Source organism: Lepisosteus platostomus, chromosome 26, assembly GCF_059453375.1.
Source record: "Lepisosteus platostomus isolate fLepPlt1 chromosome 26, fLepPlt1.hap1, whole genome shotgun sequence".
NCBI classification, from domain to species: domain Eukaryota; kingdom Metazoa; phylum Chordata; class Actinopteri; order Semionotiformes; family Lepisosteidae; genus Lepisosteus; species Lepisosteus platostomus.
Window position 1 is genome coordinate 15515020 of NC_142636.1, and position 134971 is coordinate 15649990.

At 46.7% G+C, this 134971-nt stretch overlaps 8 protein-coding genes across 31 annotated transcripts; 4 read left to right on the forward strand and 4 right to left on the reverse strand.

The window, feature by feature from the left end:
• Window positions 1–282: 282 nt before the first annotated feature.
• nfkbid (nuclear factor of kappa light polypeptide gene enhancer in B-cells inhibitor, delta) lies at window positions 283–17890 on the forward strand. Of its 2 annotated transcripts, none has more exons than XM_088620859.1 (12): window positions 283–555; window positions 7071–7171; window positions 7293–7323; window positions 7978–8279; window positions 8700–8923; window positions 9966–10071; window positions 10459–10605; window positions 11039–11090; window positions 11620–11780; window positions 12289–12405; window positions 13086–13250; window positions 13693–17890. In XM_088620859.1, the coding sequence occupies exons 1-12, from the start codon at window positions 540–542 to the stop codon at window positions 13753–13755; spliced, it is 1485 nt and encodes a 494-aa protein (XP_088476985.1). In that variant the 5' UTR covers window positions 283–539; the 3' UTR covers window positions 13756–17890. The 2 variants fall into 2 exon arrangements, with proteins under 2 accessions (XP_088476985.1, XP_088476984.1); XM_088620858.1 differs by lacking the exon at window positions 283–555 and adding an exon at window positions 5266–5716.
• Window positions 17891–18643: 753 nt separating this feature from the next.
• LOC148640402 (uncharacterized) lies at window positions 18644–27531 on the reverse strand. The gene is made up of 5 exons (XM_088620886.1): window positions 27205–27531; window positions 25015–25047; window positions 24533–24607; window positions 22374–22414; window positions 18644–21447 (listed from the first exon to the last, which is right to left on the reverse strand). The coding sequence occupies exons 1-5, from the start codon at window positions 27218–27220 to the stop codon at window positions 21214–21216; spliced, it is 399 nt and encodes a 132-aa protein (XP_088477012.1). The 5' UTR covers window positions 27221–27531; the 3' UTR covers window positions 18644–21213.
• A 648-nt stretch (window positions 27532–28179) lies between these two features.
• Window positions 28180–38927, reverse strand: LOC148640403 (phospholemman-like). Of its 5 annotated transcripts, none has more exons than XM_088620897.1 (10): window positions 38613–38923; window positions 35217–35273; window positions 34267–34293; window positions 33070–33096; window positions 32553–32579; window positions 31719–31793; window positions 30786–30822; window positions 30051–30100; window positions 29825–29866; window positions 28180–28415 (listed from the first exon to the last, which is right to left on the reverse strand). In XM_088620897.1, exons 2-9 carry the CDS (start codon window positions 35266–35268, stop codon window positions 29844–29846), a joined length of 318 nt encoding a protein of 105 aa, XP_088477023.1. In that variant the 5' UTR covers window positions 35269–35273; window positions 38613–38923; the 3' UTR covers window positions 28180–28415; window positions 29825–29843. The 5 variants fall into 5 exon arrangements, with proteins under 5 accessions (XP_088477023.1, XP_088477022.1, XP_088477027.1 ...); XM_088620896.1 differs by having other exon boundaries at window positions 38674–38919; XM_088620901.1 differs by lacking the exon at window positions 30051–30100 and having other exon boundaries at window positions 38674–38927.
• A 1369-nt stretch (window positions 38928–40296) lies between these two features.
• LOC148640404 (Fc receptor-like protein 5) lies at window positions 40297–56375 on the reverse strand. The gene is made up of 18 exons (XM_088621615.1): window positions 56253–56375; window positions 56082–56118; window positions 55365–55434; window positions 53633–53896; window positions 53207–53470; window positions 52768–53031; window positions 52323–52592; window positions 51829–51922; window positions 51686–51740; window positions 51182–51262; window positions 50437–50515; window positions 49196–49318; window positions 47017–47228; window positions 42796–43114; window positions 42433–42526; window positions 42305–42359; window positions 41705–41785; window positions 40297–41452 (listed from the first exon to the last, which is right to left on the reverse strand). The coding sequence occupies exons 3-18, from the start codon at window positions 55417–55419 to the stop codon at window positions 41354–41356; spliced, it is 2409 nt and encodes an 802-aa protein (XP_088477741.1). The 5' UTR covers window positions 55420–55434; window positions 56082–56118; window positions 56253–56375; the 3' UTR covers window positions 40297–41353.
• A 6076-nt stretch (window positions 56376–62451) lies between these two features.
• Window positions 62452–81826, forward strand: LOC148640405 (B-cell receptor CD22-like). 4 transcript variants are annotated; one of them, XM_088620854.1, is made up of 11 exons: window positions 62452–62646; window positions 64238–64307; window positions 67236–67583; window positions 68593–68841; window positions 73069–73332; window positions 73526–73789; window positions 73982–74245; window positions 74369–74477; window positions 77851–77905; window positions 78755–78915; window positions 79770–81826. In XM_088620854.1, exons 2-11 carry the CDS (start codon window positions 64253–64255, stop codon window positions 79843–79845), a joined length of 1845 nt encoding a protein of 614 aa, XP_088476980.1. In that variant the 5' UTR covers window positions 62452–62646; window positions 64238–64252; the 3' UTR covers window positions 79846–81826. The 4 variants fall into 4 exon arrangements, with proteins under 4 accessions (XP_088476980.1, XP_088476981.1, XP_088476979.1 ...); XM_088620853.1 differs by having other exon boundaries at window positions 62455–62646; window positions 79767–81826; XM_088620855.1 differs by lacking the exon at window positions 73069–73332 and having other exon boundaries at window positions 62454–62646; window positions 79767–81826.
• LOC148640406 (B-cell receptor CD22-like) lies at window positions 81805–97938 on the reverse strand. Of its 9 annotated transcripts, none has more exons than XM_088620844.1 (14): window positions 97809–97934; window positions 96812–96858; window positions 96306–96387; window positions 95309–95355; window positions 94803–94884; window positions 93285–93695; window positions 92471–92737; window positions 91524–91790; window positions 90613–90876; window positions 89418–89511; window positions 88528–88579; window positions 87469–87632; window positions 86845–86918; window positions 81805–83137 (listed from the first exon to the last, which is right to left on the reverse strand). In XM_088620844.1, the coding sequence occupies exons 1-13, from the start codon at window positions 97861–97863 to the stop codon at window positions 86846–86848; spliced, it is 1905 nt and encodes a 634-aa protein (XP_088476970.1). In that variant the 5' UTR covers window positions 97864–97934; the 3' UTR covers window positions 81805–83137; window position 86845. The 9 variants fall into 9 exon arrangements, with proteins under 9 accessions (XP_088476970.1, XP_088476972.1, XP_088476974.1 ...); XM_088620845.1 differs by lacking the exon at window positions 81805–83137 and adding an exon at window positions 85996–86222; XM_088620846.1 differs by having other exon boundaries at window positions 96306–96451; window positions 96812–97938.
• Window positions 97939–101947: 4009 nt separating this feature from the next.
• Window positions 101948–108647, forward strand: LOC148640407 (B-cell receptor CD22-like). Of its 2 annotated transcripts, XM_088620867.1 has the most exons (9): window positions 101948–102084; window positions 102437–102582; window positions 103880–104278; window positions 105463–105729; window positions 106229–106492; window positions 106879–106969; window positions 107751–107802; window positions 108171–108301; window positions 108483–108647. In XM_088620867.1, exons 2-9 carry the CDS (start codon window positions 102528–102530, stop codon window positions 108547–108549), a joined length of 1326 nt encoding a protein of 441 aa, XP_088476993.1. In that variant the 5' UTR covers window positions 101948–102084; window positions 102437–102527; the 3' UTR covers window positions 108550–108647. The 2 variants fall into 2 exon arrangements, with proteins under 2 accessions (XP_088476993.1, XP_088476994.1); XM_088620868.1 differs by lacking the exon at window positions 103880–104278.
• A 1663-nt stretch (window positions 108648–110310) lies between these two features.
• On the forward strand, window positions 110311–123826 carry LOC148640408 (B-cell receptor CD22-like). 7 transcript variants are annotated; one of them, XM_088620860.1, is made up of 12 exons: window positions 110779–110837; window positions 112532–112612; window positions 112853–112991; window positions 115447–115600; window positions 116118–116486; window positions 118332–118598; window positions 119528–119791; window positions 120205–120295; window positions 121296–121338; window positions 122055–122185; window positions 122433–122492; window positions 123414–123826. In XM_088620860.1, the coding sequence occupies exons 4-12, from the start codon at window positions 115546–115548 to the stop codon at window positions 123487–123489; spliced, it is 1356 nt and encodes a 451-aa protein (XP_088476986.1). In that variant the 5' UTR covers window positions 110779–110837; window positions 112532–112612; window positions 112853–112991; window positions 115447–115545; the 3' UTR covers window positions 123490–123826. The 7 variants fall into 7 exon arrangements, with proteins under 7 accessions (XP_088476990.1, XP_088476989.1, XP_088476986.1 ...); XM_088620862.1 differs by having other exon boundaries at window positions 115455–115600; XM_088620863.1 differs by lacking the exon at window positions 112532–112612 and having other exon boundaries at window positions 110312–110837.
• Window positions 123827–134971: the final 11145 nt, after the last annotated feature.

The window sequence follows — 134971 nt, forward strand, 5'->3', positions numbered from 1 at the left end:
TAGAGGGCTGAATTTGTGTCAGGTTCCAGTCTGTTTTTATTTGTGGGTGTCTTCACATATTTAACTGCACAGACTCCGCTATAAATATCTGACATCTTCAATTGATATACAGCATTATTATCAGTTAATATCTGCGGCTGCGTCTGGAGAAGGTTTCAGGGTGCGGCGGGCTCCGTGGGACCCGCGAGAGCCAGTGATTCATAAGAGAATGTCTGTCTCCACTCCGTGTTTTTCTCTTCGTGTTGGTATTATTTTGCTAACGCAAGACGAACACGGCTCGGGGGCGGGGCCAGCGGGGGAGGGGGCGTGTCCGCAGGCAGGGAGCGTGCGACTTGTACACACGAGCCGCGCGGCGACAGACGAGACCCGGGGACGTTCTCGGCGTGTTCAGGCTGAGAGAGGCTCAGCGCACCAGCACCGCACTTTCCCAGGCGAATGAAAATCAGGGCACAACTGGAGAAGGGAGAGGGATAAGCGCGTGAGTTCGCCGCAGAAGACACCAGCCTTGAAGAGACGCGCGCCGCAGCCGGGACCTTGTCATGCATTGGCAGAAATGTAAGCGATCCGTTACCGTCGGTACTGGGGGGCTCGTGAGCAAGGGCGCTGATGTCATGCCGCCGGCGATGGGTCACGGGCCGGGACGCCCCGCCGGCGCTGTCGCGAGCCCTCGGCGTCGTGGGGTTGCTAGGCGGCGCGTGCGGATGCGTCGCTGAGCGTGAGAACGTGACACGGACCCGCGACAGAGCTCGTTTATACGTGAGCTCCCTGACCTGAGCGGCACTCAAGCAGGCTCGGGTGTCTGTTCTGGGAGGGGGGCAGAGGCGGCACACGAAGGGTCCTGCTGGGTTTGCTCGCTGTTAAGTGATGACTAGAGGAGCCGACAAGCGGCACCGCCTCAGCTGGGCCCTGCGTGTGCCGGTACCGTCTGTATCCGCCAGGGATGCGGCCGCGGGCTGTGCGCACAGTCGGGTGTAGCGGGGCTGTTCTGGGGTGATCCGCCCCCCCCAACTCTTACAGCAGCTGTAGCGGTTCCACTTCTCCTTTCTGGGGTGGGGCTGCAGCACTGGGGCGTCCGCCCCCCCCCCCCGAGTGGGGAATCACTCGCTCGGTGGTGTTGTTGCTTTGCCTCGCGCTGTTCACTCCGGAGAAAAGGTTCCTTTTTTTTTAACTTTCTTTCTCTGTCTGCGATACAGCCCTGGGCTGAATTACGGAAAAGGTCGCTGGAATCCCCATCTGTCCCCTCCCACGCGTGACTCAGTCGCAGGGGTTTCCACTGGTATTTGCAATCGGCTACTGAAATTGCGAAGAGAAAAACAAAGCCGAGAGGATGCCGGGAGCCCTCGCTCTGGTCAGCGTGTGTCTGTCACCTTTATCTCGGGTTCGGCCTGAGGGGGTGCTTATCCACGCGTGGGGGGGTAATCTCCATCTCGTATCCTGAACTGTAAAAGCCTCTGTTTTTTAGATAGTCCACGTTCTGTTCAAAACACCTTTTATATCATTGTCCTGTACAACACGTGCCTGATAATGATTGTACAAGTCACAACAGCAGTAACTATTCAGACGTCTCGATTCACATTTAATTCTGATTAATTCACTGCACTATAAAAACCCATAATCATCCACATAATCCGTGATTAATATTCTCTACTATTGATAGGATTGGTGCTATAACACTCTACTGCACTGTTTGTTTTTACATCTGCGGCTTCTGAATGTTCTTAAAAAGCGAAAGATGGGTCATCAGCATCTCGTTCGCTGTGCCCCGCCGAGCCGAGTTCGGGGGATCGTGACTCAGACCTGCTGCCGTGAAACCGGCCGGTTACGGGCATCTGGAGATCGCGCGCGGGAGTCCCCCCCACTCCGCGCAAGCTGGTGTGTTGTTTTTCGCTGGTGGGTTTACGGCGACCACTCCCGCTTCAGACAGAAGCCACACGTGTCTGTGAACAGATATATCGAGAACAGTAGTAACACTATTCATTGCGAGAAACGAAACTAAAACAGAAAAGGAGACTGGGTTTTGGCTGCGTTGAGGACTCTGCGGCTTGTGTCACTCGGGGCGTAATCGTGTAAAAACACCGTCTCACTCGGGGCGTGATCGTGTAAAAACAAGAAGCGGCTGTGTCTCTTGTTTACGGTTGAAACCAGACACTTGTGTTCAGCTCAAACACCCCTTCCTCTCAATTTCCCGAGTCCCTGCTTCAAAGTCCACCCTGGCTCCGTCAATAACGCTGTAGGAAATGTCTGCATTTGTGTCAGGACTTCTACCGCCCGGTGACCAATACTGGAGTTCTGAGGCCGGGAGTCGTCCAGCTCCTCGGATGTTGTGTATATCAGCTCATCTGTGGGCGGGGGAAGCCCTGATCACCGAGAGCCTCTTCCAGCAGGTTGTGCAGGGAACCGAAACTCCTCAATGACTTGGAAAGAACTGATGAATGAGACCAGTGATGTCAGAGTGATTCACTGCAGTACAGCAGACAGTGAGGCCTGGAGGGACCGGCAAAACAGAACCCGTCTGCCCCCCCGAGGATGGAGTTAAGCACCTCTTAGTTAAATACTGAGCTCCTAAGTGCTTCATTAATCCTTCATTGCTGAACTGGCGCAGCTGTGGGTCGCTTTGAAAAGCCACGGAATCAGGGGGCCCAAGCTGATCAGTCAGGGAGCGGGGAGCCGGGTGGGAAGGAAACCCCAGAGCCCGCAGGCCTGGGGCTGCGCTGTCCAGCCCTCTGTCGCGAACGATGAGCGGGACCGCTTTGGCCGAGGAGCGGCGTATCGTCACCTGAGCGTGTCTGCTCCCACGCATGAGTGGCGCCACCTGTCCGCATGACACGGGGCTCGCGCACGACTCGCGGCAGAGGAGGGCGATCCCAGAGCTATCCCAGCCGCCCACGCCGCGCGCAGGGGAAGCCCAGGGGCCCCCACTCTTCCACTGCACGGACCCGATCGATCAACCGATCACTCCGCTGATCAATCAATCATTCATTCGATCAATCAGTTTTATTCTTACATAGCAGCTTTCAATCCAGAGCATTTTCTCAGGACACTTTTCACCCACTGAACATCTAAAGTAAGGGGCACAGAAAGTATCGCAAAATCACGTGTCCGTGAGATATGAAAAGAAAGAGTCTGTGAGCTACAGACAGAGAAGTCTTGAGGTGAGTTAGGAGCCCAGGACCAGGTGCAACACCTGACAGCCCAGCTGGGGAGTCTGACGTCTCTTCAGGGTCTACGTGATTAACGCGTCGTAACCGGCGGAAAACTATTTCATTATTTATCTCTCTTCTATTCTCGAAAGCACAGAAACAAGCGTTAATGATGTTGTTCCGGTCAGAAGCAGGGGGTTAATTCTAATACTTTTGGGGGGAGAAACATTGACTGAGTTTTAATTTGCTTCACACAATTATCTATGATGCTGGTGCCCCGCCCCCAGCCCTCCATGTCTCTCCTTGAGGACCCCTAAAATCTGATCTGAGACGAACTGTGGGATCAAGCCCTGATCTGCATGGCTGCCGTCCCCGGCGTGCTGGCTGGCGGCTCCGCTGCTCTGGGTGTGTGTTACTCCTAACTGCGCCGTTACCGAAGTGAAAGTAGAAATCATCTGGGAAAGACGGAGAGGAGCGCTGCACACCCCTGTAAGAAGACGGGTGGCTTAACTGGTCCTTTCGCTGCTCGGGACGACGCTCGGGTGACCCCAGGCTCTGGGGGACCCGCCGGGGGAGGAGGGGGGCAGGCCAGGGCCGGGGCGGGAGGAGAGGCGTTCGAACCGGGTAGAAGAATGAAGAGAAGGAGGCGAAATTAAAAAGATAAAAACGAACAGCAGCGAGCAGATTAGGGAAGTTGGAAACGCAAGGCCGGTCAGTGTCGACGGCACGGCGGCTTCCCCTTCTCCCCCGGGGCGGGAAGCCCGGCCGGGGGCGGGACGGGGTTCCTCTCGCCAGAACCGCGGCGGCAGCCCGGGAGGCTCCTCCGGGCTCTCTGACGTCTGGCTTCGACACGCTGAGGGGCTGCTTTTCACGCCACGTATCTTTTCGTGGGGAGGATGGCTTTAATTGATGCGCTTTTTTCTGTTTATAAGGACACCGGTCGAAGATGCCGCGGTCGATCGGCGTCAAAGGAAAGAAAAAAGTAACGAATAAAAAAAACAACGACGGTGTTTTCTGATTCTCTCTCTTTTTTTAAAAAAAAAAAGAGAACCTCTGCCGTTTCGACCAGCTGTGACCGATGTAAATGAAGACCACCGCAGTCTTTCTATACGTAAGAGCCCATAAGCGCGTCAGGTTTTGCAAGATGACTGTAGTGCTCCTGCTTGAACCCGAAGCGCCGGGGGGGGCTGGCTGAGTGTTCGCACCCGTGTCGCAGATGAGGGACTCCAGACACGACTGAGCGCACAGGCGCTCCGCGGAAAGACCCGACAGCTGGGGGGGGGGGGATCTCTGACAGGCCGAGACCTTGACGTGGGACGAGCGCAGCTAATCCGTAACGACATGAATGTAAGAGCCGCGTTCTTAGGGAAGACAGTCCCAGCTAATGGGTTTCTGGAACACAAACCAAAGTGGAAACTACGAGAAAGGTCTTTACACAAAGGGTGGTGGGGGTGTGGAACTAGCCTCCCTGCCATGCTGTTGAAGCCGATACCTAACCCGCCCTCCTCTCGTCCTGTAACTTTCCTCTGAGTCTGGCGTGAAATAAGCACGGAACAAATAGAAGTGATTTAAGCCTTTGTGTGGGTCAAACGCGAGGAGAACCTTAAAACTGCGCCATTTCAGGGGCCAGTTCAGTGTGTAGTCCCCCAGAGCTAAGCGACCATGTCGTGAAACTATGCGAAATCAAGCTCAAGCGACACGTGTGCACCAGAGGCGGGTTTTCGTCACTGTCGCGGGAGAGCAAGCCTTCCAGGAAATCATTGAATTGATATTTAATTGATTTATTGACCCGAGTCCGTGGGGTCACCCTTATCATTTGGGGTGGCCTGGAGCAAAGCCGAGCGTTGGAGCAGAGGGCAAGACTCGGATTTGTGTTCCGAGACTTTTAACAACAGACTGCAGCGGCTGAGCGGGGATTTCGTGACCTGGTCACTCTGAAAGCAAAAGCAGAAGCGAGGAGACTGGTCGGGACCCGCCCGCCTGTCGCCAGGCCCCCCGGGGGGGCGAGGGCTCGGACCCGCACAGCCCGCGGCGGGCGCCCGAGAGACTGCAGGAACATCTGTGCGGTTTGGTAACAGAGCGTAACGGAGCCGGCAGGCAGGAAGGAAGGCAGTGCGTCACAGAAACTCAAGTGTGTGTGAGACCGGCTTCTATGAGTCTTCATTCGCGTGAAGCCAGGTTATACCGCCACCTGTTTCCTACTGGAATAGGTGTCTCACACTATTTTTTTTCACCTCTTGTGTCTTTTATCTTCGGTGGAAATTCTACTTCCTGTCGTTCTTCTGGGGCTAAGGTTTCAAAGAAACGCTGAGCCCTTCCCTTCACTGGCGATGTTGGCGTTTGGAAACCTCCATAGAATTCGTAAATACTTTAATTTTGGGTCGAAGAATGGAAACGAGCGGAAAAACACGCGACACACAGAGAGAGAGAGAAAGACAGAATTGCGCTCCGAGCAGGTGTCGTCCGCTATTCCTCCCTCCTTCGAGGTCGAGTCTAGAGCCCGAGGCAGACGAGGGGAAGATTCGGTCCTGATTCGGTCTGGGCGGGTGAAGGGATGAGTTCAGACTCGCGGACAGGTGAGGAAGACCAGCCAGCCGGACGGACGGGGGGAGGAAATTTGTCGGCGAGTCATTTTTTTTTGCAGTGGCGTTGTCCTCTAATTTTATTTCGTCTCGACCTCGACTTCTGCTTTTGAGCTGGGTTATAAACAACGCTATGGCAACCAGCCCTGTGTGCGGAAGATTGCATCTTTGTGAGGAGCGACGGAGTTTATTTAGCACAGGAAGCGTGCTGGTTTCTGATCTCGCATTAGCTCACGGTTTCCCTTGAAACCTGAAAAGCGTGAGATGACATTATTGCGAATTATGTTGTCGTTTTATTCGCTGCTAAATAACATCAGGTCCCGAATTCTTTAGCAACGTAAGAGATTCATGTCACAAACGTTCATATCGACGTCGTATTTAGAGCAGAGTAAAATAAAACTCCATGTCATGTTGAAGTCAGTGCGCTATGTATATCTGAACGTATTAGTTCTTCCGGGTTTGTGTTCTTTTTCTGTTTCCGAAAAACGGCGAGGCGGAGTATGACTGTCTGAGGCGCTGTCCTGCCCGAAGCATGAATGATCTCTCCTGCAGGCGTGCGCAGGGCGAGGTGGCTGGGAGGTGTCTCTCTTGCCTCGCCTCCCCCGCGGTGAGGCTGTACAGGACCATCATGAGCTACAGTCCTGCTGAGTGGCCAACTATAGAAAACCACTCTGTTCTGTTCACTCATGTTCTGCCCCCTCTGCCCCTCGCTGCTCTCTGCTGTACCCCGGGGGAGAACAAGAGGGTCTCAGGCGCTCGGCAGCCCGGACACGGGCTCACGAGGGTCTCACGAGGGTCTCACGAGCCCGGCTCCTGGTGAAATGACGACGTGATAAACCGATAGTGCACAAGAGGGCAAACAACGTCAAACTCGACTTGCAAGCTCGAGAATCTCATGAAGGAAAAGCTGAAAAGGGATTCTGGGCGCCGGTCTTCGATCGTTTCGGACTTGCTGCCTGGAGCTCAGGAACTGGAGATCGGGGACCAGGAAACTCCCGGTTTAAGGAAACTGACGGACTCCGTTAGGCTGGGAGCTGTTTAAACCTGTGAGGAAAATAAAAAAATGGCATCACCGGGTAGCGTACGCAAGCGATTTAAATACCCTCCCCCGCTGAAAAGTGGTGCCCCCTTCTGTACAGCGGCGCTCCGAGCGCCAAGCAGAGAGAAAGTACAAGTTTTCCTTGTTCCGCTTTTCGGCATGAAGTCATTGTTGTCTAAATATGTCTAGAATCTCCTTTGTTGCGAGATGACCTGAAACTGAGCTAAAGTACTTTTTTCCCCTCCCCTGTTCGTCGTAAACAAAGTGGCCAAATGGAATCACAATAACCTTCTCGCCTCTCCCCCCCAGCGCCGAAGGAGAAGTCGTGTTACCCGCTGCCCACCGTCAAGAAGCTCCTGGAGCAGAAGAGAAAGAGGGAGACCGGCGCCTCAGGCTCCGCCGCGCCCTCGGTGAGTCGGACAGGCTTTCGCGTGTTGTTCCGGGGGGGGTGTTGATGGCAGGGTGGGCCGCAGGAGGAGACTCTTCCACGCAGGAAGTTTGAGTGACTGAATCTCGCGTGCTCTTCCGCAGGTGCCGACGCCAGTTCAAGCTGCCCAGGAAGGTGAGCGAACCGCCGAGGCGCCCGTCGATTGAATTTGTTTCAACAGAATGACATATTTCCAGAACCGTTCTGGGTCCATCCAAGCGTTTGGAAGCGTGTTAATTTCACAATCGATTTACCATCCCGCACACCGCACACAACCGTACAACACAATTTCACGGAGCTCAGGACAAATAGTACTATATTAGTAGTATTCGGACTTGCTGAACTACCTGAACTATATTAGTAGTGACTAATGATGTTGTTTAAGAGTGAAAGTCTCTTGAATGGATGGATGGATGAATCACCCCAAAGATTTCGCTGTTCATCTTCAGTATCTCCACTGCCTTTGGCAGTTCTGATTTCCCCAGACCAACAGATGAAACGTTAAGCTAAGAACCTCTCAATAGAGAAGAGCGCTTTTAACTTTCACGGCACGCGTTCGCCCACCTTGAGGAAGAGCCGCACGCTCTCCTCGTTTGCTAGACGCCTTTAGAAAAGGGTCCGAGCAGCAGAGGGAGGACCAGGGCCAGCTTGGCACTACTTCTTACATTTCCTGTCAGTCTTGTACTGCCGTCTCTCTGCTTCACTGTTACTGGTTCACTGGCCAGACTGACTGCCAGCGCTGCTGGGGGTCCCGTCAAGCGCGGCGCCCTGATGACCCGTCTCTTGTAGGTGGTGCTGGGGGTTTCTCGGACAGCATGGGGGCAGCGGGTCCAATGACCGTCCCGGGGTTCGGCTTGTGGTCCAGCCCTGTCCCCCCCCACCCTTCCCCCTCCCCCTCCTCCTCCTCCCCTCCCCAGCAGCGGGAGTGCCTCTTCTCCGCCTCCGATGACAGCTTCTTCCGGTGCCTGCCGGCCCCAGGGTCCATGGACTTCAGCCAGACCGGCCCCTACACCCCCCCGGCCAGCAGCGCCTACAGCGGCCAGCACAGCCTGGCGGAGACCCCGTACGCTGGCGTCCTGTCCATCCAGTTTGTAAGGACCCCTTCCACCTTATCAGTCTCTTGTTATTGTTATCAAGAGTCCTCACACAGCTGGAGAAGGTTCTGCTTTATCCTGATGTCACTCTGATTTACTGCACTGTACTGTGCTTTTACCCTGATCTCACTGTGCTTTACTGCTCTATTATAGAATTTTGCTCCAGCCTGCTTCTTAATTATGTAATTGATCATTAACAGGGTCAATTAAGCAATTAAGCATCTCAGTGCTGTAGTGGAGCTGGTTGTGTTGACCTGCTCCATACGAAGCCTCGCAGATTACAGAGATTCCCAGTACGTTTCCACTGACAATGTACTGACCTGAAGGGCAGATAAACAATCCTGACCTGACCAAAGCAGATGTAACTCTGAGGCTAACACCAAGCCAGGAGCTTTCAATTTCCTTTTTTCTCGCCAGCCAAGCGACACGGTGACAACCACGGTCTCAGCCACGGGCCCCATGATGGCGTCCCACCCTGCCAGCTACCCCTGGCCCCCGCTGGCAGTGGGGGTCCCGTGCCCAGATCCCGGACACCAGGGCTACGGGATGCAGATGGATGCCGAAGTCCTGCAGCAGGCCAGGATGTTCCTGAGGGGGATGGACTACAGCAAGAAAATGTGGCAGGACGAAGATGGAGACACGTAAGCTCAGAGCTAAGAGGGATGGGGTGGGGGGCATGTTGTAATACAGCCGTGATAGAGCTGGGAATGCTGGGCAGTGTGGGATCCAGCTGCAGCAGAGCCAGAACTGATTGCTAATATTTTGCTAATTGCTAATAATTCTAACCAGGCCTTAAGGTGGTGTATATGTAACTATTAATTCATTGTTTCTGCAATGGACTTCAAAATTCTTCTTAAGGTTTAAAATACTTTCAGAAAAATCCTTTATACGCCTAATTAAGAAATTAATTGTTAAATTGACTGATCAAATACCAGAAGACTGCAGGTCCTTTGGGTGCTGAATGCGACAGCCCTGCTCTAAGCCTGGGCCATTTAAACAGCAGCAGCCGGCCCCTGTATCTGGTAGATACCTGGATCAGGACAACCAGTACGCTGTGGCCGCGTCACTGCGCTTCAGTGAGCAGCAGGGAGAGGGCGCTGTCTGAGGGGGCGTTTGTATGTCAGCGGGTCGCGTGCGCGGAGCCGCCCAGCCCGGCCCTTGCGGACAGCGTGCTCCCCACAACAGCCCAAACCGCAGCCCAGCGAGAGCCTCATATTGAAACAGAAACGAGAGTTCGCGAGCTCCTCTGGCACACGGCACGCCCGCAGAGCTGTGGCCACAGCAGTGGGTGGGTGCGAGACAGTGGTGGTGGCCGTGCTGGGAAATCCCGGCGTCATCGAAAAGTACAGCTGGACTCTGTCAGGGCTTCCAGCCCGGCCTGGGCAGGGCTCGCCTGTTCCAAGACACGCCCCGGCCATCGAAACTGAAACCGAAAGCGGAGCCATCTGAAAGTCTTAATGGGATTGACAGATACAGATTCAGCGGGTGCCCTTGCCGACGCTGTCACGGCGGGGCTGGCTCACAAGCTGGACGGGGAGTTCTGGGGCGCCGAGCAGGGTGACGGGCCGTGGGGGTACTGCGGGCGCGTGGGCTGAGCTGTGGGAGAGGAAGGGCCGCGGTGTGCAGGGTGCTCTGCGCTCTGCCAGCTCGCCTAATCCCATGGGTCCTGTTTCTGTCCTCCAGGATCCTGCACATCTACACGGCCAAGGGCCTGCGGGAGTACGCCTACGCCGCAGCCGAGGACCTGAGCGTGCTGGGCAGGCTGGACTCCAAGGAGCACAAAGGCAAGGTATCCAACAGCGCAGCTGCCGGCCCGGGATCTTGGGAACAAGCTAGAAAGGATAGAAATGACAGGCAGCACCCGTTTGGCATGACTTGCTCAGCGTATTGTCCTGAGGACACTTCCCAGCTTCCAGAAACAGCTCCAAGGAGCGCAGTGTTTCCTAGCTGAGTGCAAACTGAGATCTTTATTCTTGCTGTGCATCTCCTAACCTTTCCTTTATAAAAACTGAATGCTCATCATGCACCACTCATCCAGTATTTTTATGCATTTCGTAAACCCACGTTAGCAACTCCAGCAGTGCCTCTTTAATAGCTTTAAACAGGATGACATACCATCATGAACAAGCTGAAACAAAGGCTGAAATGCTCTGTCCCTTGTCCTCCTCTATCCCAGACTGCTTTGCTAGTAGCGGTGACAGCCAACCAGCCTGAGATCGTCCACGACCTCCTGCAGCTGGGGGCCGACGTCAACGCCTGCGATGTGAAAGGTCAAACTGCCCTCCACCTGGCCGCCACCTACGGCTTTCCCCAGGTCATGCAGGTGAGGCGCCGCGATGCCAGCAGTCGGGATGGTCAGGTGACTGAGCAACTCACTCCACATAGCATTCTGGGAAATGTGGTCCAGATAAGAATCTCCATTTGTTTCTGGACACGCTGCCTTCTTACACTTTCCCATTAAGTAAAGATACAACCCCCTTCTCAAACTGCAGGCTCACCAGACCCATGCTTATCCTGGTTTCTGTAGAGCCATTGGCCTCTCCAGAACGACACACTGGCTCATCACAGTGGTAACCCCAGCAGTGCTGGTCTCCACTCATACACCAGGGGCTCAGTGCTGTCTCCGCAGTGCACAGCTGGACGGTCAACTCGCACCCTGAACCACCACGCTGACCCCCACCCAGCAATCCAGCCGATGTGCAGGACATGAGCCAGGGATCAGACCTTTCTGAACCTCGTTTTCTCATTTTTTCCAGGCTATTCTGTCCATGGGGCTGAACGTGGATTTGGAGGCTCGGAACTTCGAAGGTACGTCAGACCTTAAAGCCCGAGGGATGATGGTCCAGCTGTGCTTGTGCTGCCAGTGGTTTGGGTTTTCTTTGGGGGGGGGGGGCTGGGAGATTGGCAGGCGGATGTTAGATTTGGGGTCGATACCGAGTAATGCGCAACGCTCTTTTCTGGGCGAAGTTCACCTTGGAATCTGCATCGCCAAGGGTGGAAAAGTCCTGGTTCTGCAGCTGTTCGGTTGGCTCTGAAGCCCGCCGGTGTTGTTGGTAAAAGGGCAGGGAGCCAGAGATGACGTGGTCATTTCGCAGTTTCGCCGGACCGTGACAGAGACACTGTGCACTGATCCTGCGCTGTGTAGACCAGGATTTTGCCCTGGTCTCCTGCCAAGCCATGTCAAAGTGCAGCAGTGGGCTGGAAAGAGCAGCAGGCTGTTTCGTTAGGCTTCGCACAGTCTGCCCTCACGCTAAGCCATTCTTCTGCGCCAGGCTTCTTTCTTCCTGGGTGAAATGAACTCTATAGCAAGGCTCTCTTCCTCTGTGTCTCTCGCCAGGCCTGACTCCTCTGCACTGCGCCGCCATCTCCCACGGCAGCACAGTGAAGGCACTATGTGCCACGCCTGGGCTCCCGGACGCCGTGCTGCAGAACCAGGCCGAGGACAAGCTGATCTGCGTGCAGCTGCTGCTGGGCTGCGGGGCATCGCTGCTCAGCCAGGTAGGACCACAGGGAGGAAGAGCTCGGCAGCTCTACACACAGGGCGGTGGGAGTATGGAACAGGCTACCCAGTATCCTGGATCCTCTCACCAAAAGGCTGGATGAGATCCTGGGATCAATTAGCTACTAACTGCCAAACAGGGTTGATGGGCTGAGTGGCTCATCTCTCACACTTACGAGCATTACAAGCTTATGAAAATGGACATAATTGTATGTAAGATTTGTCTCAATGGCATGATATCTTCTGATTGCGCACATAACCTCACACTTTTCTTAGTGGTCATTCTGCCCATCCAGCTCATCTTGTAGCCGATCCCTGGATCTCAACAGAAATTCTTGAAAGAAGCCAAAGTATTTGCTCCAACCATGTGGTTGGGTGGATCGTTCACTACTCCCACAGCTGTCTGTGTAAAGTAGCCCCCACCCATGCCCTCTTGCTCTGTGCTCTGGGAAGCTCTGTCCCGGGACGTCACTTCTAAATGCCAGCGTGTTCTGTTCCCATCCCCAGGACATCAAGAGCAACAAGACTGTGCTGCACCTGGCGGTGAAGGATGGGAATCTGAGCCTGGTGCAGTACCTGCTGGGACTCAGCTACCACGACATGCACACCTTCGTCAACATGAAGGCAAGCGCCGCCGCCTGTCCTGAGTCTGGGTTCGATCGCCACTCAGCTGAAGCCTAAGCTCAGAGTTCGCTGCAGCCGGGTGTGAAACCCTGAATGGCGCCTCTGTGTGGCCTCTTACCCCGGCACCTGAAGAGGGAGACAAGCAACAGATTTTTATTTCCATTCCTTTCAATCTCTTTTATAACCACTTCATCCAGTTCAGGGTCAAGGGGAGCTGGAGTCAATCCTTACAAGCGACAGGCACAAAGCAGGATACACCCTGGACAGGACGCCAGTCCATCACAGGACAAACACACACCCTGGACAGGACAGCAGTCCATCACAGGACAAACACACACCCTGGACAGGACAGCAGTCCATCACAGGACAAACATACACCCTGGACAGGACGCCAGTCCATCACAGGACAAACACACACCCTGGACAGGACAGCAGTCCATCACAGGATGCACACAGACACACTCACAGCAGGGCCAGTTTTCCCAGAAGCCAGGTTAACTACCAGCGTGTTTTGGACTGTGGGAGGAAACCCAAGTGAACATGGGGAGAACATGCAAACTCCACACAGACAGCACCCCAGGAACTGAACCCAGGGCCCCACTGTGCCGCCCTCATTCCTGTCCACCTGATTGAGTTTCCCAGAAGTCCTGACTCTGTCCCCCCTCTCCCCGCGCACGCAGGCTCACGGCAACACGGCGCTGCACATGGCTGCCGGCCTGCATGGCCACCCCTACCAGGAGGAGATGATCCAGGTGCTGCTCGGCCGCGGGGCCGACCCCAGCGTGCGCAACCTGGAGAACGACCAGCCGGCGCACCTGCTGCAGGCCGGAGAGCGTGGCGAGCAGGTGAGTGTCCCGCTGCGCACGCCGCGGACAGCCCACCCGCCCCGTCTGGTCCTGATCCCAGGATCGCAGTCATCTGGTTCTCGAAAGGAGCCAGATTATCTGCTTCGGAAACATGGCTGGGCAACTTGTTCCACCCTCCCACCACCCTTTGTGTAAGGAAGTGCCTCCTGGCCTGATTGGAGGATCTCATCCAGTGTTTCTTGAAAAAAGCCAGGGTAGTCAGTTTGTCTGTATGAACCCCTCTCTCTCAGTGCAGTGTTAATGTACTGTAGTGTCCAGTCAGTGTGTCTGTATTAACCCCTCTCTCTCTCAGTGCAGTGTTAATGTACTGGAGTGTCCAGTCAGTGTGTCTGTATTAACCCCTCTCTCTCTCAGTGCAGTGTTAATGTACTGGAGTGTCCAGTCAGTGTGTCTGTATTAATTACCTCCTTCTGTCCCCCAGCTCAAACTTATTCTGAAGAAGGGAAGAGCCACATCTTCTCGTCGGCGAATTGTATCCTCATAGGACAACAGACAGACCTGGACTACTTTATGAGTCCCAGCGTATCCCTCCGCCTCTCCCTGGTGGAGGGCAACCGTACAGTACCTTCGTGGGAGGAACTTCTCAGTCAGAGCGCTTCTAATTTATTCAAAAGCTAATCTGCTACCCTTAATTTATACAATATTTAATGGTATCAGCAGTTTTTATAATGCATGTTTTCTGTTGTTTGAAAACTGGTGTCATTAATCGCTATTCCGTTTAGGAATTAATACGCTGTTTTTTTTTGGGTTTATATATGATGTCGGCAAGGCACGCCTCCTCTCTTTAAGGGTTCTCGCGCTTCCGGTTTCAATAACATTCATTTGTAGATACAATTTCTCAAGATTTAGAAACTTTGAAATAGGAAACAGCAGTTAGGCAGGTCATTCTTTATTATTACTTGAGTGACAGTGATTTTGAGTGATTTTGTTAAACGCTTGCTATAAAAGGCGTCTCCTAATCTACAATTCGAAACCCAGAATTCTAATTAAGGCAACAATCAACAGACCCGTCCAGACTCTTGGAGAGTTGTGATGGTGTGCGGCTGGCATCGTCTAACTGGCTGCATTGCAGTAATCTAGCAAGTATGGTAGCATTTATTTTCTCATTAACGAATGTGCATTTTGATGATTTATCATTAATACTGAGCTTGGTGGCTAACTGGCACAGCCTCTTACCAGCCGAACCCGAATCCTCATTTTAAAGGAGCAGAAATAAAAGGAGGAAAGGTCTGATAATAACTGTAACTTACAAATAATAATAATAACGTACAAACCCATCTTCTCCAGCTTCTAGAGTGTTGTAGCTTTAGAGTGCTGTCAACGTACAGGTAACTTATCTTGCTTTTAACTTCTGCTTAAAGTGGGGGATTCCACACAGCTGGTAACAAGCTCAGGGAACTCTAATGCCTAAATCTACAAGCGTCTTGCAGAGTAATTGCATTAAGTAACTTTTCTGTACTTAAAGCTTACTCCCATCTTACAATTTCCTTTTGAAATTGCATTTGAGAAACGAAAGCCTTGAAGAGCAGGCTGATGAGTTCTGCCTCTCCTCTCCTGCGAGATCCTGCCTGTGAAGTGGGGACAGCCCTGAGCCTGCAGCCCGGGTCTGGCGCGAGCTCGCCGGACAGGGAACCCCCTGTGGGGTTCCTTGTCGTTGGCCCAGGCACAACCTCTCCCTCCGATTGGCGTGCGGGGAAACAAAAGTCACAGTTCCGACTACTTAGGAATGTGCTGGAGGGAAAAACAGGGCAGGAAAAAAGGCAGGCTGGTCACCTGGAGAGGGAGTGGATCCTTAACGTTTCCATGGCGCAGACGCTGCCTGCGGAGGGGAGACTGGGGGCGGGAAACTCCCCTCATCTCCGGGGCCACAGCTCCCTTCAGACCCCACCCCGTCTGAGCCGCTGTTCCGCGGGGAGCCTGGAGGTGCCGGCACATTGCCGGCAGAGTCTCTGGGCGGGGCTGGGCCGGGATGAGGATGAGGATGGTGGAGGTGGTTTCTGTCCGCTGCCCTGTCTGTCACGGACCGGGCTGGACGTCCTGTAGGCTCCCCTCTGGTCAGCGCCGTCTTGCCATTAGGACAGGGGGAGGTGGGAACTTGGGGCGCACAGAGCCTGTGGGGTTCCTTCCGCTCCTGCTGCAGAAACGCACGAACAGGGAAGGATGAACAGACTGGCCCTGGTCCTTTCTGTGGTCGAATTGGCCCCTCAGCAGGGGCAAACTAAGAGCGCACGGACTTCTCTTTCACTGAAAAGAAAAATGATCCATTGGAATGAACATATTCATCCATGTGATCTTTTTAAGATCAAATCAGGATATTTCCCTGACATGACTTGTCTTGCTTAAACACGCTTCTCCAGATGTGGAGATCTAAAGGACACCCCTCTTACAGGAAATGGACCAGACCTTGTGTTTCGATCAGGGACTGGAGTTCTTAACCTGTCAGTCCCCTTGTATCTTGGGGTACGTAGGCCGCAGTTGGGGTGCTTTACTGGGGCTATACCCCCTGTGCAGCCCCCTAAACTTGTAGTTCACCCCCTCGCCGTCTCTGTGTGCCTCTGTGATTCCCCCCAGCTCTCTGAGCGAGCGTGATTTCTGTGAAATCGGTGAGTGATAGTTAGAGGGAGCAGCCCCTGGGTCGATCAGTGATTCATCTCGGGCAGGTTCCTCTGCCATTTTTGTAGAAACAAAAACTTCCCAACACTATCACAGCGACCATATTGGTTCACCAGTGGTGTCATTTTTTTAAGAAGCACGAGACGTGCTGCATCAGTTCGTCAGTGTTTAAGCTTAATGTATTTTACTTTTTCATAAGAAAACATATTTATTTCAGATAATTGTGGTCTGTGATCTGGGTTAATTTTAGTTACAGTATGTCTCTTGCGTGAGCACTATATTTTTCTTTCTGTTCACTGTTAATGCTATGAGGTCTAGAAAGTCTTGTTCTCCTGAGTAAGTGGAAGTAAGGGTAGGGGGGATCTCAAGACTGACAGATGCCAGTTGTTTATAGATTTATTTGAGCCAGGCAGGTCAGAGTAGGAGCTTCTCGTTCACAGAGTTTAAGGAAACAGGTTCTTTTGAAGAAAATGTGCTTCAAGGTTTCAGAAGGCAGTAATACAAAAAGAAAAAGGCTCATAACGTTTGGTTATTTGGTTGATATAATAAGCTTCTGTCAGTGGCTTCAGATACATACAAACATTAAACAAATATTGCTGAAGAATGTACTGTCATGGTGCTTTAATCTGTTTCATGTCATGAATGCCTGATGTACTGAATAAGCTCTAGTCTAGTCAGTGGTGCCAGAAACCACACATCATATGCTCAGGCATCATAAATGGGTTAATTAGTCCTAATTAATGAGTTATCACGTGCAACCTGGTTCAGAAATTAAGGAACATTTTCTGACTCTTCTCTTTTTTTTGAGGGATCAGCTGTATTTGGTTCGTCAGTAAGCAAGTGGCGAATGTTCACCCTGCTGTGTGGGTAAACCTTCAGTGCTCATCATTGCTATTGATAATAACACTCGCTGTTTAAGTCAGGGGCATTATTCCTGTCATGAAGCTGACTAATGTTTTTCTGAAGAAACAAGGTCTTGAAAGTCTCTTTGTGAATAGTCACTAACATTTCAGATCCCTGCTGTAGCTGAGCAGATGACCCCTCATCTTCAGGGTGATGTAACTTGCTGGACTCAGATGGAAAAAGTCCCAGTGAGTGCATGGCGGGCGGAGAGGCGAGGGGATTCATCGGGGCTCAGCGACCCCTCCCCTCCGCCCCCGGCCGCTGTGAGCTGTGCTCAGGAGACGGCTGAGGGGAAGTAAGCAGCAAGCTACTCGGCTCAGAAAAAAACTGTTGCATCATCTCGATTAGCACAACAAAATGTCACGTGATGATGCGTTAGCTGGGCAGATTGTAAGACAGTAAAAGGTGAGTCAGTTTACTGCAATACCACTTAGCCTGTTTCTCGGTAAATAAATTAGCACATTATGGCTTCAGAAATGAACCACCTCTTCATTTTAATACTAGAGAAAAACAAAATGACAGCAGACATCTGTCCCTGAGGAATCATGTGCGACGGTGCATACATACCCAGAAATCAAATTAGAGGGCCCTGTGGGATTTGGCCAGAGTGCTAGAGGGTAGCTCATTGTCAACATTTGTGCAATGTTTTTCCTCTGGTACTTACACTGATGAGCAGTTTCAATTATTTTGTTTATTATAATTCACCAGGTGGATCATTCCAGTACTTTTTCCTTGGAATGTCAGATTATTCCTGTTGTTTATCCAGAAAGAATGTTAGATTATTCCTGTTGTTTATCCAGAAAGAATGTGAGGTTATTTTGGTAGGTTGTGAATTATGAAACTCCTGTTATTGAGAAAAGATCCAATAGTCAGTGACTGTTTAAACTGCAGAATGTCCTGCTGATGTAAACACAGACGCAGGGACCTGTGTCAGTGCAGAAGTTCTGTGTTTCTGGATTTTCTTGATGTAGCAGAGGGAATATCAGACTGTACCATTGGCACGGTGCTCGATAAGCCTGCTGCTCTCTCTTACTGAATGTAAACTCGTGTGGAACAATCTACTGCTTCATTGTCAGCATTAAAGTCTTCCATCTTTCAACACACCTGAGTGGAGCGTTGGGTCTTTCTGAGTGGAGCGTTGGGTCTTTCTGAGTGGAGTGTGGGGGTCTGTCTGAGTGGAGCTTGGGGTCTGTCTGAGTGGGGTGTGGGGTCTGTCAGTACATACCACAGTTTACTACACTGTTATAGTATACTACAGTTTACCACAGTGTTACTGTATACTATACTACAGTATATACCACAGTTTATCATGGTGTGCTCTAATTACATTTTTAATAGATTGGTAGAGCTCTTGGCAGAATGCTACACGTCATCACAGAATGTAACAGGGTGTAGCTACACAGGCCCTGGACGGTTTCTTACTGCAGACCAATACTCTAACCCCCCCCTTCATTCAACCAAAGAAAAACCAAAACACATCACCCCCTGATCTCAGGGGACCCATGATCTCAGTCTCTCTTACCCCTGCTGATATGACTCAGCTGTTTTGTTAGTTGCTTATGAATATATGTTTGTTTTTCTTAAAAAGCTCGTCGTGCTGCCAATCAACACCACCTTCCACGGCCCCTCCCCTGCTGGGAAAGCTTGTATCTCTTCTCTCAGGGTGCCGCCGCCCAGTGACTCGGTCCAGCAGCCGAGCGAGTGAGCTGCCCAGCCACGCTCCCGCCCGCTCAAACAGCACACTGCAGGAGGCAGCAGAACTCCTGCTGCACCGAGTCGAGGAGCTCCCCCACAGCACACGCGTGCTTTTCCTTCTCACCACACCAGCGCACAAGAGAGACGCCATGAGCCGGGGCAACAACAAAACATCCCTTTATTGTACAATACTTTGCAACACGGAATAGATTTCAAATCCCTGTTCATTTGTTTGGTGGCTTTTGTGGGTCTTGTAGAAAAAAAAGAATCCGGACTACGGCCTGGAATATACAGGTCGAGCTGAGACTGACACGGTCACAACCAGGTAAAAAGAGCAATTAAACATCACGAGGAAAAGAAGAGAAGTTATTCTTTTCTATTTTTGATATATATATATAGGCTTCTCAATCACATACACTCCCTGCCTTCAGCAGTTCACGCACACAGGTAGATAAGTCACTATTGCATCCATTTCTCACTTTAAAAAGTGCTATGATTACTTTATTTCTGTTTCTAGGTCTTCATGCAATGGTCACAGAGCGGACAGACAGAGGCAGACTGGAGGTGGGGGGGGCTAGCCCCTCAGTCCAGAGAAAACAGGCCCTCTCCCTGCTTTTTCACATCTGCCACACAGGGATCCCGGAGAAAAGGAGGAAAAAGCCAACGGGGATTCTTTTTCAAACACAAATAGTCAGCATGCATGTTTCGACGCTCTCCCTGGTGATATCCCAGGAAAGCCCGAGATGGAATTTCCCCTCCATCAGCAGTTTTTATTGAAGGACAGATTAAGCCAATATGTAGCTGTACGAATATATATATATATAAATGGTTCAAATTCATCCTGCATTTTTTAAAGATTTAGGCAGATTACCCTTTGTGAATCAGAGGAGTCAGTAAGTAGCAAGATCTTTAAGGACGAAAAAGGAACAAGTAAAGGTTTAATCCATCCTTCTTCGGGTGTGACACCAGGCTCCACAGCCGAAACGTTGCATTTCCTTTCTGCTCTTTTCAGCAGGAATAAACCTTTACTTGTTCCTTTGCCGCTCCCTGCGTGAACTACTGTGAGGATGAGAGTCCAGAGGCCAGCCGGTGTGTCAGCTGGGGATTGCACAACCACGGCATCCTGTCTGGGATCCGAGCCCTCCACCCCCCGAGTGAAGATCCAGTGTCCTGCCCACGGCCCCTCAGCCCAGCGCTGTCCAAACGATCAGACCAGCTGGTGCTCCGTTTCCCTCAGAACTTCAACACATTTCAGTCAGAACAGGTCTAGAGGGAAACAGAGCACTAGGAATCGGCAGGGAACCAGCCTTGTGTTTGCTGACCTGTTCAGTTTAAGTTTACTTCATGTTGACATGTAGCGCCTGTCTTCCACACAGCTGGAAAGTGAAGTTAGAACATGGGGCTGCAATTCAGTGGGTTGTGTGGTCGCTCGTGTAGACTCTGTCTTACAGGTGTCCAGTCATAATTCCACACATAGGGCTTTACACCACTGGCTCCCCAGCAACCACCACATCTATACTGTCACATTTTAGTATATATAGAGAGTTTTTGTTTTTCTGATAATGGTCACCACTAGGTCATAATGTGAAATCAACAGAAACAGGAGGGGTTATAGTTCCCTAACTAGAAATGGGATTTAATCCACATTCACCCATTTGCAAAAACTGCAAATTCCAAATCCCAAACTTCCAACAATTCCAGATGCAAGATAACGTTTGGGCTTTGATTTTGCTGGGTGGGTGGTGGGAAGATTTGAGTTTATTTTTAATGGCAAGATTGACTCCAAACATTCTGGCTTCCTGGATCAGAGCTGTCTGTTGTGAGAGCGAGTGGACCCAGCCGATGGATAGAGAACGTTCCTGCCTACAGCCGAGGTCAGCTGTGTGTGTTTAGCACTGTGCAGTGAGCTTTGAAAGTTTTGTTTTAAAACAAAGTAGAATGCTGGGTTTTGTAAGACTGCAGTAAATATTTGGGTGGATTGAGACAAGTTTCTGATCTATTCTTATTCAGCGGCAAGAAAAGTGCGAACCTCTCAACCTTGCACTGTGTTAAACCTTGCATGCATCTTGGCCACTGGGCAGAATCTGCACTTTAACACACGCAGACAATCAGATTCTGAGCACCGAGATGTGGGTTTCTGTGATATTACATGTTACAGGAAATCCAGCTGTGCCTCACAGAGAGCAAAGGAAGCCAAATTCATATCAGAGCTCTTTGGTAGGGTTTCCCCAGCCAGGTCCTGGTGACCCCAGATTTCTGTTGCTTTTTGTTCTAGCTGAGCTCTTCTTGTACAAGTGACCCCCAGGCTCATCTAAGGATTTACAATCAATTAGAATTCATTTTCAGCTCTGAAACCATGAAGGAGATTTTAAAATGCACCTATATAAACAATACCTGAAGGCTGCAACGTCTTTTCAGAGCAGGCACCATTGAGGAGACTGGTCACGGGTTCAACGAGGCCACAGAGAGTCCAGCTAGAATGAATAGCAGCAGATACTGTGGTCACCAGGGAGAGCGTTAACCGGGTCCGAAAGTAGTTGTATTTGGGCCCAAGACCACTTGAGCCTCCTTGCTATACCTGGGAGGAAGCTGGACTCTTCTGCAAGGATAAGTAACAGGCTTCAGGATTCTCACTTTTTTTAACGTAATCCTTCATTCCTCAGTATTCCTTACTTTTATACTTACTGTAGACGCTGTTGTAAACAGCCTGGGATAAATCCTTCACAATTCACTATGAAAGGGTGCCATATAACGAATTAAAATTGACCAACTGACAAAGCTTTCCGGTTTTCGCTAAAGAGGAGATGTTTATCAGGAGGTCCCGGGGTCCTGTCTGGGTGTCGGGGTGGACAGAGGGCTGCCAGCGGCCTGGACTCCTCCTCCATCGTTCTGGTGCGTCTCTGCAGATGGGCAGCTCTTCCCTTCCCCCAGCTCCTGCTCTCCGCTTATACGGTCTGAGGCGGCACTGCAACACAGGAGCAGAGGCACAGAGGCACCTAGAATCCGTCCACCCACGACAGCCCTGGCTGTCTAATCCTAACCCTGCTTCAGGCTAAACTGAGCCCGTTATGCTCCGCTGCTTGGGATATCATGGGATATTGGGATATCACAATCGGATAATCGGACCTGATCCAGGCTCAAACACCCCCTGCACTGTCGCTTAGGAAATCCTGGGCACAGTCAGATAGTGACCTGGTCCAGGCTGATCCAGTGAACTCCCTGCACTTGGAGTGAGTGGCTTTATTTATCGGGGTCACTTAGTAAAGACTTGGAAGCTGTGTGAGTTTAAGAGATCTCCCCAGGAGGCCCATGTGGATTGAGGGGAGGCCCGTCCTGCAGGGAGTAGTGATGGTGCAGAATGAGCTGAGGGCAAGAGGAGGGCAGGTCACAGTATTACCCGAGTCTGTTAGTCTATAATCTATAATCTGACACAACCCTCTTTCCTTGGTTATTCCCAGAATAGGGAAAATATCTTCTGGAGATGAAATATCCCCACTGTGGAAGTTTTCTAATTCTGGAAATGTCCCCCCCACCAGTCCCACCCCCATCCAGTGGCAGGAGAGACAGTGCTCTGGTCACTGACAACGGCTTTAATGTATGAAGGGCAGCTCAGACACGGGGCTGTGCAGAGAGTGGTCAGCTAATGTCAGAGTTTTTCTCTCTGTCCGCTGGCTGTCATGGGACCAGTTATACCTTTTGATGGCTGCTCCTATATAAACCTTCTAATCAAGGGAGTTTTTCCCCTCTCCATTGTGCCAGTTCACTGCACCACAATCACCACTGAACCCCGTTTTTCGAAATGCAGTCCTGCAGGTTCAGATCTACCAACATTACTGACTTTGTGAGGATTTTGTGCAATTTTACCCACAATCCATCTCTCGGTTTCCTTACCTTCTGTCTTTTGCGGCTGTAAAACTTCCACTGGGCTCCCGCTGTGAACAGACACAGAAACAGGATGTTATTGAGGATCGAGGGCCTGCCACTGGGGCCGTACTGGAGAGATGGGGCGATATCTGCCCAGTTACTTCAGGAGTGAGCGTTCAAAGCTTTGTGGCCATATTCTACTGCAATGGTAAGAGGTGGTACAGTGAAGTACTGAGCAACTGTAAGCAAAAATTGGCATTTGATGCAGTGGTTAGCTCCTCCTAGTGGACACAAATCGCAATTCTACTGTTGTGTATCTTCTGAACCACATGGGTTCCATTGCACCGCATAGGCCTCTGTATGCCCTACACTGCATTGATGTTGTCGATTCTCAATTAAACAATTAAGAAGCTGTTAAAAGGCAAATTCAGCTCCAGAGCAGATTGGATAAGCGCCACAGGCTGAGTTATGGCCAGAAAGCTTTGCAGTGTCCACTATACACGGTGCAGAATTCGCAAAGCAGAAAACAAACACATTGAAAAACATCTGCAATCACTCGGTTTAGCTCAGCTCTCTCCACGCTCTCGAGCGGCGACCAGGACAGAGGGACCGCGCAAGCAGCATGCCGCCGGCACCGTGGACGCCACGAGACGGGCGCGGCGCCACCCCCGCGCCAGCAAAACAACACGAGCCCACCTTCACCGGAGCGCGGTCCAAACACTCCCCGTGGCGCCGCTCTGCCATCGTCTCGTCGTGTCTGGCGAGCTATGGGCGCGTTACTGAACCTCCTTTCCGGGCTGGAGGCTCGGGCCCACTGAGGTTAGCGAGCCACTTGAGCTAAGCGCATAGAAATCCAGCCTGCCTCCTGAAAACAGTACTGGGATCCATCTGTATTTGGCTGCCTCTTGCAGTGAAGGTGAGCTCTTGAGAAGAGAGCAGCCAGTTTGCTGGCGCGCGGGCAGCGCCTGTTAGTTAGCTGAGCTGGGGAGGGAAGTGGGCAGAGGCTGCAATTCTCAATCCTGCCACGAGAGGCCAGTGTTGCACAGAGGGGGAGGGGGAGGGATGTGCGCGGGCAGGAACGACAACGACCACGACCAACGTCTGGAAGGAGACAGAGACGGAGAGGGCACGAAACACAAAATACTCCTGCTTCCTGTCGTTCTCAAGTCCCAATGCATCCTGCATGCACAGGCCGGAGGAGAGCAAACAGAGGAGACAGCTTACTTGGAAGAAGATTTCACACATTTGAATTTTTTACCTGTCAGGAGAAAAGACAAGGGCTGCAGGTTAGGGCTCACAGGGAAGGGTGGGGGAATGAGGGTGCGAAGCCAGCGGGGTGGAGGGCACCTCAGAAAAGACCGAGGGACGACGTGACCTCCAGAGGAAAGGGGGAGCTCCAGTCTGTGTCCAGACTTCTCTCGGGTGTTTCTCTGCTCGGACACAGGCAGTTCCAGCTCTGCAGCTGGCTGCATACTTGAGTGGGGTTCAAAAGTAACCAGGACTGCTTTGATCCCAGGTATTAACACCGAGAGCCACCAATGAACTAGAAGGTTAAAGCTTGGCATCAGTGTGGAGGAAATTGTCATTTGTTTCCAGGCTCAGCTGTGCAATATGTGCGTGAGATGGGACCCCATTGTGTCTTGTGTGGTGTTGGGGGAACACTTGAGCCCCTGGAGTCCAACAGCTTCTGGATTTTGTTCCACCCGAACTCTGTTACAAAGTGGGTCTAATTATTTAAGTAATGGCATAACTATAATATTTCACTCCAGGAACTGAACTGCTTTATACAGTAGGTCCTGTAACTGTATTTAAATTGAGTGAATGATTTGAGGTACCAACTGTTAAAGAGCTTAAGGAACATCCTATTTGTTTCTTCACAAAATAACGAAATTAATTGTTTAACTGGTAACTCAGTTGTGAAAGAGCTTAAGGAACATCCTATTTGTTTCTTCACAAAATAACGAAATCAATTGTTTAACTGGTTTTGTTGGCTTTAGATCATTATCAGTTTAATTATCTTTAATTGCATTAGGTGTGTCAAGTGGGCTCCTCTCAGCTGTAATGACTCTTGTATTATTATAGTCTGACTTTAGCACTTATTCTCAGGGGTTAAGATGACGTGTCTGCCATTCCAGTAAGAGGGGTGAAGAGTAGGAGAAGTGGCCAGCAGAGGGCGCTGTACTCACACAGGGCAATGAGGATCCCGGCCACAAACATGATGACAGCCAGAATCACCCCTGTGGTCCTCAGGGTATCATAATCTGTGGATAAACAAGAAGGATCATGAATAATTGTCTCAAACTGGACAGCCTTTGCCAGCCTTCGCAAGCCTGTGAAGCCTGCAGGTCTGCTGAGTCTGTATTACACCTCTATACTTAACAGAAATATGTGATTATTCATCAAGGGGCGGCACTGGAGCGCAGTGTTCAGCATTGCTGGCTCTCTGTGACTCTGAGTTGAAATGAGTGGAGTTTGCATGTTCTCCCTGAGTGTGTGTGGGTTTGTGCTCTGGTTTCCTCCCACAGTCCAGATACATGCTGACCAACAACACAGATACAAGAGATAGAACACAGATACAGTACATCTACAGCTACAACACAGATGCATCTACACATACAACACAGCTACAACACAGATGCATCTACAGATACAACACAGATTCACCTACCGTATTCGAAATCACTCTGTGGCAGGTGAGGCTCTGCAAGACAGAGGAGAGAGCAAATCAGCACAATCAGAGGAGACGCATGAGACAAGCTGCAGTAAACCTGCAGAAATACCAAACACATCTGCCACTGGGAGCGTTCGCCTGGGCAGCGTGTTAGGAGTGACCACTGCACTCAGACACATTTCGTAAAAAAAAAACCTCATAACCCAGTGGAAAGTTCCTCCTTTCATCCTTGAGCCCCTCAGAACAGGAGGCACTTCTTTACACGCAGGGTGGTGGGAGTGTGGAACAAGCTGTCCAGTCATATTGTTAAAGCTGATACTCTGGCGCCTTTCAAGAAACTACAGGATGATATTCTCCAGTCATAGTTACTAAAGAGCATCTAATAGGCTAGACAGGCTCCTCTAATCTGTAACCTTTCTAAAGTTCCTGCGTTCTAATATGTCGTTAATCATTAGCACAGATCTGGGCCATGTCCTCCCTTCCGCACGCAGGGCGTTAATTATGCAGGAGGTTTTTGATCCCCCTGTGGGCTCCACTGCTAAAGCCAGCTGGCAGTCGCTGGGATCAATCCTCCACGCTCGTCCAACACCCAGGTGAATTCATGAGGAATAATTACCGCCTGGAATCTGCATCTCCTCTCACTGCTGTTTCTCTCTGCATGGAGGATTATTTTTAGCTCAGGTTTCAGTCTCCTGGCTGCTTTCCTGAGCCTGGGGTGTCACACACAGCTCCTGGGATGCCTGGTTTTCCTCTCAGCCTGACTTGTCGTGTAGATGTTCTAGTTGTCTGCAATTTCCCTCATGGGATCAATAAAAAAAAAATCAATCTAGATCAATAATTACCGGATCAGATTTTTTCACTGAGACAGGTATAGGATGTGTCTGAAGAGCTTTCGCTGATGAGAACTCAAAGCGTCACTTTGTTGTGAATTGAGAGAAGCAGTTAGAGAAAGGATGGATCAGCAGTCTGGTATTCTGAGCACCTAGACAGCCTGTCGATGGTCCAGGCAGATTCAAGACACCAAGACCAGCTGCTCAGCTGGAAATCGAGATACTGGCACGACAGCAAGGCAATGGAGAAGCTATGCTGGCGCCAGGTGTGGCTTGCAGATTGAACCTAGTAAAAAAAAATCAGCAGTGTGCAGGGCCTGCTGTCCACGCTGCGCGCTGCTCGCTGCGCCTCGGCTTCTATGGGCGGCTCACGGCTGCCACCTGGCGGCGCCGCCGCGTCACTGCGCCCGGTCCGAGCACACTGCGGACCTGCCTCGCGCGCGCTGGGAGCACGGGGATCCTGCCACACGAGCGCGTGCGGTGGTGACAAGTGTGAGGCGCGACTCCGGCTCGTGCTGCCGGCACCGCAGACCCGAGCGAGCGGCCAGCCGGCTGGTGCACCCGCAGCTGGGCGTGAGGCGAAGGGGTTTCCGTCTCCTCCGCCGGCTGCCGGGAGACTCCCAGCCTCCCCGTGATTGATCGCAGCTGAACTGCTGGGCTATGCGGAAAAGCTTCCCTCAGCGAAAACCGGGAGAGGGGGGAGGGAGGAGTCCCCACTCAGAGCGCACTGGGATTATTGAACGACTCAGGTGCATGATGATAATAATAATCTGCTGTGAAGGAACGCGCGATCAGCACACTAAGCGTCTCCACTATATGAATATGTGTATATCTAGATATTCAATTAGCAATTAATTAATTGCTCAGAATTCCTTGTTCATCATCATCATTAGCACATCTGATTCTAATCCGGCAGTTCACGAGCCGAGTCAGTGAACCTGCAGCCAGTCTGCATCTTCCGCCCGGACCCACGGTTCCGGTCCAGGACCCGGTTCCGAGCTCCACGCTGCTCCTGCAGAACCGAGGCGCCCAGACCGCAGTTTTCAACACAGCGTGAGCCCAGATCCCCCCCCCCAAAAAAAAGAAACACCCCAAACCTGTTAGGATCCCTGTTTCTAGATGACAGGGGAACGGTTTTATAGGAATCTGCAGACATCCTCCGCGAATACACAACATCCACTGAAACACCGTTTAAAAAGTGCGGAGACACGCCAGAGAAACTCTTCTCCGCACCGCCCGGGAATCTCGGAAAGTCTGCAGCTCAAGAGCCGAGCGCAGCGCGTTAGTCTAGAGAAGGGGGATCCGCACAGAGCCCGCGGGTCCACAGGCTGCTGCAGGAGCGCAGGAAGGCTCTTACCTCTTGTTGAAGACATGATGGCTGCAGTGTGCGGGAGCCGGTGCTTCGCTGCTCAGATCTCTCTCTCTCTGCAGGGGTTGCGCGAGCGTGCTTGAAAGCCCTCAAAAAAATCTGCAGTTTTTTTTAATGAAGCTCGGCTCGGGGGCCCCCTGCCGGCCAGCGGGCGCCACTGTCTCGCAGCGCCTCCCCGGGCCCCGGGGGAATCCGGCGGGGACACCGCGGGCAGCCCGGCCGTGTCGCGGCAGCTGCTCTGCAGGAGCGAGCGAGCGAGCGGGAGAGACTGCAGCCGGGGATCCTCGCGCTCTCCACTGCGGCACGAGAGGCGCGCTGGCTGCCCAGCAACAGGGCTCGCGCGCCGCGTGGTTATCTGTGTGTGAGTGTGTGTCTGTGTGTGTCTCTGCGCGAGTATGCGTCTCTGTGCATGTGTGTAGTGTGATTGTTTAGTACAAGTGTGCGAGTGTGTCAGACTGTGTGTAGTGTGTGATACCTGTGTGTTTGTCAGAATGTGTGTCTGTAGTGTGTGATTGTGTAGTTATCAGTGTGTCGGGGGTGTGTGGTTGTATTAGTTACCTATGGAACAGAGACACAGGCTGATGACAGTTTGGAAAGTAGGGCTGCTACAAAATTGACATTTTTTAGGATGCAAAGGCCTATTCATTCTTGACAAAGACCAGCTCTATGGTGGGTTATTGCAGACACAGAAAGATGACCTACTTTATCAAGTGTGCTGCTGAGGTTTCAGCAGTGGGCCGTGGACAGGCGCTGTTACGCCTGTACACTCTGCGCTGTGTGCAACCCAGCGTCATACTCATGTCTGACCAGCAGGGGGCTCTGCGACACGGTTCCACCCATTGTGAAATAAGATAGACCTCAAGAAAGCCCAAACCGAACCCAGTGGAAAGTGCGTAGGAGAACAGAAGGAAGACAGGCAGCAGTATCTCTCGATACAGAGAATCGAACACAGGAACGCCGAGATTATTTTAGCACTTTATTTATCCTTCGCTGGGACGGGTGGAGATAGACGGACCGGAAGGGGGTGCTCTCGGGCCGGAGTCGCTCCTCGGACAGGACGGACAGGGCGGAGAGGAGACAAGGCGGGGCGAGCAGAAGCAGAGGAAGTCGGGTCCGGGTGGCGAACGGGCTTCCTGCGGGGGGCCAGCGGACGTCCGCGCGCCGGGGACGGCATCACTGACTGGCATCTCGGCGGGCACCTGGAGGGCACGAGCACGGCTGAGGGCGAGAACGAGGGAGCCCCTGCCCGCGCTGCGAACCCAGGCGGCTCTCGGGGTCATCGCGCGACCTCATGCCAGCTCTTCTGAAGACCCCCACACCCCAGCTAGTGCAGCTAAGAGCGGGTCAGACGGGCCATTGGGCTTATCTGGCCCGAAACCAGAAGGTTCTGATCGATAAATAGGACCCAGGGAAGCAGAACTTACAAAGCATCAGCAACCTCCCTCGACAAAGTACCCATCCATCCACTTCATAACTGATTCATCCAGTCTGGGGTCCAGGGGAGCTGGAGTCTGTCTCAGCAAGCAATCAGGCACAAGGCAGGGTACACCCTGGACAGGACACCAGTCCATCACAGGACACACACACTCACACACCCTGGACAGGACACCAGTCCATCAGAGGAGACACACACACACTCACACACCCTGGACAGGACACCAGTCCATCACAGGACACACACACTCACACACCCTGGACAGGACACCAGTCCATCACAGGACACACACACTCACACACCCTGGACAGGACACCAGTCCATCACAGGGCACACACAGACACTCACACACCCTGGACAGGACACCAGTCCATCAGAGGAGACACACACACACTCACACACCCTGGACAGGACACCAGTCCATCACAGGGCACACAAAGACACACACACCCTGGACAGGACACCAGTCCATCACAGGACACACACACTCACACACCCTGGACAGGACACCAGTCCATCACAGGACACACACACTCACACACCCTGGACAGGACACCAGTCCATCACAGGGCACACACAGACACTCACACACCAGGGCCAGTTATCCAAGGAGCCAGTTAACCCACCAGCATGTCTTTAGCCTGGGGGAGGAAACCCATATGAACATGGGGAGAACATACAGACTCCACAGAGATGGTGTCCCCAAGAATTGAACCTGGGGCTCCAGCCATGCGAGGCAGCAGTGCTGACCACTGTACCCCCCATGTGTGATATGTCCCTGCTAGAATGATACTGGAATTTGATATTATGCAAGGATCTGATAACAATTTGTGCCAGAATGGTGCCTTTAGTTAGGAGGGAAGCAGGCTGGAATATTTCCCTGCTGAGATGGGTCCACTTTGTAAACAGTGTGTACAACTGCCCTCTAACAGGCTAACGCCTCATGACCACATGACTGCCTTCCCATAATTCCTTCTGGGACCTGGCATCAGGGAGGCAGCACAGGCAAGAACATGGTTCCAACTAGAAGTCGTAGCTCAGAAATTACAGAACATGTCAGTCTTGCACAGCTATTGTGTTTTTCATGTCTTCAGGTGGTAGACGTGGTGAAATGCAGCAGCTGACAGGTTGGTTGTTTGGGAGGGGAGGCTGTGATGTGGTGTGCACACATACCTTGAATTCAGCCCCCTGCTTATCTCTTCCTACTGGACAGTCCTGCCAGGGAGAGAGGTCGGTTAATATCCTGCTGATAAGACACTCTTAAAGGAAGCTGAGAGAATCCTAGTCATCCAGGCTAATCCTATATAAGCACTATATAAAATAAAGCTTTTTTAATTATTGCTCAGACTTGCACCAAAAGCAAGCGAAAAGGGAGAGAGATGAAAGAGATCTCACTCACGTCTGATGGATGACCTCAGATTCCCAGCTTCCTCATCGGGCTCCCCAGTGCTGTGAACGAGACGCGGGTTCATGACTCTGACGACAGGAGAAGAGTGCCCACGCTTGCTCTCTCTGCAACACCACACTGCCGCCCAGGGCTGTGAAAGTGCTCACGGTCGTTTTGTTTCAAGAAACACAACTTTTTTTGCGGATTTCTTCTATTCAGATTTCCAACGACTTCATTCATAATTTTCTAATCTGGAAACTGAAAGGAGCTCCTGATCCAGCTGTGCCACTGACTCGCTGGGTGAGTTCCAGGACCCTTCTGTGGTCCCGTCTTGTGGATGAGTGTCGCCCCCTACTGTGCACTCTAAAACTAGGCACAATGGCACCTGATACATTTTGAATAGTTTTTAGCACCCAAAACTGCTGGAAACTTCATGTTATCCACAAATATTAATTAAAAAGACAAAGATAACGTTATAACGTTCCTGGCCTGTCATGGGTTAGGATGTAGTGGCATCAGGGGGAGTGGCATTTCTCTGTCATGTGACATCAGAGGTACAACTGTGGGCTAAGAGACTCTAGATCAATGGTCAGCAACCCTGGTGCATCCCAGGCCTTTCAGCTGTCTGCGGTCAGGGGTTAAAGGTCACTGTGAATCTGGGCTCATGAGGACAGTAACTGGCTCAGTTCAGCCCCTGAGAGCCCCAGTCCTTCAGGTGTTAATGTCAGGAGATTAAACCAGACTTACGGCTGTTGTTGGTTGAACTTGCAGCGACACTTGCGACCTGTGATTGGAAAGACACACACAGACGTTTAGGGTTTGTGAAAAGAAACTCAGTGTGTAAGCAGGTTCAAAACAGAAACACAGATACAGCTTTCACTTCCAAACTCTACTGACAAAGAATTTGCACAGCCTTAGGAAATGAGTGTCTGATATGAAACCCACAGCTGTTCAGTTTGTGTTGGTTGAAATGCCTAGATCACAAACACAGGTCTGGAAAACACAGGTTACATTTACTCATTTTCCAAACTCCCACTCAGCCATGAAGTGGGCAGATGAGGATGGGAGAGAGGTCTGTAGTGTAGGTGAAGGGGCAGAGTGTCGTCTGCACGAGAACACTTGTAATCTGATCCAAAGGTAAAAGCTCATCCAGGGCGAGAGAGTAGGGATGAATTATTTCGTGCACCTGCTTGTCAAGAGGATGAAATCAAATCCTTAGCAGGTATTCCAGCAACGAGCTGAAAGATTTCCTAGAGAAATATGGGGTACATCTTCGCTGTGCAAGATCTCTGCCGTACTAATTTAAATCCCAGCTTGAGTTCAGCGAGCCCCACGATAGGATTGCGATGTGGCTAATTCAGACCGAGCTGCACCCCAGCAAGAGAGGGCAGATCAAGTGTCCCAGAGATCAGATCAGATCTGCACGTGGCATCTCAGGATTGGATAGAGCAGAGATAGATTGGAGACACAGGAGAGAGGAGGAGGAGAGAAAGGAAGAGGAGAGGGGAATTCTGTGAAACAATTATTTTCAGGTCTGCAGCTCAGAAGGAAGGAAAGAGCCTTTTTTAACCTCCCGTCAAGGACAGATGAGTTGACCCAGTCTTACAGTCTTACAGCTCCTTCTCAATTCACCCCCTCCCCCCCCAGCTCAAAAACCAGCTGCTGCCACAGGGAACTCACTGAGGATGAGGAGGATCCCCATGAGGAAGAGGACAACAGCGAAGATCAGGCCTCCGATCCGCAGGGACTCGTAATCTGCAAAGTGAGAAGATGCACTTTCAGACAGAGAGCAGGGATATGTGTGGGACAGCCTGTCCAGCTACAATCGTCTCACTGCAGGAGCTACCAAACCCCTTCGCACACACTGAATCGCAGCGGAGATCCTCTGCCAACTGCTGAGCTCAGCACACACCCACAGGTCTCAGCCTGTGCAAGACATTGCCTTGTTCCGGAAAGCACAGCAATAGCATTGTAAAAAAACATGCCGGCACACAGGAAATGAACAGTTTAGTGCAAAGATGCGCAGATTTGAACAATCTTTCCTGAAGCAAACCAGCGGGGCAGATCAGCGCTACCACACGGTCAGAACTCGATTTCAGTTTGTGGATATGGATGTATTTTCAGGGCTGGGTGACCCCTGTCTGGGGGAATTCTGTTCCTCCAGGTCCTACAGCTCATTCCAGCAATCATTAACGAGCTGTGGAATGTCAGAAATGTCAACAAACAGAAGTGCTGGGAGGTGGGCGTGTTAGGGAACCCTCTCTGCACCCCAGGGACTCTTCAATATCTAGTTACTCCATAGAAGCAGGACAGGATTGAACTGCCAATTAAAAAAAAGATCCGGAAGAACGTTCTTCACCTGTTAGCTAGTTTACTGCGCTGACTGCAGACCACACAAAAAATGAAACATACATACAGAAAAAGATTTAATTGGGAACTGGTTTGAGGAAAAACAGAGGATTTGTTTTGAAGGACAGAAACCTTACTCTGTGCATGAAAATACAGGCCACTTACCGTAATGGAAAGGACTGTCATGATTGTCTGTAATTAGAAGAGAGAAAATACTTTGATAATGTGCCCTTTAAATGACGTCTGCCCCCAGTGGCAAAGATGAGTACTGCAGTCTCAACACTGCAGGGCAGCTGACTTTTCACACCAGTCCTCTTGAGCAATGTCTGTCCAGGTACTGTACAATGGGATATATTGAAACTGGTAGCAATAATCAATATTCTGATTATTATTATTGATAATTTGTCAGCAAAAGAATCCTGAGTGCACACAGAACAAATAAATCAAATCTTCACAGAGTGAAAAGCATGTGTGCATTCAAGGGGTGTTTTAATTAGAAGGGTCAGTGAAACCCAGTCCCAGGTGCCAGGATGGGGGAACCTGCCCTCTGAGCTTTGGCAGTTAGAGGTACTGATGCCCCTCATTTATTTATAACACCCATTTATAACACTCATTTACCAGTCTGCTTCCAACAACCTACGTCTCTATTGACAAACCACAGCCAAGTAGAATTGCCTCCTACCTCGTTCCAGTTGGTCGGAACTGGACGCTGGGGGAAAAGAGAGAGGAAGAGGAGAGTGAGACTGGTGCCGAGGTCTGCCCAGCGCAGAGAGGTCAGAAACACACACATGCTGGCAGGCTGGGGGTGCGAGGGGCTCTCAGCGCTGTGCTCCCCTCCTCCTCCACTGAGCACTGAGGGGAGGGGGGGGTGCCCCGGGAGCAGAGTTGCTGGGGAGCACAGTCATGATGTCATGACTGTGATGTCATGCCTGTGATGTCATGCGATTCCTGGTGCCAGATGTTGTTGCAGAAATTCCAGTCAAGACTCTCTAATTTTATTTACAAATCACTCGCAAATGTGATTTGTCATGCGTCTGTGTGACCTTTGTCGGAGCCAAAAACAACAACCAATACTACCATTAATATTACACTACTACACTAATAATACCACTAATACTACACTACTGCTACCACTTTACAAGTAATACTACCACTACTACCAATATTACTACCTCCTCTCCTACCAATACTACACTAATACTACCACTACTACATTAATACTACCATTACTATTACACCAATACTACCTGTACTACCAAATTTACTGCCTCTACTCCCACCAAAACTACAATACCACAATAATACTACCACCTCTATAACTACACCACTATCACTACTAACATCAACACTACTACTGGTAGCACTACTAACACCTCTCCTGTCCCACCACTATCAACACTGCCTCTGACAACCCAGGGGCCCCAGCCCACTGAGCCGTGACTCCTCCTGCCAGTCAGTCTGCAGGTGAGCCACAGCTCTCCACAGGTCCTCTGCCATCACCCCAGACTGCAGGTGAGCCACAGCTCTCCACAGGTCCTCTGCCATCACCCCAGACTGCAGGTGAGCCACAGCTCTCCACAGGCCCTCCGCCATCACCCCAGACTGCAGGTGAGCCACAGCTCTCCCAGGAGCCTGACAGGCCCTCCGCCGTCACCCCAGACTCCGGGTGTCGCTCCGTCCCTGAGCAGCAGAGAGCACAGACCGCTGCCAAGTTCCCACACAGCCGCCTCACCGCAGAGCTCACACGCCGGTCAAGACAAGCGCGCTCCAGCCCCGACTGAGCAGCCAGGCCCCCCCGCCCCCCTGGACACAGACCCACAGCATTCCCGCTCTCGGGTGACAGCGCCATGCCTCCTCCTGCAGCGATGCGATCACTTACCGTGAGTATATCTGCCGAAGGACGATCCTGTCAGCACAGATATACACACAGAGTTAAACCTCAGGGAGCCGCCCACAGCTGTGCTCTGAACGAGCTCTGTGGGAACCAGTTGCATGCACTCAACACACACTGGGGGGGGGGATCGGAGGGGACTTTTCCCTGGAATAACGAAACGTCCTCAAACAGCTGTGTGTCTGAGCGGAAACAGCCTTTCCCAAGGACGAAGCTGGGCTGTGCTCTGACCTCAACTCCCCCGGCCGCAGACAGGAGAGGAGGCTGAAGACGTCCCCCCTTCAAGAGCCTGACAGCGCCCGGGATCGCTCACCCCAGACACAGGCCCTGTGGGCCACGTTAAGTGCCAGAAGAGACCTGGGTCTGTACTGTATATCGGCTCAGGGCCCAGCCACAGTTCTGGGGAGGATCCTAATCAAGTCACGTGGTGTCTTGCCACTGTCACACTGTCAAAACTGAATAACAGTGCTGAGATTAAAGGTACAGAAGGGTGACCTGGAGGCTAGTTTGGGGGTACACAAGATTACGACAATCCACCAGCTCCCCACTGAGCTGCTCAGGCTGCAGTGTCGGGGGGTGAAACTGTCACAGTGCCCTCGTGCTCAGTCCTTGGAAAGACTCTGTCATTCAAGAAGCCGTCTGTGTTTCTTTCCTTCCTTGTCCGAAAATAACCTCCACTTGTTCACTACTAACAAGCTGCTCAGCATTTGGAAGGCGGGTGATCGGTAATGCAGAGACTCTGAGTTTAGCAGCCACAGGCTCTCGTGAGCAAGCAAACAGGCTATCGTGTTCGGAGTCGTCTGCTGCATCCAATATCCACCGCTGGCAACCTACACAAGAGCCCGTGGCTGTTACAACCTCTGGCGGATTTCAAGGCTGTGGGATCTACCTGTATATCTAAGACACGTTAGGACACACAAAAATGGAAGAGCACTCACCCACAGTCGTGGCAACACCAGAGCAGAGCACTAGCAGTACAGAGAGATCCATCCCACCTGTGGACCAGGGAAGAGCAGAGCTGTGAGACAGGCCTGCAGCAGAAGAGCTCGTTTCTGACGCTGAAACGTAAGAACTGTTACCAAAGAGAAGGAAGCATTCAGGCTCGTCTGAAATGAGGATCCAGTCGGGTCCTGAAAGAAGCCGGAGACTTGGCTTCACTACATGGCTTGGCAGCTTGTTCCACACTTCTACCCCCCTTTGTGTAAAGAAGCACCTCCTGTTATGTTTGGAGGACCTCAGCCTACTTTGACAATATGATGACCTCATGCACTTTTTTTTGACAATATCTTTCTATTGAACAGTTCTGATACTTATTCTTTGCTGCTTGGTAGAATTTCTAATTCTGGGCAATTTATACAATTTACATCAGGCCTATGACAGTTGGTGGAGTAGTGTTCAGCATTTCTGTGTTGCAGCACTCAGGCTCTGGGATCAATTCCAGTGTTGCTGTCTGTGTGGAGTTTGCATGTTCACCCCATGATCCTGTGGGTTTCCCCCAGGTGCTCCAGTTTCCTCCCACAGTCCAAAGACATGCTGGTGGGTTAATTGGCTTCTGGGAAAACTGTCCCTGGTGTGAGTGTGTGCATATTTGTGTCTGCCCTGCGATGGACTGGCATTTGATCCTGGGGTTACCCCTCTGTCTTTTGCCACCCTGAATGTGAAGCACTTAGGAGATGGGTGGATGGAACAGACGTGCGCAGAGCAATTTACTCAAATCAGAAATCAGGAGGTGAATCGGGCTGAGGTGACCAGTGTAAAATGAAGTTGACTACATGACAGACTTGACTTTTTCTCACTCAAATCTGTGTCGATAACAGACTCAACAGGTGTGTGTCACATCACGACTGGGTCTGAGATGCTGTGACAGCACAGGTGTAGAAATAATAAATCACACACTGCAGCTTGCAAACCGCGGAGTGGATCACACTGCTTCAGGAAGGGACTCTTTCGAAGTGGGATTTCACTGCTGTTGGTTCCCCGAGCTGGGGGCTGCAGGGTCTGTTTGAGCAACTGGAGCTGCAGAGCTGGTATTTCACAGGCATGCGACTCGTGGCACCAGTGCGACTCATGGTGCAGAGGCCCCAGGCATCTATTTGTGGAGTCATATTGCCGAGAGATGGGGGTACGTCCCGAGTCGGGGGGTCCCAGCAGACCAAGAGTGGGGTCACTGGAGGAAACTCCTCTTGCTTGTCTTTCACAGCTCAGCTCCTGCAGGTTTGGATCGGGTCGGGTTACCTCTGATTCAGGGGGTCTCCAGCCCTGGTCCAGTCCAGTCAGTCATACAGGTCCCCCTGAATCGTGTGGTTTTTTTTTTAAGATTAAGAATACTTGGACAATCCCAGTGAGTGAATGGGACTCCCGTTCCACAACAGTTTGATCCATTTCAGGCTTCAAAGGTTGCATACACTACTGCTCAAGCAGAATAAAAGCATACAGAATATGTCCCACAGCTTTAACTACAGTACTACAGTACTGTACTACAGTATGCAGACTATCAGGTAAAAGACGCGCTGATACTAAGGCGTGCAGTTTGTAAACCCCGGCATGGATCACACTGCAACAAAATGGAAGCCTAGTGAGTTCTCTAAAAGTAAAAGCAGGCTTGATATTTAATGATTATCTAAAGAGGCACTTATTACGTTCTTCGGATAATCTTTACAGTTAGGAAAACAGATTGCGAACCGTCTTTAATGATAATGTAATGATAAATGTCGTGGATCTCACTTGCATAGATAACACACTGCTCTCTGCTCGCTCCTGCTGTCTTTCATGTAGCGCCTGATCATCCTTCAAGAGACAAGACAGTTACGGGACAATACGGAGAAGCCACGACCTCAGCAGAGCCCAGTCTGCGGTCCAGTTAGGGATCTCCGTGATTCCTGAAGGTCAGCGCAGGGAAACACAGGGTGAGCGCCGGGCATTAACGCCACTGTGCTTATTTCAACACGAGGGGATCTCTGTTTTTATTCTGTTTTTCCTTCGTATCACTTAACAGCCAATACCACAAACACGACAACAAGTCAGTGCGAAACGTGTCGGTCTATGGATTAGAAAATGCGCGGAACGAAATTAAAGGGTTTCATTTTAATTATAGTATCCGACTATCCGACTTCGGAATGGTAAATCGCACTTTCTCAATTACGCATGCGCCAGAGATAACCGAGAAACTAGTAATTACAGATAATGACTGTTTTCGTATTGTTGTAAACAGTTGTTTTTTATTTTTCTGTGAATCCTTCAGTAATGGAAATTTCTGTCATTGTAATCCCCCCCACACAAACACACACCTTGCCAGCACACAGAAATCACGTTTTTTAAATACGAGTTATTCAGTTTTTTAAAAAAATTGGTTATTTACACTGTTAGCAAACTGCAAATCTCGCATTTTACACTTCTGAACAGGCGCGGCTCGTGGCTCTGCCAGGACTAAGGAGGGGGTGGAAAACACACAAACTGAACCATCTAGACTGGAGTATTGTCACATGTTTCCTTGTTGCTACTTTTGGAAACCCAAATAGCAGGAGGACAGGGCAATTAAAATGGAAGGTTTCAGAAAATGACTGTCTCTTTATCAAGGAGAACAATGAGTCCTCAGAAGACAGTAACTGACAATTAACTCCGAAACGACATCGGCTGTCGTGTCTGAACTCTGTCATTTCCAAACCATAAATCCACGCGAGAGCGTGTGAAAGTCTTTCTGAAAGACAATCGAGGGGCGCTCTGTGGTTTCCTGCCCGGCTCCCGCATCCCCTCACTCCAATACAAGCCGCATCGATGATATCTCGAATTTTAAGATAAAAGAAGATCGATGAGGTGACTCCATTCAAAGCGCCCGTCTATGAACTCTGTGCGATAACATATCGTGTTTCTATCGACCGCGTCAAGTCAAATAAAAAGAAAACGAAATATTTGAGTTGGTTGCAAACTAAATTTCAGTTGCAACGCAACACGCGGACAGATTAATAACTTCTCCTGATCGACGCTGTTACACTTATAAATTACGCCTTGATATGTACAAAATCGCCATGCATTGTTTTTAGGAAGATACAGCGGTGCGCCTCTGGCTGGTGTGTACGGTCCTGTCCGCGCTGCTGCAGTGCCCCCAGGTCTGGGAGAAACTTCCCAATCCGCTCAGTCTGCTCCCGCTCCTCGACCCGCTGCGGTTAATGACCGGGATCCTAAAGCTACATTCTCGAACCCGCCAGCGTTTAGCTAAGCCAAGCGGCGGAGAACAGACGAGATTTTCACACATATCATGAACGCAACAAGTCCCCCTGGTGTGCCGCCCCAGCACCCCGGTACCCCAAAACCACCCCCGTCCCGACGGTCCAGACCTGCGCAAGAGAGGCGCCCCAGCTGGCTTCCTCGCGGCGCAGCGGAGACGCGAGAACTCACCAAGCAGAAGCGCGCGACCACTTCCCAATCCCCCAAAACACTGAGATTTCAAAAAACAACAACAACTTTCACTCCCGACGGCAACGTCCCAGGACTGTGCGCCGGTTCCTCTCGGTTCGTGCTGTGTGGCTGGCGGCGCCGAGCGGAGCGTGTTGTGAGGCACAGGGACAGCTGGGTCTCCGTGTAACACAGTCCGCGGGTGGATCGTGTCCAGGTTCAAGTATAGCGGAGGGAGGGGGCTGGGGACGGGCTGCGGTGTTGTTGTGGGGAGGGGGGCTGCTCTGGGCAGGAGGAGGGGGAAGGGGAGGGGGCAGGAGAGGAGAGCGGAGGGGCAGACTCCCAGACACTGCCTCTCAGGACAGTAACACACACGGTTACAGGCGAAGCGAAAGACCGGCCTGGGCTGAAATCTGTTCGCTGCTCAGTACTAACGTACCCAACGCTCCGCTCCAATGAGCCCGCGAAGGGAAAAGGGGAAAAGAGAGTTTTCCCCAACTTCACTCCCGGCAAGGCGCCGCACCCACGCCACGAGCTCGGGCGCCTCTCGTGGGGAGGCAGTGTGGGAGCCGCGCGTTCTTAGGCAGCTTATTGCACAGCGTGACGGACTCTGTGACTAAGCGCTTTTCGCCAGGGTCACTCCCCGGGCAGAGCGCTGTCCTGGGAGTCCTAAGTACCTTCACGTAGTGTGATGGCTGCATGTAGACCGTGGATCACCAACCCTGATCCCCCTGTATGGGCTCTTGGTGACCTGAATCTGCTTGTAACTGGCTTAATTACATCAGTTCTCCCAGCTCTTCAGGCCCTACTGCTGTACTTTAAAGACAGACACAGACCTTAACCACAGACACACTGACAGGCCCTCCGGGACCAGGACTGGACAGCCCTGCAGACACACTGACCAGTCTCTCCAGGACCAGGACTAGACAGCCCTGCAGACACACTGACTGACCCTCCAGGACCAGGACTGGACAGCCCTGTGGACACACTGACTGAACCTCCAGGACCAGAATTGGCTGCAGACACACTGACACATCCAGGAGCAGGATAGTTGACCCCTTCCTTATACTTTGGGGATACATTTGCATCAATATTGAGTTTTGCTCCACTCAATCAGCTGAACTCTGGGATCTTGTTACACTTGTAACCTGACCTCAAATTTGAAAACTCCTGCTGGTTATTGGATGTGTTTGTTGACTTGTTTCAATTAAGCCAGTAATGAGCTGATTCAGGTGATATTAATCTATTTTGCAGTTTCCTCCTCTGTATTTATATCTCCATGCATTTCTGATTTCATTATTTCTGCTTGGAACTGTTTGAGGAGAAACATTCTTTCCTCACGCCAGCAGCACCAGATTCTGAAAAGACCTTTTCACAGCCCAGCACTGAAACAATATGGGGAAGTTTTGTGGCGTGACGCCATGGGCTTTCTCCAGTACATAGGTGCAGCAGTCATTTCCTTCCCCCGGACGCTTCCTGCGACGGAGCTTTCGAGAAGTTCTTCCTCTTCAGGAGTTACTGTTCTGAGTTTTTAAAGGGAAAGGAGAATAACCACCAAAAGAGCAGAAGAGAGTGGAGGAGAAGCAATTTACGTGGACCCTCAGGAAGTGAGAATAAAGAACAAAATGATATGAGTCCTTTAATTTGCAACACCACCCCTCCCCAAGAGCCCCCCATCCAGCACACTAAAGCAGAGCAGTGGCTGGCCCACAATCACCACCTTGCCCTGTACAAGCGAACACCCCCCATGAGTGATTTAGGGCTCCAAACAGCCAGTTGGAGAGCTGGCAGACTATGGGAGTGCTGGAGCTGGGGAGAGGGAAGGGGAAGCTGAAACAGAAAAACAGAGTGAAGCGGAGCGCTCCTGGCAGCAGAGGAGGGCCTCTCTGTGGGAAATCGAAAGCAGGGCATTGCCAGGAGCAACGCGAAGGATTTCAAGGCCACCAGGGCGACTGACCCATAGCAACGCTGCAGGGGGTCAGCTGATCCGGGGGAAAGCCGGACAGGGAGGTGTGAGTGGAGAGAGGGGAGGTGGCCTTTGAATTCAAGTCCCGCAAACAGTCAGATCCCAGATGTGCTGTGTGCTCGGGAATGTGGCTTTGGGAACCATGGTTACTGCCCACCCCCCGCCCCCCTGAGCCAATAAAAAAAAGAAAAACAGGCTAAATTCAACCAGAGAGCCAGCCGCCGGGGAGAGGACAAACACACAACACAACAATACAACCTCTGTGTTTCTGGGGAAAGGTCTGCTAACAGCTCAGCTGGGGATAAAGACCAGCAGCACAAGGCGTCACACACACAGGGAGAGCCCGATACAGCAGGAGATGTGCACGACTTTGTCAGGAAACACTCCTATTTGTCTGATCAGTTTTGGGTGTCGTCATGGAGCAAGGGGAGGCCTGTGAATGTGTGGCCACAACACCCATGATGCGCCACGTCCTGCGCTCCATTACCAGCTGGGGCTACTTTCTGTGTGGCACTTGCATGTTATCCCGGTGCTGTTTGGGTGGGGCTGTCCAGGCATGGAGGACCCGTCAGTGGGGCTGCAGGGGTGGCAGAATAACAGAACTGTGAAATAAAAGGGAGGAAGCTTCTTTTTCCCCAGAAACGCTGTTGAACAATGGTATCACACACTGTATGCTGAACACGACACTTTCAACACTACGTCTCATCCCCAGCTGTGTCAGTTCCCTCTTCCCTTCTCTGATGTCCTGATATTCTCATATACTGGGGACTGAGCTGGACTCTGGAGAGCAGTGTAGTTGTTGCTGTCCTGTGGGCTCTGAAAGACACCAAGTCACAGACACACTGTCACACTGGGGCTGCTGTACTGAACACAACACTGAGGACTGGATCAGACTGAACTAACAGGTATACTGTACTGAACACAACACTGAGGACTGGAATGTTTTAAAGTAATAAAGATACTATAGTAAACACCTTCCTGAAGGATTGATTAGATTAACATTTTGTTACACGCACAGGCAGATGCTGCTGCAATTAGAAAAAACATTCCTCCTACTGCCAGACTCACCCTAAGAGTGTTGTGATCAGAAGACACAGCTCTCAAGTCCAGAGCTGTGTAAGTGTCACCGAGTGGATCAGACTTCTCCCCCTGTGAAGAGACACAGGGCAGAGCGGAGAATGAGTTTCTTATAATGAGGATTATTATTGCTACTTTTAGAGAACTATGTAATTTAAGCAAATAAACTCTTGCAACTCACTCTGCCACCTTCTGGTAAGGGATAGAAATGACATTTAGCTTCTCTTGAACCTTTGATCTGCTGGAAGTCTAAACATTATGAGTGTGCACCTGTGTAGGAAGTTTATTCTGCTGTATTTTATTTTGGAAACCTTTGCTCTGTGTAGCTGTTTTCTCTGCTGCTGTGATGAATGTAGAAGAGCTGAAGTGTGATGAGAAATATTCCTGCTCTAGACTGTGGTGAGAAAGATGGTCTTGTTTGCTGGAGTGGAGGGATCAAGCAGTCGAGCAGCAGAATGGCCATTTCTCTGTGATGACCTGTCCTCAGTTTGCATGTCCTCAGTGCAGACGCCTCCACAGCTGGCTGCTTGGATGGTGCTGTCTGGGACGGGCGTGATGCTCACTCTCAGATCAGCCCCTGCAGGCTCTTACCTCAGTCTGGGCTCCGCCAGTGCTGCTGTCCTGTGTGGGCGGGGCAGTGACCCTCCTGTAGAGGACAAGGGGTCAGTGGTGAAGTGGCCAGGGACAGAGAGACCAGCTGTAGCAGAGTGGACACTCACCTTCTGATCAAGAGGATTATTAGGATGGCCAGCAGCAGCACAACAACAGATCCCACAGCCGCCACCAGTGCTGTTAATAGAGTGCAGCCTCTGGCTGGGAAACAAGACAATAGAGAGATTTCCTTGTCTAGATCACTTACATCAAATCTCAGATACAGGTGTATGTACAATACATACAGATCAGAGGGAGTTGCAGGACTAAATACAGATTATCACAACAAACAAAAAATACAGTGAAGGAAAAAAGGCAGTACCATCTTGAAATATCAAAGATGGAGTTCTATCCCAAAACATTGGCATTGACATTAGAGGAAGTACTCCACATTTCCAAAATATATAAAAGTAAAAGACTGTAGAACTTACACACTACAAGAGTCACAGCAGCAGATCTGCAAGCTCCCATGTTATTCTGTGCTTCACAGTAGTACTGTCCACTGTCTGCAGAGCTGACCTCTGCAATAGTTAAACTCTGCCCTGATTCCATCTTCCAGACTCCAGCACCACTGGTCTTAAACCAGGTGTAGTTCTTCACCCGAGGGTTTGCAGTGCTGCTGCAGGTCAGGGTGACAGGACTGCCTTCTGATATTTCACCAGAGGGGCTTATGGACACTGAGGTGTTCTTGGGGGCATCTGGAAGAGATTCACATCTGTCTTTAGATTTTGAACCACAATGTACAGCAATCTGTCTTGGTAGTGCTCAGCAGTACTCATCTATGTCTCAGAAGGATACTCTGCCTGAATGACTCCTAGTCTGTCAGCATCAGACCAGTGGCTCAGTTCCCTCTGCCAGAAGCCCCGTGTCCATCTCTCCTTCAGATTTCTAGTCCTACCCAGACCCTGATCTCCATTTTACTTCCTGTCTCTATTCTGCTTCACCCATCTCCATCTTCCTCCATTTAACTTTCCTCTTTGACTCTACCAGAGTGTTGATTCACACCCAGCCCTAGAGGACTTTCCATTTGTTGTAGTTTGGATTCACAGTTGTTTTTTTTTTCAGCAAGCCACAACAACACAATGAAGTGAAGTAAAGCCAAATGAAATCCTGGTAATTAGATGTGATGTGATCCAGATCTGATGTTTTCAGGGCTTGCTGGGTCACAACGAACAGGGACTTCAACCATAGAAAAGCCAATAAAATGCTTCAGCCTCGTTTTCAACTTGTATTTGTCACACCATTTTAAAAGCAAGAAGAAGGTAGCTAATGCTTCACAGATTAGACTATTTAGACAGAAAATGAGCAAGCCATTTCCGCAAGACATCCTAGGACATGTAGTTCTCCATCTCCCCTGTACAGAGGAAACTACATTTTTTTAAAGAGACGGGGTCAACAAGGGTTGAGACTTCATAATGTTAAAGTCAACTTTATTGCCAAATCAACCTTATGGGCTTAAGGCTGTTAGGAATTTGTTGTGGTGCTCTTGACACCTCGACTAACAGAATAACATCTCTTGAATAACAGAGATACAAAATAAAGAAAGATTCAAGAATTACAGTGGAGATGGAAATCCACACAATTACCAAATACTATAACAATTAATAAGACTGTTGAGTCATGAGAGCAAATGGCCTCAGGTAGGTGCTCTTGTGGAACCACTTTGTTCTGGATCAGATAAATCTCATCCGTCTTTTCTGAGCGAAGGAGCTCAGACAGGGGAGGAGCTTACTGATAATCTTCAGGGTTTTTCCATTTCAATGTTGTATGGAAACAACAGACATGAAGTGACAGCCAGTTGTTCTAGAGGTAGTACGGATCACTCTATCCAGCTGTTTCCTCTCCTGAGAGGCTACGTTCCCAAACCAGACTGTCACAGAAAAGGCTAGCACACTCTCAGCTGCTGCCCTGTAAAAATGGACCATGGTTTATGAGAGACAGCTCCAGCTTTCTGAGCTGCCCAGGAACATAGAGCCCTTGATGGCTTTCTTCACTCTCTGATGTGCATTTCAAGGTGAAGGAAATTGTTGTGCCAGCAAACCTGAAGGTGTCTAACCTCTGTACGACCTGACCATCAACCACAAGAGGATGGAATTCATCCTGTAACGTGTGAAATCAAAGAGTACATGGAGACTGAGCTGGAGAGTTTCTGATTGCAGCAGCACACTAAACCTCCTTCTTGCAGGTAGATTTGTCTCAGTCTCTACAGGTAGAATCAAGATAAAATGAAGGTGAATGTGGCCACTGGCCACTAAACTATGAAACTCCCCACTGGAGAGCAGCAAGGGTGTGTATAACCACACCCGACTGTGCAGCCAGTGCATGAACTCCAGTACACTGACACAGTCCAGTCACTGGCTCTAGACTCTTCTAGTCCCTGTGGAGTCCAGTACACTGACACAGCCCAGTCACAGGCTCTAGACTCTTCTAGTCATTGTGGAGTCCAGTACACTGACACAGCCCGGTCACAGGGCTCTAGACTCTTCTAGTCCCTGTGGAGTCCAGTACACTGACACAGCCCAGTCACAGGGCTCTAGACTCTTCTAGTCCCTGTGGAGTCCAGTACACTGACACAGCCCAGTCACAGGCTCTAGACTCTTCTAGTCCCTGTGGAGTCCAGTACACTGACACAGCCCAGTCACAGGGCTCTAGACTCTTCTAGTCGCTGTGGAGTCCAGTACACTGACGCAGCCCAGTCACAGGCTCTAGACTCTTCTAGTCCCTGTGGAGTCCAGCACACTGACACAGCCCAGTCACAGGGCTCTAGACTCTTCTAGTCCCTGTGGAGTCCAGCACACTGACACAGCCCAGTCACAGGCTCTAGACTCTTCTAGTCCCTGTGGAGTCCAGCACACTGACACAGCCCAGTCACAGGCTCTAGACTCTTCTAGTCCCTATGGAGTCCAGCACACTGACACAGCCCAGTCACAGGCTCTAGACTCTTCTAGTCCCTGTGGAGTCCAGCACACTGACACAGCCCAGTCACAGGGCTCTAGACTCTTCTAGTCCATGTATGGTGCTGTATACCGACTAATTCACAAGATATGAAAAAAAAGTATTTTTTAGTAAATTAAGATATTTTATCCATCACTTGATCAGTTAAGATCAATCTATAGGTATGATGGTACCATACTATAATTCATGTAAGAGTATATAATACCTGCCCTTTTCTTCATTTGTCTAATTTATGCATCATCCATTCATACATGTTATTCCTGTATTATTTTCTTTTCACCAAATGTCATTGTGGTCTCCTTAATTTGCATAATTTCCATAATTTCCCTCTCAGTGGCTGTTAGGTCCAGAAATTGTCTGTATTGTTCAGCAGCAGGCAAATGAGCTGTGATACTGAGAACTGGGAGGGGATGGAGCAGGGTTTGTGTGGGTGGGGTAGGATTTCTACAAGTCAAGTTCACCAGTTTCTACAGGACTGAACCACACTTCCTTTAACACTCGCAGACGAACATATTAATGTGTAGGTTCAGCAGAATCCCATGGCTGCTTTACTGTCTTATTGTCAGCCAAAGATCTCACTGATCAGATCAATCAAAAAAGCTAATCCTCATCAATAACCTCTTGCAAAAGGAGGGGTGGGACTTTTCCAGAACTCTCACAGCAGGCAGAGGGTAGGACAGTCATCTGGGACTCCCAGTGATCAGTGTTACAGTGACCCTGTACAGTATATGATCACTTCCCTCGAGTGAGCTGCAGGACTGAGATACGCACTGATGATCTTCAGTGTTGCATAGATATTTACCTTTTCTTATAATGTGTACCTTTAAATGAAATTCTAGTTTTAGAATTTGTGATTAAATTTAACAAGTAACAGAGCAGCAGCTTTTGCTTAACCAGAAATAACAGGTTCAGATAATCTACACAAAGAAATTTACTTTTCAAACATACAATGGTCATTCTAATGAAAAAAATACAATCTTGTAATCTAGTGAAACAGTTACTTGAGAGTATCATGATCAGTCATCACTGATTAATTAACCAAAATAACAAAAACATTCAGTTAGGATCCAAAATCTATCAAATTCATTCTATTAAAAACATAGTGGGAACTTGACTGTTGTATAGACACTGGATCTCCTTAGTATTGATGGGGCTGATTGAGCCCCAAGGTGATTTAAGCTGTTGAGTCTGTTGTGTTATTTTAATAAGAATATTGTGAACTTGTTAGTTTATTTGAAATCTCAGCATTCCTTACCAGAATGTCAAGTTTTTACAGTAGCACTGAAGTAAAACACAACCAGTGTAAAAGCATATGAATTGAGAATTAAAATATTTTTGACACTCACTAGATACTGTACACTATTTGATTTAGAAAACAGGTTTGACCATTTAAACTTGGTTGAGGTTTAGGACTGATATTAAGGTAAATGCCTTTTTGACAAATGTGATTGTTTTGTTTTTCTCATCCCACAGTGCTATTGTGCTGTTGTGACGGTATTTTTACTTTACTGTCAACATGTGCAGTTAGTGAAGAATGTATGAAGCATGAAGAGAGTCTCTACTGTACCTGTGACTGAGAGTGACACTCCTGGTTTTCCTGTCCATTTACCCCCAGCTGTGTTTGTTATAAACATAAACCAGTAAGTTGTGCTGTCACTTGTTGTCAGGTTCCTCAGTCTGAGGGTGCAGTTGTTCACCTTATTCCCCAGGTATTCTGTACGGTTCACATACTGAGGCACAGCAGACAGGTCTATGGGATTATTTGATTCATCTTTGTCCATCCAGAATGTTTGTTTCACAGAGTTATCCCTGGGGTAGCTGTAGGTGCACCCCATGACCACCGTCGACCCCTGCAGTGCACAGATACTCCCAGGGTTGTACCACACCTCCCAGTTCTGACTCAGGACACCTGCAAGAGAGACACACACAGCCCTGCTGGTGAAGACCTGGAGCTGCAGGGAGGGTGAGAGTCTGACAGGACAGGAACTGGGCTGTCTGACTGCTGTCAGCCACAGTAAATACGCAGGACAGAGCACAGTGTAAATAACTGCACACTGAATCCACTGCGTTACTCTTCCTTACTGATCTGCTGGGCTAGTAAGGGGATCCAGAGCAGGAATCCTCTCCCCCTGCTCCTGTGGAGAGTCGCACTGCTCTCTGGTTTCTGGTTCAGCAGACATCACAGTGACCTGACAGGACCGAGTCATTGACCCAGAGAGTGGATTTTATTCTCATTTCATTACAATAAACAGCAAACCTCCATGAGAAGGTGACAGTTCTGCTTTTTCAGCCAGCTTGAAGCAAAAGGAACTGCTGCACAGTGAACACAGGGAAGCAGGGTGATGAGGACATGAACCAGGTTGCTGTTATCCAGATGTCTGATCTGTTACAGGTCTTACCAGCTGCAGGTCCCTCTGTGAGATACACTCGCTGCTGGAAGTATCAAACCTGTTACCTCCTCTCTGAGCACATGTCCACTGTCAGGCGTGTGAAGTGAGATCAGTATTAATCTCCCTAACTGTCTGCTTCATCAGTGAGACTGATCTAACAGCCCTGCAGCTCCCAGTAAAACTGCAGGGTGGACCACACTGCTCTGCAATGGGAGGGATTTCTCTGTCACCAGCGATGTCTTTGAAAAGTGACGCAGATTTACCTGGAATCAGAACAAGGGCCGCAAGTAGCACACTGACTGCAGTCTGGACAGACATTTCTTCCACGTCGGTCTGTAACACAGGAGAGTCGAGAATATATTAGTGGTTCTTTTGTTCATATAGTCAGGTGAAACACATTCTGTGTGGAGTCTGCATGGACTCTCATGTTGTCTTCAAGGGTTCTGATTTCCTCTCCTTCTCCCCAAAACAAGCTGACTGTGCGAATTGAAGTCTCTGATACATCTGTATGCAGTTTAGTGTGTGTTTACATGTCCTGCAATGGACAGGTGTCCTACCCAGGGTGGAGTCCTGTGTCCTGTGATGGACAGGCGTCCTACCCAGGGCAGAGTCCTGTGTCCTGCAATGGACAGGCATCCTACCGAGGGAGGAGTCCTGTGTCCTGCAATGGACAGGCGTCCTACCCAGGACAGAGTCCTGTTTTGCACCCTGAGCTCCTGCAGCTCCTCCCAGGAAGAGGAGGCTGTGTGATGAAGGATGTGTGTGGAATAAGAAGAGTAATGAACTCAACCTCAACCTAGAATGAGCACGTGAAGTGAATTTAATGTGAAATGAATAGTAATGTGATGTGTATTATAGAAGCTTGTCTTAACTGCACATTTTCCAAAATAGGTTTCATTCTTAAGTTTCCCTTGCAGGCTAAATGTTACAATTACAAATATATAACTACAATTAAAACCCTTTAAAATTGTATTACTGTTAAAATGTTATTGGGGTTTATTTATGAATCTGTCTAATCGATTTAGTATTAAACAACCAGTAACATGCGTCTATATGTAGATACTGTACGCCAGTGATTCTCAAAACGGCCAGGACATTTATCATGAGAAATGAGTGCTCGTGCAATAAGGGCTAGGCAGGTGTTTTTAACCCATAACCCCTACCGCGACACCCTGCAGATTCAACCACAGCTGAAACTTCACCCGCCAGGGCGCCCGTACTAAACCGATCAGCAATCTTGCTCATCGCATCAGTTTATCAATGCTAACATATAGTCTATGTGCAAAAACGATCCCTTTCACTCGCATCAGGCTGTTGCAGTCATCATTAATAGAAGCTGTAGTAATAGTAGCTTATAATAGATTTCATGCTTTGGAAATTCTATTGCAGAATAAAAAAAGCAGAAATACATTCCGCTAATACCAAAGTCACAGCATAAAGAAAGAAGTGAAGATACTCATTTAGCACGAATATGGGACGATCAGACCAGGATGAAGCGGATCGGCTCCTGAGGCTCCCAGACAGGTGAGCGAGCCCGTGTCGTACCTGCAGGGTTGAAGGTGCTCGGTGCGGCGCTGGGAGGACGAGTCGCTGAGCCGCTGCTCACAGACTGAGAGCAGAGACGCGGGTGAAGCTGATTCACAGGAGACTCATTTGAATAGAGCTTCAGACTTGATTCGGCAGAGCTGGTTACCACTTTGTTCAGTGTTTATCACGGGAGGAGGGAATAATGCCCAGGGGTTAATAAACTCGCCTTATATGGAGTAAATCTGCTTTTTTCCCAGCAAGAAGGCGTGGTAAAATATTTTGGAATGTGTGTCTATTTCCGTGTTCAGAGATACGTGTGTGCAAATTTCTAGGAATCCTAATAAGCTCCATAGCTTTGAAAATAGATTCTTGTTATTACTGTCATCGCACCGGCAACAGATTAAAAACTGGCAATCATCACTTTAATAATATGTACAGTAGATTTATGATATGTTAGAGTGTGTACTCATTGTAAGACCGGTTTACATTGTGGAATAAAGTTTATTTTGTTAAGAAATAATGCATTTCCACTTGTACTGTCTTGGGCTTTGAGATGCTCGTGAAAGGTGCTTCATGCAATGAAGTTTATTATAAGAAATAAAAAAAAACAGTACGTGTGGAATTCTGGGTAAAACGGGAAACATACGATTTAGATAAAAGAACTCCAGCAGTTGTGAAACTGTCCATACGACTGGAGTAACTATTGTATCAGCATAACAAAACGGTAAAATAAAGGTAGCGAGAGAACTTTTTCCCCAAATACCTGAGATAGCATTTCCACTTGCTGCCGGTAGATGGAAGCAATGTGCTATCCCCCGGCCGTGAGTCACTGAAACGTCTGCAGGTGTTGCAGTGTCCAGATGGAAAGAGTTTGCAGCCATTCGACAGAACAGGAATGGAGCAGGATTATTAAAGACTGGGGATTCCACAGGAGGTGGAAACTCCTTAAAGAGAAGGACATGACTGGGAACGGGAGAAAACAGTTTAAACCATTTTTCATTTATCTGGCTGAATGTTGAATGAGAAGAGGAAGGAAATTATACAGCATAGATCCAGAACCCATCTTTACAGAAGCCCTTCTCCTAATTTCCATCTTTACATAAATGAGCAGTGGGTTTTCAGACACATAACTCTGCTGAAAAATAACATCACATATACTGAACACACTTTCAACAGGAGGTCTCATCACCAGTTGTCAGTTCCCTCTTCCCTGCTTTGAACTCCTTATATTTTCATAATCCAAGGGCTGAACTGGTCTTGAGTCTCTGTGCTGTAGACCCTGAAAGACACCAAATCACAGACACACTGTCACACTGGGGCAGCTGTACTGAGCACAACACTGATGTCACGACCACTAACCTGCCCAGACCAGCCCCCAAGAGGACTAATCAGTTCCAGCAGCAGGGTGATAATTACAAACGCTGCCGCACGAGTTTATTTCTCATCAGACGCCTTACCGAGCAGCAGGCTGCATTATTTAAGCCTCCCTCACCCGCATATCGCTGCTCGGTATTGAATTCACTTCTTGTTGCTCTACCTAGCGTTTCTTTACCTTTTGCCTTACTGGAATTCTGACTACACCTTTTGCCTTCGGACTTCGGATCTCGTCTCGCCCCTTGGATCGTTTGCTACCTGTGACTAATTTCGGTTTTGACCCTGGCGCTCTCTTTTCGACCACGGATCTGTCTTACGTTCTGGATTGTTCGCCACCAGTGTCTTTACCGGGTCTCGACCTACCTTACCCCTTCGGACTACGACTCAGCTCCTGGTTTTGCTCTGTTCGCTTACTCACCTCCCAAGGACTCCTGCATCTGCATCGGTTCCTTTTCACCTCTACCAAGCCTCGTTACAAATGAGGGCTGGATCAGACTGAACTAATAGATATACTGTACTGAACACAATCAGGTGTGAATATCTACAGCTGTCCTGCTACTGCCAGACTCACCCTCAGAGTGTCATAATCAGAAGACACAGCTCTCAAGTCCAGAGCTGTGTAAGTGTCACCGAGTGGGTCAGATTGGGCTCCCTGAGGAGAGAGACAGAGGGAGGAGCAGAGAAAGTCTTGTCTGATTAAATAGTAATATTAGAGAGGCTCAGATGGACGGATGGTGGCTTTATTGAACGATTCTTATTCCTATACTTATTGGTACTTTTAGAACACTATGTATATATTTGGTTAGTAATTGAAATTACATTTAGTTTCTTAGAGACATGTAGAGCAGAAGTGTGATGAGAAATATTCCTGCTCTAGACTGTGGTGAGAAAGATGGTCTTATTTGCTGGAGAGGAGGGATCAAGCAATTGAGCAGCAGAATGGCCATTTCTCAGTGATGACCTGTCCTCAGTTTGCATGTCCTCAGTGCAGACGCCTCCACAGCTGGCTGCTTGGACGGTGCTGTCTGGGACGAGCGTGATGCTCACTCTCAGATCAGCTCCTGCAGGCTCTTACCTCAGTCTGGGATCCTCCAGTGCTGCTGTCCTGTGTGGGCAGGGCAGTCACCCTCCTGTAGAGGACAAGGGGTCAGTGGTGAAGTGGTCAGTGGGCTGAGAGACCAGCTGTAGCAGAGTGGACATGTCTACAGACTCGCTCACCTTCTGATCAATAGGATTATTAGGATGGCCAGCAACAACACTGCAACAGATCCCACCACTGCCACCAACACAGTAAACTGAGAGGAGCCTCTGGCTGGGAAACAAGACAATAGAGAGGTTTCCTTGTCTATATCATTTACATCAAGTCACAGATACAGGCATATGCACTCCCATGTAATTGACCTAGCATGCCAGAGACTTTTTGGGACAGAAGAGCACTAGTCATCTATAATGCTGGCAGTCCAACAGTGGAAGCACAGATAGATTCCGCTGACACTAATGTGTGAAATATGATTCAGCCCAATGTAGAGTTGAGAAAGTCCCTGGCCTGAATACTGAGTACTAACACAAACAGCAAAAGAATGGCAGTAACATTCATGAAAAATCTACCCACAGTTCTACCCACAACATGACCAATGTCTTTAGAAATACAGTAGAGGTGAAAAGTTCTCCATGTTTCTAAGATTTAAAAAGGAAAACCCCATTGGACTTACACACTAAAGCAAGAGTCACAGCAGCAGATCTGCGAGCTCCAATGTTATTCTGTGCTTCACAGTAGTACTGTCTACTGTCTGCAGACCTGACCTCTGCAATGGTTAAACTCTGCCCTGATTCCATCCTCCAGACTCCAGCATCACTGAGCTTAAACCAGGTGTAGTTCTTTACTGGAGGGTTTGCAGAGCTGCTGCAGGTCAGGGTGACAGAACTGCCTTCTGCTATTGCACCAGAGGGGCTGATGGACACTGAGGTGCTTTTGGGGGCATCTGGAAGAAAAGATGGGAAACCTTATGAAGGTCATCACTACAGCCCCAGTGTGATCTAGGGGTCAGAGAGAAGGCTGGAGTTCAAAAAGTCCTTGGACTGCATCCCAGCCAGACTTCTGGAAAATACATTACCAAATGGATGTCACTGACCTCTCTACTGAAATTATGTACTTACACAGCACATTCACAGTGCCAGCTGCAGACCTGTTACTCCCAATCTCATTCTGTGCTTCACAGTAGTACTGTCCGCTGTCTGCAGAGCTGATGTTAATGATGGTGTAGTTGGGTCCTTTATATAATGGACCAGTTCCATTGATCTTAAACCAGCTGTAGTTCTTTACTGGAGGGTTTGCAGAGCTGCTGCAGGTCAGGGTGACAGAACTACCTTCTGCTATTGCACCAGAGGGGCTGATGGACACTGAGGTGCTTTTGGGGGCATCTGGAAGAAAAGATGGGAAACTTTATGAAGGTCGTCACTGCAGTCCCAGTGTGATCTAGGGGTCAGAGAGAAGGCTGGAGTTCAAAAAGTCCTTGGACTGCATCCCAGCCAGACTTCTGGAAAATACATTACCAAATGGATGTCACTGACCTCTCTACTGAAATTATGTACTTACACAGCACATTCACAGTGCCAGCTGCAGACCTGTTACTCCCAATCTCATTCTGTGCTTCACAGTAGTACTGTCCGCTGTCTGCAGAGCTGATGTTAATGATGGTGTAGTTGGGTCCTTTATATAATGGACCAGTTCCATTGATCTTAAACCAGCTGTAGTTCTTTACTGGAGGGTTTGCAGAGCTGCTGCAGGTCAGGGTGACAGAACTACCTTCTGCTATTGCACCAGAGGGGCTGATGGACACTGAGGTGCTTTTGGGGGCATCTGGAAGAAAAGATGGGAAACTTTATGAAGGTCGTCACTGCAGTCCCAGTGTGATCTAGGGGTCAGAGAGAAGGATGGAGGCCCAGAAGGTCCCAAGCTGACTCCCAGCTGGAACACTGCCCCTCTGACCTTTAGTAATGTTAACTACACTCATGTACTTACACAGCACATTCACAGTGACGGCTGCAGACCTGTTACTCCCAAACTCATTCTGTGCTTCACAGTAGTACTGTCCACTCTCTGCAGAGCTGATGTTAATGATGGTGTAGTTGGCTCCTTTATATAATGGACCAGTTCCATTGATCTTAAACCAGGTGTAGTTCTTCACTGGAGGGTTTGCAGTGCTGCTGCAGGTCAGGGTGACAGAACTGCCTTCTGTTATTTCACCAGAGGGGCTGATGGACACTGAGGTACTCTTGGAGGCATCTAGAAGAGATCAGAGTTTAAATAAGCTTTTTATAATTAACACAGAAATGAGAATTTTGTGTAATTCAGTAGTTAATAGGAAATTAAAACTGTGATGGGCAGAGAGGATGCAGAAAATTCTAGCTCTCTTACAGAACCCATACTGTTCATCATTCAAATGTTTACTAGTTAGGAATAGCTATATAATAATAATAATAATAATAATTTTAATAATAATTTTCTGGACACTCCACTCAAAGCGCTTTACAGGTAATGGGGTCTCCCCTCCACCACCACCAATGTGCAGCATCCACCTGGATGATGCGACGGCAGCCATAGTGCGCCAGAATGCTCACCACACATCAGCTATTAGTGGGGAGGAGAGCAGAGAGTAATGAAGCCAATTCATAGATGGGGATTATTAGGAGGCCATGATTGGTTAGGGCCAATGGGAAATTTGGCCAGGACGCCGGGGTTACACCCCTACTCTTTTCGAGAAACGCCCTGGGATTTTTAATGACCACAGAGAGTCAGGACCTCGGTTTTACGTCTCATCTGAAGGACGGCACCTGTTTACAGTATAGTGTCCCCATCACTATACTGGGGCATTAGGACCCACGTGGACCACAGGGTGAGCGCCCCCTGCTGGCCCCACTAACACCCCTTCCAGCAGCAACCTTAGTTTTTCCCAGGAGGTCTCCCATCCAGGTACTGACCAGGCTCACACCTGCTTAGCTTCAGTGGGTTGTCAGTTGTGAGTTGCAGGGTTATATGGCTGCTGGCCATATATATCATTATATAAACACCATATTCACTCATGTTAAAGACCAGGTAAGACCAGTCCAGCCCAACTCTGTCTTACCAGCAGGAAGTTTAACTCATCAAGTGGAATCTTGAGTATCAAACTTCTTTATTCACATTATAATTCTCAGGAGTTAATCTGTTATTCCAAACACGTTTGATGTTCTGTTTACGATAGTACTGTGAATTGTTGCGTTTGATTGGTTCCTAAAATTCTCTTAGTACTCCTGCAATTTACTGTCACGTTTTTTAATGGTTACAGTAAATTAAAGCTCCACATCACATATACCTACAATCCTTTAATGGACTAAAATGGATGGATGTTCTGGTAGAACATCAGAAGGAACTGCTGCACAGTGAACACAGGGAAGCACGTGATGAGGACATGAACCAGGTTCCTGTTACCCAGCTGTCTGATCCATTACAGGTCTTACCAGCTGCAGGTCCCTCTGTGAGCAACACTCGTAGCAGGAAGTATCAAAACTGTTACCTCCTCTCTGAGCACATGTCCACTGTCAGGCGTGTGAAGTGAGCTCAGTATTAATCTCCCTAACTGTCTGCTTCATCAGTGAGACTGATCTAACAGCCCTGCAGCTCCCAGTAAAACTGCAGGGTGGACCACACTGCTCTGCAATGGGAGGGATTTCTCTGTCACCAGCGATGTCTTTGAAAAGTGACGCAGATTTACCTGGAATCAGAACAAGGGCAGCAAGAAGCACACTGACTGCAGTCTGGACAGACATTTCTCCCACGTCAGTCTGTAACACAGGAGAGTAGAGAATATGTTAGTGGTTCTTTTGTTCATATAGTCATGTGAAACACATTCTGTGTGGAGTCTGCATGGTGTTTTGCATCTTGTTCATGAGCTTTGGTTTCCTCACAGCTTCCCAAAAAATCCTGGTTGGGCATATGCATGTCTTTGACACACTATTGCATGCCTGAGTGTGTGTTTATATGTCCTACGATGGACAGGTGTCCTACCCTAGGTGGAGTACTGAAATACCCCCATAAGCATGTGTGTTCATGGGCCCTGCAATTTCAGTATTCATTTTTTTATCATATATATATCATTATATATCCGTCTACCATAACATATAGAAGTTCAAGTAACAGTAGTCTGCCTTGAGTAACTACCATAACTACCTTAAACAACTGGCTTGGAAAATCAATTAAAAAAACAGAAATACTACAGAAATACAGGAAATCTAAAAATCACAGTACAAACAACAGAGGTGAAGATACTCGTTCGCGCCACAAATATGGGACGAACAGACCAGGATCAAGCGGAGCGGCTCCTGAGGGTCCCAGACAGAATACAGTCATTATTAACAGAACTTGTACGGCTACTGCTACTTTATTTATTTTATTTATTACAAAATAATAATAATAATAATAGTAAACTTACATGCTTTCGAAATTCCGTTTTTGAAAAAACGTTCCAGCTAAAAGCAAAATGACAGAATTAACAAACTGGAGAAGAAAAGATACTCATTCGCGCCACGAATATGGGACGACCAGACCAGGATGAAGCGGAGCTCCTGAGGGTCCCAGACAGGTGAGCGAGCCCGTGTCGTACCTGCAGGGTTGAAGGTGCTCGGTGCGGCGCTGGGAGGACGAGTCGCTGAGCCGCTGCTCACAGACTGAGGGCAGAGACGCGGGTGAGGCTGATTCACAGGAGACTCATTTGAATTGTGGTTTAGATTTGCTTCAGCAGAGAAAGTTACCCTTTGTGTTCAGTGTTTTTTGGGTGGACTGGAAGATGCCCGGGGGACTGGTAACGTGCGATAAACATGCCTTATAAGGGGCTGTTTATTTATTTTTTACCGGCAAGAAGACATATTATACTATCCTGGAAAGTTTTTATTTCCGTGTTCGGTATTTAAGTCGTGTGCAAATTTGTAGATATTGTTTTGGCACAGCTCTATAGTTTTTAAACTGTTTCTGTATTATTATTGTTCTGCGCTGATGTGCGCAGCTCTGATATTCTCAACAGCTCAAGCACACACGAGCCTTCTGGTGAATTTCCAACAGGATCTGACCTGACACACAGGTGTTAAGGCTTAATTTAGTCTAATATCCATTCTCAAGGTTTAATATACCTTGTAATAGAATTTATTTTAGGGGGGTTGAGTTTTGCCTATTTACTGTTGAGAAACATTTCTTCCAGTCGGTCAAATTTTACCATCCTTGTATCCCCTTAGATAATTTTCTATTTCCTTAACATTCTGTTTAAATTAATATTTTCTCTTGCATAATGTTCTTATTTCTGTATAACTAAATGGTAAATTATTTTGACCAAAACATCTAAGACCTAAGACCAAAACATGCCTACCGAGCGTGAGGTGAAAATATAATCGCTCACTATTGTTAATACAATACTAAATTACAATTCAGTCCTTCAGGGCTCTAGTGTCTGCAGTCAGGGGTTAAAGGTCACTGTGAATCTGGGCTCATGAAGACAGTAACTGGCTCAGTTCAGGTACTAAGGATTACTGTCTTGTAAGTGATTCTTAATCATTTTGAAATTATTCAGTAGTTATTTCGGTAAGGCTAACCACAAACCATCCTGAGGATAACTGAAGTCCCGAACTGAATTATAACACAACCCACATCCTGGAGGATTCAACCATACAGAGCAGAAACAAACTTCTCTGAATCTCCTGTAGACCCACACAGCAGATATTCTTTCCACCCCGACAGCCTGGAGCGGCTCTCCACAGCTGCGTCCTGACGGCTCGCTCTGAAGAGCCTCTCCTGCTTTGTGAATGAACTCTCTCGCCGCCCAGGCGCGAGTCGAGCCTCCTCTTCTCCCTCTCCCAGCCTCGGAGGAAACTGGCTCTTGAGCTTTGCTGTTCGAAGAAGGGAGAAGAAATGTGGGTCCCCCTGCAGGTTCAGGTCTCCCCAGCTTGACACATGTGAGGGGAGTAGGGTACTGGTCAGAGACCAGTCCCAGTTCACTGTCCACAATCCCAATAACCAAAATACACAAATCACTCATGGTTGATAAACATACACAGCACATACTTATTTAAAAGTACTTTATTAACTTATAACTACCAATTTGCTGTTTAAAATGTTAACAGTCTAAACCTGGGATATTCTGACCAATCTTTTTCCTCATTGAAAAATCAACATCCTAATTGAATAATCATTTTTTAATTGGAACATCTAATAGAGTTCTTAAGTTAAGTTAGAACCATACCTGGACCCTTCAATTAAATCTTAATTGAACATCCTAATTGACCTGTTGAAATTAAATCTTAATTGAACCCCCCTCCAAATAAATGCCAACAATCTAATCGAATCCTTGAATGACCACTTAGTTGAAACCCATATAGAATTAATGACTAATTGTTTTCAGCCCTGAGATTAAAGGCTATTTACTCAATTGCTGGTGACCCGGGATGTCCGCAAGTTTAAAAGCTGTGTCATCGGGGATGAGGGAAACTCGTTGAAGCTCTAATCTCAGGCAAAGGTAGCCGAGCTCAGATGAAGAACAGGGGTGTCAGATGAGCTGTACAATCTGGGATCGAATAGCCAGAGTATGGGACAGAGAAACGCACAGACGCCCTCAGACCCCGAGAAACCCCTTCTCTGTCTGACCCCGCAGCCCGGCTGGACGTGACGGTGCTCTCTTCAGCTGCTGGTGGCCCGGCTGGGGCGACGCTCCTCACGGCGCTGGCAGTGTTTGCTGTCCGGAGGTCAGCAGGCAGGTTCTCGTGATTCTCCCCCACTTCTTCACGTCACCTCTGGCCACAGCTGTCAGATGAGAGACGCACTGAGTGGCGTCAACGAAAGCCAGGACGAGAAACGCACGTTATTGTTACTCTTGTTGTTGCAATAATAAAAAAAAAAACAGTCCGAGAAAATGTGAAAGCGCCTGAGACGGTGGTTTCGACACGTATCGCTTCCAGGCAACTCTGAAGTGGTGGGATTAACCGCTGACGGCTGGAAGCGGACTTTAACCGTGACCCTGACCTGTCCTGTGAGCAGGAGGACGAAAGACGCACCGCGCAGCTCGCCTGAGACTCCGGGCGAACAGGTGACGGGTTTCTTCTCACTCCGCTCCCCAGTGCGACTTTATAATGGTGGAGAAACTCTTCTTCCTTTCATTTACAATATCGAAATGCAGCGGGAGTTGCAACGTGAGCGGGGTCAGCAGGGGTCCGAGCGCGAACTGGGCCAGTGCGCCGGACGCAGTGTCCGTCAGCCGCCGCTAGATGGCACCAGCACGAACCGGTCATGTAGTTCTGTGACGGTGCATGCAGCGCTCTCTCTATTAACCAAACAGCGCAGCAGATCTCGACACTGATGTCGCTGGATGACCATTCATCGTCGAATACATTTCAACGGAGGAACATTTTCCTCTCTGAAGCACAACTCTGCACGGATCGAGCCTATAGACTCCCCACCCGGACACGCGCGCACGCACGGGAATGCCGTCACGCAGGCGTGTTTGTGCTGCTGTGGGAGACCCTGGCTGGGGCTGTGGAGGGGTGAGGAACCTCCTTGTTCGGAGTGGTGGGCAGAGGAGAAGATTCCCCAGGACAGCTCAACATGGGGAATAGGACCTACATGTGATAATGTCCAGGAGAGGTGAAGAAGGGAATTCTTCCGTGGTCAGGATTTGAGACTTCTCTAGTCCAGAATATTAACATTGGTATGTAAGAAGGCTGTCCAGTCCTGTTCCTGGGGATGTTCTGGGTCTCTTTAAAGCAGCAGCAGCAGCTGGGTGAAACTGTTAATCTGGGCCAGGTGATACAGTGGCCTGCTGGTCTCACTTGTTCAGAGCTTAATTGTAGTGAAGACCCACAGCAACGCAATGCTCCAAAGCGTCCAGTGGGTGGCGCTGTTTGTCAAGTGAGGTGGCTAGAAGCTGTTCCCTGTTGCAGACCTGCTGGAAGGCCTCAGGGCTGCTGCTGCACAGTGCTGTGGATGGAGATCTGAGGAGCAGGGAGGCACCCAAGAGAGAAAACCGCATCCCAGACCCGAGCAGCGAGGTCTCAGCAGGGCTGGTGAGACAGCGGGGAAGCGAGCAACAGGGGGGTCTCCACTGGCGGAAACACGCACATTATCCACCAGGCCAGAGCGGCCGCAGTGCGCGTGGGCTTGTGCAGGGGGGGCGCTCGGCCGTGGGCGGACCGGGGTCTCCGTCTCCACCGGGGCGCGGCGCCTCTCTCGCGCCAAGAGCGTCACATCACAGTCGGGCGAGAGCAGGCGTGAAGGACAGGAAGTGCTGTTACACCTGTGCAGCTGGCTGGTCAAAACAGTGTAAAACACACCTCATGAAAACCGTTTGCCCCCTTTTAGGTTGCACGTGTCTAGGAGAACCCCCGAACCCCAACTGCGCAAAGGTCACTTCAGACCGCACCAAGGGAGGAGGGCCGAGCCTGCTGCATATCACCCTGCAACTCACAACTGGCAACCCACTGAAGCTCAGCAGGTGTGAGCCTGGTCAGTACCTGGATGGGAGACCTCCTGGGAAAAACTAAGGTTGCTGCTGGAAGAGGTGTTAGTGGGGCCAGCAGGGGGCGCTCACCCTGTGGTCCATGTGGGTCCTAATGCCCCAGTATAGTGATGGGGACACTATACTGTAAACAGGCGCTGTCCTTCGGATGAGACGTAAAACCGAGGTCCTGACTCTCTGTGGTCATTAAAAATCCCAGGGCGCTTCTCGAAAAGAGTAGGGGTGTAACCCCGGTGTCCTGGCCAAATTTCCAATTGTCCCTTACCAATCATGGCCTCCTAAAACTCCCCCTCTATGAATTGGCTACATTACTCTCTGCTCTCCTCCCCACTGATAGCTGATGTGTGGTGAGCGTTCTGGCGCACTATGGCTGCCGTCGCATCATCCAGGTGGATGCTACACATTGGTGGTGGTGGAGGGGATCCCCATTACCTGTAAAGCGCTTTGAGTGGAGTGTCCAGAAAAGCGCTATATAAGTGTAAGCAATTATTATTATTATTATTGCTGCACCGTGGGCTCCAGGCGCTGGAGCAGCGGCGGTCTGGGGCAGAGCTCTCGGTCCGAGCGATCTGGGAAAAGCTTCCCTCTGCTTCCTTTGTCTCCATGGCATCCCGGCTCTCCACGCTCGAGGGTGGCTCCTCTCTTTGTCTTCCTCTCGGCCGCTCACCTCTGTCGGATCTGCTCATCCCTGTGTTTCGCCGAGCTCCCCCTGCCACGTCCAGCAGGGACTCGGGCGTGTCGTGGAATATCGCCCGCGAGTGGATCAGTGCCGGGCGCCGCGGTCACGCAGGGATGTTCCGCCAGGGGGCGTCAGTCCGCTTGCTCGTGCGCTGTTCGTACCAGCGGTGCAGGACGGAGCGAGCGCCTGCTTCCCCGGGGCTGTGGTGTCTGCTGGGGTGTGAGGCGGAAAGGGCCAGTGTGACGGTGAATCGCGCTGGTTGAAGAGAGCTGTGAAAAACAGCAACATGCCACATAGAATCAGAAGCAACGGCATGTGATGTTTTTGCTGCTTTGCCGACACGTTCTCCTCTCGCTTGTCTCTCACTGTGATCCGTGTCGGGCTCGGGTTTGGCCCAGTCCGGAGCGACACTACTGCGCAATGAGCAGGCCAGCAGTGCGCGGCGCTCCTTTCCGCTTTGTCAAACCCGGCGCGTAATCTCTTATGTAGTTTAAGATACACTGATACGAATCACCAGTGGCCAATAACATAGGTGTACTGTAAGAGACAGTGCTTTACGTAAATAGATGTGGGAGCATGCAACAAACTATCCAGACAGGTCGCTGAAGCCGATATTTTCAAGAAGCAGCTGAACCAGATCTTCAGATCGATATAACTGTTATTTATGAGCTTCCAATAGCGTTGCACGGGCCGTATGGTCTCCCAAAGTTTGTGACTTTTCATCTGTATCTATGTGCAAACTGATCCGGAACCAAAGACCCAGACTTCGCAATTTAAACCCCCGCGCGGCGAGTGCCGGTCCGAACTCGCACGCGCTGCACTTGGTCCCCGAGTCGCCGGTTTCGGGGCTCCTGCGCATTGACCTGCCTGGGTCGCGATCCAGTATGAAACAGAAAATTGAAAGCAAATGACAGAAAATTGAAGGAAATGAGGTTCGCGTGATTACAAGCCTCTTTATCTCCAAGCTGTGTCTATGGTCCTGTCTGAAATTCACCAGGAGACGCGAGCACGCCTGGGATTGTGAGGGAGAAACTTTACTTCAGATACAGAGAAAAATCACATAATCTCTATCTGGGGGGGAAATACACCTTCTTCAATACCCGCAGCTACCTCTTCAGTTTGCCGGGGTTTATTATTTTAAGAACCAGAAGACCGGAATTTCCTGTCAAGAGCTGACAGCACTGAGCCGCTACTAAAACAGCTGACCAAACAAGTATACAGTATAGAAGTCAACCGAGCCAGCAGGAAAGAATATGATTTTTTAACTGAAGGTTTTGGAGATTTAAAATAAAGTTATGGGATACAAGGATGACGGTATTCCACTTACTGCAGAAAAAGAGATTTTTACAAATCAAACCGAAAAAGAACACACGTTCCATTACGTTTAGTACGCTCAATGTTTAGTAACATACTAAATATCCCAAATGAATGTGAAAAACAATATCAAAAAGGTATTTTTCTAAAATCTGATAATAAAATCTACTTTGAAAGCTATGGAGTTTTGTTAGAATTCCTAGAAATTTGCACACGACTACACGGACATAAAAAACTTTCCAAAGTATTCTAACACACCTACTTGCAGGAAATAAATAAATAAGCAGATTTTTCCATATAAGGCAAGTTTATTAACCCCTGGGCATTATTCCCTCCTCCCGTGATAAACACTGAACACAGTGGTAACCAGCTCTGCCGAATCAAGTCTGAAGCTCTATTCAAATGAGCCTCCTGTGAATCAGCCTCACCCGCGTCTCTGCCCTCAGTCTGTGAGCAGCGGCTCAGCGACTCGTCCTCCCAGCGCCGCACCGAGCACCTTCAACCCTGCAGGTACGACACGGGCTCGCTCACCTGTCTGGGACCCTCAGGAGCAGCTCCGCTTCATCCTGGTCTGGTCGTCCCATATTCGTGCTAAATGAGTATCTTCACCTCTTTCTTTATGCTGTGACTTTGCCATTAGCGGAATGTATTTCTGCTTTTTTATTCTGCAATAGAATTACCAAAGCATGAAATCTATTATAAGCTACTATTACTACAGCTTCTATTAATGATGACTGCAACAGCCTGATGCGAGTGAAAGGTATCGTTTTTGCACATAGACTATATGTTAGCATTGATAAACTGATGCGATGAGCAAGATTGCTGATCGGTTTAGTACGGGCGCCCTGGCGGGTGAAGTTTCAGCTGTGGTTGAATCTGCAGGGTGTCGCGGTAGCGCCTCGGGCTGCAGACTCCGGTCGCGCGCGACAGATCGGGCAGGTTCCGAACCCGTCACGAGCGACAGGACCAAGGCTCTCAGACCGAAAGGGGTTATGGGTTAAAAACACTTGCCTAGCCCTTATTGCACGAGCAGTCATTTCTCATGATAAATGTCCTGTCCGTTTTGAGAATCACTGGAGTACAGTATCTACATGTAGACGGATCTAACTGGTTGTTTAATAATAAATCGATTAGACAGATTCATAAATAACCCCCAATAACATTTTAACAGTAATACAATTTTAAAGGGTTTTAATTGTAGTTATATATTTGTAATTGTAACATTTAGTCTGCAAGGGAAACTTAAGAATGAAACCTATTTTGGAAAATGTGCAGAAAAAATATACTCTCATGCTCCTTCAGGATAACAGTTAATTTGCAATTAAGTAAATAAGTATTATGCTATTAATATTGTACCAGAATTAGGTGTATGCAGACTTTTACAAAGTTATTAATTAAGTATTAATTCCTGTTCAATAGCATGCAACAGAACCTTCTATACTATAAACGTTCAGTAACAGCAGGTTTATCAAGGCTGTAGCAGTGATTAGTACCTTTTCTCAGAAATAATTGCTTACCGTGTAGCTTTTATGTATCATATGCACAAGGCATACAGTATATAAGATGTGTATTTACCATTAATAAGATGTTTTCTGTTACAGACAGTTAAGACAAGCTTCTATAATACACATCACATTACTATTAATTTCACATTAAATTCACTTCACGTGTTCATTCTAGGTTGAGGTTGAGTTCATTACTCTTCTTATTCCACACACAACGTTTATCACACAGCCTCCTCTTCCTGGGAGGAGCTGCAGGAGCTCAGGGTGCAAAACAGGACTCTGTCCTGGGTAGGACGCCTGTCCATTGCAGGACACAGGACTCCTCCCTCGGTAGGACGCCTATCCATAGCAGGACATAGGACTCCTCCCTGGATAGGACACCTGTCCATTGCAGGACATGTAAATACACACTAAACTGCATACAGATGTATCAGAGACTTTAATTTACACAACCAGCATGTTTTGGGGAGAAGGAGAAGACATCAGAACCCCTGAAGACAACATGAAAGTCCATGCAGACTCCACACAGAATGTGTTTCACCTGACTATATGAACAAAAGAACCACTAATATATTCTCGACTCTCCTGTGTTACAGACCGACGTGGAAGAAATGTCTGTCCAGACTGCAGTCAGTATGCTACTTGCTGCCCTTGTTCTGATTCCAGGTAAATCTGCGTCACTTTTCAAAGACATCGCTGGTGACAGAAAAATCCCTCCCATTGCAGAGCAGTGTGGTCCACCCTGCAGTTTTACTGGGAGCTGCAGGGCTGTTATATCAGTCACACTGATGAAGCAGACAGTTAGGGAGATTAATACTGAGCTCACTTCACACGCCTGACAGTGGACATGTGCTCAGAGAGGAGGTAACAGGTTTGATACTTCCAGCAGCGAGTGTATCTCACAGAGGGACCTGCAGCTGGTAAGACTTGTAACAGATCAGACAGCTGGATAAGAGGAACCTGGTTCATGTCCTCATCACTCTGCTTCCCTGTGTTCACTGTGCAGCAGTTCCTTCTGCTTCAAACTGGCTGAAAACCCAGAACTGTCACCTTCTCATGAAACTCTTATTGTAATAATGCACGTTGATGTTTAGAGAGACACCGAAATTGTGCTGAAGTGCAGAAACTTCAAGAAACTCCACAGGTGGTGTGATCCCTGCAAAATTTGCAAGGTGAGCTTTTATTAGTCGCAGTGTGGAAATAGCTCTCTGCAGGCACTCAGAAATGTAACAGTGACTGTGGGAGTGGAACAAGCTTCCTATCTATTCTGTTGAAGCTGCTACCCTGTAGAAAAGGCTGGATGACGTCACAGACAGTCAGCACTGAGCAGATAAATGAGGAAGTTCTTATGTTCTTCTTGTAGTCCTTTCTGTGCTTTGTGTTGTATCCCCACTGCCTCACAACTCTGTGCCTTCGATCTGGGGTGCAGAGATCCTGTCGAACAGGAAGACATCAGGCAATGACATACTGTAAATCGGCCCTGCTGACTGGAACAGTTTTCAGTGTGGCCCCTCAGTTCAGTGCAAGCAGCCCTTTCACTTTTGAACAAATGCTGCTCTTCAAAATGCTCTCTTGACTCTGTAGCAGCAATTCAGGACAGAAGATCCTCTTTTCTGCCTTGTTCTCTGTGCTTGTTGACTTGGTGGTAAACCCTGCAGTTCTCTTTGTGTGGCATGGGTTAACACACACTGTGAGAGAGAAACACTTCCCTGCACTTCCCTAAAGAGCTTGAGACAGACAGTGGCGGCCTGCCCTCAGACTTTGAAAACACTCTCATCTTTCATCCTGAAAGACTCAAGCTATCCTTCCTGGTAGGAAAACAGATTTGATTTGATATTGAATGCTTGAGCTTGTTTAATGTTCATAGTTTATCGTTAATACTGTTAATGACTACTTCAGGGGTCTACACTTCAGGTAGTCCTATGGGTCACCAGTTTCTAAATGTTGGTAACACCTTTAAGATATTGATGAATCATGTAAGTTGTCTATTTAATTAGGAGAAGTCTGGTGCTTGATGGGTGAAGAGCACTTAAACTTTGTCCCCAAATCACAGTTGCACATTGTATCTGATTAGGTGCTTAATTGTTCACAATAAAATAGTTGCAGGATGGGGCTCCCCAGATGTGGGGATCCCTGGTGTACTGCGCTGCAATGCTCCCTCATGACCGCTACAGTATACTCTACTGCTCTGCTGCATGCTGCGTGTTGGTGCTGACTCGAGGTCCTCAGACCACTGCTGGTTTTGGTTGGATTGGATTCTGCCTGAGCTGAACAGCTCCTGTTTGTAATGAAATAAGACTGCTGACGGTGATGAGAACCACATCATATCCTACACCTCTGGGATGTGGCTCTTTCTGCCGCAGATCAGGGGCAGGAAGTCACTCTTATAGCCATCGTCCTCTGACACATGTTCATGAGCTGCAGTACGACTCTGGGGTACGGAGCGCAGTGTGTGAACCAGGGATCCTCACCTGCGCTCCTGCGCTGCCACACGCCTGCTGGGTTTCGTTCCATCTGAAGATCCAAGGGGCAGGAAGTGACTGTAAAAGCACACCAGGAATCTGTGACAGAAACAGGCCGTTTGGGTCTGAGGAATCTCCCTTCTCCAGCACTGAGGGGATTTGAAGTGTAGACAACAGCTTCCTCTCTGTGGAGTTGTGATTTACTCCCTGCCTTATTAATTCCTGAATTTAAGAGGCTTCCATCTGTGTGCCTTTGTTCTCACTGAAGAAGTCTGGCCTAAGAATGAAACACTTAAGGTCATCTAATGACAGACAGACTCTAATTCAGGGGTCTGGAGCAGAATCCCAGCCTGTCCTCAGACTGGCCAGCCTATGCCTTTTTACTGTGCCCAGCTATATTGAAGCAGATGGGTTAGATCATTGTTTCACAATCCACATTAAACAATTGATTGAACTAATTGATTGATTTTTAACTGTTTCCTGCACTCACAACATAGACAATTTCCTTTCTGTGTGTCCTTTCAACAACATAATGAGTGAAACTGTTTCAGAATAGTTTCTAATTGGTGACCCCTACAGCTCTCCAGAGAGAAATTGTTTTCAGTGCTGTGAAGACACTCCTGTTATACTGTAGCTTTTCTTAGTGCTGCCTTGGCCCTGTGGTTCAGTTCAACTGTGCTTCAAGTCCTTGAAAAAATAAAGTGAGAGGAGAGCAGGAACCCAGCAGCTGGCCCAGGGTTCAGGCTGATTTCTATGCCCCTTCTTCTATTTAAAGGCTGAAACAGAATTCAAACTAGAAAATGACACTAGACAAATGAATGGTCTGATGAGCCAAACTCACCAAGTTCAGTCTGAATGGAAACCGTAAGACACAGGGTTACCCCAGGACTAGGAAACACTGTGGTAGAAGTTGCTCTCATGACAATGAAATGAAAATGTTCTTCATAGGACTGTGGCAACATCGCTGATTGTCAGTGTGTTGTGTGTTAAATGTACAGTTATTTACATTGTGCTCTGCCCTGTGTATTTACTGTGACAGCAGTCAGACAGCCCAGCTCCTGTCCTCTCAGACTCTCACCCTCCCTGCAGCTCCAGGTCCTCACCAGCAGGGCTGTGTGTGTCTCTCTTGCAGGTGTCCTGAGTCAGAACTGGGAGGTGTGGTACAAACCTGGGAGTATCTGTGCACTGCAGGGGTCGACGGTGGTCATGGGGTGCACCTACAGTTACCCCAGTGGTAACTCTGTGACACAAACATTCTGGTTTATAGAGAAACCAGTGTACTCAACTGAACCCACAGACCTGTCCACTCTGCCTCAGTATGTGAACCGTACAGAATACCTGGGGAATAAGGTGAACAACTGCACCCTCAGACTGAGGAACCTGACAACAAGTGACAGCAAAACTTACTGGTTTAGGTTTATAACAACCACAACTGGGGGTAAATGGACAGGAGAACCAGGAGTGTCACTCTTAGTCACAGGTACAGTAGAGACTCTCTTCATGCTTCATACATTCTTCACTAACTGCACATGTTGACATTAAAGTAAACAGAAGAAGACCTGAAGAAGGCTCCACAGCCAAAACGTTATGTTTTCTTTCTTCTCTTTTTAACATGGAATAAACCTGTTACTTGTTCCTTTAAAGTAAAAATACTGTCACAACAGCACAATTGCACTGTGGGACTGTGCACTTTTTCATACAGACATTTACCTTAATATCAGTCCATAACTCAGCTGAGGTTAAAATGTCAAAGCTGTTTTGTAAAACAGCAAGTGCATCTACAGAGTGTCAGAAACATATTCAAACTCAATTCATATATTTAGAAATACATACCACTGCATCCACCCTGGAAGTGTTTGACTTCCCTGCTATACAACTTGACATGCTGGTGAAAAATACTGAGGTTTAAAACAAACTCACAATTTCACAGTGTTACTATTAGCAAGATGTCAGAAAATTACTGATTTAACAGGTTACATCACCTTGTTCTCAGGGCTCAATGAGCCCTCTCTCTGCTGAGCTGATCTAGTGTCTATACAGCAGTCAAGGTCACACTATGTTTTAATAGAAGGAAGAAGACGGATTTATGATCCTAATTAAATGTTTTTGTTAATTTGGTTAATTGATCAGTCATGTGTGATCGTGATGCTCTCTAGAGCCTGTTACACTAAACTACTTCCTTGCAGGTTTTTTACTGAAATGAGATTTCTTTGTGTAGATTATCTGAACCTCTTATTTTAGGTTAAGCAAAAGCTGCTGCTCTGTTACTTGTTAAATTTATTCCCAAATTCTAAAACTAGAATTTCATTCAAGGTACACATTATAAAAAAGGTAAATATCCATGCAACTCTAAAGATCATCAGTGTGTATCTCAGTCCTGCAGCTCACTCGAGGGAAGTGATCATATACTGTACAGGGTCACTGTAACACTGATCACTGGGAGAGCTGAGTTTAACTCAGTAATTTAATTCTCTTTCATTCTCTCGCAGGTCTGCAGGCACAGGTGAACTCCAGCACAGTAACAGAGGGGCAGGCTGTGACCCTGACCTGTAAGACCAGCTGCACTCTGAGTGACCCCACTTTCACCTGGTACAGGAACGGTCTCCTCCTCCCTGCACAGACCCCCTCCAGCCCCCTGACCTTTAACCCTGTCAGCTACGAGCATGATGGGAGCTACTCCTGCACTGCAAGAGGCTATGACAACCTGCCCTCCCCTGCGGTCACGCTCAGTGTCAGATGTGAGTATGATCCTGGTGGTTTATTGGATCAGGAGTGTTGGGACAGTGGCTCTCTCTGGAGTCAGTCCTCAAGGGCAGCAGTCCAGCAGTTTCTCAGAGCTCTCCTCAGACCATCACCTGTAGTGATAGACTACATAGCTTGAACTAGTACAAGGCTGATGCTGGATCATTAGTTTTATGAAGCAATTAGAGGGCAGTCAGGGTGGAGTGAGTCCCAGATGACTCTCTAGTTCTTTGCTCACTGTGAGAGGTCGGTAGAGTCAAGCTATGTATCCCAGAATTCTCACCATGCTTTTGTTCTCAGGTCAATGTGCTTTGACTGGGCTTCAGAGCAGCAGGATCACATCGGGGAAAAAAGTCTGGGATTTGTCCTAGAAATTGTGCTCGATCCCACTTGACCTACAGTTTGCAGATAGTCAATAATGAGGTTCAGCTGTTTTGATTGATCTAATTAGTGGGATCAGACCGGCATGGTGTCACTGTGGTCAGCATTGCTGCCTTGCAGCACTAGGGCTCTGGGATCAATTCCAGACCCAGGTTGCTGTCTGTGTTAAGTGTGTGTGTTTTACCCATGTTCGTGTGGGGTTTCCTCTTGGTGCTCCAGTGTCAATAAGCCAACCATAGGCTTCTGCTGAAATTATATATAAATGTGTTTCAGTTTAGAGGTGGCATGCATCTCCTGTCCTGTGTAAAAGTCCGGGAGATCTGGGTCCAGTTGGCGACAGTAAATGAGTGTAGAGACTAGTGAACTTCTTCCCTGACAGGTGGAAACATGCCCCGCCCCCTCCCAGTTCTCAGAAGCACAGCTCATTTGCCTGCTGCTGAACAATACTCATGGCTCAAGCCAGAAGGACAAATAGATTTTCTGGATCTAAATGCCACTGAGAGGGGAGTTATGCAAATGAGAGAAACCACAATGACATTTGGTGGAAAGAACAAAATAATACAAGAATACCATTCTTTTTTCTGCAAGAATGAACAGATGATGCACACTGTTTTTCAAATTAAAAAAGAAAATATTAATGATGAAAAGGGTAGAATTGATATTAATTATGGTATGATATCACCACAGGTATATAGTTTGGCCTCTGCTGATTGACAAAAATGGACAAAATGTTGAAATGTTTTAAAATACAGCAAATATATATTATAAAATAGTCATTGTACTGCACCATACATGAAATAGAAGAGTTTAGAGCCCTGTGACTGGGCTGTGTCAGTGTACTGGACTTCGCAGGGACTAGAAGAGTCTAGAGCCTGTGACTGGACTGTGTCAGTGTGCTGGACTCCACAGGGACTAGAACAGTCTAGAGCCTGTGACTGGGCTGTGTCAGTGTGCTGGACTCCACAGGGACTAGAAGAGTCTAGAGCCTGTGACTGGACTGTGTCAGTGTGCTGGACTCCACAGGAACTAGAAGAGTCTAGAGCCCTGTGACTGGGCTGTGTCAGTGTGCTGGACTCCACAGGGACTAGAAGAGTCTAGAGCCTGTGACTGGGCTGTATCAGTGTACTGGACTTCACAGGGACTATAACAATACAGCGAACTGTGACTGGGCTTTGTCTATGAACTCCACACTTAACTTCCCTTAATTCTCCTGTTTACTCCAAAAGGTTGTACTGTTTTCAAGGAGCTCTTCAGGAAGATGTAAATCTGAGGGGCTTTTCTCTGCAACTAACCAGAGAAGAGTTCAAGACTCGCCCCCTACGCACTGTTACACACACACGCACACACGCACACACGCACACACACACACAGGGTGAAAACTCTCTGAAGCTCATGACCATCCCTGAACCTTCACTGTACAAATCTGTTCACATGTGAAACACTTCCTCCTGCTCGTTCCTCTTTTCACACTCCCTCTGGTTAGCTGGTGCACAGAGCAACAGAACCCCTGTCCTGCCACAGGACAGCACTCATATGATATTACCCAGAGACCATTGCAGTTGGCGGTTTCCTGTCCCCAGTAGACTCCTTCCAGAATCTGCTACCTAATCTGCTAGAGCATAATGTACAACATGCTCTGAGCCAGCTGTCACGTCTACCTTCAAATTTGCATATTTGCCTTAAACAAGGATCTGAATGTGTTTTCCCCTCGATACAGGTTTCCTGCAATGCTTTACTGCAGTTTTCAACACTTCAGTCTGCTTTTTTCACTAAGCTTTTCTGCATTTTACTGTGCTTTAGCATGATCTCTCTGTGCTTTACTTCACTGCTGTGCTTTACTCTGTCCATGATGTCAGTCCTGGGTTTAACACTCCCCTGTGCAGCATTGAGCTGGATTCAGATCACCAGCACTGTGCTGTACTGCTGCTGCACTGAAACCACAGGCCTGGTCTGAGAAGAAACCCACTGCAGGGCCGTTTCCCACACTGCAGACTGAATGAGCTAAGAGAGACGTAAACTCAGATAAACAGCCCCAATATCTGCGTCTTCTCTTTTTATAGTTTCAGACCTTTTACATTTAGTGTGTGAATTTCTGTACAGTTATCTTATTTTTCTATCATATGAAGATGAGCAGAAAAGTTTCTAGCTTGATATCACAAAAGAAGATTATGATAGAGATCTTTGCTAATGCACTTGTTTGTAGTTCACACAGGGACATATTTAATCTGCCAAGTCACAGTATTTTAGATTTCACTTATTGTCTTTCTTTTGGACATAGAATATTGAAAATACCGTGTGTGTTTAATAGCTCAATCCGGATGCGACAGATCACCGTTCGTTCTTGAATCTCCTTTGGTTCCTCTTTGTCATGGCCTGGACCGACCTGCACCCTGTGGCTGCTAGACTGGACAGGGACACCTCTCACTAGACAAGTTTCCAGTCCAGATCTCACTCAGTCTGTCAGGTTCCTTATTGAAGACACTGCAAGCCGCTGTGTCATTTGAGCTCCCAGCACTCGCCTCACGTCTGGCTAGTGAATCTATACTTATGTTTGTTCCCTAACTGGGGACGTGCCAGCAGAGAATTCTCTCTTTGTCATATCTCCAGATTGTCAGTCCTCTCCCTGCTGGTCAAATCTGTATTTTTTCCTTTGATTTATTTTCTACAGCACCGGCTTGCCAGCCTCACCCCTCTGTTTGTTTTGGCTGGGAGTCTTGCTTTTCCTAGACAGTTTTTCAAAAGCAAAATTCTCCCTTCCACCTGCCTGCATCAGCTCTCTCTGAATTCACTGTCCTAGCCATTCACCACTTCAATCAAGAAATCTTGAACAGTGCTGTGAGAGCTGCGCTTGGACATAGACCAGTCATTGCTCCGCAGCTCAGAGCAGCAGCTGCAGCATTACGCTAATACCATGGAAAAGAGGACCTACTCCCCTGAAGCCGATGTGTTGTATCAGGATGGAGGTTTTACAGTCCATTGCTCCTCAAGCTGCTGATCTGCAGGGAAGGGCTCAGAGATTTTTAAGACATCTCAGCCTTCTCTTTGGCTATTGAGTAGATAACAGTGAGAAAACACTGATTGTGAGAAAGAGTGCCGGGGGGTTGCTTTGATAATCGCACAGGGCCCTGAAACTCATTCCTGAAGCTTCATGGTTTGTGTTGCAGTGAAATGCTTCCTCAGTTTTAACATTGAGACATTCAGAGATGGATGGAAGAAGGCAAACACTGATGATGATGGAAAAAAACACACTTTATTTTACGTTTCTGGTCTTTTTGTCAAATTAAAGGCAGATTACTGTTACGAGTTCGGTAATAGGGACCGAACTAGTGAGTGAACCCACTTGCAGGAGCGAACAAAGCCAAGTCGTAAACCGAAAGCAAACCGTAATCGTAGGAACGAGCCGAGAGTCCAGGGGGAGCAAGATATCCGAAAGGGAACGTGTACCGAAGCCGAAGTGTGATCCGAAGTTGTAGTCCGTAGAGCAATCCGAGAATCCAGAGGTAGCCAGTTATCCAAGACAGAGCGAAAGTACCAATCCAAGCCGAGATCTGAAAAGCCGAAGTCCAAAGGGAAAAACCGTAAGCCGAAATCCAAGACAAACACAGAGTAGAAGAAGCGCAACCAGGAAGCTCGATAGGGAAAACCAATACTGAGCAACGAGGTAGGGAAGGACAGGTGTTTAAGTAGGATGAGACGGGGGTGTGGTGGTGAATGGAAAAACTGATAGGTAAACTGATGGATAGGGGCTACACCTACTTCTGCCTCCTCCATTGCCGAGAGGCAGGGATCGTAACAATTACATTGTGATTGAAAATCTAAAGTCAAATCTGATTTTTTTCCAGACGCCCCCCAGAACACCTCAGTGTCCATCAGCCCCTCTGGTGAAATATCAGAAGGCAGGTCTGTCACCCTGACCTGCAGCAGCTCTGCAAACCCTCTAGTGAAGAACTACAGCTGGTTTAAGATCAATGAAACTGGTCCATTATATAAAGGACCCAACTACACCATCATTAACATCAGCTCTGCAGACAGCGGACAGTACTACTGTGAAGCACAGAATGAGATTGGGAGTAACAGGTCTGCAGCTGTCACTGTGAATGTGCTGTGTAAGTACATCAATGCAGTTGACCTTACTAAAGGTCAGAGGGGTCAGTGACCTCCTTGGGATCACATAGTGTCCAGTGTCCTGACTGGGAGTCAAACCCAGGACCTTCTGGACGCCCAGCCTTCTCTCTGACACCTAGCCCACACTGGGGCTTCAGGGATGGCCTTTGTAAAGTTTCCCATCTTTTCTTCCAGATGCCCCCAAGAGCACCTCAGTGTCCATCAGCCCCTCTGGTGCAATATCAGAAGGCAGGTCTGTCACCCTGACCTGCAGCAGCTCTGCAAACCCTCTAGTGAAGAACTACAGCTGGTTTAAGATCAATGGAACTGGTCCATTATATAAAGGACCCAACTACACCATCATTAACATCAGCTCTGCAGACAGCGGACAGTACCACTGTGAAGCACAGAATGAGATTGGGAGTAATAGCTCTGCAGCTGTCACTGTGAATGTGCTGTGTAAGTACATCAATGCAGTTGACCTTGCTAAAGGTCAGACTGGCAGTAACATTTGTAGGGTAAAGTATTGTCCAGTGTTCCAGCTGGGAGCCACACTTGGGACCTTCTGGACGCCCAGCCTTCTCTCTGACCCCTAGATCACACTGGGTCTGCAGGGACGACCTTCATAAAGTTTCCCATCTTTTCTTCCAGATGCCCCCAAGAGCACCTCAGTGTCCATCAGCCCCTCTGGTGAAATAGCAGAAGGCAGTTCTGTCACCCTGACCTGCAGCAGCTCTGCAAACCCTCCAGTGAAGAACTACACCTGGTTTAAGATCAGTGGAGCTGGTCCATTATATAAAGGAGCCAACTACACCATTATTAACATCAGCTCTGCAGACAGTGGACAGTACTACTGTGAAGCTCGGAATCAGATTGGTGCTCTGAACTCTACTGCCGAGACTCTCACTGTAAAACGTAGGATATATTTTCCATGCTGTGATGGTCTGCTTTGGCATTGTCTCTGGTCTCGCGTCACTAGGCTGCTGGATTTAGGGCTGCAGAACGATTGTTTGTAACCTTTGACCTCTGTCCATTTAGGATCTCAACAGAACGTGGTTGCTTGGTGGGTGGCAGCAGCTGTGGTCGCCATCGTCGTGGTTGTGGTCATGGTCATGGTCGTGGTCATGGTCGTGGTTCTGCTGAGCCGGTATGTCTCTGAGCACCTGTTCCTGCACCAGCAGGTCCTCTCTGCTGCACACAGTATGGCGATGAGCCCTTGTCTGCCATGGGGGTACCTTGTGGCTCTCAGTTTGGGTTTGACTGGGTCACCTCCTCAGCTAACTGAGTTGGGGATTCCAGAAAATATCAGAGCCCGGGTAACAGAGTGCCCCAGAGCATATGGTTGGACAGGAGAGCATTAGCTGGACAGGAGTCTTTCTCAGCCCCCAATGGCGGCTCCTGCGACTTCTCTGGGCAGTGAGGTCAGCGAGAGTCGCGTTGCTGCTCCAGTTGACACCACGGCCCCTGTTGGGCAGCTGGTGGAATCTGTGAAGGAGCAGGTGAATGGCCTTGACTGGTGGGCGGGGCGGAGGAGCACATGAGCTCCTCCCCCGTCCCCCGGTGGGCGGGGCTTCTTGCCCTTTCATGGGCACTACAGAAGCAGCATTCCAATCAGTTGTTACGGCCAATGTCTTGAGAGACTACTGGAAGAATTGTGTTAATGACACATCTGTAACTTCTCCTTTCCCTGAAGCACAGAAGGTACTGGGAACAATCAGGCCCGGGGAACTGATGTATTTGAAGTGATTCCAGTAACCTGTAGCACTTCCGTTGCCTCTTCTGCTCCAATCGTAATTAATATTGAACGTCCTCTGACTTCTGCCTAAACAATGTTGTATATTTCTTTCTTGATCACTGCCTGAGCAAAATATTCATTTGAATACATTAGCCACTTCCCTTTAATCGTCAGGAGGCTTCCCATTATCATCCCTGTGACACATAACTTCATCCTTTTCTATTCTTTTGCTGCTGTAATACTGAACAAATTACATATTTTTACTGTATTTATTGTAGCCTCCATTTGCTACCATCCTTCATGTTCTGACTCATAGCCTGCTTTCCAGAAACTGTAAGCCTTAGGTGTCAACTCCACCAGTCCAATTCCAACATGTACTTCAAAAGCACAGTCCTCTAATGTTACTTTTCCTTTACTCAATAATCAAGGTTATTTGAAAAGACTACACCAATACAGACACTTCCTCCAGCAGCTGTTTTGACACACTGAGTAAGAAAGCAGTCACTACCTATGTCTACTATTTCAGTTTCTGCTGCTGTGTTTCCTAATAAAAGGCCTTTCCCATTCTCTGTGAGGCAAATTCAACTCTCCCACTAATACCACATCTTCCTTTACATGTGTTCACAATATCATTATATAAGGTGGAAATATGATGAAGTATGAATTAGGTGATCTGTGGCACACTCTCAACATGATGTCTGGTGAATGGTTTTATAACTCAATAGTTCTGCCATCTTCACTTTATCAAAAGTTTGTGCCTGTGCTTGAATGCTATTTTCCTGTACAGTGCTACACCTCATCCCTCTTCTATCTTTCCTGTCTCTCTGGAACACCGGGTGTCCATTAATAGGTGCCTACTAATGCAATAGCTTTGGGTAGTCTGTAACTAATTAATCCCAGTATCCCGTCCAAATGTTTCTTTAATGTTTCTTGAAAGAATTCCGGTTACAGTCCTTTGCAGCACAGCTGGGTCGGATGTTCCAATCTCCAACAAATTTGTGATTGTGTTTGAGTGGCCCACGTGAACCCAGTAGAAAATGTGTGGCAAGAAAATGTGTGTTGAAAATGAATCAACAATCCCCAATTAACCTGACAGAGCTTGAGCACTTTTGCACAGAGGAATGCATGCACATTGCACCATCCCAGTGTGCACAGCTGTTAGAGACTCATTCAAAAAGACTCAGAGCTGAAATGGCTACCAGAGGTCCTTCCACCAAGTATGGACTGAATACTTTAATTTTTGAGTTTGCAGCTTTTCTGTCATTCTTGCTGTGTAACATCTTTCCATGATAGTGTTCAGTTTGAGCCTTCATGTTTTGATTGAAAATATTCAGTTCTAAAGACTGTGCTCACATCATTGGCCATTCATGTTGGATGAGGGTGAAGGCTTTGGCCAGGTGCTGCACTGTGACACCTCCTCCTTGTTGAGATTTCAGGGTACGTATCTCCATGCTGTGGGATTTGTCTCTTTCTTCCATGACACAGTGTTCTCTGAGTATCTGCAGCTCATACACACATTCTCAGGACTGTGAGAATACACACCTTTAACGGACCTCACAGCTCGGCCAGCACCTGGCAGATGACATTTACTGCAGACAATTACAGGCAGCAAAAACAGGAACTATGAGTATCAAATGACATTAAATAATGTTGGGTTTGAAGAAACTACATGAAAAAGACTAATGCATTTATGTTGACACATCACTTTCATTTTCCAGTGTACAAGGAATGTAAAAGCAATGTCCTGTACTGGCAGGCTTTAGGGACTGAATTGGTTTACTCTCAAACTGAGAAGACTTGCAGTGAACTTGATTCAAGTGTTAAAAATCCTCAAAAGGACCTGACAAAACTCATGAACTACTTTAGAATTAACAGTGACTATGTGGAAGTACCTTTTAAAACCGAGACAGGAGGCAATCCTTTATGCAGAGGGTGGTGGGGGTGTGGAACAAGCTGCCAGCCATGTTGTTGAAGCTGATACCCTGGATTATTTCAAGAAACAGCTGGATGAGATCCTGGGATCAATTCGAGAATAACTCTACTAGGCTAAATGGGTTGAATGGCTCCTCTTGTTTGCAGACATGTTCATCTATTTATACTGTACATCTCCTGTTATACACTACACACATATTGGCTGTTGTTTGTAATTTTCACAAAGCATTTGGTGGTTCCTCATTTGGTTATAAACCTCAACCACGATGTTTGAAATGTATGTCTAGAACCACTGTTTTTTTAATATCTGGTTGGACAGCTGGTCTCAGACACCAACATATGTGGCACATTTCCCTCTGGAACACAAATTCCAGAGCAACGCCCCATTATGGTGACTGGGGGCACTGTGCTGTCCTTCAGGTGAGATGTGAAACTGAGGCCCTGCCAGCTTGGTTATTGAAGATCCCAGGATTGATTGTAAACTTAACCACAGTGTTCAGGCTGTGCAATGGGGCTGCTGGTGCAGAATGGCTGCTGTGTGTCGCCCAGGTGGGGCCGCTGGTACAGAATGAACACTTGTCTCCCAGGTGGGGCTGCTGGTGCAGAATGATCACTTGTCTCCCAGGTGGGGCTACACTTCAGTGGGAGATGAAGCAGGCTTCCTTCTGTCCTGTATGTAAAGCACTATGGGATCATTAGAAATAATCGATATAAATGCAAATTAATGTTTTAGCATGTGGATCAACATACATGCCTTGCCAGAGTTTTGGAAATATAATAAACCATGCACGCAATGACATGGATGGACTATCGTCTCTCAATTCAGATGGTCTCCATTGTTTCTTCTTTGCAGGAAGAAGACTTTAAGGTCAAAGAGGGAGGATGAAAGCATAGATATGGACCAACAGGTAAAGTGAAACCTATTCCCTTGTCTTCAATCAGGGGTTCCTTAATCCTGGTCTTGCAGATCCATATCTGCAGGTGTTTCTTCCACCTGAGCATGCAAGTAAGTCGTTTAATTCTTTAATGGACTTAATAAAATGGGCCACCTAAACTCTTTTTTTTTCATTGTGTTCGGTTTGGTAACATGTAGGAGGTTTGATTTTAAACTATAGTGTTTCGTAAGTAACCCAAAATCTCCAAAATTGTAGAAGAAAATTATATTGCAGAGGTTCTCATCAAGCAACACGGTGGTTCAATTAAGGATCAATTTAAGTCAAGAGCTCAGCTGCAATGAAACCCAGGTCGGGGTCCCCAGGACCGGGACTGGGAGCCCCTGTCTTGTGCATCCAGGAGTTTCTGAATGTTTACTGGGGTCTGAGGTGTCCGCCTGTCAAATCGGTAGGAACCAAATGATGGGCCTGGGTTTTCACAGTCTTTTTGAGAAGAACAGACCAAGAGCTTGTATTTGTTGCTGCTACAAATCAGGTCATGTCAGGACGGTGTCTCCTGGAAAATCTCATTAGCTTCAGGCCTTGCAAGCCAGCTTGAGCTCTTTAGTTATTGGAATTAACGCAGAAGTTCTCCCTGTGAGACAAACAGGAACGTATTTATTTCAATACATTTGTCCCAGCACCGATCACCTAAGACACACAATTCATTCCACCTTCCAACGTCTGTTGGACCACTGAGCTTTAATTCAATTATCCAATTAGTGAAGCAATTAAACCAATGAAGCAACCAAGAGTAAGTGAAACAAGTCGGGAACGGTGACCCTCTGGGACCTCAGCTCTTCCCTCTTTCTTTCTCCTCCCCAGGACAAAATCAACACCGTGTACGCCAATGTGACACCCACCCAGGGCCATGCCCCCCCAGCAGAGGAGGGGGACAAGGAGGACAAGGGGAACCCGGACGATGATGAGGTTCACTACGCCACCTTCAACTTCCCGGCCGGCGCCACCGCCAGCTCTTCTGAAAGGTGATCCCCCCCTTCTCTGCTCGTCCACATACCCCACCCTGAGCGCACCCCAGAATCCTGCCAGGGCTCGGGGAAAGCAGGGACCCCCTGCATCTAGACAGTGGCCTTCAGAGCTGAGCCAGAGCTGGGTATGTTCAGGAACTGTTTCAATTGGCAGCGAAACATCTGCAAACCTGCAGCAAACCCGCAGGTCACCTGACCAGACTTCTGACTCCCTAGATTTGTTTGCCTGCCTGTGCCATTGGAGTTTTAAATTCCAGCCTTTGAACTATAAGATGAAGATCAGCTAGAATGAGAATTCCCACATCACTGCCCATTACTGTGACACTGTGCTGTGGGAGATGTTGTCCTTTCACTGAAATGTTAAGACAAGCTCCTGACTTGTGATGTGGCCATGAAAGATCCCATTCCACAGATCGCTACAGTAGAGGTATTAACTCCAGCTCAGAACTGGGGTGGAACCTGGTTACTGCAGTCCATTTGGTGACCAGTAGGGAGTGCTCTTACCCTGGACCCATTATGGTGGCTGGGGTCACTGTGTTGTGTGATCAGGGGCGCTGGGATGACTACTTGAGCAGTAGAGTTCCCATGGCTGTGCATAAGCGTAAGGGTGTTAACCCTTGTGTCCCAGAACAATTCCACTCTGGATCTGCACAGTCCAACTTCCCTAAATTTGCTCTTAACGTAATTGAAAGCCCCTCCCCGGCCTGCTGTGCATAATGTTTCCCAGGTGGGGCTGCACTTCAGTGAGCGATGAGGTGGGTCCCCTCCTGCATGTAATGTGCTCTAGTGGATGAGAACCCCTCCATAAGTGCCAAGCATTGTTATTAACTGGGGCTGCTCTTTTGCAGCAGGACGCCGGCAGAAACAGAGGGCGATTCTTCAGTGATCTACAGCAGTGTGGGGAAGCCGGGCGAACGCAGGCCGTGAGCACTGGCGCCTTCTGCAGGCAGGGTCCCCCTTGAGCACCCGGACAGGGTAAAAAAGATGATCTGTGCTGGCGAATGGTGGTCACGCTGCCCTGTCCAACCACAGGCCGGCCGGCCTGGGCTTTTACCACCATGAGGGACTTTGGAAGCGCGGGGCAAGCTCACCAGCCCCCCGTGCCAAATAGCCTAGCGTGGAAGCACTGTCAGATCCCAATGCCCCCACTGTAGCACCTCCAGAAACAAACAGTCAGCTGTTGATTTTGTGGACACTGCAACATTTTTGGCAATACACCGGCTCCTGCAAAAACTGGACGCAATCCAACAGAGAGAAGTGCAGTTCCCTGCATCTACACCTGTTGCAAAAAACAGCTTCTCTTTCTCTACGGATTCTCTCAATGAAGTGGCTTGCATGTGCAACGTGCACAAAACAAGCAAGGAAACATACAAGCCCACTGTATGTCTCCTTTGTTTTTAACTCATGAGTGTTTTTTGGAGTGCTTTGCTTTTGTGGTGTAATTTGGTCCCTGGCCTGGTTTAATGTTGTTGTTTTTTCTGTTGTGTGCGCAGTATCACTCGTGATTTCTGATTAATTATTTTATCGATAGGCAAATAAGTCCGACATTGACCCTCAAGCAAGAGCAGGATACACACGGATCTTACCACCTGCACAGGTCTTTCATTGTGTTGTTTGGTTTCAGTTTTCTCTTGTTATGGTCTGAGTTCAAATTTGTTTCAGGCATTCTTAATAGTAAAATCAGTGATTACCACAAAGTAGCCAAATGAAAGGACGTCTTGTTATGGCAGCAGCGTTATCACCTGGTAACCTGATCAAGTCAGTTTTCAGAAGCTGAGCAAGGCTGGGACTGGTCAGTTCTGGGTTGGGAGGCCTCCAGTAAAGCATGTAAATGCAGCAAGTGATGTTGTTAGAGCACTATGGGGTGCTCTTCCCTCAAGACCGGAATTTCTATACTAATTCTCCAGTGTGGTGAAGAGGGACACTGTAACCTAATGCATCATCCTTCAATTGAGAAGTAAAAATGAAGTCCTCTCTACTTGCATGTTAAAGACCCCAGGGTAGTTCATAAGTATAGGGAGTTAATCACAGTGCACTGGATAATCTCTGGGCTGTCCAGTCTGTCCTTCCTCACATCCCCCCTTACTCCACCTGGTGCAGCAGTTTCTCTCAGCTCCCCTTCATCTGACTGCAGTGGGGCTTCTTGTGTGAGTGACCACTGTGTGTCTCCCAGGTGGGGCTGCTGGTGCAGAATGACCACTGTGTGTCTCCCAGGTGGGGCTGCTGGTGCAGAATGACCCCTGTGTGTCTCCCAGGTGGGGCTGCTGGTGCAGATTGACCACTGTGTGTCTCCCAGGTGGGGCCTCTTGTGCGAGTGACCACTGTGTGTCTCCCAGGTGGGGCTGCTGGTGCAGAATGTGTGTCTTCTGTTTCGTGTTTTTAAAGGTCATATGAATGCAGGAGAATTTTTACAGCAATTGATATGACTACACTGGAATGTCCTCATTTATTCCAAAAGGGTGCTGTAAATATAAGGGGTTTATTTTTGATGACTCTTCCAGTCTCCAGATCTGTAGATGACAAGCTGCAGCATTAACAATGAAAAGATGTGCTTGCCCAGCTTAAACACCACGTCTCTGGGTGGAAACATGTGGCTGTGGTTAATTAAAGAGCTTGGAGCACCTGTAGCAGCAGTAAACCAGAGAGCGTGTCCTGAAAGCAACGCCGAAGCAACAGCTGGAGGACAATCACACGGCACTCGAATCTGTGTGTGTTGAGGGAGGAACTGAAACTGAGCTCAAGCTATGAATTCATTCGGAGAGGCAGGGGACTAGGTGGAAAAAAATCTTTCCACCCCAGAAATGCAAGTGTCCAATGAGAACTGTATTGTAGTTTTTTGTTTTTGTTTCTAATGTTTTGAAATTTGGAATGACTTTACTGTTAATATTAAGCCTAGTGGGTTTTTTTATTCAATGACTCCTTTCACATTCAATAGCATAATTCAGCAGGCTTGTCCCTTTTAGGATATTTACTGTAGACTTCAGACGCACAGAGAAAATGGAATTATAATCTAAGAGTATTTTCATTCTATTTAAATGTATTAATGATCTAACACATTAATACACAATTTACACATCTGTTTTTAACATGTAATACAACAAGATTCCTGCAACACAATGGCTCATTGGCTAACTGACCGATCAAGAAATCAAGTGATTAAAATGCTTAAAAATAATCATGCTTAAAAAAGTGATCCAGGATTGTGGCATTTTAGGGATTTTAAATGTGATCTTTTTAAACAACTAAGTTTGCCATGCTCTGAAAAAACAAGTCTTAAAAAGCCAGTGTTTCATTAGGACTATGCAGCACTTTTAAAACAATCTCCATGCCAAAATGAGATCAGGCTAAATTTGAGGGGTTTACCAGCATGGTTACCAGTCTCATTTAAACAAATGCTTTAATTCTTTAAATTCTTTAATTCTTATTTAAAGTTCTTAATTGGATTTCCCTCATTGCCATACACTTCTTAAACATTTTGGAATTCCTGTAAGGATTCATACAAAACTCAAAATAAAACTTGTCGGAAACCATATAACAGTTTTTGTTGGTGTAATCAAGCACATTATTAATACTATTAATGGTTCAGTTCAGTAGTTGAGAGTATATATGGAAACAAACTGGTATTCACTGATCTGTAACAAGCAGAACTGAAACACCTGCTTTTCACTAGTTTTCAGAAACAGTCCAGATCTGTCCAGTTGAAAGCTATATTGCAATGTAAAATGAATGTAATTGGCAAAATTATAGTAAGCTTTTCTGCAAAGGATGTAAATTATTCACCATATATTTAATACTGACTTTGTGTAAATTAAACAGACTAACTTCAAGAGGTAATTATAACATTGACACAAACCAGAGCACTCAGAGTGAACCCACACGAACAAGGGGAAGAGCATACAAGCTCCACGCAGACAGCGATGCTGACCGCTGTGTGGACAACAAACTGCCCGGTCGTGGGGTGAGCCCCTGTGTCACTGCGGTCCTGGAAGCCGTAGCCTCCCAGCGTGCGCTGGCGTGGCCGTGAGCGCGGGGCCCGTGAAGTCGAGCTGGAAAGGCGGCGGCGAAGCAGCTCACGAGCGGAGGGTGCGAGCGCTCTGGGTGAGCGGCCCGTGGGATTCTCTGGACGACGGCCCTCTGTCCTGCTGGTGGACGGTCCACTCTAAGTGGCTGCAGTGGGGATGATGGTGAACGCTGCAGCTCCATTCCATACGGGTATCGACTGGTACAGTGCAGAGAAAGAGACGGTTAGACACAGCAGATGGGAGGAATGAATATTAGTCCTGGTATTTCACTGAGAGGCGGAACCTCTTTCTAATTCTGACGGCTGGGCTGTACAGAATGTATGTATGCATGCTGTGTTTGAACATTGCGTTGGCGCAGTTTCTGTGCAGGGTTCAGCTCCACCGGGGGCACACATGAGGAAACCAGACATTACATGCTGGCCCACGGAACTGTCTGTGTGTGGGTCTGGAGGACAATAAGCCAGCTAAGTTCGTGTCGGCAAATTTATGTCACACCTTTTTCTACGAAACAATATACACGCAAAATTCTGCTTTTCAAAAAAGTGTAACCTGGCAACCAAATAAAATACCCCCATAATAAATAACGCTGTTAGGAGACCCTGTTTCACCTTTGCTTACAGTGAGTTGTGAGCAGGAGGGACAGCATCACAATTCACACGAACTCTCGCTCTGGGCTGTGACGAGACCAGTGATTTCTCGTCTGCCCTGACATCATGGAGACCAGACAGTACTTCACAAAGTTCATGATTTTACACTTCGATTGTTGCCTAACTGTTAATTTATTTTGTTACTGAGATTTAATAACTGGTCTGAGAAATTAGGACTGCAGTTCAACTTTAAAATCCTATTTATTTTGTACTAATATTAATTCCCATAATCAATTGAAACTGCCTATTCTTTAAAGAAACCATAAACCTAGAGAGTATTCCTAGTAAGACGCACAGATAAAATGAATCGTATTTAACGTGGTTAATTCAGTAAACCATCAGCGTTTAAATCTTAGTTGAAAACCTTAGCAACCACTCAAGAGCGGTTTCAAACAACCCCCTGCAAAACTCGTATCTTGCGGGCACACAAACGACCCTCGCTATAAGCCAGCGGTACCACTATTCCCTAAGGTCAGCAGTACCGCACACATAGAAACTTCACCACATGTACCCATCCAGACCGGAAACCACGGGTCTCCAGTTCCAGGTCTTCACCAAATTGACATCCAGCGTCCCATAGTTTCAAAATGGAGGCCTACAGAAACTTCGGTACCGTCAGGTGGAGAAAAGATAATAGGAAGATTATTGTATAAGGATACTAAGGTAAGTAGTGTTTTTTTTTTCTTGAACGCGAGTGGAATTAGATTCAGTATTTCTAGGTTTCCTGCGATACACCGTCCTCTAACATAGCTGATAAACACAGCCCTGTCGCCGTTTTCAGCCATGAACATTTATATTTCTGTATGCATGTTTTAAAGGTATCTAAAATTCAACGGGATATTGCACTTCATGTTTTGTGTTCTTTGCTGAATGAGTTATTTTGTCCAAACCTGAGCGCAATGTATTGTAGTTCAATTTGATTATCCTTTATCCGCGAATATGTTTCACCTAGATGTACGCCTGTGTTACAATAATCATTTCTGTTTGTTTTTAACTTAATTTTCAGAAATTAATTGAGTGATACAACTGTAAAAGTTTGTTCTTTAGGCTAACGAAACACCGTCACGTTATTAAAATAAAACTCTCCGGTAAAATCTTGTCAAATGGTGGTTGGCTCTCATGCCTCCGTTGCGCTGTTCTAGTGGCGAGATGGGAACTTGGTTCTTTTGCTCCCCCTAGTGGCGACATGGGAATTTGGACCCTGAATAGTGCCGGCAGAGATTGCTAATCCTAGTCTTGGAGAACAGGCGTCTGTGGGGTTTCCAGGTGCATTTGAAGCAGCAGCAGCAACAGTAGCTCCTGAATATGTAGGAGATGCTGTTACTGATCCAGTTAAGCCCGTAAGGAGTTGATCCAGGTTGTTACTAGTTGAGATGGACTGACAACTGTTTGAAACCTTGTTACTGCTGCTTTGTGAAACTTTTTTAAAACTATAAAAAAGTGCCAGTTTTAATAATAATAATAATAATTGCTTACACTTATATAGCGCTTTTTCTGGACACTCCACTCAAAGCGCTTTACAGGTAATGGGGACTCCCCTCCACCACCACCAATGTGCAGCATCCACCTGGATGATGCGACGGCAGCCATAGTGCGCCAGAACGCTCACCACACATCAGCTATCAGTGGGGAGGAGAGCAGAGTAATGAAGCCAATTCACAGAGGGGGATTGTTAGGAGGCCATGATTGATAACAGCCGATGGGGAAATTTGGCCAGGATGCCGGGGTTACACCCCTACTCTTTTCGAGAAACACCCTGGGATTTTTAATGACCACAGAGAGTCAGGACCTCGGTTTTACGTCTCATCCGAAGGACGGCGCCTGTTTACAGTATAGTGTCCCCGTCACTACACTGGGGCATTAGGACCCACATGAGCCACAGGGTGAGCGCCCCCTGCTGGCCCCACTAACGCCGCAGTAGCCCTTAATTTGTTGTAGAAATTTGTTGTTATACTGTATAATAATGTATTCGAACATCATTAACAATATGAATTTAAGAATATATATTAGTAGTAGTGGTATTACTGTTTTACAGTTGTTAAAATTGAAATTTAATCTTGCCTTTGTTGTTTTACTGTACATAGTTATTTGCTTAAACTTACAGTATGACACTGAATGGTTTTAAAGCAAACAATGCATGTGTGTTTTATAATCAAAATCTGAAAATGTAAGTACAAGTTTTCTAATCACAATTCATACAATTGCTAATTCAGTATAGTTATGTAATAAAATCAAACATAATCAAACATAGGAATAAGACAGTATTAGTGTTGTGTTGTATTGTGACAGTACATCATTTATGGTTGTGTTGGAATATGGTAACATCCTGTCTCAACGATGTAATCATTGTTCTTGATGAAATGTCGCTAAAACAGTACACATAAAGTATGATTAGCACAGGAAAGCACTGATGGGTTAAGAAACATTTAATATGGTAATGATTTGTGTGACAAGCCACATGTAGCTACAGTACTTGTAGGATTCACTGCAGCAACTGGCACCTTTATGGAGTATTGCAGTCCTGAAATTGCCTGACTCCTCGTACATTCTGGCTGGCTGCCTCTGTACACCGTGTTGGAGTGAAGCTCTTGCATATTTTGTCTGACGACACTGTTGCTGAGATTTTGTGAGTTTTCTGTTGGGATAGCCATTTGTTATAATGAAAGGGAGCTGAGAAAAAGTAAAACAAATTCTGGAGAGAGGCATGTGGTCTAAAAGCTTGTGAAAGAGGAAATCCCACAGAGGAGCTGAGCTCCCACAAACTGTGGACTTGTGCAATACCGCTCTCTGTCAGCTGCAGTGACTTAAATACTTGCAGACATGACAAACTGCAACAAAGAAAGGCCCATAGCATTGTATCAGGTTCATGGAGTAAAACAAGCATCCTCCCCAAACAAAGTGCATCACTACCACACTTCTGCATAGCATCTGCATTGCCTCGCAAGGTGTAACCGGCAACGCTGTATGCAGCTTTGTTGGAGGCTGAGTGGTGTTACATCACAGCCTAAGAAACTTGGCATCTATCCCAGTTCCTGTTTCATTAGCAGATCATTTTATAAAGAAGAAATCAAAAAGTATTCTAATCTAGAAGTCCAGTCCCTTCAGGTAACTGGTGACATCTCAGACAGTTCTGTGCCTGGCCTTAGGTTCAAATACAATCCTCAACCTCTTTCCACAGGCCATGCTATAAAAAAAACAACAAAACTTGCAACTGAAAAACTTAAAGTTGCAAGAAAGACAAATTAGAGTTCTCTTACCTCAGGATATGCTGCCTTGCGTAACTGAGCTGTAGATGACCAAGTCACCAGCTGTCAGATCTCTCCCCTCAGGCCTTAGAATGACAAAAACATACCAGGAGATCAAGTCTGACACACCAGTTACACCAGGTTTTTGACCTATAGTGGAACATGGGTGTTTGGGACACCTACTGTAAGTGTCCAAGTTTATTTTCCAGAATCAATAGTGAAGAACCAGAGAACACAAGTTGAAACAATATAAAACACGTGTTTAAAATCCAAAACAGGAGACACTGCTTTATGCAAATGTAGTGGGATTGTGGAACAACTATATTGAAGCTGATATCTCTCAACAGGCTGCTGTCACATAACACAGAAAGGCACACAGCCGCCAGTCGCACTGTCTGGTCTATGCCACTGTTAATTTGAGCCTTGGCTGTGTCCATAGCTGGGTGGGCACTGGTTACACCAAGAACTGGCAGAACGTGGCAGTGGTGAACCCAGGGAGAGCTGGGAGTGGGCCAGGAAACTGTGAGTCCCTCGAGCCTTGTCATCTTATTTGCATTTCACCCCTTCTTGCAACACCCCTTCATACAGCTCGCAGTCAGACAGTCGGACAGTGGGGGGGGGGGAGACGATACTTACTCCTGAGCAGTCCTGGGTCTGAACTGGACGGTGGCGTAGCTGACCTCGCTCTGCTGTACAGCTGTGCCCCGAGCCTGCTCTCTGCCTGTGACGGGCAGCCCCTCTATGTTGCTGTACACGTTTTCCTCCTCTGCCGTCTGGTGGCCGGGGGCTCTACTGCGGCCCTGAGAGATTGAACAGCACGTTTGCACCTCATTAGCAGCACCACCTGACCGCAGGAAGTACACTGCCGCTCTGTTAGTGCTCTGAACTGTGGCTGCTCATGGTAAGATTTCAACAGTTTCCCAGAATCTGCAGTTTGGTTCTGTCCTGCCCACACAATCTGGAAATGCAAATTGTGTGTTGTACCATCTGCTTATTTCCCACTTTTCATTCCCTTTCCTTTATTAAGTGTTAAAAATGCCCTAAAACCTGCTCAACCTAATTGCTTTCCCCTTTTGTGTTTTGTGTGCATCATCAGGAGCCCCTCCCCGGCTCTCATGCATGCTAGCAAGCCAGGGTGCTGGAGGCGAAAAGGAAGTGGTTCTGTTGGAAGTCATGTTTTTACATTGCACCATGGAAGCTTGGTTTCTCACTTCTGGGAGGTCCACACCCTGGAGTTCAGATGTGCTTGGAAGGGGAATTCTGTCCTTTTGACTGTTGCGCTCTCAGTCCCAGACCTTTTGATCTCATTATTGATGTGATCCTTCTCTATATCTGTCTGTCCTGATGGCTTTGGTGTGATGATGGGTTTAAGGCAGGGGAGCCCAGCATCGGTCCTCAAGGGGCCGCTGTCCTGCAGGTCTTATGGGTCTCTTCAAATCTCCAGCTTCTTAGGAGCAAGGAAAGGCTTCAGCTTGTTCAATTAAGCAACTAGTTTAATTGGTTAATTAAGGGCAGAAAAGTGGAAGAAAACCAGTAACAGTCTGGCCCTGCAGGACTGGAGCTGTACAATCCTGGTTTAAAGATCTGAGGACCATTTTTTAGGCAATTCTGTCCAGGCTTGTTTTGAAACTTCTCTACTGTCAGATGCTTGAGGAGCAGTGGTAGTGAAAAGGACATTAGTGACTCGTTACACACCTGTCGGCCGTCAGTCATCACTCCCTCCTCTGCTGGCAGCCTCTTCTTCCTCCTGCAGGGAAAGCAAGGTCAGTAGGAAGCTCCAGTCTCCCATTCCCAGGTCCTTAACCAAAAACTATGCTTTCTGAATTCTTTAAAACCAGCTGTCAATTAATTGACCTAATGATCTCATTAACCAGAGAACCCTAACTGCCTGTTCTCACAGATTGCCTGTGCAGTATGCTGGTATCCAGTTGGGTAGAGAAATGTGTAGCTGACACATGGCCAGCCAGATGATGCACAGTGGACTAGAAACTGGCCTTTGGTGACAATTCCTTGTTCACGAGTATGTAAGAGAAACCAAGTAAAAATAGGTATTGCACTGCAGTTTTATAGAGCAACTGCTTCTGCAATGTTGCCAGATCATCATGAAAGTCAAAGAGAAGCAGTGGAATAAGGTTGAGCCACTCAAGATTACAGATTTACACATGGCACCAGCACTGCACAGTTGAGTGAAATCTGAGCACAGGGTCAGCATGTGTAAGTACACAGACACTCTTCCTGGGGGAAGGTATCCCATGTAAGCAAATGCACTTCCAAAAGTAAGGCAAGCAAAATGTTAGGATATATAGAAAAGATATTGCTGCTCTAGAGATAGTTGAGAGAAGATCAACCAGATACATTCCGGGTTTAAAGGAATGTCCCACACGCACAGGCTGAAGCAACTGTGCCTTTTAAGCCTTAAACAGAGGAGACCTGATCCAAGTATTGAAACTCCCCCTAGGTATTCAAAAGCAGTGACGAATTCAACCCAGTGGGCTTCTTCAGATTTGGAGTAATACTGACTAGAGAAAACGAAGACGCGGTTAGCAGTCCTGGGGTGAACCTCAAGGAGAGAAGAGCTCAGTTACCTCCAGATGCAAATAACAGCCACAGCAGCCCCCACCACCATGACGACTGCAAAAGCCCCAGCTAGAGCAGGAACCAGCGATAGGCTTGATTTAGCTGGAAATAAGGAAAAAAACTTGGCTGGTGAATGATGCCGGTCAGTGCCTTCAAAACCAACACCTGTCGTTGCCGGCTGAACGTTAAGCCTCCCCGCCCTCTGATGCAGTCCTAGGCATCTAAACTTGGGTTATTTAGCGTTTTCTCATACCGCTACCATTCGTCATGTGGAGAGCCTCGCATCAACTACAACACTTTATGCATGACTTAAAACCTGATGCTTTTTCAGATCTGCAGGTAGAAGGGAAATTCAGCCTTGGCGAGCCTGTAGCTCGGTCAGAGGGGTTTGGTCAGGTCTGAGAGAGCCGAGCGTGGATGAATACTGCGAGAAACCAGGCAGTTCTCCTCGTAGCAGAGACTGGACTCTGCATGAGCGTGGTGTCAATCCAGGATGGTAAAGACAACCCCAAGGGATGTGAACATGGAACAAGAAGAACGGCCTCCACCAGGAATTACCTTAATATAATAATATTTCAAGAAGGTGATCCAGTAGATCCTGGATCTTGCAGAATTCATCCACAGGTTAAGATGCAGCATTCAAGGTAATATTGTAAGGATAGACCTCTATTTAGTCCTGGTCTATCTGGACAACTACAATTTTCAGAGTCCTGATGTTCTATCAGTTGCACTGTTGTTAATGCAGGACATGGTGTGAGTTCATTTATCCTGTGTTCATCTTATCCTAGGCTCTAATTTTGTTCATGGGGATAAGTAATGGGAATCTCTAAATCTCTGGGATTCATTCTGTAACATTCTTTATGTCCACTACAAAAAGTCATAATGAAGTTGATGTTGATCTTAAACCAGCTGTAGTTCTTCACTGGAGGGTTTGCAGAGCTGCTGCAGGTCAAGGTGACAGAACTGCCTTCTGCTATTTCACCAGAGGGGCTGATGGACACTGAGGTGGTCTTTTGGCCCACTGACAGTGAAAACACTGTGATTTCAGAATTTAAACTAATTCCCCTACAGAAAAGAACACAGTGTGCAGAGAATTTGAATCCCTTGTGGACGATTGGATACTTTGTGATCCCATGAAAGTCATCGGTCCCTCTACCTGTCAGCACTGCCTGCTTCCTGTACAAACTGCATTGATGTACTTACACAGCACATCCACTGTGCCAGCTGCAGACCTGTTACTCCCAAACTCATTCTGTGCTTCACAGTAGTACTGTCCGCTCTCTGCAGAGCTGATGTTAATGATGTTGTAGTCGGCTCCTTTATATAATGGACCAGTTCCATTGATCTTAAACCAGGTGTAGTTCTTCACTGGAGGGTTTGCAGAGCTGCTGCAGGTCAGGGTGACAGAACTGCCTTCTGCTATTTCACCAGAGGGGCTGATGGACACTGAGGTGCTCCTGGGGGCATCTGAAAGAGAATGATGTTCAGGTTTATAGGTAGAACAAAGGTTCAGCAGTTAATAGGAAATCAAAGCTGTGTTGGTCAGAGGCAATGGAGATGGAGATACCTCACTAACAGAATTATTTCACTGACACTGAAGTGCTCCTTGATGTTTCTGGAAGAGGATACAGTCTGTGATCATTCATTTAATGCTTTGAGTCAAGCACTGTAAAAATGGACAGATGCATTTTTGTGCAGTAAGACAAATTTCCTTTCATGTAGAAGAATTTTCTAAAACATTTCAGTTTGGTATAACAAACAGACTGAACACAACCTAGAGGAAAGTATTTGAAGAAATATGTGTTCCATGCCTATGAGATTCTGCACAGCTGTATTCATGTTCATGAGGACTGTTGACCTTTAAAGTGACCAATGACCTTTGAAGAACTACAAGTGCTTCCCAGGTCAGCTGTTCCTGAGGAAGCTGCAGTGGAAACACGGGCTGCCACCTGTAGCTACACCTTGAAGTAGAGATGAGGAGGGGGAGTAGTTCAGCACCCTAGAACAATCAGTCTTGATAATAGAGGCTAATACTATCGTAAACACAGAGAAGAGGCTGATGATCCATTAACACTGAACTAACACAGAGACAGACACAGGGAAATGATATTTACATTTGACATCAAGCTGTATTGGTGCACTTTGCTTTTCTCCAAGGCTGTTGTTTGTTACACAGAAATACTGTCCGCTGTCATCTGGGGATATTTTTAGAAAAGACAGCAGTTTACTTTTTTCCTGCAAAACAAAGTTCCTGTTTCCTTTAAACCAGCTGTAGTTCTTCACTGGAGGGTTTGCAGAGCTGCTGCAGGTCAGGGTGACAGAACTGCCTTCTGCTATTTCACCAGAGGGGCTGATGGACACTGAGGTGCTCTTGGGGGCGTCTGGAAGAGAAAGACAAATTTGTAAAAAAACAAATAAACAAATAATTAATTATCTCTTGTGAGGTTAAGGGGTTTAGGTTGTGCTTCCAGTGACTCTGAGATGTCCCCCAATGTGTCCTGGACAGGTCTGGGGGTACAGTTTGGGGTGTCGTACCCAATGAGCCCCAGACTGGTCCGGGAGGAAGTGTCCCGCTGTAGGAAGTAGCTGGATACTTGGGGCTGGAGTTGTGTTTGCAACTGTGAGAGCAGGTGAGGTCAGAGGTGACAGGAAACAAGTTCAGATGAAAACACTGCAGAGTATGAAAACTACTGCCCACGAGGAGATTGGTTACAGGCTGTGTGACGTTTCTAATATTGCTGAGAGAGAAACTTCTGTTCATTTCCCTCTGAAAACTTTGAACAGGACTGCTGTTTCCTTTCTGTGTATCTGACACTGAGGGTATTTTTAGACAGAAAGACATCAGATTTATCTTTATTTTAATAAAATTGTTACATATATTTGAAAACTGCACATAAATGTGTTAAATATTTCAGACGGTGACAATCCGCACTTGACGGGTAAGAGGAAACCCCCAAAGATACTCCCCCCAGATCCCCCATTCTGAGACGCTTCACTGCTCAGCCCTGTATCCCAGCTGTGACCCATTCCTGCAGAGAGCAGAGGGACACACAGTACTCACACTGAACATCCAGAGGGAACGGTGGAGATCTGCTGCCTGTAGTGTCTCTAGGAGCACAGGAGTAAAGTCCAGAGTGTCCAGAGGAAACAGGATTGAAGTGAAGTGTGTCTGCTGCTGTCTGTGTGTGTGGGAGGGGCTGGTCATTCTTAAACCAGGTGAGCTGTGTCTGTGCTGGAGAGCAGCTCACTGTGTCACAGGTCAGGGTCACACTGTCTCCTTCTCTCACTGCTGCAGTCTCCCCTGATGGGCTCCTCCACACCTTGAATTCTGCAGGACAATGAAAAAGGTGTTCAAGTGATATGTTGAAGTTTATATTTTAAGTAAATTAGACCTTGGTAATCAATAAAGAGTAATAAGTAATTTTATTAATGTTTATATTACACTTAGGTAGCTAAAATAAAATAAATTTAGCACTGAGTGTGTTGTACTGTATATATTTAATGTGAAAAGGATAGTATCATTTTATATAAATCCTTTGAGATTGTAAAGATTAAACGTTTCCAACTAAAAAAAATTGAAACTTCAATAAAAACGATTGTATTTGAGATGTTTCTCTATATAGGAACAAATAAAGGTTTATTCCATGCTGAAAAGAGAAGAAAAACAATGTTTAAGCTGTGGAGCCTTCTTCATATATATTTATGTAGAAATATATTCCACAGGTATGCTCACTATTTCAAGACCTAACATGTTATAAATATGTTTCCTGTTTTAACTGTGACACTTGCAAGAACTGGACTGATAGGCTGATTCTTCCTGAATCTTTTCAGTTTCAGACACCAGACTGATGGACCAGGTGAACTCAGACTCTTACCCGTTACTGAGAGACTCACTCCAGGATCACCAGCCCATTTACCTTTAGGATCATTGGTTTCAAATCTGAATCTATATGTCCCTTGGTCAGATGTTCTTATATCCTTTATCTTCACAGTGCAGGTCTTCTGTTTGTCCCCCAGATACTCTACTCTGCCCCTGTAGTTAAGCCTGACAGGACCGTGTCCACTGTGGTAAATGTATGTGACTGTATTAGGCCCTGGAATACAGTCTTCATCATTATAACACCACATCACTGTTGTCACTTGGAGTTTATATTCTCTATACTGTGTAGAATACTGTGTATAGGTGTTGGGATAGTCATAGGAACAGTTAAAGACCACAGAGGAGCCTCTCACAGCACAGACAGGTCTCTCTGGATACCACACAGCCCACTGGCCACAGAGGACACCTGCAGAGACACCAGTTCACCCATCAGCATTAACCCATTAAAATATAGTAGTAAAGTACCAGTGAAAGAAACGGGTTTGTTTGCCTTTAGTTATGTCCCCATTAATGATGAATTTCTTAGAACAACAATAATGACTGATCTATTGTTGAACTCAAATCAGTCCTAGTTTGAAAAAATGTCGCTAAATTGTCTTGTGCTTCTATCTCCGTAGTCTGAGTGCTGTTGGGAAATGTTTATTATCCAAACCCAGGAAAGCTCAGAGCTCCACACAGATGTGAGTGTTACACTGTTGAAGAATGTGCAGTGAAGGTGTGACGAGTCTGAATTTTGTACAGTAATAACAGAAATACAGTCCTTACTGCTGTAACACGATAGTTGCATTCTTGTGAGACCTCGCACTATAGAAACTTGTGCGATAAAAATAACAGGGCTTATTGAAAAAATAGGGTTAGGGTCACACCACCAAAAATATTACTAAAAATCAAAACAAATATAGTAGCCTAACGCAAAGCACAGCACAGTTTAATTAAATGTTAAATAATATCACTCAGACTTGTTCCAGCAATACAGTTTGCTTTCTAATTTTTTCTGCATTGTCTCTAAACAGCATTCAGCTACTCTTCAATAGCATTACAGCCAATCTGTGTTGACGAAACGTGTAGTAGCAGAAGTGACTCTACCACAGCTTAACTAGAAAGAATAGATCACTGTTGGGTGGAAGTACATATGTCCTGTATCTGTGTAGAATAGGTTTAGTTTGTCATATCAAGTTTAAACATAAAAACAGGAAAAGCAAAAGTGTGTTCATATATAAAATGAAGTGCATTTCTCATGGCATGCTCAATGAGAGTCACTGCATCTTGACTGTAAAAATGCATCTTTACAGTGAAGTGACCAGGGCATCAAGATACTGACTGATGTTTTTGGACAGTAGTTTCCCCCAGAAAGTCACATCATCCTTTTAAATACTTAAAGTCTATTTAGTTTTATACTTGTTCTCTTGCAGTGTCGGAGCAGACTCTAGAGGGCGCTGTTGCTGCCCAGCTGCCTCAGTGGCTGTGTCTCCAGCGAGGGGCTGGTCCACACTGTGCAGGCGCTCAGTCTCACCAGGCAGGATTAGCAGAGTCGCCCCCCATGAGCGGAGGGAGTCTTCAACACCCATGGCTGCAGCTTCTCTTCCCTCCTGCTGCTGGGAGTCAGAGCTCAGTCACACAGGGGATCAGCCAGAGACCCGGGAGAAGAGTCTCTCAGTCCTGCAGGGCGTCAGTGTGGAGATTTGTGGCAGAAAGGTTAAAATGAAAGCAATAAACATTGTATAGTATTACAACGTTTGATATGAAAATGAATTATTGCAGTAGTAAAGAGAATTATTAATACCCAGATACAGATGAATAGGTATGTTATTTGCAAATATTGATAACAGTTCTTGCAATTTTTTTTCTGAGTGTTAACAGAAATCATTAAAACCTTAGAGTACTGTTAGGAACGTTAATTTATGAAACTCAGAACAGTGCAGATTTTCTTATTTTGAATAAAGATAATAGTTTGCAGGCCTGAGTGTCTGAGAGAGAGAACACGGGTATTTGAATCAGCAAACGTGTATTGTTGTATACCTTACGCAGGATGGACAGATCTTCCACAGTTGATACACGTATGGTTGCTGTAGAAAGAGATTAGTTCACAGACCTCAGTGTTGAGAGAGACCATGGGCAGCCCCCAGGTGTGTAACTCACAGGAGTCTCTGATGTCCAGTGGACACTCTGGCCAGCTGAAAAGACGAATCTTTGCCCACTGACTTACAGCAGCTCTTGAGAAGAAGTGTTACGGTATAAAATGGAATTGTAACTTCTGTTTTTTGAAGAGACCTTTTTTTCCAGGAAGTAGTTAAAACAGTCAAATGGCCACAGCAAGAATGATCTGTTGCAAAATCGTGAGCAGAGTTCAACTTTCACAGTGTTACACAGGCCAGGGGTTGCCAAGAGTAGCTCATTGTGGAGAGAGGAACTTTTTTATCTTAAGATATCTCAAAGCAGTTTTACAGCCGAGGAAACACTCAGCAGTGCATACAAGATGTTGATACAGAAGAGGAGAAAAAGCATTTGTGTCTTAAAAGTTAGGAATTGCTAGCCTGAGGAAATGGCCTATCAAAGCCAGGAAAGAGGAGGGTAGTGTCAGGCTCACTTGAGGTCCACAGTTCAGACACAGTTCTTTATCAAACATGTTTTCATCCCCTGAGGTCCTGGGAGTAAAAGACACAGTAGGTTGTGCACAAGGTGCAGGAGCAAAAGATCAGTGGGTCTGCAGAGGAAACCAGTCTGTGCCCCTGGGTAGCTGGACTGATATAACAGTCTCTCACAGGAAGCTTTCACAAAGTGTTAGTCTTCACTGCCATTAGGGTCAAGAGGCATCAAGATACTGACTGATGTTTTTGGACAGTAGTTTCCCCCAGAAAGTCACATCATCTTTTTAAATACTTAAAGTCTATTTAGTTTTATAGTTGTTCTCTTGCAGTGTCAGTGCAGACTCTAGAGGGCGCTGTTGCTGCCCAGCTGCCTGTGGCTGTGTCTTCAGCGAGGGGCTGGTCCACACTGTGAAGGCGCTCAGTCTCACCAGGCAGGATTAGCAGAGTCGCCCCCCATGAGCGGAGGGAGTCTTCAACACCCATGGCTGCAGCTTCTCTTCCCTCCTGCTGCTGGGAGTCAGAGCTCAGTCACACAGGGGATCAGCCAGAGACCCGGGAGAAGAGTCTCTCAGTCCTGCAGGGCGTCAGTGTGGAGATTTGTGGCAGAAAGGTTAAAATGAAAGCAATAAACATTGTATAGTATTACAACGTTTGATATGAAAATGAATTATTGCAGTAGTAAAGAGAATTATTAATACCCAGATACAGATGAATAGGTATGTTATTTGCAAATATTGATAACAGTTCTTGCAATTTTTTTTCTGAGTGTTAACAGAAATCATTAAAACCTTAGAGTACTGTTAGGAACGTTAATTTATGAAACTCAGAACAGTGCAGATTTTCTTATTTTGAATAAAGATAATAGTTTGCAGGCCTGAGTGTCTGAGAGAGAGAACACGGGTATTTGAATCAGCAAACGTGTATTGTTGTATACCTTACGCAGGATGGACAGATCTTCCACAGTTGATACACGTATGGTTGCTGTAGAAAGAGATTAGTTCACAGACCTCAGTGTTGAGAGAGACCATGGGCAGCCCCCAGGTGTGTAACTCACAGGAGTCTCTGATGTCCAGTGGACACTCTGGCCAGCTGAAAAGACGAATCTTTGCCCACTGACTTACAGCAGCTCTTGAGAAGAAGTGTTACGGTATAAAATGGAATTGTAACTTCTGTTTTTTGAAGAGACCTTTTTTTCCAGGAAGTAGTTAAAACAGTCAAATGGCCACAGCAAGAATGATCTGTTGCAAAATCGTGAGCAGAGTTCAACTTTCACAGTGTTACACAGGCCAGGGGTTGCCAAGAGTAGCTCATTGTGGAGAGAGGAACTTTTTTATCTTAAGATATCTCAAAGCAGTTTTACAGCCGAGGAAACACTCAGCAGTGCATACAAGATGTTGATACAGAAGAGGAGAAAAAGCATTTGTGTCTTAAAAGTTAGGAATTGCTAGCCTGAGGAAATGGCCTATCAAAGCCAGGAAAGAGGAGGGTAGTGTCAGGCTCACTTGAGGTCCACAGTTCAGACACAGTTCTTTATCAAACATGTTTTCATCCCCTGAGGTCCTGGGAGTAAAAGACACAGTAGGTTGTGCACAAGGTGCAGGAGCAAAAGATCAGTGGGTCTGCAGAGGAAACCAGTCTGTGCCCCTGGGTAGCTGGACTGATATAACAGTCTCTCACAGGAAGCTTTCACAAAGTGTTAGTCTTCACTGCCATTAGGGTCAAGAGGCATCAAGATACTGACTGATGTTTTTGGACAGTAGTTTCCCCCAGAAAGTCACATCATCTTTTTAAATACTTAAAGTCTATTTAGTTTTATAGTTGTTCTCTTGCAGTGTCAGTGCAGACTCTAGAGGGCGCTGTTGCTGCCCAGCTGCCTGTGGCTGTGTCTTCAGCGAGGGGCTGGTCCACACTGTGAAGGCGCTCAGTCTCACCAGGCAGGATTAGCAGAGTCGCCCCCCATGAGCGGAGGGAGTCTTCAACACCCATGGCTGCAGCTTATCTTCCCTCCTGCTGCTGGGAGTCCGAGCTCAGTCACACAGGGGATCAGGCAGAGACCCGGGAGAAGAGTCTCTCAGTCCTGCAGGGCGTCAGCATCAACACAGGGTTTTGAAATGTTAATAAAACTTTCAAGGAATTAAAACTTGTAGTTTAGAATATCAGCGATAAGATAAGATTACTTAGAAATGCAATTTAAGAGTCATGTTATTAATACTCTGTAAAATTGATGCATTCTGTTCATATAATAAAAAAGTCTAGAAATATATAATACAATGTTTAAAAAGTGCCATTAATACAATATAATTAATAAAACAATATGTAAAATAAAAAATGAAACATCAGCAGAATACGGTAGTCAATGAAAAAGAAATTCACTGTAGATTGATACAGAAGTACAGCGTTGTGTGTTACTGTAGAAGGTCAACAGTGCAGTGTATGTAACTCACCTGTCCAGTTGCTCACTCAGGTCAGTGAAGAGACACAGCTCTGTTCACACACTGTTCTGCTGACCTACTAACAGCTTTGGAGATGCAATATGAAAACACTTCACTTCATCAACAGTCTGGTTTTAACTTCTGTTTTTTTTTTTCCAGGAACCAGGGAAGCAGTGTGAAGCAACAGCTGCCAGAACAAAGTCCTGTTCCTCTATACATGTCCAGAGCACCACTGCTGTCTGTAAAACAGCCCCACCCCTGTGTGAAAGCCCCACCCATTGCTAAACTAGCCCCACCTCTTCATGTGACTACCCCACCCATTGCTGATCTAGCCCCACCCCTTTGTGTGACTGCCACACCCATTGCTGACGTAGCCCCACCCCTTTGTGTGACTGTCCCACCCCTGTGTGAAAGCCCCACGAATTACTGAACTAGCCCCACCCCTTTGTGTCTGTCCCACCCTTTTGTGAGAGCTCCACCCATTTGTGAACAAACCCAACCCTAACCCTAACCCAACCCTCTTGTGAGAGAACTCTGCACCATGTGAGTGAGCCTCACCCACATGCATGACAGCTCCACCCACAGAGATCCCCCACCTGTGCATGAGCTCAGAAAGTTGTTAACCCTCTACAAGACCAGACCTCTTCCTTTTTGTGCAAGACACCTGAAGGTATTCAGAAAACAGCAGATCTGAGTCTGTGATACTGAGAATCTCCCTCTCTCCAGAGGGTAGATTATACAGTAACACCATCAGGCAGCCAATAAAAAGGACACTATCCTTTGTTCCTCATTAGCCCTGTTCAAGGGGGTTGTTTCGGTTACTGGGAAGACACTCAGAGCAGTTTTCAAGGGACAGAGAGAGTTTCAACAAGCTCTTACATGATGGCAGAGAAACCAGTTATGTATTTACCCAGCAGGTAGCAGCAAGCCTTCATCTTCAGCCAACAGATCCAGATCATTCCAAAACATTGTATCACAGACCCACAAAACTCCCCGTCTGCCAGATCCCCACCTGTTGTTCATTACAATACTATTATACTGTATACTGTATACTGTATCTATTGCACTGATTTTAGTCTCTAACTGGAGGGCAATAGTCATAATTCTTACCCGACACAGGAAGAGTGTCTCAAGACTTGCCAGTCCATTCCAGACCGCCTTCCAAAACCTTAAACTTCATCCTCTTCTTCAATTCTGTGCATGGAGCTCCAATTTTGTATGCAACAGATAAACACAAATGCATGATTTCATCATCACGTTCACCCTGGCATATTGCAGAAGCTGTCTGATAAACCATAGCATCTTTATCTGTGAAAACGCCAGAGTTTCACATCCCTCTGCAAGTTGCATTTTGTTAGAAAGTTGTCAGTTTGAAAGTTTTTTTGCTTTGACAAGGGAAGAACAGGTTCCTCTTCAAACCACAAACGCAATCGGATTTGGACAAAGAGGAGCTCCTACTGAAAGAGAGGCACATGCTGACAACAGACACTCCCCCGCTACTGCTGTAACCAGCACACTTCATCTACCAGCCTGACCACCAGTCCTGAGTCAGCCTGGAAAATATTCAGAATTATAAATGCAACTCATTATTGCTTTAACTGTATCAGTTCAGCAGCTTCTCTCAAATCTTCAAGGTGATGCTACTTTAAAGAGACTTAGAAAGTCCACAGACACTGACCGACGCTCCAGGACCAGGACTGGACAGCCCTGTACAGACAATGACTGGCTCTTTAGAACCAGGACTGGACAGCCCTATAGATACTACTGACCAGTCCCTCCATGACCTGGACTAGATAGCCTGCAGAGATACTGGCCAGTACCTCTAGGGCCAGGACTGGACAGCCCTGCAGACACACTGACCGGTACCTCCAGGACCAGGACTGGACAGCCCTGCAGAGACCCTACAGCAGGGACAGCCCTGCTAACGCCCTGATCAGCTGCTCTGTTCTTCTTCAGCCAATCACAACAACCCTGAGGCATCTTAGCCGGCTGGTATCCAATCACAGCGAGCTTGGGGAATCTCGTCCCGCCCCCAGCTACGCCTCAGTGTTTTTCTCAGGTCCTCCTGACTGGGGGAACATGGTATATCAGTGTGAGCACTGTGAAACCCTCTTTCAAACCGATGTGGTCACAAACCATGCACGCAAACCAACATGGTTTCCTTTCCAGCTCTCACTACTATACATGCAGACACTGCAGAATGTGTTTGAGAGTCAATACAATAGGACCATAAACCAATCAATTTAGCAAGTCCAATATTCAACCCACGCAGATCGGCAATCTTGCAAATATGCAGGCATTTTCTGACAGGAAGAAACACAATACATGCAAAACCTTTGTGCTATGCACAATAAACTCTGTTATCACACAGCTAAGACATTATGGATATTAATTGAGTAGGCTCCAAACCCAGACATGCACACAACTGATTGCTGGATTTTGGAACAATTGCAATGCATCACAATAGACACAGTGCTCCAGACACAATCAGAATTGAACCCTGTGGTTAAGCACCTACAGTACACCAATAAAAAAATACTTCTGAAAAGTTAGAGCTAAACAGGATCTGCATGGGCTGCAGTGTGCAGAACATCAAAAATCACAGTGATTCAACATTTCTTTGCACAAGAAAAACAACACAGCTCCTGGAAACCTGAAAAAAAACTGGGCTTCTGCTTCTGATATCCACACTGACTGTGACAACACACAGGAAACACTCAAAACCACTGCAGTCCCAGCAGCTTTGTCGTTAGCAGTGTCCATATCGCCTGAGGGGACAGACACACTAACATTAGTGTCGTTTCCCAACAGGCATTGAAGCTGCGATCACCTGACACTGGTTCATCTGGGTGGGCGATGTCTTCTGGAGGTCAAACTCCAGGTTCCTCCTGATGTCGCCAATATATCAGGGGCACCACAGTGGTCAACATTGCTGCTTTGCAGTGCTGAGGCCCTGGGTTCAGTTCCTGAGGTGCTGTCTGTGTGGAGTCTGTATGTTCTCTCTGTGTTCACGTGAGTTTCTTCCAGGTGCTCTAGTTTCCTCCCACAGTCCAAACACATGCTGGTGGGTTAGCTGGCTTCTGAGAAAACTGGTCCTAGTGTGAGTGTGTGTGTCTGTGACTGTGTCACCTGTGATGGACTGGCATCCTGTCCAGGGTGTGTCCAGCCTTGCACCGGTTACTTGCCAGGCCATTACCCTTCTACCTACCCATCTGTGAGCTGTATCCCCTCCTGGGATTTGAACCCAGAAATCCCTTGGGCTCCCAGTACTGTGTCCTGCCCACAACTCTCCACAGTACGGTCTCCGGGAGAGAGGTGGCAGCACCCTATGAAAAACAGTCAGAGCCTGCCCCCCACAAACAAACCACACACTATTTCTTCACACTGGAAGTCAGCTGCACTGCATCCAAATCCTTTCCTGTCTGCTGTTGTAGGTTCTTCTCCTGGTGTTCATGAATTGGCTTTTTGTAACGTTTCTTGGAACTGTCCATGACACCAGCTGCTCATCTGCACAGGATTGGTCCACAAAGCGGCAGACTCCACAGCCTCCTGCCTGTGACACGGCTGAGGTGCTGGTTGATTAGCTGGTTGAGGGAGCCCCTGATCTCTCGATCTGCGCTCAGCGCTGTCTTGCGAAAGGGGGAGGTCCTCTGGTGGTGCAGATCCTGAGAAAAAGAGAAGTGTGAAGGAGCCCGCAGGCGGCTTGTTTCTCAGCTCGTCTCCGGTGCGTCCAGCAGAGCAGTGTGTGCAGGAGCTCTCTTCCTCAGCGTCACCGGTGAGTTCCACACCTTCGCACTCACGGGTTTCCTCTCTCTGCCTGTTCCTGATCATTCAATTATTTGGGAGAATATTTGATGTTTCATGTTAAATTAAGTACTTTTCCACTGATGCTTCATGGCAATATTTAATGAAGTTTTGAAAATGTGTTTTTGTTTTGCGGACTGAGTGGTTTTTCATGCAATATTAATGCCTTGCTTCCTTATAGGATTACATGTCTGATCACGGAATCATTAATCATTACTATGATAAATGATAAAGGCTGATTATTACTATAAAGTTTTTATTTTAAGCTATTAACTGATTAGACTTACAGTATATGGAAATGTTCTAACACCGACGCCCTGCAGGACTGAGAGACTCTTCTCCCGGGTCTCTGCCTGATCCCCTGTGTGACTGAGCTCGGACTCCCAGCAGCAGGAGAGAAGAGAAGCTGCAGCCATGGGTGTTGAAGACTCCCTCCGCTCATGGGGGGCGACTCTGCTAATCCTGCCTGGTGAGACAGCGCCTGCACAGTGTGGACCAGCCCCTGAGGCAGCGCCCTCTAGTGTTAAAACTGCTGTAGCACAAGGACAGAATGAAAATTGTTCAAATGCAAAGCATCCAGAATTCCTTTGGTGCCCCATTTTTTAAATTAAATGTAAGAACATCTATAACTTTGCTGAAAGATAAAACAGTTTAAACAGATGCAGTTGTTTTTTGAACAAACCCAACAGTTTTGTTGAATAATACCAATGTATTTGTAGTGAGTCGGCTGTGATGTGATTTTGGAATGAAACCTCTTTCCTACATTAGTATAAGTTAATAACTGTGTTTCAGACAGTCTGTTACCTGAGAGCCTTTTCTTTAGTCATAACCCATTGATTTATCTTATGATAGTTCAGTCACTGATTTGATGGTTCCACAATCCCATGCAACTACTGTAGCTGTTACAGCAATACTTAATTTAATGGGAATTGCAACAAATGCCACAGAATCTATTTCCTTTCAATTTTAATACCACATCAGATGCACTCATCATTAAAAGAAGAATGAAGGAATCTCAATTTTGTACTTAATTTCTTTTAACCTAGAATAAATATTCTTTGTACCAGAAAATACAAACCTTCACTACTGCCCTCTGTAACTCCAGCACTCTGAGACCCACTGTATGTGTCAGACGTTAGCTCGATTCACCTGCCCGTGAATCTGCAACTTTCACCAACTCATACTAACAGTCTGGACTGTGCTGTTTCTGCCAGGTTCAGTGGCACTTGTTAATTTCCCTCTTTTTCCATTTTCTCTGAATGTGCAGTTCTTTGACACAGGTGATTCATTTATTTGTTTTAGAGCAGAAGTGTTAAATATCCCACCCACATTAATAAGAGAAATAGCTGCTTCAATCAGTTTCAGAAATTAACTGAAGATCGTGATTTTAATACTCTTTTATTGTGCTCTGACTTCATGGAATTCGGTAGTGCTTGTTTGTGTTCCGTCAAGCTCTGGTGTAGCAGTCCTATCTATAATAGGCTACTTTAACTAGAGTGTCTTAATAATATCCTGACTGACTACCACATGATCAGTCATTTCTCAGCCCCTCCTGGCTGGTCTGCAGCCTCTTTATACAGCAGCTCAGCTCCAGAGTCTGACTCTTCCCCACAGAGGGCTGTGTCTGTGTTCAGAAACTAGACACTTATTTAGTCACATTGAGCTCCTGTTGAGCCTGTTTCCTGTGTCATGACTGCCTGCTCACACTGTCACTCTGCTGGGCTGTTAACAGGTCAGTGCTGATGGGTGAACTGGTGTCTCTGCAGGTGTCCTCTGTGGCCAGTGGGCTGTGTGGTATCCAGAGAGACCTGTCTGTGCTGTGAGAGGCTCCTCTGTGGTCTTTAACTGTTCCTATACTTATCCTGAGAGCTTTACTCAGGACAGTAGAACAGTTCAACATAAAGTGGACACTGTGCTGTGGTGTAAGGATTCATGTTACATTAGAAAAGAAATGAAAGATAAATTTGTTTACAGCAGCGAAAGTGATTCTGTCTTACCTGAGTACCTGAACAGAACAGAGTATCTGGGGGATAAACAGAAGACCTGCACTGTGAAGATAAAGGATATAAGAACCTCTGACCAGGGGGAATATAGATTCAGATTTGAAACCAATAATCCTGGAGGTAAATGGAGTGGTGTTCCTGGAGTGACTCTCTCAGTGTCGGGTAAGATTGGATTTTTGTTTTATAAAAAGTCTGGAATGTTAAAGATAAAAATAACAGGCAAAACACAACACTGTTCAGTTAAAAAGATTAAACAAATAGACATGCTAGATTTACAAACAACCATCTGATTCATTTTTATTTTCAAGAAACTTTCTTCCTATGTTTTGTAAAAAACAAAAATTTTCCCTATAATTAAGACAATTTCTTTGTTGGTGAGCATCCCACTGTAACCAAAGGAACTAAATGTCAGTACTTAGTGTAGGACTTGTTCAGTAAGTTTAGTGTGCTACTTCAATACCATAACTACTGTACAACGTAAAAATCATTTAACTTGTGGAAAGTGATCTGTCAGGGTAACCAAGATGTCGTGATCAATAATTAACAAAGAATACTGTTGGCACTGTCATGCTTTTGTACTACATAAAAGTGAAAATTATTGTTATTTGTTTTCTGGGATTTGGGAACTAATTGCAGGGGTTTATGTATAATCTTATGGGAATTAATTGTTGATTTATTAATTTTCAAGGCACAAATTATGCTAGTTGGAAATCAAGGTTAAGGTTCGTAATCGAGGCCCATGGAAGGTTAAAGATTCAACTGGCCAATGAAACCATTAGGGTGCAAGAACAGAAGACCAGGCCGTTCGGTTCATCTGGCTCCTCTGGTGGTTTAGTAGCTAATTGATCCCAGAATCTCATCCAGCTGTGTGTGGAGAGAAGCCAGGGTATCGGCTTTAACAACATGGCTGGGCAGCTTGTTCCACACTCCCACAGCTCTTTGCGAAAAGGGAAAACATGTTGATGTTTTGGGTTTCTATAAAAGTGTTTTTTTCATTTAATTCTTGGTGAAATTCTGTGACAAATTCTAACTTTTCTCCTATGAATAAAAACTCTCTCTGTATTCTTTATGTGGAGTGTGAGGAACCTTTTTAACACAATATTGTTGATTATCAGGGTTTTGGACTGCGATGCATCCCATCTGGGGTGACCCTGCCTTGCGCCCACAGCTTGCCAGGACAGGCTCCAGCTCCTCATGAGCCCGAACTGGACGAAGCAGTTAGAAAATAAATGGATGGGTTTCGGATAGAACGGACCATCCCATTGGAATCATTAATTCTCTAATATTTCAGTAGGGCTGTGTATATTGTAAAGCAAAAAGAGTGACACTATTTGTTGTTAATGCAGAATTCAAGGTGCGGAGGAGCCCATCAGGGGAGACTGCAGCAGTGAGAGAAGGAGACAGTGTGACCCTGACCTGTGACACAGTGAGCTGCTCTCCAGCACAGACACAGCTCACCTGGTTTAAGAATGACCAGCCCCTCTCACACACACACACAGCAGCAAACACACTTCACTTCAATCCTGTTTCCTCTGGACACTCTGGACGTTACTCCTGTGCTCCTAGAGACACTGCAGGCAGCAGATCTCCACCGTTCCCTCTGGATGTTCAGTGTGAGTGTATTCAATATAATATTTAGGCTTATGTAAGATGTCAATTATTTTAGATATTCTCCACCCAACTACAGTACATTTCTAACTGAGCACCCCAGATGGAGTTCTAAGACATTTGATGGATTTTATAGATAAAAGATCAAAGTTGGTATTTCTGTTTTTAGCTGAGCTCAGATTCTTTAGCTGCTGAAGAGTTCTTCTGAGAGAAGTGTTCTTCTGCTTATAAGACATCAATTCAAGTAATGCACGTAAGCAATTTGTTGTTGATATGGAGTGTTATTTTTCCTTACATATATGGACAATTTATTCTTTACTCAATGTGCACAACGTGTGACTGTATTGTAAATTTTCTGAGGACCAAAATTCTAACAGATCCCATCCTAATATAACAGGCATTTTATAAAACTCTTTGTTTCTATGATCATTGTTACTCCTGGGAATACAGCCCTTCAGAGGGCAAAAACTGAGTAATGGTGGACTGTTTCTGATCTTTCACCAGATGCCCCCAAGGGCACCTCAGTGTCCATCAGCCCCTCTGGTGCAATATCAGAGGGCAGTTCTGTCACCCTGACCTGCATCAGCTCTGCAAACCCTCTAGTGAAGAACTACACCTGGTTTAAGATCAATGGAACTGGTCCATTATATAAAGGACCCAACTACACCATCATTAACATCAGCTCTGCAGACAGTGGACGGTACTACTGTGAAGCACAGAATGAGATTGGAGCCCTGAAATCTACTGCTGTGAATCTCACTGTAACAGGTACAATTTCTCTAATGGAAAAACAATTACAAATCCTAATAGTGTGCTATAACCATCAGACACACTGAGAAAACACTCTTTAATGTCTCCATTGTTTGTTGTTTTCACCTGCTGCCCTGTGTCAATCCGAAAGACAGGAAGTGCACAGGGGAAGACATTTTTTGTGATAGAAAATCAGAATTATAAATGGTATAACACCCATTTAGATCCCCACATTTAAGAAAATAACTTATTTATGAAAGCATCTTCACTATAAAAAAGTATTTTTTTACAGTCTGCGCCAGACATTAAGAGACACATTTTTAACTTCTCTGATACATTGTGTTGAGCAGAGGTGATATATTTCTAACACACTCCTGTCATTTTCTATCTAATTTGCTCTCCAGCCAGAGGCAGCTCAGTGCTGCTTGCAGCTGTACTGGGGTCTGTGCTGCTGCTCATCGCTGTCTCTGCAGGGACTCTCTTTGCTCTCAGAAGGTGAGGAAGTTCAATGACTTCAACATGCTGTACAAGCCTGTAACTCCCCAGCGATGTCCGTCTCTCTGTGTGCTGTGGAAACTGACCCTGAGCTCCGGCTCTTACCTTGACTTCCGTGGAGCTGTGTTACTGTCTGTATCTCTGAAAGGGAGCTTCTGTCACTGCTGGTGCTGTTCCTGCCTACAGCCTGAGATCAGCTGGACCAGTCTGTGTTTGGACAAAAACCAAAACTAAATGTCAGCACACAGTTCAGAGCTTCTCAGCCTTAGGCCCTTTCAACTTAATCTGTTCCAGGACTTTGTTACAACCAGCTCTCTAGATTCAGGATCAGGAGCTGCAGTCCAACCATCAAGGAGCTGGTTGTATCAAAACTCTGACATTGAATACACTGGCTGTATTTGTATCTCCATTTCCTAAGTGAGTTGATGAGTGAAATGAGAGAAAAAAAGTGAAATTTAATGAGGTCTGTAGTTTAATAGCTTCATTAAAAGGCTGGAGAACAAGATGTGACAGAACATCCATGTGAGAGAGGTGTCCTGTATTTCTTATTGTGAAACCAGTCTGTTGCTCCAGACTGGAAAAGAACAGACGGGTTTGATTTGATCTGATCTGGGGTCTAAACCGCTGTTTCTCCTGTGACACACCTGTGACACTCACACTAACTGCACACGGACCTGACTGTAGGACCTGTGTGATTGTAAAGCGTAAACAGAGACAGTGTCACAGAGCCAAGAGACAAACCAGCCGCTGACATAACTGTCCTGTTCTTTCCAACCTGAAGGAGGACAGCTGCTCCACCTGGACAGGAGAACAAGAGGGAGGCCCAGACTGAGGTGAGTGTCACTGTCCCGAGACACTGCAGTCACTTTAACAACACAGACCCAGACTGAGGGGAGTGTCACTGTCCCGGGACACTGCAGTCACTTTAACAACACAGACCCAGACTGAGGGGAGTGTCACTGTCCCGGGACACTGCAGTCACTTTAACAACACAGACCCAGACTGATTCTGTGAATGTGACAGTATCGATAAAGTTAAAGATTTCTAAGACGATCAATGTATCATCACACAGATTTCTAAAAAATGTTTGAATAAAACACATTTCAGGTTTCTGTGATTTCTCTGCCACATGGAAAAGCGCACAGGGAGACAGAGATACAGTGCAGACTGTCTGACATTGTGTTGTTCCTCCTGTGTAAAGGCAGCAGTAGATCACCTGTATGGCAATGTGACACAACCACACACCCCAGAGAGACAGCAGAGCCAGATCGCTCCAGCACAAGAGACTGAAGTCAACTACTCAACAGTGAACTTCAAACCCAAGACACCCAAGTAAGTCTTAAAACCTATCCTGTCATCAGTGTGCTGAGGTTGTCAAGAAAATATTTCTGTGTTAATGGTGATTGTTTTAGGAGGAACTTTAAGATTCAGTGAAAACAAAGAGAACCTAAGAAAACAGCTCTGAACTCTAATTCCCAAGTCTCTCCACACTAAAATGTTTTATTTTTTACAGAAATGATCTCACCTTTGAAGAGAAAGAAGACCCCTCAGTTTTCTACAGCACTATAGTGAAGACGTAGACACTGAAAGAATGACTCACAGTATCTCATTAGAATTTCATGAACATACAAAGTGCTGTGTGCACAGCGTAAATAAATTTTAAAAATTGCAAAAATCACATTTTGTCAGGGCTACAAAAGGAATCTACAATCTAGCTAGGGTGAGAAATCTGGGGTGAAATTGTTGAGGGGGTCTAGAATTCAGCACAGTTCTCACCGTGAGTAGTGCTCTGAGCTCGCTGAGCTGTGCTGGAGCTGAGCTGTGCTGGAGCTGAGGGCTGAGGGCTGATCTGACCCAGGCAGAGCTCTGGGGGGTAGCTGAGCACAGCTGCTGTCAGTTAAGACTGGGGCGAGTATTTCAGGGTCTGGCTAGGACACTTTTGAGCCTTTGGCTTGGAGAGCAGGGAATGTTGGTACAGGCTCAGCTGGGATTCTGTGTTTTTTTTACTCCGTTGTTGCTGGTTAGTGACTTAACCACCCTTTAATCTATTTGAAACTTCAGGTTAGGCAAGACCCCAGAATAGGAATAGCACTCATCTCTTGGTTAAAGGGTTTATGTGGTAGTGACTTGGGCTCTGGACATCTCCCTGGAACAGCATTCAAACACCCCTGAAAAGCTAGAAGACAAGGCAAACGATCTTGGCTGCGGTGACCAACAACCTAACCTTTAAACAGAAATTTAAGTTACAATCAAAATAAGTCTTTTCTTCAAAAGGAAGCTGTGGGCTTTCTAAACTTAGACTAGCACATCAATATAAGATCCTGTCAGCTAAACTCATAAAAATCACTGGGTTTCTTTGATCTCTGTGGATGCAGTGGTCTCCTCATCTGAACCTTTCTGATGACTAGGAACTTGTTCAGTCATTGACAGTACATTACAGCCTGGCTTGAGCTTTCTGGAAACATTAAAATTAAAAGCAGTGTGATCCACTTACAATGTTGGCATGAATATGCCCTACAGACTTTTTTAACTGGTTCTAGGTGGCAGACAGGTAAGGTCTGTGTGTAAAGAGCTACAGAGTCCAGCACTGGGGAAACTGGTGTAAATGGGAACGACAGGAGAGGATCTCCCCCAGTCAGGCAGACTGGACCTGGGCTTTGTCTCCCCCGTGTGGCCGCGCGTTGCACTACATCCCTCCGCGAAAGAGTTTCCTCTCAGACTGCAGAGCTGGTGTCAGTGGCGAAGGTCTAACAGAGCAGGTCTGAGTACCAGCATCACACACAGCCATCAGGCCCTTTTTTTGAGCTCGATTCAGAGCTCTGAGCCACAGGAGCTGCTGGCAGGATCCTCAACTGTTTATTCTGTGCCTGCTTCTCTGTAAGGGATTAATTTTTCACAATCATTTCCACTTGAACTTGAACTTGAACTTGAACTTTATTGCCATATGTAACCGGTACTGGTACAATGGAATTCTTACTTACAGAAAGTCTCTCGATTATAAAACAAGTGTAAAAAACAAAACAAAGTGCAAACAGTGCATCAAGACAATGTACAAACAAACAATAGACAATGTGCAAGTAAACATGCAGACAGTTTGACTGTAAACAATACAGACGTGTAAACAATGACTGGAGACGTACAATTAATAAATTACAATGAGGTAGATGGTGATGGTGTAGGTGTGGTCCGAGGGGGATGGCTAAATGTGTTCGCCAGTCTCACTGCTTGTGGATAGAAGCTATTGAAGAATCTAGTGGTAAGTGTCCGTATGCTCTTATATCTCTTGCCTGAGGGCAGTGGGGTGAAGAGCTCTTTTCTACACATCCGAATCCTATACTAATCCTAAATGTCATAACCAGTTCCAACAGTTCCTCATGGGCAACCTGTTTCATTTCAGACCTCAGGAGTCTGTTGACAAGGCAGAATCTCACAGTCTAGTCTAGGTGAAGCTCTAGCCTGTGCAGAGAAAACAGCCCTGCTCTTCCTGGGTTCTCCTGCAGGGGCGGAGCTGTCACATATAGGGGTGAGGTCTCACTCCCATGGGTGGGGCTCGCATGCAGGGGCGGAGCTTTACCATATACAGAAGGGGGTCACAAACGGGGGTGGAACTCTGAGCTTCTGTACAGCTCCCTGTTGACTCTGTTTTTACTGTTTCGCCACAACACAGCCCCAGAAAGAAGAAGTTAAAATCAAGCTCTTTTAGATAAAAAATGTGAAAACCATTTTCCCAGCTGCTGCCCAGTGCCCCTGTGTCTATCAGTCCGTGAGCGGAGCAGTGTGTCGGGAGCTCTTCGATACACTGAACAACACTGCTGACGTTTTAAACCAGATCAGCTCATTCAGCAGAGTCTGAACAGTCTTCGCTCAGGTAAGTTTATTTCCAGAGCTGTGATGAGTGAAAAGCAAGATATGTTTTGCAAAATAGCTTTGCTTCCTTATAGAACCACATCAAAGGGTTTTCTCTGAGCAGTGGCTGATGTGTTCGATTTTAATGTTCCTCATGATGTAACTCCTCGCTATGGAAGCCCGTTTCCGCCAGGGAGTTAAAAAAAACGCGCTATGGTATCTCGCAATTGCGACTTAGTATCTCAGAATTCCGACTTTATATCTCGCAATTGCGACTTTTTAATCTCACATTTGCAAATTCGAAATGGCCCACATTTCATTGTCTGTCCTTTCGCTGTTGTAACGGATTCGGGTTTTAGGGCTTGTGCCCTCTCCGCTCCCACCCTAGTTCGTGCCTCACTGCATTGGCTCGAACCCAGGTCTTCCACGGCGGCCAAAATAGTACCCGGATGGAATAGTGGACGGTGGGCTTTTAAAAAAAGTTTTTATTTAAATACCAGAAAAACAAAAACGGAGACAGAATATGAAATAAGATACAGAAATAGACACTTCACATCAAGAGGAATTCACAATTATAAAAGCTGAAACCTATACTTTTAACATAATTCCATTGTATGTCCTTTTTTACTTAAAAAAGAAGGTCTTTAGTTCAGCTGGCAAGACTCAGGTTCGAGCCCATGCAGTGAGGCACGAACTAGGGTGGGAGCGGCGAGGGCACAAGCCCTAGAACCCGAATCCGTTACAACAGCGAAAGGACAGACAATGATATGTGGTCACAACTGAAGAAGGCTCCACGGCCGAAACGTTGTGTTCTCTTTCTTCTTTTTTTCAGCATGGAATAAACCTATTACTTGTTCCTTTGCAGCTTACGCATGCTGACGCAGCTACTGTACCCACATGAAATGTGGGCTATTTCGAAGTCGCAAATGTGAGATACTAAGTCGCAATTCTGAGATACCATAGCGCATTTTTTTTTACTCCCTGACAGAAACGGGTTTCCATTCCTCACACTGCAGGGATTTCCTATGTTCTTTTTTCTGGCTCTGTTAGATATTTTGAAACTTTTTTACGATTAAAGTGGAGCTCATATACTTTTTTAAAGGGATTCCCCTGATTATTAACTCACTGATATTTGAAAAGCCTATTAAGAAACTACCTTCTTTATTACTTGAATTATTACTCTAATTACTGTAACTCAGTGCTTTGACCCTAGTGAAGGTGAAGACTAACACTTTGTGAAAGCTTCCTGTGAGAGAGTGTTCTCTCAGTCCAGCTACCCAGGGGCACAGACTGGTTTCCTCTGCCAGCCTGTGTGTTTCCCTGCAGACACACTGATCTTCTGCTCCTGCACCCTGTGCACAACCTACTGTGTCTTTTACTTCCAGGACCTCAGGGGATGAAAACACTCCAGACAACATGTCAGAATAGATCAAATGCTAATTCTAGCAGCAAAGAACAAAATTATATCTGTTAAATTTTGTCTCAACCAGTTTCTACCGATATATCACCTCCTGTCTGTTTTCCGTACTGTTAACATCATGAAACACTTTGTCATCTTTAATACTGAGACTGCTGGGCCTTCAGTCTGACACGTTATGTTTTCCATTTGAGCCCAAATTATTTTTCATTAAATTGTTGTCGAAGTGTTACAACAGAACCCTGTTCAAAATATTTAATCAGGCAGGACTTTCTCTGCTCATCTCAATGTCTCCACAGGGGGAGAAGTCTGATCCACACAGTGAGATTTACACAGCTCTGGGCTTGGGAGCTGTGTCTTCTGATTACGACACTCTGAGGGTGAGACAGTCCCCAGTATATGAGAATATCAGGACAGAGAAGGGAAGAGGGAACTGACACAGCTGGGCATGAGAAGGAGACAGTTCACCCTCGTCTCCCTGAGAAACACAGTGTCTCAGCACCAGAAATGTGTGCTTGTGCTCAGAGCTCCTTTGGTTCCAGCTGTTGCCCAGTGCAGACATGTGAGCTGAGCATGGCTCCAGATTGTGCTGATCTTTGCTCCTCCTTTCTCCTATGCAGGGTGAGTTTGTGTGACACTGGATGAAGAGCAGTTTTTGAATTTTATTTTCCAAATTTCTAAAACGCAGAAGCAGGAAAGGAATTATCCCAATGAATCCCTGTTACACTGTTACCTTCATCATTGAAGACTTCACACCAGGTGGGTGATCAAACTGCTCTTTTCTGATGGTTGATGCTGATGCTGTATAATTTAACCTCTACAGACACATTGTAGGGTTTGTGTGCTGAATACAGAAATTGTTTTCGTTGTTTTCTGCTGATGATTGAAACGGCTATAAATTGTTTAAATAGTTCCTGGAAAATGGAGAAGCCACATTGCAGAACTGAAGCACAAAAATAGTTTCTCAGGCAAATTATCATCACTAATTATCACAGCCAGTCAGTGAGCTTGGCAGTGTGTGTAGAGAGCAGTGTGTGTGTAGAGATTAGTGTGCGTAAAGCGTTGTGTCTCTTCAGCCGACCTGAGTGACCCACTGGACATCAGAGACATCTGTGAGTTACACACCAATGTGTAGAAATTTAAAAATGTTTTTATAATTTAGCTAAAAACTCCAGTATATTGTATATGATCTGGCTTTTCTTCCATTACATCTCTCCATGATCTCTTCATTTCATTGTCTCCATGATGTAGCTATTATTGGCGATTGTGCTCTTTGATTTGTAAGTGTGTCACTGTTGTGCAGTGTGTGTTGTATGATACTGAGGCTTTGTCATAGAGAGGGTGATTACAGACTTAATACTGTTTGATATTGATTCAATATTAGTTGATTGGTTGATGTGGATCAGTGATTGCTGTTTATTGGTTTGTCAGAACGATAAGTTAATTAATTCTCATGGCCAATTAATGACCAGTCACGGGTCTCTTGTAAATCTGCTTGCAGATGTTTTAGCATTAACTAGCATTAATTAACAGGTACCTGTAGTTTCAGGCAGCTATGCAGCCTCTTGGGGGAACATCTTCTGATATAAAGAATATTCTCTAGGCCATTGCAGGACGTCCTATCTGTCGAAAAACACTCAGCATCCCACTGAATTTCTGCTTAAAAAAACAGAGATAAGATGATTGTACCCTGTTTAAAGAGCTGGTTCAGCCAGATGATCTCCACATTTACAATGGAGAGGGTTAGATTCTACAGCACAGACACTGGGGAGCCGTTCCAGGGGATCTGGGCTCCCTCTCTTGAATGTTTTGAAAGAGACTGAGCTCTGTCCAGATCTCCGACTGTTCCCTCATCTAGTCATTCAGTGATCACTTCTGTCATAGATTTCAGCTCTATTCATATCTCAGTAAGAACAGTGTATAAGGACACAAGCACGTTTGAGCTATTTGTTCTTTCTATGGCTGTTGGTTTTTCTTTGTGTTTTTAGGTGTTTTGCATGTATTTTGTGGTGTTTTTATTTTTCTTAGTTATTGTTTTCTTGTTAAAATGTTCACATTTTCCTCAGATAAAATACTTAATAACAGAAAACAGAGATGATTGCTGAAGTAATGAATGACAGAAAGCTCCAGCTATGATTTCAGTGTCAATCTTGCAAGGAAACCGCTTTCTTCTGAATTCCAACATCTTTCACAGAGTTTTGTCCCTGTTGCACAACGGTGTGCTCAGTTATCTCTCACCAGTCTGCGATCTGAAATACTGCTCCAGTGTCGAAAGCCATCAGTTCTGTGCACACCAACAGCTTCAGGTTCTTATCTGCTGTGAGACCACAGTCCTGCTTCATCTTTCTCAGAAGATGGTACTTTTAGAGCTTGTGAACTTCCCATGTGTTCTCATCAGCTAAACATGAAAACCTCAGATTCTGCTGTCAACCCCTGAACTGTTCCCGTATTTGCTCTGAAGAGGAACTTATTCTCTTCATGGTAACAAATGCCAATGCTCAAACCTAGTGGGAAGTATTATACAGTAACTAACACGATCTGATCTGTGAAGATGAATGTTTACAAGCAGCACCGTGCAAGTGAAGCAGAGGTTGCAAAAGAAAACTGCTCAGACGTGCTTTGTAATCTGGAAGTGGAAACATATCTTTACACAAAGGGTGGTGGGAGTATGGAGTAATCTACTCAGACATGTTATTAAACTCAAACTGCCTTATTTCAGAAAACATCTCTGATTCAGGTATAAATTCATGTCTGTGCAGTTTCCTCCTGTGTCCTCTTGTTTCAGTGCATGTACAGTATATACTGTTTGCCTTATCTAACTACTTTTACAACATGTCTATCTTATTTCCTTATTGATAGTCTTAATACATCATAAACACAGTGAATTCTGAATAAGGCATAAATATCCAACAGTATCACTATTTTCAACACTGACGTCCTGCAGGACTGAGAGACTCTTCTCCCGGGTCCCTGCCTGATCCCCTGTGTGACTTTATTGATATTTTTATTGATTTTTTACATTTTCTCTCAAATGGTTTTTTTCTTTTGCATGAACTGTTTTCATTATTTGCAAATACCTATTCACCTGTTTATCTGTATCTGAATATTAGTGATTTGCTACAGCAATTATTAATTTTTAAATCCCTAGCTATAATACTATACAATTTTTATTGCTTTCATTCTAACCTTTCTGACGCAAATCTCCAACCTGAAGCCCTGCAGGACTGAGAGACTCTTCTCCCGGGTCTCTGCCTGATCCCCTGTGTGACTGAGCTCGGACTCCCAGCAGCAGGAGGGAAGAGAAGCTGCAGCCATGGGTGTTGAAGACTCCCTCCGCTCATGGGGGGCGACTCTGCTAATCCTGCCTGGTGAGACTGTGCGCCTGCACAGTGTGGACCAGCCCCTCGCTGGAGACACAGCCACTGAGGCAGCTGGGCAGCAACAGCGCCCTCTAGAGTCTGCTCCGACACTGCAAGAGAACAGAAGCTTAGAAATAAAATCAAAGGGAACACAATCACTTCACTGACTGTAAAATACAACTTTAATATCATCTCAGTGTATAAAGCCTATAGTGTCATTGTATAAAGCACTTAACAAGATGATGTGACTTTCTATCCAGTAACATATCAGTCATTATCCTGATGTTGCAATAAATGATTAAAGGGAACCAAAACTCTCAGCAGAACTGCTGTTTTCTTTGATAATATTATTACATGATATATGTTAGTGTGCCTGTTTTCAGTTGTCATCTGTTATTTAACAGAATGTTTAATTGAATGCAAGAACTAATGTCATATTGGGCAACCATCTCAGTATTAATAATAATAATAATCTTGCTGGGCTGTTAACAGGTCAGTGCTGATGGGTGAACTGGTGTCTCTGCAGGTGTCCTCTGTGGCCAGTGGGCTGTGTGGTATCTAGAGAGCTCTGTCTGTGCTGTGAGTGGCTCCTCTGTGGTCTTCAACTGTTCCTATGATTATCCTCAGTCTAAAGTGGACACTGTGCTGTGGTGTAAGGATTCATGTTTCACTGGAAAAGCAATGAAAGATACATTTGTTTACAGCAATAAAAGTGGTTCTATCTTACCTGAATACCTGAACAGAACAGAGTATCTGGGGGATAAACAGAAGACCTGCACTGTGAAGATAAAGGATATAAGAACCTCTGACCAGGGGGAATATAGATTCAGATTTGAAACCGATTATCCTGGGGGTAAATGGACTAGTAAGTCTGGAGTGACTCTCTCAGTGTCGGGTAAGAGTCTGAGTATTTCTCTTTAGTACAAGACTGTAATCAGAGCTGCTGATCTGCAGTACAGTGAGCAGTGTGAGATTATAGAACGGTCTGTGACTTTATTGCTGACCTGTTCAACACTCACTGCAGGACTCTTTGTTCAGTGTAAACAGGGCTGAAGGTCATTCACACCTTTTCATGGTTTAGATAAGAGGCTCGTATTACCATATTATGGTCTATATTATATTATATCCATATTACTAACCCTTCCTGTTGTATTTTAGTAAGAGGGCAGTTTCTCGTACTGAGAGGTGTTCTCAAAGATTCTCGAACATCCTCAGAGGCTCAGAGGAACTGATCCAGCAGCTAAGCCAATAGCTAAAATCAACAATCATAACCCTGAACCCTGAGGTATTATTGAAACAGGAAATACAGGATCCCTAAAAACACGATAGCCAGCTCTATGGAGTTCTGATCTCCAATCAGGTCTTTCTCATGATCTCGCCTGGCACAAGCTTCAAATTCCGTCTCTTCTCTCTTGTGGTCTGTTTTTCCCTTGATCTGATCTTATATGGTGTCTGTCTGGACTGTTGATCATTTACCCAGAACAACTAAGTAAACATTCCTTGGTTTGAATCTCTAGAAAAGGAAATATTGACACTAGATTGGTATTTCCCATTGTGTCTGGATTCTAAGAGAGATATTGGAGAGGGGCCTGGTCCAGTGACCCTTGCCCTTTCTCCTCAAAACTCACCCCTTCCTGCCCTTCCCTCTGTAAAAGCAGGAGTGGCCCCCTCTCTGTCTCCTGCCTTTGTGTGTGTCCAGGGGAGAGCGCTTGTCCCTCTCTGTCCACCGTAAGACCAAAGGGCAGTAGAGCTGTCTTGTAGAGCCCGAACGGTCCAGCTCAATGTTCCCCACCTCGCCTACACAAGACTAGTCTCATGCACTATGCTTTTCCCTGTGTCCCTGTCTTATTACCCACGGACAGTTCAGCAATGTATCCCCATGAACATAGGAAACTGGAAGTACATGTCTTATTCCATATAACATACAATGTATAGTTTATTGAACAAGATATGTTCCAAATCTCTCAATAAGTCTGGGTGGCACAATGATACAGTGGTCAACACTGCTGCTTCACTCTGCTGGGCTCAATTCCATACTGTCTGTGTGGAGTTTGTATGTTCTTCTCATGTTCATGTGGGTTTCCTTCTACCATCCTAAATCTAAGACATCAGCATGTTTTTGTATGTTGGCTTCTGGATCAATGTGCCCTGGTGTGTTTGTCTCTGTGTGCCCTGCGAGTCACTGGTGTCCTGTCCAGGGTGTAGCTTGCCTTGTGTCCATTGCTTGTCAGTATGGGCTCTGGCTCCCCCATGACCCTGTATTGGAAGAAGCAGTTAGAAAACAGACAGATAGACAGATGGATAAAAAAACTAAGAAATCAACAGGAAATTATCTCACTAGTACAAGAACAGCTCAGTGTGTCCCCCTGTCTGTGGGAAGGAGCTACAACACCAAGAGCTATACTGTAGATGGGCTGGGATCACACAGGGCTGTGGAATTTATGAATATTTTTGGAATTTAGGTCATTACTTCATGGAAAGTACATGATCTGTTAAGAGTTATCACTGAAGACTGATGCATAGTTCTTATTTAAGGATTCTTTTGCAACTGTAACTGATTTATTTAATCTGCAATTTAAATTTATTGTGAATTTATTGAAACAATATATACTTATGTTAATTTAAGGGAAAAGGAAGACCATACATACCGATTTATTCATAAGATTTACCCATTTAATAGATATGTATTCTGATAAATATTTTAATAATGCAAACTAAGATCATTTTCATTGTCCTGCAGAATTAAAGGTGTGGAGGAGCCCATCAGGGGAGACTGCAGCAGTGAGAGAAGGAGAAAATGTGACCCTGATCTGTGACACAGTGAGCTGCTCTCCAGCACAGACACAGCTCACCTGGTTTAAGAATGACCAGCCCCTCTCACACACACAGACAGCAGCAAACACACTTCACTTCAGTCCTGTTTCCTCTGGAGACTCTGGACTTTACTCCTGTGCTCCTAGAGACACTACAGGCAGCAGATCTCCACCGTTCCCTCTGGATGTTCAGTGTGAGTACTGTGTGTCCCTCTGCTCTCTGCAGGAATGGGTCACAGCAGGGATACAGGGCTGAGCTTCTTTAACAGTGAACAGAGAATTTTGGGGAAGGAATACCAGTGAGTTCACTTTAACTGCCTGAGACTGGTTATTTTAAATGGTAAAACTAATGGTTATTTCAACATACACTGTTTTATAGGACAGTTCTGGGACAGACCCTTTGCTCAGCTAGGATGGTCCCAAGGATCTTTACTAATAAAAACTTACAATGACCTACAAAGTCATAATTCCTTACACTAATATAGCGCTTTTCTGGACACTCCACTCAAAGGACTTCACATGTAATGGGGATCCCCTCCACCATCACAAATGTGCAGCCCCACCTGGATGATGCAATGGCAGCCATAGTGCACCAGTACGCTCACCAAAATATCATAATCCAGGAGGCTTTATAATTTTTATAAACCTTTTTAAGATCTCACAAGAAAAAAGCACTCACATCCCAAACATTATGCGTGTCCTTTTTCTACCAAAAAATCAAATTAAATCCATGTTAGAATGGGCTCAAACATGTCACTGCTAATCAAATAAATACAACACCTGCTGTGTCTATTTACTAGGTGGCTGTTTGGTGGCCTCTAGTGGTGGGTAAGTTGCAACTGCAGTCCCTTCCCATGACGTTCTATGTTCACGGGTTATGTTGGGAGTCATGTCCTTCAGTGACAACTAGCCCTACAAGGCAAAAACTGTACAATGGTGAACTGCCTATGCTATCTTTCTCAGACACTCCTAAGAATACCTCAAATTATATGAAGTTTGCTAGGTTTTTGCATTTATCTGATTGATTAATTATTTTAACGCTCTGGCCATTTGTCCATGTGTTTAATTAAAGACAGATGACATCGTGATTCAAAACAAAATGTAAAATCTGATTCCCTTCCAGACGCCCCCAAGGGCACCTCAGTGTCCATCAGCCCCTCTGGTGCAATAGCAGAAGGCAGTTCTGTCACCCTGACCTGCAGCAGCTCTGCAAACCCTCCAGTGAAGAACTACAGCTGGTTTAAGATCAGTGGAACTGGTCCATTATATAAAGGAGCCAACTACACCATCATTAACATCAGCTCTGCAGACAGTGGACGGTACTACTGTGAAGCACAGAATGAGATTGGAGCTCTGAACTCTACTGCTGTGAATCTCACTGTAACAGGTACAACTTCTACGTTCTAAAATACAAAAAAAAACAACAACTGAGAAACAGCTCCCAGAACTTGCTGTACAATCTGAAGGATAAGTGTGTCTCTGCATTTCACTTCTTTTCCATTTAAAGCCTGTTGCCCTTCACAACAAGTGTGAGTGCCGAGCTGTTTTAAGCAGATTGCCAGGGAGGAAGTGTGTGGGGGACAATAATTAACGTGGCACACAGCTGGATGGAAATATTCAGCTGTTGAATCAGTAAAGTATGTTAGTTTCATTTTGAGCTGATACATTTTTTGGTTCCTGCCTTACAGAAGCCCTTGAGGATAAACACCATGCCCTACTCATACCTGTATATTTGATACCGATATTTCTCTCATTTCAAATAGGATTTAAAGTAGCATTTTGTTCTCCCCCTTATTCCAGGCCCAGGCAGCTCACTCCTGCTTGCAGCTGTACTGGGAGCTGTGCTGGTGCTGATCACTGTGCTGGCCATGACTCTCTTCGCTGTCCGGAGGTGAGTGGCACTCTGTGGACTGAGCTGTGGATCCTGGATGTGTCAGCTGTGCTGGGGGGAGACCTGGGGGCTGGTCTTGTTGTGTCTCGGTCTGCTGTGAGCTGGGTAATGGTCAGGTTGAAAAAGAGGACAGACATCTTCAGCATGGAGACAGTTTAACAATATTTAGAAAAACCCTCTCACAGAGAGATCACACCCTACAGTTCAAAGATCAGTATCACGCACCTATGTGAGATAAGGTGGAAAGACATTAGACATTGTGACATCTACCCAGACAGTGATGAACATGTAAGAGTTGAGGGAATAATAATAGATGTTGAAAGATACCAGCAGACCTCTGGTGTTTCAGCTCTCACTGTACCTGTAGCCAGTGGAGGTAACTGTATCTGTCGATTCTGGTGGCGTGTGAAGTCTTCTTGTTTCACATGTCAAAGCTGAGCTCATCTCTCCAGATGAGGGTCAGTGAACTGGCCTGGACTCCAGTCTGACCAGTCCAGAGGTCCAGTGGCAGGACTCTGACACAGGCATGGGGCAGGCTGAACAGATAGGGGATATTGCACATGCTCTACAAATGAATAAGGAATAAAATCATACTGTATACAGTACTCAATCTGAACCTCACAGTGCCTTCTGTCTTTATCAAAACTAAACACACATTGAAATCTATCTCTACCTCACATGTCAAGAAGCTCACTCCCCATAATTATCTATGCTTTATTTCATGCTGTTGATGTATGATTTTGCACATCTGATGTTGTTTTGCACATTACCTGTTACCTGTTGTTGTTTTGCACATTGCCTGTTGTCTCTGTCTTTCTTTTCTTATACAATTGTATTGTTGATGTTTTTTTGTAATTCTTATCGTCTGAGAGCTAGCTAAATAGCATTTCGTTATACCATCTACATGTATATGAGTACAATGACAATAAACTTAAACTTGAACTTGAAATCAATATCAGAGGGTGCCATTTAAATATTGATTTTTCCTTCTTGTCCATAGAAGGAAGTCTGGCCCAACTGAAGAGGAGAACAGTGACACACAGGTAAAGAATTAGATATTAACTACTAACCCCCTTAACACACAAGACAGCATCATTTTATATACAGTAGACCATAACAACTAAGAGAAGCTCACTGTTGGAATGAAAAGAATACTAACATTGCATTAAACGTTATTGTCATTCCGTGCTGAAAGGTAAGGAAAAGAAACACAACGTTTCGGCTGTGGAGCCTTCTTCAGGTGTGAGAGAGAGTAGCAAAGCAGCAGAGAAAGAGCAGAAGAGAAATGAGCATAAAGCAGGTGAGAATGAGACTCAGGGAGAGCAGGAGGAGAGTGTGGAAAGAAACTCTGCAAATGAGCAGACAGGGTTTAGAAGGAGACGAGTCTGTCATGGAGAGATGGGGAAGGTGTGATCCTCGTCTCAGGACAATTTTGGTTTTGGATGTCTTTCGGCAACAGGAGTTCCTAAACCCCTCTGTGAGAATGCAGATGGAGAGATCTGTGTGAACATGGCTGTTCGAGGTGAAATGGGGAGCTATTGGTTTTGGAAAGATCTTTGATCCTCGCAGTCCTGACATGTTCCCAGAATTGGTTTTCCTTCCCTTTCAGCAGGGAATGAACCTTTACCTGTTGCTTTGCAGCCTGTGCCTGCTGACGCAGCTCCTCATTCCCGTCTTCAGTCATTTTTAATATCACTTATTAAACATGTCTCGTTCGCAGACATTCTTATGACATTGTGTTGTTCGCTCCTGTGTAAAGGCAGCTGTAGATCACCTGTATGACAATGTGACACAGTCACACACCCCAGAGAGACAGCAGGGTCAGATCACTCCAGCACAAGAGACTGAGGTCAACTACTCAACAGTGAACTTCAAACCCAAGACACCCAGGCAAGTCTGAACACATTTCTTATCAAGAGCACACCTGGTGACAAGACACAGGTGTACGCCCTCTAAATTCAACCAACCTCTTTTTTATAAAACAGTATGAATTAAACTCAATATACATCAGTTATCTCACTTGTGTTTAAGATCAAACAATCCTTGAGAATTATCTCGCTGTGCTGAAGAGAAGCCCCCAGACAAGCAGAATGTGCTTCTGTTCTGATTCTTTTCCTCCAATGTCTCACCCGAACAGGAGCCGCCCCCTTAGAGAGGTGACAGACGAGGCCTCGGTGGTCTACAGCTCAGTGAACAGGTCAGCAGCCCCAAAGAGCCCAGCTCACCCTCAGCCCCTTCATATTACTGAACACACATGGCAAACCCCTGTTCATATCTCACCCTCAGCCCCTTCATATTACTGAACACACATCGCCAACCCCTGCTCATATCTCACCCTCACTGCCTCGCAGGCTGCTGTGTGTGGGGCTGCCTGCCTCTGTACCAGACCTACAGTATCCAGGTGGAGGTTGATCCAGACTGGATTAGGTAGAGCACACATATTGACTTGAGACTCTGCTCAATCCGAGAGGCTCCAGCAGCATCACATCATTTTATCCCCCAGTGAACCTGTGTGACTCACAGGTCTGGGTCTTGAAAAGCACCTGAAGAAGAAAGAAAACAGAACTTTTCAAGCAGGGGGCTCCATTCCAGTCCTGCTGAGCTGCAGAGTCCACCCCTTCTCTAAATAACCCAATTAATTCCATGATTAAATAGTTGATTGATTAACTGATTAAACAGTCATTACCTTAAATGTAACACTTTTTGAAAGTCTCCAGCTACTGACAGTTTGAAGGTGAAGAGACCTAGAAAACCCGATGGACTTAGGCTCTCCGGGACTGGAGTTGTGTGTCTCTGTTTTAAATCTGTGCGCCCATTCCTGATCCTGGAGGAACACACCCACTCTCCTGTTTTTATTCCAGCCAAGCTCTCAGTTACATACTCAGTCCCTGGATTTTCTTAATAACAGGATTAATTTGAACTCTTTGACTGTTTTTCTTAAACGTATAGGAAGCCTTTTAACCTATCCCTCTCGTTAGTAAAATAAAATTAACTTTTGAAATGAAAATATATCAATTCTAAATATATTTAAATCTAAATAAATTTGTATTGAGCGTTTCTTCGGTAATTACATCGCGCGTGCGTCACTTTCAGGTGCTTTTCCCTTCTTGTGTTCCAGAAATGTTCGCTCTGGCGACGAGACGGAGGACCCCTCGTCTCTGTACAGCACAGTGGTGAAAACCCAGACACACTGAAAGAGACTGGTTACAATTCCAAGCGCTGGTGTGGAGCTGAAATATTTAACTGTCAGGGAGAAACGGGAGGCCGGTCATTTTTTAGCTTGCTGTGTCCCACCGACATTTTAATAAAAATCACTAATACCTTTTAGAGAAGAATATTGGTTAAGATTTGAAATCTTATAGCTCCCAAATATAGCAAATAAATGTGAGATTCTTCATACTTGGAGAAATAACTGGAGACGTCTTAGCGATGCTGCAATGCGGGAGAACAATCTGAGATCTTTTCCGTGGCTTCTGTTTGGAAAGGTTTGCTTAAATACTGCTACGTCATAATAAAGAGACTCTAGATCTATGCAGGTGTGTGGCAGAACGTTTTCTTTTAAAAAAAATGAATGAAACGGATCACTTTGAATTGCAGTGTGTCCAACACTGGGGAAACTGGTTTAAATGGGAACGACAGGAGAGGATCTCCCCCAGTCAGGCAGACTGGACCTGGGCTTTGTCTCCCCCGTGTGGCCACGCGTTGCACTACATCCCTCGGCGAAAGAGTTTCCTCTCAGACTGCAGAGCTGGTGTCAGTGGGGAAGGTCTGACAGAGCAGGTCTGTGTACTAGAGTCACACACAGCCATCAGGCCCTTTTCTCCTAACTTACAGCCAGAGGAGCTATGGGTGGGATCTTGAAACCGTTTTCTGTTTTCTGTCCAGAAACAATTCTTGGATAGACATGGTGGTCTGTTTGATGCATTTAAAAGTTATAGAATGTATTATTTACTTATATTTAATGTTGAACCTGATACAATTCAGGTTCCAGATTCTATACAGATCATCACTCCAAACTGACAAAGAGCAATGAATCATTTGTCTGTCTTGCAGCACTGATACGGCCTCAAGATGAAGTGTTGAGGAAGAGCAGGATTTGCTTAAATTGCTTACATTAAAATGAAATAGACTTCATGGACTCCCAGGTGACGCAGACTGCAGTAGAGCTCCCTCTGGGCAAGCTGAATGCTCTAGATCTCACACTGTGAGATCATGACATGTGGAACAAGGTTAGGGTTAGTTGGCTTGGGCTCTCTGTACCTGCCTGAGCAACTGTACCTGCCTGAGCTGCTGAGCTGCTGTACCTGCCTGAGCTGCTGTACCTGCCTGAGCTGCTGTACCTGACTGAGCTGCTCTACCTGCCTGAGCTGCTGAGCTGCTGTACCTGACTGAGCTGCTCTACCTGCCTGAGCTGCTGAGCTGCTGTACCTGACTGAGCTGCTGGGCGTTTGGCCCGAGATCCAGAAGCCGAATCAGACCAGAGGAAAGAGCTCCTCTGAGAAGATTACTGACCAGCTCCAGTCTGAGGGTGTCGCACTGCGCAGGTGAGCTGCCCCAAGGTGCACCTCAGGTCAGGGGCTCCCAGCCTTTCTCCTGGGAGTCCACACCTGGTTTCTGTTCCAGCTGAATGTTCGTTTACATAATTGGACCCTTAAGAATAGGTTTCAGTTTCAGAACCTTTTAATTGTATTCTGTTTTTGAACATGCAGGAGGATTAACTACTGTGTTTCTTAAGTCACCTAAAATCTCCTGGCGAATTGTTAGTTCAGTTACGGGTCTGTTTAAGTCAAGGGCTGAGCTGCAGTGAAAGCCAGGTGTGGATCCCCAGGACCGGGACTGGGAGCCCATGGAGAACTGTGGGAAAATGGACCCACGATCAGGGCTTTAGGTATTTAAGGTTTGGGGCATTTTATTCAAAAACAGCCCAATTGTGTGAGTCCTGCACAGCCAGGTTAGCAATATTCCTCCCCCAATATTTCTCCATGGGGTAATAATGCTGTTGGTATCGAATATGAAATCAAGATCATTAGTATAATAAAATATTCTCTAAAAAGACAGAATATATCCTATGTTATGTACTTTATTTTAAGGCACTGCATTGTTTCATTGTTATATCACTGTATTTTTGTCGAAGTAATTGCATAAATTTTGTCTTTCTTTGCAAGTACTTAATTTTATTCATTGCTTCACAAAATAAAGCTCATTTAAGATTCATGCATTTCAATTGAACAAGTGCTAGTGATTGAGGAGAGCTGTGGTAACTGTGGGGATATGAAAGATTATTTTCAAGGTCAAGGACAAGCACTGCAATTGCGGACGAGCTAGTTTTTTAGTTTTTTTTTTATTTGTATCCCTTGTGTGCACCAGGATCCTTCAGTCAAATATGTTTTAAAATTACTACACTTAAAAAATATCTAAACAATGGAGTTTCTGTGTGTTATGGCATAGAGCCCAACACGGGTTTAAAACCTGAAGCTTCGCGGTTGTGCTTTGTCTCCCCCTGGTGGTCATGAAACACACACAGCCGTTCTGATGCTCACTGAGTGAAGCAGGAGAGCGCAGCTCCAGTCCTGTTCAACCGCAATCCAGAAGGATTTATACCTCCTTCTAGCACAAGAACACGGAAGAGGTGTTAAATTGGTCCAATTAATCTAAGACGTAATGTTTCTGATAAAGTCGTTCTTCAGCTGTTAGAACGAAATGGAGCCACAGAGATGCTCGTCGCTGCACGTTTCTGTTCACTAATTCCGGGCGTGGCCCCATGGTGACGTCACAACCAGGCGTCAATTCAAGGGGCTTCAAAATTCCCCAAATCCGAAATTCTAAATCGCTGTCCTTGTCAGCGTCATCCGTCCGTTTTCTAACCTCTTAATCCAAATCGGAATCGGAATCTCAGAGGAAATATAACCATGTACTTATTGGGACAATCTAACTGAGCTGCAAACGGTAAACAAGATGTGATCAAGGCCAATTTTATTGGGTCTCACTCGCGGTTTAATTTCAGTCTTTCTAAGATAGCACACTTATTTTCTCTCAAATTGATTTTTTTTTGTCATTTACTTTATCCTGTAACCCCTTCCTTGTATTGTATGTTCTGAGTAAACATCATAAATACTTTAAACAGTGGAGAGAGAAGAAGGTCTGGAGAGCTAAAACCACAACCGCCTTCGCAAATATTGAAATTATAACTTTTTTTTAAACACATTCATCATGAAAATCTTTAGGTTACAAGTCCTTGTTGCTTGGTTTTAGAATTCTGGTTACTGCAGTAAACTCTACTTCTCCAGAGAAGTACTTCTTTTAAAATCTAAATTTCCGTAGCTTTACCTGTTAAAGAAGTGAGACCGAATCTATTTTACTTTCCGTGAAATTGAGCTACATTTACAAAGCACTCTTGATCAAAGGAGGTACATGCTGTGCAGAAACTGTATTTTATCTACTTATCACGTTCATTTCCACAGTAATCATGAAGGGGAGCTTGTAATGAAAGTTAAGGACGGAAGGCACGCAGTTTCATTAGCCCTGACGCCATCTTCTCTCATTGTGGTGGGGAGCTGCATCAGCATGCGTAGGCTGCAAAGGAACAAGTAATAGGTTTATTCCATGCTGAAAAAAGAAGAAAGAGAACACAACGTTTCGGCCGTGGAGCCTTCTTCAGGTGTCAACACCTGACACCTTGACACCTGAAGAAGGCTCCACGGCCGAAACGTTGTGTTCTCTTTCTTCTTTTTTCAGCGTGGAATAAACCTATTACTTGTTCCTTTGCATCTTCTCTCATTTACAAGTTAGTTGTGGTTCACGTGACCCCTTCTCTCCCTCGGGCTCGTCTCCTGCTCCGGCCCCTCGTCCCTCCTCACTCCGCTGGGGCGCTGGGGCACTGTGGCCAGGGGACCGGCCCTCAGCCGGCGGCTCCAACACTCCGGACAGTCAGTACGCTTCATCCCTGAGCGCTGTTATTCCTGGTCGAGCACACACGAGAAACTGAAGAAAATACAAATAAATGTGAAAGTCTTGATGCAAGCACCTTATCAAGCTATGCCTTTTTCTTTTTCTTCAACAGTTAAATGTTCCTGAGGACTGTTCATTTGTATGTGGCGTTGTTCGGAAAAGGAAAATAATCAACAGAAATCACAATGAAGGCAGATGTGCACCAGGTCAACTCTCCGTCGTCTGCACAGACAGCGGCAGAGCACCTGTTGCACCAGATGCAAAGCATTGCAGGAGGCATTTAAGGGGGGAGGTTAGCGTAACGAGAAACAGTTCACTTTCAGGATCGGATACATCCCAAACATCGTTTGGAAACGTCTTTCCATGATCTATAATTTATTGTTTTAGCTGTTTTCTTTAGCTTTAGAAAGAATTATAGCTGGCATGCGTGTACAGTAATGTATTTTCTACACCCATCCTGCTGCCCATCACCTGTCAGAGGAGCAGTTACCATCAATCCATTAATGACAGACATGCAAACAGACACTGAGCTTTATATACAGTGGGAGATGTGTGTGTATTCTGCACTTTTACAGACAGGCACACAAAATCCTGTACCAATCCTTACCCAAATATTTGCACCTTTTAAGGTTTGTATCTGAGTTAGTGTATCTTTGAGCAAGACAAAAACACTCACAGCGCAGAGTAAACAGTCTTCATAATTCCAAAGAATTGCCTTCAACACCAGCTGGCTGCCAGCTGTTTGTGCAGGGTGGCGCCGAGTGGTAGGGAATGTGACCCCACCCGGACGTGCTGTACAGTGCTCCTGCGCTCTCTGGGCCCGCTGTCATCTAGAAGGACCCCATGTCTTCAGGCAGGGATGACGAGCTCTTTCCTGGGTTTGGGGTGCAGAGTAAATTCTTACATCTTTACAAGAGGGGACCTGATCCCAAGTACGTCGAGGACTTGTGAGGATTTTGAAAAGTCGGCTCAGCGGGCTTCCTCTGAACCAACAGCGAAACACGGACCAGAGGGCACAAGTGGCGATCCAGTGGAAGAGCACCAGAGGTGCTTCCTTAAGCAAAGAGCTTTTGTGGAACAAGTTGCTCAGACATGTGGTTGGGCCAGTTCTCTGGCTTCGTTCAAGAGACAGCTGGCTGACATCCTGTGATCAAAACTAACTACTAAACTGGACAGATGGGTGGAATGGTCTCCTCCAGTTTGTAACTGTTCTTATATTTTTAAACTAATAGAAGCACACACTCACTTGTCCCATGGGACACTGCAGGTCAGGGACAAGACTGAAAGCCCCAGTCCCAGGAGGAAGGAGTTTATCTACCCTTTATTGACTTGCCTGCTCATTACTGGCATGAGCTTTGGTCCAAGTTGGACATCAAGGACACTTTGATATTTGCCCTGTTGGTGACCCTCCATGATTGATGCAATGCCACACAATAAAAGCTCCAGGGGTTGTTTCAGCCCCTGTTTGCTCCTGGACTCTCCCTGCTTTTTTCTTACCCACAGCAGAGCAGGGTTGGGGTACAAGTCCCTGTCCAGGTTTTCCATTGTTTTCCAGCTCCATCCTTCAGACATTCTCTCACATCCGAGAGGAATCGTTCCTAAAAAGGGAGGCCAGGACAGTCGTCCACCCTGCCTGAGAGTCATAAGTCTGATAAAGAAGATGATGACACGTATAAAACACTACAGCTGTGCACCTGCTGAGAAAGCCCAGAGTAACACTCCACTTCAGTGGAAAAGATAACGAAAAGAGGCAGAGAAGGCTAACTTTAACGTTTCCTTTATTAATTTACACACTGCAGATACTGGACCTGCCTGCAGACACAAACACATAGGTGGTGATGAGATCATACTGCCTACGATCTCCACCTCTGACCTCTCCGTCTGCTGAGGCCTTCATTTTGCTAGTGGTTGACTCACACTTCCCCCACCTCACCCTGCTTGCCTGGAGCAAAACAGTGTGTTTTTTATTCTCTGGTACACTTCCAGTATAATTACAAAAAAACACTGTGCTTGCCCAGTACAGGTATCCTTCAACAAAACCATTTTTGTTGTAGAGGCAGGAGTAGGATCAGTGTGCGAGCTGCAAGGGAACAAGTACAGATTATCTCCCTTCTGACAACGATTTCAGCTGTGGAGCTTTCGTCGGGACACAGAGCCTGGCCCATCTGAAAATGGCCTTTTGGATCTTGTCACATTATAAACTGGCCCAGTGGTCTCTAGCTCCCTGGTCATGTGAGCCCAGAATCTGGCCCAGTGGTCTGCAGCTCCCTGGTCATGTGACCCCCAGAATCTGGCCCAGTGGTCTGCTGCTCACCGAGTCCCACCTGGAAATGGTCCAGAGCCTACTGCAGCATGGCGCACAGCCCCGAAGAAAATGTATAGAATGTCTTCAAAAATTAACAGTCCCAATTAAAACAGCAAGTTCAAAGACTTTACATATTGAGAGTGTATTGAGAAGGCAAATAAAAAGAGCCAGCAAGATGCTGCCATTCTCCAAAACTGATCACACTGGCCTGTAACCCACAAAGTCAGTCGCCGAACTTTGCATTAGTTTCACATTAGATCATTTGGCACAAAAACAGAGGAATTTGAATTATTGTGCTAAATAAATATGTTCCTTCTGTGCAACGTTCAATCAATACGAAAGCTTGTTCTCAGATAAATACACCCCCTGTCATTTGTTTATGTGATGTGACCTTTTTCTGCAACTTGTTAAAGGACTCAGTTTGTTCACATCTCTATTGTGCAATTATTTTAATGTTTAACTTCTCTCAAAGTACAGCTGATTTCCCTATTCACATTTTCTTTTTTTTTTTTATCTTCCCATACACTGACATTTTGTTTCCTCTAGACCTCCTGATCATACCTCTGAAGTCCGGCAACAGGATTTGCTTGACAAAGAGTTTAATTATTCTGCTCTTTGGGTGGAGTTGTCAATATGATTTAATTGCTTTAAATTGGCAGTCAACTCACATATTAGTTTACCTGGGAACTCAATCTCACTTCCTGAGCTGTAATCTTCAGCTGACTCATCTTCCACAGGACTCCTGTCATATGGTATATAAAATAATAATAATAATAATAATAATAATAATAATATGGCCCTCAACACTCATCTAGGTGATCTTTAATCTCAATGCCATAAATCTTGTTAAATAGTTACATTATTAAATGTTACATAAGTACTTGATAATACATATTTTGTTAAATAATGAATTGCTTACTTAGCTTTGAGGTGTTTTCTACGCACCTTTAATGAAGTGAGTATTTTGGACTAAACATGCATGAAAAGGTTAATTATTTAATTGAATTCAACAGAATGCAACCGAAATACTGAAAGGATAGTTGAACAAAGTTGTTTTGATTGACTTCAACCTTGACTGACTGTTACTTTAATTGGCAACATTCAATTCCCAACTTTGCAGTAGAAAAGAAAACTTGCCAAAGTTTCAGTCAAGCAGCTTGATTGCTCTATTAAAGTTAGGGCTTGAATTAAGTCATTAAGCTGGGCTAGAATGAAAACCTGTGGGTGTGTGCCTGTCCACAGCTTGCAGTCCCTCGGAGAGTGACATCCACAGTCCAGGCAAAACAGACACTGGGCAGGAACTCACCCTGGCTACTGCAGGGTTCAGAGGACAAGAGACCCCCTCCCCCTGACAGGAAACTGGGTCCTGGTGGGGTTACCCCCAGCCATGCTGAAGAGAAGGCTCAATGGACAAATAACCACATGTAACAGAGAGTCGCTGACATCATTTCCGCTTCGTGGGTCCTTGCGGAAGAGTGGATGCGTAACTTCCGTCCGCAGCCGGTGACTTAATTATTGATCATCAAAATAATTTCAGTCCATTTTTGGAGGATTTCTTCCTTTTCATAGCGCTGCAACATGCAGCACCTTCAACATTTTATTTTGTTTCTGGTGGAATAGATACAACTTTAAAGGTTAAACAAGGATTTCCATTGATAATCTAAATGCACAAAACGTTGGCACGGAAGGGGCGAGTTTATTTTGGCAAAGTAGAGCGACAAGCGGGCAGGCTGGGCACAGGTCGACAGCAATCAAATGGGAATTTAATTATTTTGAAGTTCAAAATGAGTGGAAAATGTAGTTCACTGGGCTGTAGTTTGTTCTAAAGAAACAAAAGAAAGTATATTATGGAAGTACTGCACTGACCAAATAACTCCACGATAAATAGTGTGACACTTCTCTGACCACTATGAAAACAGACTAGAGAGGGACAAGTCACCTGAGGGATGGTCAATATTTGGATTTGTGGGAAAGGCGACGTTAATTTCACGGCTCAACGCCACACAAAAGCCTGGAAAGCGAAAGGAGCTGTGAGATGTTGCCAAAGAGCCACCTGACATATCAAAGAACTCGGTTTTAAAAGTCTAATTCTTCTAACTCTTAAGTCACGGCGCCCACTCATACTTGACGAGCCGGTGGTCTGCCGTGATTTTGTTCTGGGAAGCGACGACTGCAAAGGTTAAAAAGCCGTTCCTTATCCCAGGGGCCGTGAGATGCGGGAATCCCCTTTCAGAAAAGCCGACTGGGGATCAAACCAGATCGACCCTGTTGAGGGAATCAGAGGTGAAAGAGGGAATTTTCAATGGAATGTGCCCCCAGAAGTGCTGTTTCCCACATATGACCAAAGTGTGAGGGTTTCATTGGGGTGTCGTGATATTTGTACCACAGGATACAATTAGAAATAGATAAAAATCAATTTTATACAGAAATCGTTGCCTTCTTAAATTCTAGCTGCAGTAGAAATCCATGACGTTTGGCTCTGCGTCATACACGCCGCGAGCTGGAGTCTGCACGGTCATCCGCTGCGCTGCCATACGCGTCACGAGCCAGCGGGTCCACTTGGCCTGACCGCTGTGGAACTGACACGCCAGCCCCCGGGCTGTGAGCAGGGCGGAGGTCACAGATCCCGCAGCGGCATCTCCTTCAGGAAACAGGAGCTCCTCGTGCCGTTTGCATTCCACGGTCCATTGATCATGGAGGAGCAATGACACGGCTTCCCCGGAACGGTGTGACGGGCCTCCCACGGGTCGGCGATCACACGGCAGAGCTTTCTCTCCCGCTGCGTCAGTAACGGGTCTCCGGTCGACGGTAGCTGTTTGTTCCCCACAGTGTCCGCACTCGCTCGCCCTATCAGACGTTGCTCTGTGGCGCCGGGAAAGGCAAAGAGCACACACTCTTCCATCCAGAGAGCCGAGCCGAGCCGAGCCGAGCCCGAACCCGGACGCACAGGGGCACAGCGTGGTGTTTCTCCCCGCTGGACACACGCGTGCAGTTTAGAGAAATAAAACCAGTCAAGGGCATCACTGGGGGGGAGGTGCAGGGGTCAGCATTGCTGCCTCACCGCGCTGGGGCCCTGGGTTCAATTCTGGACCGGGGTGCTCTCTGTGGGGAGTTTGCATGTTCTCCCCATGTTCTCGTGGATTAATTGTCTACTGGGAAAATTGGCCCTGGTGCGTGTGTGTGTGTGTGTGTGTGTGTGTGTCCCGTGATGGGCTGCTGTCCTGTCCAGGGCCTGTGTGTCTGTGTGTGTCCCGTGATGGGCTGCTGTCCTCTCCAGTGTGTGTGTGTGTGTGTGTGTGTGTGTGTGTGTGTGTGTGTGTGTGTGTGTGTGTGTGTGTGTTCTGTGATGGGCTGCTGTCCTGTCCAGGGTGTGTGTGTCTGTGTGTGTCCCGTGATGGGCTGCTGTCCTCTCCGGTGTGTGTGTGTGTGTGTGTCCTGTGATGGACTGATGTCCTGCCCAGGGTGTGTGTGTCTGTGTGTGTCCTGTGGTGGACTGGTGTCCTCTCCAGTGTGTGTGTGTGTCCTGTCATGGACTGCTGTCCTGTCCAGGGTGTGTGTGTCTGTGTGTGTCCCGTGATGGGCTGCTGTCCTGTCCAGGGTGTGTGTGTCTGTGTGTGTCCTGTGGTGGATTGGTGTCCTCTCCAGTGTGTGTGTGTGTGTGTGTGTGTGTGTGTGTGTGCCCTGTGATGGACTGATGTCCTGCCCAGGGTGTATCCTGCCTTGTGCCTGTTGCTTGCTGGGATAGGCTCCAGCTCCCCTTGACCCTGTACTGGGCGAAGCGGATGGGAAATGGAATGAATGATAAAAGCAGCCAGCATGTCTCAGTGTTGCTGGCACCCGGAGCACCCAGAGGAAACCTGCGCACATAGCAGGGACATGCAAACTCCACGCAGAACTGCTGTACCACAGTTTCATCATCTGACTGGCGCGTCTCTCCAGTAGTCATTTATTGATTAAAAAGATACTAGTGATAGATATGGAATATATAACAGATATAATAAAAATCTAATTATGTGAAATACTCACAGGTTCTCCAGATGCGATGGTCTCGGGGTCAGCTGTGCTGGTTCTCGCGTAGCAGATGCTGCCACCTGCCGGGAAACAGCAGACACGCAGCTCCAGCCACCTGGCGGCCGAGCCCACGGGCGCGCGCGCGCGCGGGGGCGGCCGGGGGGTATATAAGGGCGTCGCTCCTCATGGCTCTTCAGCCTCTCCAGGTGGTGCGAGAGCCAGGTGAGTATACCACAGCTTGTGCCACTGGGAACCCGCTGCTGGTCGGTTTCGTGTTGAATTGTTTTAGCGCATCGCTGAAATGCAAACGATTTATGGTTGCGATCCAGGAGCAACATCTGTAGAAGCAAAAAATATACATGGTAGAATTCAATTTTTTTAAAGAAATATTGCGCTATGAAAGTAATTATCTTCGGCGGTGCAGAGTTTTATTTTTAATATACAGTATGTGCGTTTGTGTCCAGCATGTGCGCAAGAGATGCATTCAAGTTCTTCATTCTGTAACATCTGCAATCTTCTACCGATACAACTGTTAATGAAGGAGGGGTGCGCGGTGGTTAACTGCACTGTCTCTCAGTGCCGCGGTCCAGGGCTCGGTTCTGCGGATGCTGTCTGTGTTCTCCCCTACTGGTGGGTTAATTTGCTGCTGGGAACACTGGCCCCAGTGTGAGTGCGTTTGCACCTTGATGGACTGGTGTCCTGTCCAGGGCGTAACCCGCCTTGCACCCGTTGCGTGCTGGGATAGACTTCAGCTCCCCAGCGACCCCGAATTGGAAGAAGCGTTCAGAAAATCAGTATTGCACCTCGAACAGCTGATGCAGATGTCTGTTTCTCCAAACGAATGATCCTTTCTAACAGTTAGCAAAAATGGATTCTACCTTTCCCGCTTCCAGGTGTATTTGTCTAGATTAGAGCCGTTCGCCGCTGTCCTATTACACGGGTCTGGGTTCGAGCGCGGTCACGGGAAACGATTGCTCCACCAAAACGATGCATTCTGACATCGCGGAGAAAATTCCGCAAGACGAAATCCGTTCGGCTTTCAAACGGACCCAAGAAACCGCACCTCACTTCCAGAATGAACCGCTGAAGGAATATATTGGGCTTTCCTGAAGATAAAAGGTGTAAAACTAGCGTTTCTGAACGTGTATCATTTTGGAATGGTTGCTCTTAATTTGGCGGACGAAATTCAGTTTGGATATTTAGATGAGTCATTCATGTAGTAAAAAGCTGAAGTTTAAACGCCTAGGTCTAAACGTGAATCTCTCTCTTTGAACAGAGAAACCCATAATAGACGGGCAGACTCGAGTATTTTTTTAAATATAATTACCTAAATATCGAATTCGTTCGGGTGGATTTTCTCCGAGCGCTCGGGATTCTTCCTGTCTTCTGCAGACGGGCTGGCTGTGTTAATT

Coding starts and splice junctions, on each gene's coding strand:
- LOC148640404 (XM_088621615.1), bottom strand. CDS start 55,419: ATGTCTGTCCAGACTGCAGTCAGTGTGCTTCTTGCTGCCCTTGTTCTG. Junction 53,471..53,632: donor CGTCACTGTGAATGTGCTGT/GTAAGTACATGA, acceptor CTTTTCTTCCAG/ATGCCCCCAAAAGCACCTCA. Junction 42,360..42,432: donor ATAATCCTCTTGATCAGAAG/GTGAGTGTCCAC, acceptor TGTCCTCTACAG/GAGGGTCACTGCCCCGCCCA.
- LOC148640402 (XM_088620886.1), bottom strand. Junction 24,608..25,014: donor ACAGAGTGATTTCGAATACG/GTAGGTGAATCT, acceptor GTTTATCCACAG/ATTATGATACCCTGAGGACC. Junction 21,448..22,373: donor ACAGCCGCAAAAGACAGAAG/GTAAGGAAACCG, acceptor CCTGTGTTGCAG/TGCCGCCTCAGACCGTATAA.
- LOC148640406 (XM_088620844.1), bottom strand. CDS start 97,863: ATGGGTGTTGAAGACTCCCTCCGCTCATGGGGGGCGACTCTGCTAATC. Junction 94,885..95,308: donor ATCTGTCCATCCTGCGTAAG/GTATACAACAAT, acceptor TCTGACTCCCAG/CAGCAGGAGGGAAGAGAAGC. Junction 93,696..94,802: donor GACTCTGCTAATCCTGCCTG/GTGAGACTGAGC, acceptor GTGTCTCTGCAG/GTGTCCTCTGTGGCCAGTGG.
- nfkbid (XM_088620858.1), top strand. CDS start 5,695: ATGAGTTCAGACTCGCGGACAG. Junction 8,280..8,699: donor GCGTCCTGTCCATCCAGTTT/GTAAGGACCCCT, acceptor TTTTCTCGCCAG/CCAAGCGACACGGTGACAAC. Junction 13,251..13,692: donor CCGGAGAGCGTGGCGAGCAG/GTGAGTGTCCCG, acceptor TCTGTCCCCCAG/CTCAAACTTATTCTGAAGAA.
- LOC148640403 (XM_088620897.1), bottom strand. CDS start 35,268: ATGGATCTCTCTGTACTGCTAGTGCTCTGCTCTGGTGTTGCCACGACT. Junction 33,097..34,266: donor CTTCGGCAGATATACTCACG/GTAAGTGATCGC, acceptor CTTTTCCCCCAG/CGTCCAGTTCCGACCAACTG. Junction 31,794..32,552: donor TGACAGTCCTTTCCATTACG/GTAAGTGGCCTG, acceptor CTCACTTTGCAG/ATTACGAGTCCCTGCGGATC.
- LOC148640408 (XM_088620864.1), top strand. CDS start 115,546: ATGGGTGTTGAAGACTCCCTCCGCTCATGGGGGGCGACTCTGCTAATC. Junction 118,599..119,527: donor GTTCCCTCTGGATGTTCAGT/GTGAGTACTGTG, acceptor ATTCCCTTCCAG/ACGCCCCCAAGGGCACCTCA. Junction 120,296..121,295: donor ACTCTCTTCGCTGTCCGGAG/GTGAGTGGCACT, acceptor TCTTGTCCATAG/AAGGAAGTCTGGCCCAACTG.
- LOC148640407 (XM_088620867.1), top strand. CDS start 102,528: ATGGGTGTTGAAGACTCCCTCCGCTCATGGGGGGCGACTCTGCTAATC. Junction 104,279..105,462: donor AGTGACTCTCTCAGTGTCGG/GTAAGATTGGAT, acceptor TTGTTAATGCAG/AATTCAAGGTGCGGAGGAGC. Junction 105,730..106,228: donor GTTCCCTCTGGATGTTCAGT/GTGAGTGTATTC, acceptor ATCTTTCACCAG/ATGCCCCCAAGGGCACCTCA.
- LOC148640405 (XM_088620853.1), top strand. CDS start 64,253: ATGTCTGTCCAGACTGCAGTCAGTATGCTACTTGCTGCCCTTGTTCTG. Junction 67,584..68,592: donor AGTGTCACTCTTAGTCACAG/GTACAGTAGAGA, acceptor ATTCTCTCGCAG/GTCTGCAGGCACAGGTGAAC. Junction 78,916..79,766: donor ACCGCCAGCTCTTCTGAAAG/GTGATCCCCCCC, acceptor GCTCTTTTGCAG/CAGGACGCCGGCAGAAACAG.